We start from the raw sequence: 144179 nt of genomic DNA on the forward strand, positions 1-144179 counted from the left end.
AAAATTAAAGCAACCTCAGAAAGATTACCAGATGTACGGTGAGTGAGTGTAAAATGTGAAAGGCAACATGTCTTATCCTCATGGAAATGGTTAATGCCTTTGGATAGATCCCATACCCCGGGTGGGGGGTGGGGCGGTTCCTTGGGTTGAGCAACCTCACTATTACTTCGCCTCAGATCTCCAGTACCTAGCACAGGTATGCTCAGATTTCAGCATTTGAGAGACGTCTACCTAAATGGTCCATTATGTCAAGGTCATTTCTTTTTTTCTTTGAAGCTTAGCTACTATAGAATGGAATAACTTAAAGAAGTAGTCTTAATGGGGGTAAAAAAGATACAGTCAAGGACAGGAACTAGAACAAGGAGATTGAGTGAAAATTAAAGTTTAGGTGCTAACACAATGAAGTGATCCACACTAATCTGGACTAATAGAATTTAGAAAACTGAAATCTGAATCTGCATTACACATTTAATATTTTTTCAAAACTATAAAAATTCTGTATCTTTCAGCATCCACAGACATAACTTGAATATTAACAGTACTAACTGGGAAGTCATTAATAAACTTATGAAAAAAATCATTTTATTTTTGTAGTTCAAAACCAAGTGAGAAGATAGGCACATTCATTTCATGAGTTATGTTCTCAACCTATAATGTAAAACAAAGAAGACTGAATATGCACTTAATAATGTATTTTTCAAGTCTGTAACAGAATGTAAAAACCATTATAAAATTTAGGTATGAGACATCAAACCTCTGAGAGTTGATTAGACAATGAGATCATGTTCCATCTAATCAGACAGAACAATGTACATGACAGCTCGGCCTCAAAGAGTGAGAACGAAGTGCAGACATTCTGGCTCCGTATGCTCATGCTTCAGTAGTAAGTAAGGACTCAAACAACAGACTCCTCCTATCAGTAACAGCACATCAGTGTTAACATTCACCATTAACATTGAACAAGCTCAGGAACAGTTTATTCTGACAGGTTATGAAATACAAAACTTAACACTTACCTTTATTTTGTCAAGCTTTTATAAAAACTGATGGTATTACACAGAGCAAACCCATCAATTTCCAAAGCATGCCCAGTGAAATAGAAGACAGAGCACAAACAAATAGTAGAAGGAACAGACTCAGGGTTGTGCTACACTCTAGGCCAAAGCAGCCTAGAAAATTCGGAGGAGCAGGCCAGCACAGGATCTCCCAAGTACACCCTGGTTCATATGCTATCTATATGAGCTTGGGACTTTTTATTCTGTAAGTATAATAGTCTATACTCTCTAAGAAATAGACTTAAAAATATACATATGAAACAGTAATAAAGGTTAATTATTCAGCTGAAGTGTTTGATTTATGAGCAAGGAATGACAAAATGATATTGACAAAGTATATTTATATTAAAATAAAATGGACAAAGACGTGTTACTATAATCTGTCATAAATTCCAACCCGGCCTTGTTTTTTACTCTATGACTGTGTGTTAACTACAATTACTCTAACTGTAATACCAATGACAGCCCTGAACTAATTCTGCTAGAATTAAAAGACTCACATCTCTATGAAAAAACAAAACAACTACAAAAAAACAACCATTTACATTTACAAAGAAGAGCACACATTTACTTCAATTGCCGTATATGCTTTTCAGTCACAAGAAGAAAGAAAAGAAAGTGATCAGACAGTGGTCATATCCTGTGCAAAAAAAAAACATAAAATACAAAAATGGTAGCACAAAGTATCAGTCTGCTTATATTGCAGGAAAAAGGTAACACGGGAGCTGAGCTATGGCACTCCTGGCAATTTCTAAACCAATAGAATGCCTTTGAAATGATTAAATTTATTTGTGTGTTAGTAAGAAAGCCCCACCACCATAAATAGTACAATATTTAAAAATAAAAAACAATATTTATATCCATCTAAGACAGACAGTGTATTTGTACATTAGAACTCTTTAAGTGCAGAAGGTGGTTCAGATTTTGCCTTTTGTATTTTTTAATTCAGTACTTGCCCATATGTTTACAAAGTTCCACTCAATTGCAAAAGCCAATTCAAATCAAGGATTGTTATCAAAGCTGCATAATTTCATTTGGGACTACCAAACAGGTTAAAGGCTGAAATCAAGTCTTTAACATTAATGTTCATTTTTAGTCAATGGAAAGTTAAAAAGTCCTTAAATCTTCATTATCCTCTTGAACTTGCCCTTCTAAATGATTCTTGGACTGCAATTCCTAGTTTGCAAATTAAAAAAATGCAATATGCATCATACTTCAAGAAAAGACGATGATGTCGAACTCGCATTCTTCTGGATCTTTTCCCTGCTTCTTTCGACCTTCTTTATAATTTCAGACACAATGCACACTGACGAGGTAAGACCCAAAAGAAACAACAGATCTGCAAGAGAAAACAAACTGAGTTTTACAATTCTTTGAAATACACAGCAGCAGATTATGTATTAAAACACACTGTTTCAAGTATTTCCTGTGGTAGGGATCATTCCTATAAATTAAAAATGCTGAATTGGAGGACAAGCAAGGTGGCTCATAGGTAAAGGCCTTGCTAGGAAAGCGAGAGTGTCCAGGTTCACCCAGAACCCATGAGGGAAGATGTCCAGACCTCTGCACGGGGCTGCAGCACAAGCGCCTGCACAACACACACCAATAATAAACCTTAAAACATGTATGAAATGGAAGGCTCAGATAAACTGCCCAAAGTCACACAGCTAAGAGAGCAGTCAGAACTAGAACCCAGATTCCAGGCCACCTCCCCTGAATCCTAAGTTCACATAGTAACTTTAATAGTAACATCGAGGGTTTCCTATGTGATAAAACAAGTCTTTCACAAAGCACTTTTCAAGCAGTAGTAAGAGACCTGACTGACAGTGCCTTCTTAGTGTTTGAAAGCTTTAGACATTGCATTTCTAAACCTAGGACTGTCTGTTAATAGCAGTCACACAATCTCTACTCTTATTGTTTAAAAAAAAATGGATCTGTCTTTTGAAAAGTCTGATTTTTAAAAAGTGGAAGCAATATGAATATATAATTAGAATATTAAAATTAAACTAGTTCAAATTTTAAGGTAAATTTCAACTATACCAAAAAAAATTGGAATCATAAAACTCACTTCATAAATCCACAAATTAACTTTTAAAAAAGTCTAAGAAATAGGCCAGGCAAGTCTGGTCTACAAGAGCAAGTTCCAGGACAGGCTCCAAAGCCATAGAGAAACCCTGTCTCGGAAGGGAAAAAAAAATTAAAAACTCTAAGAAACAAAGGCACATTTCCTAATATACTCTCCACATACTTAAGAACATTAATTTTTGATTCATCTGATGGAGGTGGTTGTTTGTAGTGCTGAAGATAAAACCAAGGGATGCAAAGTGGTAGTGGCACACGCCTTTAATCCCAGTGCTCAGGAGGCAGAGGCACTCGGATCTCTGTGAGTTCAAGGCCAACCTGGTTTAGAGAGGATAGCAAGAGCTGTTACACAGAGAATCTCTATTTACATAGAGAAACCCTGTCTTGAAAAAAACAAAACAAAATAAAACAACAAAGAAAGAAAAAAACCAAGAGCCTTAGCTTGCCAGCCAAACATCACCAGCGAGCTCTATAGCCAACCTTGCACCATATACTTAATGCATATGAAAGAATAATAATTTCCACAGAAACATTATAAAAGTTAATGTCTCCTGGATAAGACTGAGATTTCATCAAATAAGAATGTATGAGAATGGTGAAATATTAAATATTACATTTATTTAAAAATGATTAAGTTTTAAGAACAATTTGATTTAATATAAGCATAAGCATAGTTCTCTCATTTCATGAAAGAAATGTTCTGAATTTTTTTAATAAACTGAAGTATAAACTACAATTAATCTATAACAGGTTTTGTGAGTTGCTGTATTTCAAAATCACCAAACATGACTTTCTAACAATTGATGTAAAGAGTGAGGAGGGTCAAATAAATGAAAATGAGCTTTCCTCTGACTGTCCTGAAATGAAAACATAAAAGATCTTTTGTTACAAGTAAAGGCAGTTATTTTTCTATTTCCTATTTTAAAATAGTTTTTTATTATGATAAACACATTAGAAAATACAACAATCATCTATTGTACATAGACAGCATTTTCTTTACCCAGTATACTTAGGCTCTCGGTCTGAAAAACCTTCTGAAGTGGAGGGAAGTAAATAACAAGTAACTGTCCCATGATGGATCCAAGAACTGCATAGCAAAACATCTTATTACTGCAGAGTCCAATCTCAAACACAGACTTGGTCTGTTGAAAAACAGAGAGTTCTAATTATTCCACCCTGGTCATAGAAATGACACCATGATTACATTATGTTCAATTCTAAATAATCTGTGTATCATGGAATTCTTTCATGCCAATACCACAAAATGTAACTTCATTATTTAATAAATAATAAAAAATAACTTCATTATTTTGTAAAATCCATAAAGACTAAAGGAAATTCTAATCCAACTTTTATTTTTCAAGGAGTTTCTAAGGGGAGGGTAAAGAGAGTCTAAGAACCAAAAGTAGTGAATGTCTGTAGCAAAACAGCATTTGTTGGCTATGGCAGGGCTGCTGCACACATGACATGTCAGGGACTGTGCATGCCTCACAAGCAGCTCTGACTGCACGGACAAGATCCAGCCCGCTAAACCCCAGCATGAACAGAAGGGTTCATGAAGCTCCAACCCTAGCCAGAAAGCTACTGACAAGTGATTGCTGCTGGGGAGAAGAGTAAGTTTCCTTCACAGATCTGGCCCTGATAAACTAGCTATGCTCAAGGAAAATAGCCCTACAGTCATGTGTATATGGGCAACATTAAGCAGACTCAATGAGTATTAAAAGAAAAAGCAAATGAAGTGGGGAGGGAGCAATAAGGGAGGCTTTGAAGAGGAGGAAATAAGAAGTAGATCTGACCGAAACACATTATATGAACATATCAAATCCTCAAAAAATAAAAAATCAAATTTAGCAGGTTATATTTACTATATCTTTACATATATGTACATCACAATAATAGCCAATAAAGAAAGACCACTTTGAAAGGGAATGAGAGGATATGAAAAATTGGAGAAAGGGTACATAGGAGGGACTGAAGGGAGGAATGGAAAGAGGAAAAGATGTAATTACATTCTAATTAAAATTAAAGAAAAAAATTGCAAACTGGGGAGTTTAGATCCCCACCCCCAACGTGAAAAGCCAGGAGTGAGTGCTGGCTATAATCTTAGCTAGCCCCAACAGATGGAGAAGATCTCAAGGGTTCCCTGTAGGTGGAGGCTGCTTTTTCATTTCCGTCCAAACAGACCCGAAATAATCACACAGAAACTATATTAACTGCAACACAGTCTGGCCTATTAGCTTAGGCTTCTTATGAACTAACTCTTACATCTTAAATTAGCCTATTTCTATTATTCTATGTATCTCCCCAAGGCTGTGGCCTACCAGGTAAAGTTCTGGCATCTGTCTCCTTCAGAAGCAACATGGCGTCTCCCTGACTCCAAGGCCTACTCTCTATCTTCCAGCCTGGCTATATTCTGCCCTCCTACAGACCGAAGCAGCTTCTTTATTAACCAGTGGTAATAAAATATATTCATAGCATACAGAGGGGAATCCCACATCAGTTTACTGGTCAACAATCTCACTTATCTGTGAGTTCCAGGTTCAATGAAACACTGAACAAACAAACCATCAAACAAACAAAGATATACAGTAAGGAAATCATCTCAAAAAAAAAAAAAAAAACCAAAGAAACAAAAGCAAAAGAAAAAGGACACTTACTAAGAAGCTTCAGTTATAAAAATGAGTCCATAAAAAGAAAAATACTTGAGTACTTGTGGTGCTTTAAATAAGAATGGCCCATAGGCTCATATACTTGAATGTTTAATCACCAGTGTAGCACTACTTGAGAAGGATTAAGAGGTGTGGCTTTGTGGGGAGAAGTGTGTCACTAGGGGTGGGCTTTCTGTGTGTGTATGGGTATCTCCCTCCCTCCCTCCCTTACCCCCACCTCTCTGTTTATGGATTAGGATGTAGCCTCAGCTACTTCTCCAGGACCACATCTGCCATGCTCTGTCATGATTAAGAAGGAACTAAGTCTGAAACTGTAAGCAAGCTCCCAACTGAATGTTTTCTAAAAGTTGCCTTGATCGTGGTGTCTCTTCACAGCAACAGAACCCCAACTAAGATAATACCCCCAAAATATTAATAAATTTTATTCATATTTTGTGAAATCTTTTCTAACCATTCACTAAAGTAGACAAACTCAAACCCTTTCTCAATAAAAATACCTAATTATGTGTATATGAAAAAGGTAAAACCACCTTTCACATAACAAACACAAGTACTAGTTTCTAAAACAGTAGTCTAAATTAGTGATAAATCACTGTCCTTGGAAAGTTCTAGTATAATAGACGCTAACAGATACAGTCAAGGACTCATTAAGGGTTAAGGCTTTCAAGCCAGGTAGTGGTGGCACATGCCTTTATTCCCAGCACTCAGGAGGCAGAAGCAGGTGCATCTTCATGGATTCAAGGCCAGCCTGGTTTACAGGGCAGATGCCAAGACAAGATCTAAAGCCATAGAGAGAACTTCTGTCTCGAATAACAAAAACGGGGTGGAGGGAGGGGCTAAGGCCTTCAAAGAGTAAAAGACTTCTAGAAGCCAAAGAGAAACCAGAGTGTTTTGAAACTGCAGTGAATGCTATGTACACAGAACTAGTTTTCAAGGACACTATGCTCTCAGGAGGCACCAGAGGTTCTGGTGCTGGCACAGTATTCTTTATCAAAATGCAAACATAGTTTAATGTAGAACACGGGAAGAAAAAAATAAGAATCTAAACGTTGACACAATGACAGCTGTAAGGAGCAAACTGACCTTTTAACAAGGCTTTCTAAAATGAAACTAGTATTATCTTTACAGCCCCGTGTGGTTTGTCCTATGTCCAGATATTGTACTGGCTGGTTTTGTATGTCAACCTGACACAAGCTAGAGTCATCAGAGAGCTAGAACCTCAGTTAAGGAGATGCCTCCATGAGATGCAGTTGTACCACATTTTCTCAATTACTGATCAATGGAGGAGGGCCCAGCCCATGGTAGATGATGCCATCCCTGGGCTGGTGGTCCTGGATTCTCTAAGAAAGTAGGCTAGGCAAGGCATGGGGAACAAACCAGTAAAGAGCAGCAACTCCCCTCCCCCATAGTCTGCATCAGCTCCTGCCTCCATGTTCCTGCCCTGTTTGAGTTCCTGTCCTGACTTCCTTCAGTGATGAAAAAATTGTAGAAGTATAAGCCTAATAAACCCTTTCCTACCCAACTTGCTTTTTGGTCATGGTGTTTAGTTGCAGCAACCAGCACCCTATCTAAGATAGATGCTAGCCTAAAGCTACGCTATCTAAGATAGATGCCGGCCTAAAGCTACGCTATAGCTAACAACTGAAGAAAGACCACATCTCCTCGGAGGTCAAAGCCCATCCTTATTGTTGACCATAGAACATCTTATAGTAAAATGTATGGTACTGTAATTTGTGGCTACAAAATCAAAGCTAAAATATTTATAATCTGTCTACTTCTTATAAAAGGGTTCTTCTCAAACAGGTGAACTAGATAAGACCATTTAAGCATACCTGAGATCTGGAACTCAGAGCATTGAACATGTCAAAAAACACAAAGCAAGTGAAAGTCATTGTTGTGTCTCGTGGTGTTATCACATTGTCTCGAAGCTGCCAATAAGAAAGACAAAATGACCTCTTTTTCCCCACTTTGTGGCAGAATAAAATGGATAAACATTAACATTACATGCTTTCAAAATGAAATAGCTTCCGTCTAAACATGACACTTAAAAACTATCTGAATTTTCTATAAACCACTTAGTGAAGAAATATAGTCTACATGAAAGTTAAAACAAAAACAAAAACAAAAACAAAAAAAACCTCTCATAAGCTAGGTACCAGGAATTAAAATACTGGCAGTATTTTAACACAGCCATGCAAGATTTGTTTTCTGATTTTCCCAAATTTCTATCCACATGATACTTTACTATATACTTAATGACTTTAGGCTATAGTTCCTTAACCTGGATTTTTCAATCAGAAAGCTCTTCACTTGCCAAACATCTGTACAGTACATCAAAAAAACTAAGAATCCTACTACAGAGACACACGGTAACATGGCAGTTTATCAGTGAATATACCTCTCTCCAGAAGACAAATAAAGTCCCACAAACAATGATTATTGACGAAACAAGTATTTTAAGTATCAAATTTTTTGTCAAAATGCTGTCCTTCCAGTTTCGAGGAGGTTTGCGAATGACGTCTTTATCCACTGGCTCTACTCCAAGGCTTAAAAACAGAAAGAACAAATAAAGTACGTTGAAATGTTTACACTTACTTTTATAGTCTAACTAGCTTCAATTATCTAGCAAACTAAATGCTTTCTTTTAAAAATAAAATGTTAAATATAAAGAAAATACTGGCTATGATTATTTGAAAACTATCACTGCTGGACATGCTGATATAATGTCTATAGTACTAACTACTAGCAAGAAGAAGGAAGGGAAAGGAGAAAGGAAAGAGGAAGAGAGGGCAAGAAAGACTACTGATTTTATCATTTTCTGAACTCTTACACTTATGCTTTGGGTGAGGTATGACAGACAATTGATAGCCAACTTTCAAAAAACCATCCAATTTCATTTACATATAAATTGATTTTTCAAATCCATAACCTAGCAAGGAAATGATATATTTCATGCAAGGATGTCTTTGATTAGGAGGATATACTGGGATAACCATGATAGATATCACTCAATTACCATACTACTAAAAACGACACTGAAATATTTGAACTTGTACTTTAGCAAGGCTCTTAAAGAGAATTCAAATATGACACTTGGAGAGATAGTGTTGATGCATTATTATGAAAGTACCCCTTTTGTACTAAGAGCCTGGAACTTTTGCTAGACTTCAGCAGAGTTAACAATACACCTTGAGGTAACGTAACAACTGCTATCCTACTAAATACTCAGCATGTATAACCTGCATTAAAGACAACAGTAACAAAACCAGTCTTGTCTTAGACTTCTCATGTAGTCAACTTTTACAGTTTGAACTAATACGTAGCTGTAATCTTCAGTTACATACTTTGCAATGCCCCGACCCAGAGTAATGCCTATGTGTTTTCATGTGTATTATAACCATTTGCTGGAAACAGCAAATAAGCTGAAAGCAACCTTATAAAATGGATATCCATAAATGCTGGACACAACATTCAGATATTGCTTGATGGGGTCTCTTTTCTGGGCCAGTTGGAGTGAGTGACTTAATTCCTTATAAAACTCTAGTTAAGGGCTGGAGAGATGGCTCAGAAGGTAAGAACACTGATTGTTCGTTCTTAAAGAGGTCCTGAGTTCAATTCCCAGCAACCACATGGTGGCTTACAACCATCTGTAAAGAAATCTGGTGCCCTCTTCTGGCCTGCAGGCACACATGCAGATAGAACACCATAAACAAAATAAATGTTAGATAGATAGATAGATAGATAGATAGATAGATAGATAGATAGATAGATAGATAGATAGATAGATCTTAAAAAAAAAAAACAAAAAAACAAAACCCTAGTTAAAAATGCTGTAAAGTATCCATCATTCCTTCCACGTGTGAGGCTTTCTGTGCTGTTCAATAAAAGAGCCCTTTATTAGGGACAGATACAATAAACACAGATACACAGAACATAATACAACTTTCAGGCAGGCAGAGATTCTCAGATTCATACATCTGTCATAAAACAAAAGACACAGGAAAAATGAAACAGAGAATGTAAATACTGGCTTGCTCTTGGTTAAATAACAATAACGGGGGAGAGGGGACGCTTTGATTCCTTCCCTTAGTGCAACATCAATGCATTCATTAGTGGTGACCAAGTTTATTGTTAATGTGTTCAAACTGACTGTAGGAAAATTCTCCATTATATCCAGCTCTGTCCAAAAAACAAGAAAGAACTGCAATTGTTCCCTGATCTGTTTGGACCCAAAAGCTGGCATCTCAGACAATGTAAACTAATGAGATCTATGCTGAGAATAAATGATATGCAGACATGACAATTACTAAGAAGCATGTTGTTGGAAAGTGTACATGATGAAAGTTTGTTAGGTCTTACTCACACCTGCCTTCTCTTTTCAGTTCATTCATGAAGAAACACTTACCTCTGAGCTGGCGGTCCATCCATAATAATATTGATCCACAAAATTTGCATTGCATTCAGAGGGTTAGGAAAGTTCATTAATGTAGCCAATGAGATTAAAGTTAATGCTGCTATACTCCTGTTGAAAAAGAGTCATTTAAAAATTAGCACAATACATTTTATACATTTTATTAGCACTTAAGCCTCATGTTACTGGGGCTGGGAAACCAGCTCAGCTGGTGAAATATTTCCTGAGTAAAAGTCTGAGAACCTGAGTTTAGATCCTCAGAAACAAAGCAAAAAGTTAGGGGCAGTGGTGCACACCTGCAATCCCAGTACTGGGGATAGAGAGACAGGAAGGTCCCAGAAACTTGTTGGGGAACCAGAATGGCAAATCAGTGAACCCAGGTTCAGGAAAGACATGTCATCAAAAATTAAGTTAGGAGATGACTGAGAAAAACATCCAGTGTCAATATCTGGGCTCCACATGAAAGTACATACATGTATACGCAGAAATGGGTACATTCATGAACACATTCACTACATTAAAAAAAAAATCACGTTCTCCATATTTTAAAGTAATCCTATTAATTCAACTGAGCTAAGCCTCATTCATATAAATATTTTGTTAAAAAGCTAAGGGGAATATTTGAAAGTGAGTCTGATTCTGAAGCTCAGGGTCTTGCTATATAGACTGGCTACCTCAAACAACAATCTACTTGGTCTCTCAGGTGATAGAATAAAAAATGAGAGCCACCTATCAGGCAAGCTAAGAGTTATTTTAACGGAAGACTTTTTAAAAAATAAAAAATTCTTATGCAATAACAACAAAAATACAAAGACCTCCTAACCCTGACAGGCTCTCACCTAAGTAATACAGACCAGGCCTCTTGAATTCTCCTGCCTCAGCCTTCTAGAATGCTGGGATTACAGACGTGCCACCAAGCCCAGATGAAAAGAATTTTTAGACCTACCACAAAGTCAGCTTCAAAAATATTTAACAACTTTGACTAGAGAAAACCTATTTTATTTTTAGAAAAAGATACCAAGAAACATTACTGAGATTTGGCACATCCCCTTTTAGATTTCAGAACCAATTAAATAAATCCCAAAGGTTTATGCAAGCATCCTTTAGTACTCATGGGAGTTGGTCGGGTTGCAGGATCTCCTTCAAATGCCAGGTCCCAGTCACTTACAAAAAAATGACATCATATTGTTTCTCAACCTTTTAGCTAAATGGCGAATATAAAATGACAAAATATCTACCTATTATTTATACATTTCCTATTATATACTTTAAATCATCCCTTTGAGAGCATTTAATATGACCTAGACGGAATGTACATAACTGTTGATATTTTTTCTTTGTATAATATAAGTATGAAGTTTCTAGGCATTCTGCTCAAGTTTTACTCCTCAAATAATTTCTCTAGAAGACCCATGGGCAAAAGTTCTTGCAAACTTACGTGCTCAGTTGAAATCTAACAAAATTCTTAATGTTATTATAAATGCCTTTACCCTCTTCAATTGCAGACCTGAAATTTAAAAATAATGAAATAAGAAACTATCGCATAAAATATACCCATATGAAAACATTTTGAAACTAATTTTCTAACTAAATAATAATTAGCATGTTTTTAAAAATCTATTATTAGGTAAGAGTAAGAAAGATGGATTTGTTTTGTTTTTCAAGATAGAGTTTCTCTGTGTAGCCCTGGCTGTCCTGGAACTCACTCTGTAGATCAGGCTGGTCTGGAACTTACAGAATATACCTGCCTGTGCCTCCCCAGTGCTGAATTAAAGGTGTATATTACCACCACAGCCTGGTCCAAATTCTTATCTTTTTTTTTTTTTCTCTTCCAAATTCTTAAAAAAAAGGTTGGGCTAGAAAGATGGCCATGGCTGAGCACTGAGAGGGCATGTTGCTCCTGCAGACGACCTGGATTCTACTTCCAGGACCATGTCAAGTGGCTCACAACCATCTGTAACTCCAGTCTGTGGAGGAATGAGGAATACCACCTCTGTTCGCCAGAGACACCCGCACCATTATTTACACTCATACATGTAATTAAAAATAAATCTTTTAAAAAAAACATGTATTCTCTCTCTCCACACAAGATAATACTACATATTTCTGATAATAAAACAATGACATTCTATATCCTTCACAGCTCATTTTTCTTAGTAGGCTAAATTAAAACAAGTCAAAACTTAAATGGCACTGAGTTATACAAGAATTATGAAATTTATTTATTATTTCTATATAAGTATGAAGAATTTAAAGATGTGGTTTACAAAAATTTACTTAGGAATTCTTAGATTCACTTGGTTGAGTCTAGGGAACGGTGAATTCTTAAAACAACTGCATCCTCCAAGATTTTTAGATAACTTCAAAAAATGGGGGACAAAAACACCACTCTTCTTACAAAAAGTTGGCATATGCATGAACCACTTTAGGACATATTTGGATAATAAAGCTTGGCAGGACTCATTAGAATTTATCACTGTGGGGAGTTATGGATGGTGAGATTCACATGACCTCCACCACTAGCATTAATCTGGAATCTCAATCAACTGAAAACACGGACTACCAAAGGCATTCAGGGCTAAAATGTTGTCTCATAAAAAATAAGGGCAACAAGAACACTTACTAATATATGAAAATATTCATGAATGTGAACTTAACTTTTAATGCTGCACACATGTCTCCCATAACCTCAATCTAACTAAAAGACTCTGCAAGAAGGGTCACTGTTGTGCCATCATTCTATGCCCAGAAAAAAATGACATGTGGCTGTCACACAGTAAATATTCATTAAATTAACAGTCTTCTCATATATTATGTGCATTCCACTGACAAAAATAATTTTCTCTTTAACTACATAAAACAAGATTATCCAAAACAAAAGCATGTTTTAATTTGCCCAATCCTGCTAATTCTTTTCAAGCTGAATTATTGAAGGTGAGTTGCACGTAGGCAAGGAAAACAAATGTCTCACATTATTGTTTGAAAGTCATCATCCACCAAGATCATGTCTGCAGCCTCTTTGCAAACATCTGTGCCAGTCTGGCCCATGGCAACTCCAATGTCTGCAGCCTTCAGAGCAACGGCATCATTCACTCCATCTCCTGTCATGGCTACAACTGACCCATTCTTCTGGAGAGACTAAGAGAGCCAGAAAAGAAGAGCAGGGATAACTGTTCTGATTTTTTGAAACTATATAATAGGATAAGGAAATATTACCAATCACTTTTCACATAATTAAGATTAGAAAAAATACATAACCACTTTTTTGGTCAACTTAAATACATCAAAGTCTTTATAAAATAACTCTTAGAAAATACTGTTAATAGCATTCCCATCCAAGAGAACTGTATATCTGAAATGTGACCGTCAACCATATAATGGTTCGTAACTAGGGGTATTTTCATTTTTCAGAGAACATCTAACAACATTTGGTGGCATTTTGACTATCTTAAGTTGTAGGATGGCATTGGCATCTACTGGGCAGGAGCTAAGGATGATACTAAACATTCTAGAATACTCAGGAGAGCCCTATCACTCCTACCTACAAATAACCCATCCTGAGATATCAACAACCTCAAAACTCAGAAGTTTTCAACTATAGAATGTCTGACTACTGTATGTAATAATTAAATCTGCTTATCTATTGAATACAATTCCAGTTGACTTATACAATTAAACAGAACATAAAAATATTCCAGTTAATGATGCATACATACAGCAGGTGGAGCTGAAACACTACTAATGCCTGGTGACATGCAAATGGTATTGGTGTTCAACATACTGCTCACTAATTTGTGGAGCATGCTATCTATTGAAAACATAGCTTGGTTAGTGAACTGATGGAAATAATAAGCCTTCTTGATACTGTTCACTCTTATAAAACATCTTTCTTACATTGACACAGTGTCTATCACTATTCACACTGGGATGATTCAGCTATGCATCCCTGCCATATTACACTTCCACACTCTGTTTAAAAAGGCTGTACCGGAAAATGCTTTATAGCTTTCTTCTATGTCTTTATATGCCAACCATCTCTTTTAAGGTGTAACTCTTACGGGATTATACTTGTTTTGTCCCATAATACCCTAAAACTTTGCCATACTCTTTGTAATGAGCAAAAGACAAAGTAGCAACATTTTGTAAAGAGAATTCAAAATAATTTGGTTGTCAGACACCCACCTTAATAATTTTCATCTTGTGTCTTGGGCTTGCTCTGTAAAATACTGCAACCTGTTAAAACACAGATACACTAAAAATCTCTGATGTTAACAAGTACCAGTGTTTCTAAGTAACATTTTTAACAATTTATTTGGCACAAAGGCTGAAATTAGTTAATGCCATTTATGTGCCAAGATACCTACCTTGTGCAGGGATTTAATCTTTACCAAAGAAAAGGGTATATTCATCATAAGAAACACATAATCTAAACATGTCATGACCTTCATCTGTGCCTTCACAAAACTAGTGTACAACAGGAACTGCTTTTCTCTTTGGTATGTCTCAGAGAAGAACGGCTGCTTCCCACAATGTCTGAGGGGTTATTTTCACAGTGTGATGTAGGTGCCCCTCTTAATCTGGAATAATGCATAAGCCTCTCTTCCAACAGTAATTCAAAGCTACTTAACGATCAGATTTTTCCACCCACCATTATCTCTTCATAACTCTTCTGTGTAATTCTGTCATCATGCCAAATGCCAGCCAGAACAGTGAGTCTTGTATCCTTAACTTTCACCTTGTTTAAGCCTAAGTTTTCTAGGTAACATTGCCAGCCCTTACACATCTCTCACACAGTTCTAGTGGGGAAGTGAGAAAGGGGAGCTGCATGGCATTCTTCTTCATAAAACCAGTTATGAATGTCACATCAGTTCATACTTCTCACTAACTGTAAGCATTCATGTTGCAAATCATACATAATCTTTTGAATTTTATTATTTGTTTCACAGTCTAGCAAAAGGGAGTAGCAATGACTAAAGAACAAAATACAACCACTGTGGTTTGGAAACAGAAATGAGGAGAGAGGAGAACAAGACAGTGGAAAGCTATATTATAAAAGAAAAGAATACAGGGAAATACTGGAGATGGGGAAACCACCAAATAAAAACCCACAAAAGACCTCCACATTTCCAGGAGGACTCTTCAAGGGCATTTCATTCTTCTTCTTAGCACTGCTCTGGGAACTGAACTTGTGGTCAGCATTCACGGTTCTTTAGAATGGCGTAAACTGACAAGGTGAGATGGGGAAAGGAAGTCAGGGAGAAAATAGGAAAACATTTAAAAAGAGGTTGATGAAAAAAGAGATTGAAAGATTAGAACAACCTGTCACAGTCCTCAAATCTAGGAGATTTACTACTGATGTACTGGATAAACTGTAGATGATTAAAATAAAAATATGTGAACTACAGAAAACGAAACCATGAGTGTGAGGATTCGTTAACAGAATAAACAAAAACAAGTACTAATATCAAAAAGAGAAAACAGAACGAACAAGGACACTCAATTCTATCTATGGACAATGGGACAGAATCTAAAATAAATCACAAATAGAAAATGCTAAGAACTTTCAGGAATACTTCACAAAGCAGGCACAAGTCAGCTTCCATATTGCTTTCTAACTGGTTCTAGGTAAGTGAATAATTCCACATATAGATGTTTAAAGGTTGGAATATATTCCCCAGAATTACAAAAATGAAATACAGAAATGACAAATAATTGCATGATGTTAAGATGTGGGAAAACTAGTAGGCTAGTAATTTAGAACACTTTATCTATACACTAAGAAAACAGGCTCTGCAAATTAATCGGAAACAAAAGCAGATGAAATAAACCCTGCCAGTTGTCAGAGGTTTATATGAACACAAGATGAAGGGTGGGGGCAAAGTGGGAGGAAAAGCAGTCCTGCTCACTAAAAAAAACCATTAGTATTTGGAGAACAGACTCACTTAAAACACATTAAGTTCCACGGTATTATACAATTCCTCTTTTAAGTTGAATACATTTAACCAATTCAATAAACTGACTTCAAAGCTTATTTTATTTAAGTCTCTTTAAAATAGTGCCAGTGTATCTGCCGTAATTAACACACTGTCTATTTGGAAAAGAAAGATGATGTCATCTGTCCAGGCTAATGATACAATTCGGAATTTGCTTCTTCCTTCTCTAAATACCTTTTAGGCTTGTTTCCAAAACGTATTAACATTTTTTCAAAGAAACAAAAGGGGAACAAGAAGAGGCAAATGCAAGGCTGGCAGTTCTAGAAAGAAGGCTAAACAAAGGTCTAGTGGGAAATGTTTAATTAACTATAGATTTTACAACCACTCAGTAATGTACACTCTAGCCCATACCCCGGGAGAGACAAATATAAAATTTGTTCATTCATAAATAAACTATAAGGTAATATACACACAGAAGCTCCTATGCAAATAAGTAAACACTTTCTCCCCTAAATCTCAAACAGAGAAAATGTTTATGCTGCTCTAGAAGATCGGGAAATAACATTCATGAATGAGTAGAGCTTGATTAAACTCTAATTTTGGCTGAACAAAACAGTGCATATTTGCTAGCAATCACATCCTCAATCAGTTTACTAGAAGATAGAGAAAGTACAACTGGAAGTCTAGGGACTCAACACCATTGCATAAAGTACAGACTGTGAAAATATAAATTGAAATCTCTTCAGAAGACAGCTCAGCAATAAGTTTTAAGAAGTCTCTCAGTGCACTGAACCTTGGTCAGATCGTTTTAGATTCAGGAATTTGGTCTACAAAGGAAACTGTATCTAGAAACTGCATATACAGTAATGTTCAGAACTACAAAGTAACAGAGGTGAACATTTCGGAGTAACAGACATGGGCTCCAGTATCAATGTTATCCTCTCTCACTGGCTCTAAAACATCAGCCAAACTTTATAATTGCCCAAAATGGAAGTAACCAAGATGTCCTTCAAAATGAAGTGTCACCATCATATATATCAAGGAAGAATCAGATGCCAGGTGGGTGGTACACATCCTTAATCCTAGCACTAGGGAGACAGAGGCAGGCAGATCTGTGGGTTTGAGGTCAGCCTGGTCTACAGAGAGAGTTCCAGGACAGACTGGGCGGTTACAGAGAGAAATCCCATCTCTAAACAAAAGAATCATAGTATGCAAGTTCTCAATCCAGGGCTTGGTGAAATAACAAATGTATACAGGTTAATCTAAAAAGCCAGCCTGAAAAGGCTACTTATGATATAATCAACCCCATGACACTTTTGAAAGTATGAAGAGCAACTGAACTAATAAGGATTTCTTAAAGCAATGGGACAGTTCTACATAAAACTAATGGTTGACAAAGTAAATACTCATTTGTCAAAACCCCTAGAAATAGTAGAGATGGACTAGGTGTTATTTCCTAAGTTTTTTTGAAAATCAAAACTTGAGCTAACAAAAATCTACTAACTACTTGAAAATGTTTAAGTGATCCATCCTTTAGAAGGGGACTGTAAATAGGATATGTATAATATATGCACTCCTGGTTGCTACTACTATCATTAAACCATTATCCACAGTAAAAATATATAAACTAAAACTTCACTAAGAAAATGGCTTTATAAATACATATATCAAGTGTTCAGAGATTCATGCACAGTCAACAGCCACACAAAATATAGCAGAGCCATTAAAGGCATATTTTCTAGTATTAATTTGTGATGTCAGAAATGCTGAAATTATATAAAATGAATATTAAGCTTGTGAATATATGAAGTCCAATCTATGTTTCTGGGGTTTTGTTTGTTTGTTTGGTTGGTTTTTGGTTTTTTAAGACAGGGTTTCTCTATAGTTTTGGAGCCTGTCCTGGAGCTAGTTTTTGTAGACCAGGCTGGCCTCAAACTCAGAGAGATCCGCCTGCCTCTGCATCCCAAGTGCTGGGATTAAAGGTGTGCGCCACCACTACCCAGTTCTATGTTTCTGTTAAATGTGTATTTGAAAAGTCAAAGTAGGTTAACTTATCATGCTAATGCTATGTGGGCACATAACTTCTGAGTGTCTTGATTATATTAGTTAATTAATTCAAACTATATTATCTTACTGCTCAATTCTTTTATAATAATTATATTCTATTATTGACTTTTTTCTAATCAGGAAAAAGTATTATAAAGATATATACAATATATATGCATATAAATACCTAATGCCATAAGTCTATAAAAAGCCATAAGTGAAGATACTGAGATAATTTAAGAAAATTCCATGTTCTCAAAAGGCAGCTTTTAAGTAGCATATCTTATTATTAACAGCAACAGATACGTAAAACTGCTAACCAAATAAATGCCAGGTAAGTACTTATTTTGAAGGACATATAAAAACATACACTCAAATACTAACAACATAGAAAAAATAATGCTGCCCAACTCTCATGAGGCCAACTTCCTATGTGTCTTGTATATGTGATAACCAGATTCTATAAGGCTTCCACAAAGCAGAATTCAATAAAAGATGACACTATAGGAACAGAAAGTGAATCACTGCTGCCAAGCTCTAGACTGAGGGGAGCAGTTGAATATAAGAGGTCATGAAAGCATTGAGAGGTAGGAGGAAACTGCTCTATATATATCCTAATTGGGAAAGACTTTGTAAGACACCACGAATCAGTCCAAACTCAGAACTATAAACCAGAAGTGTGGTTTACTGTCTGCAAACAATACCTCATTTTAAAAAAAGTACAAACTCAAGCTAAAATAAAAACAGAACAAAAGTATACACAGTAATATCTGTCCATCTTCTACCTCACACACACAAGTCCTAGATTACCACAGCACTCTCCTTAGAGAAAATACAGTTTTTATCAGAGTTAATGATTTTATAACATTTTCAAAATGATCTCATCATAAATAATAATATGGTTAATTTCAAGGAAATTTCATTTCAGAATCTGGACCAGCAAATTTGGTGGGCACGTCTCATTTGTAAGTGAGCAGTTTCCCCGAGACGGTAGCATTATCTGGGGGGGAATAGGCTCTCAGTATTTCCTTGTGCAGGCTCACCTTTGGTACTATCTGGGAAAGCTGCTGGACTTCCATGGTGTCTACTTCTTCTCCAGACACTGACTGTGAAGTTTTAGAATACAATCCCAGACGACTGGCTAAAGGAAAAGGTAACAAAAAAGTATAATTAAATTTCTATGCTTAAAAAGTAAGTAAAATTATGCTTATTAGACATGTTTTTAATTTACTTATTAAAGATAAAAAGTATATCAAGGAATCATAAGACAAACAACTGGCAAAACAAAACTATCTGAAATTCATGGTGAGTCTGAAATTACTGTTTGTGTATTTTATTTTTAATAAAATAAAAGAATAAAGAATTGTCCCTAAGTAAGCAAAACCTAAAAATTAAAACTAATCAATTTCTGCTCAGCAGCTCAATTTCAATAATAATCAGAATGTACTATAAGCCAAGTAACTGAAGCCAGAAAAACTGGTGGCAGATTTAGTTGCACACAATCATGTAGCTGCATAGAAATGAAAATACATGCTGAAAAACGATTCTCCCAATATCATGACTCTTGTGATCCTTTTTCAGTAACAAAGTCTGACACTTTTAGTCCAGACCTATCATGAATTAGTAAGACCAGAATGAACAGATGTGGCAAATGCTGAATGTATGCTTTACAGGCTCCGAGGCCAAGAGTCTGGCACTTAGGCTTCTTCCACCTTACGTTTCTGAAGGTAACTGCAACTAACTTTCAAACCACAGAAGACATCTCTGATGAGAAGAAAAGAAGTACACAAAAGCTAGCCTCTTAGTATTAATGCTCAAGTCTGTTTTGAAAGTTTTACTGAAATTAAAAAGAAAAACCTCAACTCAACTTTCCTTTCATACCCCTAAACTAATGTTTTATACCTGTCAGCAAGTGGATTATAAAGTTAAAAGTTAGCTACCTTTCTGTGAATAAATATACAAATGATTTCATGAGCTAGTCATGTGTTTTTAATATCCTTTTTAAACTAAAATCCTGTGTACCTGTAATCTTTTTAAATCTGAGCAAAAATAACTAAGTTATTATAAAATTACAATATTATATAAATATATGTCCTAGCTAACGTCCATAAAACTATGCACTGCAGTATTTTATGAAAACCAAAATGCAGCAGCTCAGTTATACCGATTGCAATTGCAGTTTCCTGTGAATCTCCAGTGATCATTTTGATGGAGACCCCTGAGGCAATAAGTGTTGTGACTGCTTCTTTCACACCAGTTCTAGGAGGATCGATGATTCCTACCAGGCCAAGGAAGGTCAGCTGTCCCAGTTCCGGACCAGAAGCCAGAGCAAGAACTTAAGAAATAATAAAATACAAAACCACAAAGTATTGGTTGTGAAAGCATTAAACTTAGTTGATAATAAATCACATATGGCTATAATGTCATTTGAAGTTATTGTCTATTATTTTCAATTCAAATTTATCACATTATGATAGTGATAATATGATATTATCACTATTCAATAGTTCAATAGTTCTGGATACAGGGTTGCTTTTAAGCTATTTAGAAATTAAAAGGGATAAAACCATAGAAATTAAAAGGGATAAAACCAAAGAACTACCAAGCATATAAGCCAAAGAGAAAGAATTATAACATTCTTTCCGAACAACCACATGGAGCTACTCTCCAAAGAAATTACAATCTCTTCAGAAAATACATTTATTATTTAAGGGCAAAGAGAGGTTATCAAGTCAAATTTAAACAAAAAGACTCCTTTGAAGGAAGCTTTTTTTTAACATATCTTCATCTGAGAAAGCTTTATTAATTATACACAGCCTGTATATACATACACGCTGAACACTAGAAAGAAAATTTCATCTACAAAGTGCTATCAACACCATTAATATCAATAAAGTCTGTTTTCAATGCCTCCAAACATTAACAAACATTTCTTGCTCATAATTTAGGTCTCTAAGAGCTAATAACTATCATATCATTATGTTTAGCTTTCTGTCATCATTGGGCAACAAGATATAACAAAGTCACAGTCACTCATTTCCCAAATATCACTCAATTTACTCGCAGAATTCTAGGTCTTTTGGCAACTACCATTATAAATCAAAAGGCTGTATCTCCATCAAGGAGATTATTAGACTAAACACTTACTAACAAGCATCCACAAAGGCACACTAAGCCTAAGTGTCTCAGAGGGAGCCTGCGAAGTCCCAAAAGGGACAAAGGAGTACTTATTCCTACTCAAGCAAAAAATATGAAGGGTTGAAAAAAATCAAAGCTGAACGCAAACCACTTCTGTTTAAGTGTGTAGACAAAACCTACGAAGATTTTTTTCACTCTGAAGGGGAAGCGATTCCTGGCAACTTCTGATGTTAGGATAGAGGCAGAAGTCAATACAACGACATGAAGATTATCAATTTGCATGCTACCAAATCCTGAGAAAGGAGATCATTTCTGCACACTAGGAGGGGTGACACTAGCCCAGGTACTGTTACCTGACATTTGAGCACGCTTTAGCACTAAAGACCTACTTAAAATATTCTTTAGGTCAACAGTAGATAAACAGTGTTTATACAGAAGCCCTCTGATACAAAAGAGTTATCATGGTTTGAATATATTTCCCATACCCTCAGAGTTGGAACATTTGGTCCCCAGATGGTAGCGTTTTGTAAGGTTGTGGAACCTTCAGGATATGGAGGAAGTGGGTCTCTTCAGGACAGAACTTAAAGTTTTATAGCTCGCCATCCTGTCCCCCTCTATCTCTACTGCCTTAAGATAGAAAGTAGCAACCTTGCTACCTTAAGTCATTACTACCACCATGGATTCCCCACCATGATGGACAGTAACCTTCATCTATGCATCAAAATAAGTCTTCCTTACTTAAGTTGCTTCTTGTCAGGTCATAATCACCAATAAAAAGAAAAAAACGAACTAAAATATGTTAGAATTTCAAAGTTTATGACAACAAGCATTTCTAAGTAAGATATTGTATACATGTATCAATTAATATTTTAATGTATACACATTAATATTTAGTGTCTTATTCTTCCATTACAGTAACAAAAAAGAGAGAGAAGGTTAAAAAAAGGCAAAGAGACAAAGATCACAGTATTTACTAAAACTCTATAAAACAAATGTTTTCCTCTAATAATTGAAGTCTACATTGTGAAGTGCAGCACAAACCATACACAAAAACATCAACAGTTCTTCAGCGAAATGGCCCGACAGATAAAGGCACTTGCTATAGACCCTACCAACCTGAGTTTCATTCCTGAACTCACACAGTAAAAGTAGAAAACAGATTTTTGTGTTATCTACTGTGCTGCCTCCTGACCTTCTCTCTCTCTCTCTCTCTCTCTCTCTCTCTCTCTCTCTCTCTCACACACACACACACACACACACACACAAACAAAAAGTAACATAAATTCATAGAAGATAAACTTCTTGCAAGTAAAATCTCAACCCTAATCAAAGAACACTGCAGAGTTCATAATTTGCTGTATTCTTGACTTTCCACATCTGAGGGTCAGTTCCCCAGTTATAAGAATATGACACCTCAGCAATTTCAATGATTCTGTCATTTGGAGTAGAACTGAACTGCTCAGAAGTGAAGTGGGGATTCAACTACAATTAAAAGAAGGCCCTTTTGTCCCCCAGAACAGTGAGTATGCTGAAACAGACTTACCTCTGAGTCCCGCAGAGCCCATCCGTGCCTTCTCTTGTTGATACAGATCTCTCTGCTGCTGGGTAAGTGCCAAAGTCTGCCCTTTGTTGTTATATGTAGTACAATACTTAATCACCTGTTCATAAGCACCCTTCATAAAACAAATCTCTGGTCTGTCCTAAAAAGAAAAACACACAAAGTTTATATTCAAATTGTATATATATCTTACATGAATCCAAAAAGAGACCTAAATCTCTCATAATCCTTCGCAAAGTAAGTCATTCGAACTTAATTCTTTGAGTGGCATTTAAACTCTGAAGATCATTAATGCATGTGGAAGCATATTCTTAAAAACTCTATGTTACCATACTTTACACCTTACACTATAAGCAATGTTTTACTACACCTCAATTTGGGTACACTGAGATTTGGGAGATAGCTCTTCACCATGCAGCAGGGAAATGAAGGAGATCTAGTATCAGTCCGGGGGTAATGTTTTAGGTTCTTTACAAATGACTATTTACGTATCTCTATCTATGACTATCTACATATGATGCTTCTGTAATGCTCACAATGACAGATTTCTTCCAATTATCATAATAGAAGTAAAATTTAGCCTAGTATATACAAGGCCCTAAATTTAATCCCCAAATGGGAAAAACAAATACAAAATAATCCCTAGGACCTTCTAATGAAACCTGTAGTCTCTACCTGCCCATTTAATTTTAGGCACTCCTCCAGCAAGGCAAACTAATTTACCATTCTTTCAGCTGTCTTCTTTGTTTTTCACCTCTGAATATTTAATACACTTATATTGCGACTCCTCTGTGAACAATTTTACACATTGTCTGCCAGGCAGTGGTGGCACACACCTTTAATCCCAGTGCCCAGTGTTGCAGCACAAAGCACCAAGGAGCCAGATTAGCCCTAACCCCTCTCACCTCTACTCTTCACATGGCATTGCCACCTATTTAAAACATCTCTGGAAGGTTTACAAATGCTTTCTCCAAGTATCTCATCACTCTTCAACATAAGGGAGCATCCTTTCTTGATTACAGGCCTTGTGGTTTATCTCCTTACTCTATCCTCCTTTTAACATAGTTTAGAGCAGCAGGGGAGGACATTTCACTGTAAAACCTAAAATCTTTCTGTTTTGAAAATATTTCAAGCATTATTTGGTAAAACTTCACTTCTTTTTTCTTTTTGTTTTGTTTTGTTTGGCTATTTATTTTTTCAAGACAGGTTTCTCTATGTAGCCTTTGGCTGTCCTAGAACTTGATACGCACAGACCAGGCCGGCCAAAAACTTACAGATCCATCTCGCCCTGCCTCCTGAGTGCTGGGATTCAAAGTGTGAGCAGCAAGCCTGGCACAATCGTATTTCTTGTCCTCTCTATGCTATTCCCATTATCACATGTGGTCTCAACCTCCAGAACGCAATTTCCTCATCTTCTTATCTTCTCTATGGCTACTTCTGTCTACTCTTCTACTTTCTCAGAGTCCTTACTTAACTAGAGCTTCTACTTAAGCATTTTTCTGACGTTTCTCATGGTCTTCAGGAATCTTCTTCATCATGTACACTGCCTTTGCTACTCTGAGCCTTAGCCTGCTAGTTCAGTCTGCATCTTTATACTAAACATTTACCTGGATACCAGAAAGAAAATCTGCCTATCAATTTACGCTTACAACTAAAAAACTGGTAGCTACCTAGGCACTGCTAACGCTGGTCAGCTGGCGGACCTTGCCGCAGGGGGTAGGGGAAACCCAAGAGTAGGGAAGCTTTCGTCCTTGTTATTGAAAAGAACAGGGAGCTTTTCCAGAACTCTCCATTATTCTGAGGGAACAAGTGTGGGGCAGGGCCTGGCTGCACATACTCAGAGAGTGCAATCAGAACCTAGGAATTTGTCCTTTATAATGACTTCCCTTGCTCAGCTTTCAGTGTTAAGCTTGATAGTACACCACCCCTGTATTCCTCAGACCTCCTATATTCCACAAAAATAGAGGAATACTGAAGGTCTAAAGAGGCAGAAACGGCATTTGGGGAAGAAAGGTTCCTACTGGTTCCTCTTTTAAACCTCAACCTTCCCTCCCAGTATTTGTCTGTCTTAATACTTGCCTTTAAAAATACTTATGGATTTTTATCTTTTATTCCAGAGATTGAGAAAATATATTCTTATTGCTATATTCAAAAGACACTTCTAAAAACAACAACAATGGCTAATTGAGCCATTCTAATTATTTTTAAATAAGTTTGTCCAATCTATGGCAGGCTGACCTCCCCTCCACATCTACTTTACTGGATCGTATTTGTGTTATGTTTCGTATGTTAAATCCATTGGTTGCTTTCATCTTGCAGCAAGTCTTTAGGTTGGAAAATGAGAAGAATCACACAATTAGTGGTGTTATTTATTATAAGGATAAGACATTCCTTCAGTGAAGAGCAGTCCAACAACATAAAAACAGCAGAGACCTATAATGAACTATCAGAGAAAAGAAAATCAGATCAAGAGAACTGGATGTCAAAGTCCTCCACACCTACGACCAGGCTAAAAACACTTAAGCAGTTGGCTTACAAACAACACTAGATATTTCAATACAGAAATGTTGTAAAGAAGAGTGCCACAATAAAGAAAAATAGAATAAAGACTTAAGAACACTGCTGATTACTATATTTTAAGACAGTGGTTCTCAAGTTTCCTAATGCTGTGACCCTTTAGTACAGTTCCTCATGCTGTGCTGATGCCAATCATAAAATTATTTTTGCTGCTGATTCATAACTATAATTTTTCTACTGTTATGAACTGTAACATAAGTATCTATATTTTTCCAAAAGTCTTAAGCAACCCCCGTAAAAGGGTTGTTCAACCAGCCCTGAGGCCGTGACTCAGAGATTGAGAACCACTGCTCTTAGGCCACAGGATTTATTAGATGCCATAATTCAGTAAAATTAATGTAGACCCCTTCCCCCAAAAATGTCATCAAAGCTGTAACAGATGTGCTTTGATTATTTTATTATTTGAAAGCCTCACCCTATATCCCAGGCTTGTCTGGAACACACTGTGTCACTGACCTCAAACTTGTAGCAATCCTGCCTCAGCCTCCTAAATGCTAAACTTGTGTATAAATATTTTTAGAGAGAGTGATACCTGCTGTGTTCGGTGTACACACTTAACAGCCATCCATTTCTGCTCAGAACTAAAAGGGTATTCAGTTTTTCTGATATAATCCTGTTGCAGTCCATCAAGACCCATCTATAAGAACAAAAAAAAAAATAAAATTAATTCTAATCAACATGTGCTGTTTTTCCCTTTAACAAGCAATGTAAACAAAGAGCTAAGTACAGAGAGACGTTTCATTATATGGGCTGCTAAGCTAAACCAACATGGATATTATAAAGGTATTATTTGTGCATTTGTGTATTATGTCTCTACGAAGTTTTATTACACAACACCACTGTAACTAGTAACTACTAATGTCATGTATTTGTTCTTACTTCTAATCCCTTTTGAAACCTTTGCCTCTTATTCCAAATATCTAACTGTATTTTAGAACTAGTCAAAAGTCCATGTTATTAACTTCTGTTTTCTTCAAAAATATGTTCAGAGTTCTCTTGGTATTCACATAACCACCAAAATACAGCCTATTTAACAATTTCCCTCTTTATTCGAACACCTTTCATTCCTTCCATATTAGTCAGCTGATTGGCTGTGACCTATTCACTCCAGGCCTATTTCTTCCCTCCCTCATGCTTTCATTTTAGCTTCTTCTAGCTATTCTCACTAAACCCTTTCTGTCCTTTAAAGTCAAGTCTGCAGCTCTGAATTTTCACTGTTCAAGATAGGTAGCGGTAGGTAGGTAGATAGGTACGTATGGAGACAAACACAGATAGATAAGGCTGTTCAGTACTTTAGGGTTAACTATCCTGCCCTGCCTTTTCTTTGTTCCCGGAATGTCAGTATTAACGCCTCTAGAAAGAAGCTAGTAGCTTGTTAAACAGAAACATGGGAAACAGCTGACACTTGTGCCATATTTTATTAATTTTCCAAAAGCTATACATTATTTTTAGTTGTAGGGCCAAATGATACAGAAATATAGGTTTTGAAAGAGAAAACATACATACTTTAAAACTAGTGGGCAGAGCTGGAGTGCTCACCTGGCCCTGGGTTTGATCTCTATCATATATATTAAAATGAACAAATGAACAACTAAATAAATCTAGTGACGATCTTCTGAGTGAAAACATAGAAATACTTGCAACAACATAATGGTTCTCATTCCCAGTAATCTTACAAAACTGTTTCATTCAAATTTTGGTGTTTTCTCAAACTGTTTTTAAAGTGGGAAAGGCTGTTTTAGTTATGTAAATACCAGATTTCTTGCTGAAAGAAACGTAAATATAGGAATGTAGGCTCAATCTGAACGGAATACAGGAACAATACTTTCTCTCCCAAACACAGATTTTAACAACACGCATTTTGAGAAATGGACAAAAGGAAGCAAACCTTGGAAGGGAAAAAATTGACTTCTATCTTTTACTAATGTAAAGGTACAAAAGTATTTCCGAATAACATCGTTTACTCCCGCACGTACAATACTTAACAGCAGTTGCACACACTTTTAAAGCTTTTCACATACAGGACTTCAATACTAAAAACACATCCAACACTGGTCATTAGTCTGTACTTTGCAGTGAGGAGTAAGTTATACTGAAACCATTCTAGTCTCTATATTGAACTGATCCCCAATGCCAGTTAAAAATAAAGGAAAAATGAGTCTTACTGGACATTTAAAAGCACAGTATGATGAATCTGAAAGGCCTCACATTCTGCTAGCAGGATAATAACGCACATACCAAAGACACTAAACACATACCTTCATTGCAAGAGCAATTAAGGCTCCTTCAGTTGGCTTTCCCATCAGAGTGTTGTTCCTAATTACAGCATCATTGCACACACAGCCCGCCTACAAGAAATGCATATGGACTATAAAGCCATCACTCTGGTTTCAGTTATTATGAACTAAGTTAACTTCTTGAATATATTTTTACCTCAACAATTCTGCTAACAGCTGGGTTATAGAATCCATGAACAACATCGCCATCAACAATTACTTCACCAAACTGATTATAGCCAACTCCAGTGACCTAAGGATCAATAACACAAACAGTATAGTAGTAAGGCCTAATGGCAGCCAAAGAACAGCCTGAGCTATAGTCATGCCACTGGTAATACAAATGCTTATAATAAATCTAAAACACAATTTAATATTAGAGGAACAGAAATTCTATTTAGGGTATTAATTAACCTAAAAAGATATTTTTGCCAGCTCAATAATACATTATAAAAAGACAAGAAAACCATGGACAATATCTCTACATAACTGAGCTTAAATTAAATTTATATAACAGTACACTACAGCTTGAAAAAAAAAAACTCAAATCCACTATTACCACATCTAGCTTCTCACACAGACCACGGATCAGGTAATAGCTGAAACTTGGTTTCCAGGCAAACAGTCTTAGGGGCAGTGAACGACTCACACTGGAGCTGACAGATTGCTCTAAAAGCACAGTACAAGGCCATATTAAAACTTAAAGAAGCCAAGTATCCCAAGTGGCTAGAGTCTAGGTAAAACAACTATCATAATGAAAATAATAAAGTTTAAAGAAAGTAATTAAAAATTATTAATGTCTAATATAAAATGATAGACTCTGAGAGAAACTACTACCCTGTCTTCCATACACAAGCACAGGTGCTGCAGGATAATCGTTCTTTGGCTGTGATTATGTTGCTCTCATTGGTTGATAATAAGACTAGGTGGGAACCCCAAACGAAGATGTAGGGAAAAAGAAAGGCAGAGTCGAGAGAAACGTGACCTAGTCACCAGAGGAACAAGACATGCTAGAGAACAGGTAAAGCCACAAAATCACATGGCAAAAAATGGATTAATAGAAATGGGTTAATTTAAGTTCTAAGAGCTAATTAGTAATAAGCTTGAGCAATAGATCAAACATTCTGTAATTAATGTAAGCTTCTGTGTGATTATTTGGGACTGGGCAGTCGGGACAAAAGAAAAGCTCCAGCTCCATTTACATATGGCGCTTCAAAAGGACCAGAATTTCCACATAAGACATAACAAAGCTTTAAAAAGGATTCTAAACACAAAAACAGAGCCAAGAGTAACTTCATAGTTCATGTCTCTCATTGGCAGTCGCAGTATAGAACTGTGTTCCTTGGCCACAGCAGGCTTGACCTGGAGGACTCTTGCAGTCTCTCATAGGCTGCAATAAAAAAAGGCTCCTCCCAGCCACTGCATGCAGGCTTGAGAGCACAGCTGTGCACTGCATGGCAGATTTAGATTTTTTGCTTATAAAAACAAAAAAGGTTAGAGATACACAGTAAGGGCAGATTCAAACAAAAAGGTCTGTGAACAGAGTATTTATAAATGTATGCAAGCTTGGGAGACAGGGGAAAAAGGGTGGAAACAATCATAGATTTAAAAAGAAATGTTTTAAATAGTAAAGTCCTTAAGGGAACAGAGTAGTAATATATATAACATATTACACACACACACACACACACACAAAAACACACAAATATGACACGCAAAAATGAAAAATACATGGAATCTGGATATAGTTTGTTATTCTATTGTATTTGAATTTTTCTGACTGTTGAGGAATGAGCAATAGCTGCTAAGACACACTGGATTATAAATGTTGCTAGATTAAACCAGCCTATATAATTGAAAATATTTTGTCTTCAAAATTTAAGTCAAAAGATATGATACTTTAGAGAAGAGATTATGCTTTTGTTTCCACAGGAAATGAGAAGCTCTGGATTCATTTGTGGTGAAGAAAAATCCAATTTGATTGAAGAAGATACACTAAAAAATGTCTGATGGAAACAGATGGCCTAGATGATCCTATGTGTCAGTGTATCTCTGATGCAATTTCCTCTGAGTTCTACATCTAAAACAGCTTCAAGGCTACTGGCTGAGACGAACCAACCTCACAGAATATTATAGCCAAGATTTAACAATTATGCCGATTTTCTCAGGGTCCCTCAAAGATCACCAGCGTCCACCAATCAGCAGAAAGTAGCCTAGAAAACTAAGCAAACATTCTCAAGATATTGGTTATAAATGTTTGTTTTTATTTAAGGGGGCGGTTACAAATTATTATTGGTCACAGTGAATCTCTTTCAAAAAGAAGGGGGATATGATATACAAATGATGGGGGGAAAAGGGTATATTACTGAATTTACTTTAATCAAAAAAACTACTAATCTTAAATATTTTACATTGGTGTGAATTTTGGTTTACTGATATAAACTTATTTCTATTCTTGTTTAAAGAATTATGTCGATGAAACTCATTTAAAGGTATAGTATATAATTAAAATACGGATTAATAATCATGTATAATATATAATAATATAATAGTCATCTGTAATAGTCAAATTACAGTCATGTTAGGTATGTTTTCAAGTTAGCACACAGACATAGAGAGATGGTCTCCAAATACTTCAAAGATGTACAGAATATAGCATTTAATATACTTAATAATTAAGGATTTTCATGACAGTGAGACATATCTACTTCTGGCAGCAACAATCTACAGCAAAAAAAAAAAAAAAGATGATGAACATCAAAGAAACTCTGTATGGTGTTTATTTTCTTTATGGCAAAAGCTAGCCATGTATGCAAAGAAACTGCCCTTGCCTCAATTTGCGGACAGTATGCTGTCCAAATTGGATAAGCAGGACACAAAAGAAAGTGATTATGTATATTATTGTGTTTTCATTGAATTTTTTGACTGTGAATGAGCTAAGTACAGAGAGACAATTCATTGTAGGGGCTGCTAAGCTAACCTAAAGCATGCATTTTTAAGATATCTTGACTTCAAAATTTCAGTCTAAGGATGTGTTACTTTGGAAAGGAAGTTCTGCTTTTGTTTCCACATAAGACAGAAAACTGTGAATTCCTTACCAGCTAATACAGTTTGAAAAAACAAGACACCCAGAAGCAATGGCCCAGGTGGCCCAACATTCAGGACAGCTTTAGGACTGCTGGCTGAGATGAACCAAACACACAAGACACCCATGAAGGACCTAATTAACAGCACCCCCAATCAGAAGGAAGTAGTCGAGAAAACTATGCACAAATTCCTAAATATTGTTTATAAATATTTGTTTTCATTTCAAGGGAGTTGATTATAAATAGTTGATGGCCACAGTCAATTTCTTAGAAAAAAAAATAAGGGAGGATATGATATAGGTCAAGACTTTGCTTTGGTACGGATTTTGGTTTACTGATACAAATTTAAGGTCAATATTGTTTTATGTATATTTCTGCTCTTGTTTAAGATATTATGTTTATACAGTCATTTAAAAATGCAATGTATAATTAATATAGATTAATAATCATCTAGAATAATCAAAATTTTAGTAATGTTAGTTAGGTTTTCTAGATATACAGAGATATATTTCTGTAAGATAACCTTCAAACCTTTCAAAGACCTACAGAATATGGGATTTAAAATATCTTAAGAACTTAAGTCTTCTCAAGAATGAGACATGTCTGCTCCTCACAATATCAATCACCTCAGGGAGGTTGATGGGCATTGAAGAAACTCATTATGGAATTAGACTTCAATGTGACAAGGGTAGCCATTTGAGCAAGAAACTGTTCTTACCTGGACTGCTTAATGGTATGCTGTATAAACTGGACATACAGGACCCTCAGAAAAATGACTACTGAACTTGCCTAAAGAAGGTGAGAAAGCCCTTCAGGGTTCTTGCTTCAAGAAAGAATCTGCCAGACATTCCTCAGGATGTAGAAGAAAGTGACTGACAAACTGTCAATATAGGCGAAACAGTGTAGTAAGAAGGAGTCTTTCAAATTTCCTGCTTCATGGAAAAGTCTGCCAGAAACTATGAGCCTGTAGGCTGAAGATGGATGCCCCAATGTTACAAAAGAAATTTGAGCAGTAAGATGTTTCTATCTATTCTAGAGTTTTGGAAGCTGCATACAATGTTCTTCTTGTTTACTTAGATAATATTATATCCTTCTGGGATCTTTGATTCAGTTGAAGGCAGATAATTATAGATTTCCTTGTTTGTATGACATAGTAAGTTATGGTAGAAAGTAAATTAGGTACAAGAATTTGGACTCACCAAGATAGAATAGATAGGGAGCATTTTCTCTGAATTTGTCAAATGCAAATGGACTAGATATTATTGATATAGTTATTTGCCTGTATATACTGTATAGTTACTATACTTATTGTATATAGTTTTTCTTATATTAGTTATAGCCTTCTTTCTTATTATAGACAGAAAGGGAAACTGTAGCAGCATTTCACTTGTATCTTAATAAATAAAACTTGCCTGAGGATCAGAAAAGTAAAACAGTCACAATGGCCAGTCTTATAGACCAGGCAGCAATGACATGTATCTTTAATCCTAGTAGCCACACTAGTTGCCATAGAAACTTGGAAGTGCATACCTTTTAATCCCAGTGATGCACGCCTTCAATCCCAGAACTAGGGAGAATTATAAAAGGGGAGGAGACAGTTCTCAGACACAGTCTCATTCTACAATTCCTGGAGGAAGGATCACCATTTTGGACTAAGGTCAAGGTAAGAGTCAGTGGCTGACTATTTTGCTTTTCAGATCTTCTGGTTGAACCCCAATTTCTCTCTGAGTTTTTATTAATTGTGCTATACAACACAGCTCCTGCTCTTAACAACTCATCGCCTAGTAGGAAGAAGGGAAGGAATTTTCAGTTGGGGTAAAGATTGAACTACATATGCGGCACAAAGACAGTTCTCAGTGCTCAACAAGAGCTTCCTGAAGAGTGGGGAGAATCAATACCAAAGAAAAAGAGACATTCGGGTATTTTACATAGTGGGCCAACAACAAGGGTCATGGGAGAAATTTTGTTGCACAGAAATATAAAGCTGGTATGTTTCATGTACCATAGACAACGGGGAATAGCTAAGGTTGGGAAAGGAAGAAAAGGTCACGTGGAGCCTAAAGAGCCACAGTTCAGAATCCTCTGCACAATGGAGACAATGGGGTGGGGGGACTGCAATTCTACAAAAGGCTCTCAAAGTACACAGAGTATGAGACACAAAAATAAAATAAATACAGGAAGTCAATCCATTAGAAAGCCAGATGAGAAACATGAAACAGGGTCTAGAGAAGCTGGCGGGAAAAAAAAAGAAAAAAAACACAAAGGAAATTTAGAAGGTCAGGACTTGGTGATGAGTGGATGGAGGGCGATTTAAAGGATGCAGAGAGATTCAAGTTTCTAAACTGTACACACAACATGAAACAAGCAATCAAATGTAAAGAAAAGAGATTTTGAAGATAAAAACACGGGAATTGGTAAGCATTTTAAACACTAAGTTTCTTTAAAAGGGTAGACTTTTTTTAAAAAGAAAAAACTCAGTACCTCAGCATGCAGACCATCTGAAGTAAATATGTGAGTAACAGTCATTTCATTCTTTGTCAATGTTCCAGTTTTATCTGAACAAATCACATTGCAGCAGCCTAAAAATAAATCACTGGGTGTCACCACGAGAATCAGAGAAAAATACGTTAACTTAGAAAGTAAATAAAACACCTGAAAACAGTGTTCTAGTACTCTGAATTCCCAAATCATTGGGAATTATAATTTCTTACATTGTGTTTGCTTCATCATAAGGTAAACTTTCTGAAGTTAGAAACAAAATTTAGATGTTTACTTTTTCTTAGTTCCTACAAAGCTATTTCATATTGGTTTTGGTCAACGACTTTCAGAATGTATTATATAGGTAGTTAGGAAGATTCTGACATGTAAACCCACAGAATTTCTTCAGTCAGAGTTTTTCAAGGTATTTATTATAAACAAAAAATTGAACTTAAAATAGTTTTAGATAGCGAAACTGTTTTTAAAAGAAGTTTTGTAATATTTTAAGAATAAAGTTGTCCAATCAATATAACCAAGATATATTTATTGTTCTCATTATAAACAAAGTCAACCTAAGCAGGAAACCCAGTACTGTAACAATCAACTATCAAAAAAAAATCTATTAATTTTGCTCTAGGACTTCATTTGCAATATAGATATCAAAAATATGATCTAAGCATTAACACACTCCATAATGCATAAAGATTCCTCTTGAGAAATGAATTTTTAATTGCCTATTTTGGTTGTTAAAACTGTCCATCACTGCTTGGCCCCAATTATCATTATAATATTCCTAACAGAGAAACTGAAAGTGTAGTGATTCTGCCGTGTGCACTGACATCTCACTGCTCTCCAGAGCACTTACCTAGCGTTTCAACAATAGGCAGTTTCTTCACGATAGCCCTTTTCTTCACCATTCTCATAACACCGAGGGCTAGTGTCACTGTGACCACAATAGGCAAACCTTCAGGAATTGCTGCTACAGCCAAACTATACACAATAAATACACAATATTAAAATTGAAGTTGACTAACGTCATAACAATATTCCTAGTCCTACTTCCTAACATTAACATTCCGTTCTACTTCTGTAATCATAATTTACATTTTTCATCCTTTGTTTAGACGTTGATTACATAGGCTGAAAGGAAGCAATATTTACAAAACTACTTGGTAGACTGAGCATCCTGAAGGGTTAAACACATGCACACTTTCTACCTCTCATCTGAGCAATGATGAAATGAAATCCTTTGCTCTTGTGCTTCCACTATGCCTTACTGTACCAAAAATTATTTTTTAAAAGCACATCATGATTTATAATCCACATCTAACAAGCCTTCTCAATCTTTTGCTCTTTAGTCATTTTACAAATGGCATATAGAAAAATAGGTTATGAATAACTTCATTAGAATTTTTTAAATCTTAGTCCAAAACTATTCCTTGTTTTTTTGACAGTCTATATGCCTGAAGTGAGTACCATCCTCTGGGTACAGTGGACTGTTCAACTGCAATTAAAGAAGCAAAAACATTCCAAAACACATTCCTAACAGATTCTAACTTACAATCCTGGTTCTTCTTTGATGGTCTTGGTGTTTTGTGTGTTTGCTTGGGTTTTGGGGTTGCTTTTTACTTTTTGTAAGACAGGGTCTCATTACCCTGGACTAGCCGCAAATTCATGATCCTCCTGCCTCAGCTGGGTAGCAGACATGATCCACCAAACCAAACCAGATACTTTTGCAGTTCTTTTATCAGCAAGCAGCACTTCTAAAAATAATGAGGTCTCTTAACTTGGTGGGAAAGGAAAATCATATTTTAGGTAACTGTGAAATATTTCTGTTCTTAGATTTTGAAACATCAATTATCAATTATAGTAGTAATTTTCCCATTTCTGCATAACATTTCTTTGTAATCACCTTTATACTCCAGACATTTCTCCACTTCCATATAAACCGTATGAAGTGAACAAAAATGAGCATTAAACATGAAAGAATGTCATTATATACTGTGTTGGTAAAAAAAAAAAAAAGGGGGGGTGGTCTAGATTCTTATTGGAGACATTACATCTAAGAAATCTTTGCTGCAAAAATAAAAAGGAGAAAAGGCCTTTTTCATTTTACCCTCAGAAACACACCACCCACTCATCAAGTCAGGAATTGAGAGCCCTGATACTTCAATTACACGGTTATCTTCATGCATTTTGACAGTCCAAAGAATTTCTATCTGGCTTCCTGTATTCTCTTTTGTCTGGTGCAAAACTCCAGAATTTTCACTTTTGTTTAATGAACGCTTCAAATATTTGGGGGACTCAAAAACAAGCAAACAAAACAAAACCAAAAACAACTTGCAAACCTATAAAGACCATCTCTAAGATTTCTTTTATTCTTTCCTATCTGGTAATGGGATATATTGATCAAAAACCCTAAAGGATTGTAAAATAATAATGGTTTATTACTATAACAATCTTCTACTTTCAGGTCATCCCATCGTTCTACTTTTTTATATCAGTCACTGTTGGTATATAAAAAAATCATTGCTAAATTAATTCTTAAAGTAATAAAAGCAAAATGTTTAAAGAAATGAGAAAAATTAGATCACTAAAGTTTTCATCATGAATCATATATTTATACTTGAGTTCAATGGAATAACAGCTTTTATCCTGTTAATTTTTTTTAATTTTTGAAATGTTAACATGTCCCGAAGAAATAATAAAAGCAATACTGTAAATCCTTATGAACAGAACGACCTAAAAGAAAAGAAAATATACTAACGAACTAAACTTTCCCTATCGTATGCTAGCAGTATCTCAAACACATTCCCCATTTTTCTTTTTATTTCATATTTCATGACCCACACACAGAGAGACACAAGTATCAGCTTGTGCTCTAGCTCCTTTACTATGTCACAAATACCTTCAAGAGATGGTATCTCCCTGTGTATTCCTTATAATATACTCAATTTCTTCTTTGGAAATGCTGATTTTTGTTTTATTTTAATATTTGAACTTTTCCATCCTGATCTTCTATACAGAGATGCTACTCAGACTTTCTTTTCCTTAAGCTGACTAGGTAAGTCCTATTTCTTACATACACACACATCATTTCTCCCTTTTCTTCCCTTCACAAATATCCTGAGCATCTGCTGTTTTTAACTGATTGAACAAATACTTGGGCTAGGCATAACCTACAGACTTATAATCACTTTCCTCTGTTGTTGATACTGTCCCACCATCTTACAATGTAACCTGATGTTGCTATAGATGAAAAGTGAATACATGTTTCCCTTTCTTTAGCTGATTTACTTTTTAATGCTGTTTCCCTAGTGATCTGATATGAAGTATTGTCTAACTGTTGCTGGGCCACACCACTGGTAATAAAGGAGATCACTGGCAATCTTCCTCTGGTCTAAGAAAATCTTAAGTATCTCACAAGCAGTCACTGTTATGTAAAATCCAGATACAGTGATTCTTTTAGCTACACCTGTATCTTTGCAAGCACTACCCAGTAAATAAGGCTAACGGTGCCTCAGTGTAGTGCCAAACTCAGAACCTTCATGATTGTGTGCCTGAGTGAACGGCCCACTCTGCTGCAGGAAACCCTGAACTGGCCCTACTGTTTTAAGGACACAGATACAGGATGGGGTCTGTGAAAACCTCAGCTAAAACATTTAGTGCATCTTGTAGTGGGAATCCACAGATAATGAGAAGTCTAAAGACAACCCAATTGTACTTCTTTGTAGATGGCTTGTGTTCCTACAGTCTTTTCCATCTAGCTGGGTATATGATGAATTCATTCAGTCTCCACGGACCTAGGGTGCACTTTACCCTGCATGGTTTATCCTGCAAAGATTTCCTGCAAAGTTTTCTCTTACTTCTCCTTTAGAAATAATATTCCCTGAAATTGTTCTACTCTGCTTTTATCTAATTATAGGTTATTATTATCTTTTTCATGGGTTTCTTGCTTGGTTCTTTGCCTTTCTGTTTTCTCTCTTGAACTTCATACTGAATTTTTAATTTCAGGAATCAAGATCTTACATTTCTAGAAATTCTTTGTTCTCTGATGCTTTTCTACAATAACATGTTCCTCTTCCATGGATGACAAAGGATACTTGATGTTTATAGAGATTTTATTTTTCTTGGGAGGCTGATTATTCAATTAATACAGTGTGGTTTTCTATTTCATACTATGAGCTTTTGAATATTCCTTGTCTACCTACACACAAAAATGCAATAGTAAGTTCACAGCCGAGTCTGTTTTTTCTCCACTGACAAATAAATAGGCTTCCATTTTCCCATGAGATCACTTCAATATATGGCTTTTGTGAGGCAAATTTTGTAACTATACAGTATACATATGTGTGTATATGTACACAGTTATAATGTTTATATATAGTATATCTAATATACATTAGATATGTATACGTGTGTGTATATATATATATAATACACACAACAAAAACAAAATATGGCTTTTAAACTACTTAAGTAGAAACATTATATTGTTATTGGCTCCACATAAAATCAATCCCGATAATCAAATGAACTCCACTAGGGAAGAGATAAGAGACCATATCTACAAATATTAGAACTTACCTTACACTAATAGTAAACATTTCCAGAATGTCTTTTCCTAGTAACCAGCCAACCAACATGATGATACCTAGAACAAAATCAAATACTAATTTTTCCTTTTTCTATATAATAACCTACAAAGGTTAACAGCTTAAAGATTAACAAGCTCAAGGGCACATTAAAAAAAAATATATATATCCCCTATAGGCTGCCCTGAATGGGCATGTGCAGAGACTACAGATTCACCTTTGGCTCTGATGCACCCATTCATCTCTCAAAACAGAAACTAACAGTTCTAAGAACATCGACAACATTTTCATAGGAAATTGGAGGCAGACCTATAAAATACATAGATCTTATACTACCAACTTTACAAACAACACTGTAATTTAACTTTACATAAATCAATAAGAGGTACTGTACGTGAGGTATGTACTTCCTTTGGAGGTATACATGTAGGACTACCTCCTAAGGTGACAACTGATCACCATACAGATACAAAACAAATATTCTAGGGACTGTTTCACTGAAACTACACAAGGGAAAAGACTGCTTTAAAACGCATTGCTGACTTTAAAACACTAAGAACTATAATAATTAAAACAGTAGGAGAATTTCTACATTAAAATTCTAAATTAATATATGTGTTGTATATAAGATAAAGATGTCATTTTAAAATAGTAAATAATGAATTATAAAACTAGTAGTACCAGGATAATTAAACTTGAGTAAGAAAGTTACAACTCTACCTTAACCTACATTATTTTAAAAATAAGTATTTTATTTAAATTTAAATTAACTGATTATGTGGAAGCAAAAGGCATTTTTACACAGTTCCTGATGCCATCTATAAACTACACAATGTTTACAGCAAATAAATACAGCTTCCTCCTTAGTTACCATTCCATTCTGATTTTTTTTATTTGTTCTTTGAGAATTTCACACATGTATAAAATGTAGTTTATCCTAGCTACCCTCCATTCCTCCAGCTCCTTCCTGGATACATACTCCCACACACATATATCCCCTTCAACTTCAAGTTTTTACTTCTTTTATAACCCAGTGAGTCTAAACAGTGTTGCTCTTATGCACATGGATGAAGGGCCATCCACTAAGGCATAAACAACCTACCAGGGGCCAAACCCTAACCAGCAGTCATACTGCCAATAGCTCTCCAGTTAGGGGGTGGAGCTTCATGAGCCCCTCCATACTAGAATGTTCACTGAGTTATTTTTTGCAGGTCTCACTCAGGTAATTACAGCTGCTCTGAATCCATGACACAGGATCATCATTGGATCCTGACACCTTCTGAAGACACTGTTTCTGAGTCTTACAACCCTTCTGCTACTTCTACAATATTCCCTAAGCCTTAGTGGAGTTTGCTATAGATGCCCTCTGCCCTCTTTAGGGATGAGCACTCCAGTCACTTATTCTGGACTTGGACCAGGTGAGTCTACTAATCACTGTCTACTACAAAAAACAGCTAGCTTCTCTTTGAAGATGAGAGCTGCACTCGTCTAAGGATATATGAGTAAGAATTTAGAAGGCAGCTTGATACTATGCTCATTTAGCAAACAACAGCAGTAGGTTCTCCTCTAAGCCTATGACCTCCTCTGCTATGAGTTCTTGGTCAGACTTACAGTTACAGGCATCAGTACCTTGCTGTGAAGCAGATAATCTTTAAATGAAAGAGTAAAAGTAAGCCAGGCATAGTATCATAGTCCTGCAATCTCAACTTTTGTGAAGTATAGCAAGACCTGGAGTCCATCTTTGACTACAAAATAAATGTGAAGTTGCTATGATCTACATGTTACCACAGTAGTAAAACTGAGCATTAAAATTTAAATTTATATAGTGGCTAGAAGTATAGTTCTATAGTAGACCATCTGACTAGCACGTGTGAGGCCCTGGATTCAATCACCAGCACCAAAAACAAAGAAAAGTGAAAATTTAAACAAAAAGAAATTAATCTACAGCACTATTCTTAAAGTAAACATCTTTCTAAATGTGAGGATAATATATTCCTAGGATGATCAAAACTTACAACTACTTGGATACCTGTTACCTCAATAATTTTATTTCTGAAAGTGTATCCCAAAGAAATGAACAATGTTTATAATATGCTAGTAATAATCTACATTGGAAGGATAATGCAAATGAATTAAATATAATCAGAAAATCTAAGTAAATATCTGAAAAGATACCAGATTATAGATCCAAAAAACAGAATACTACAGTATCTTTAACTCTACTTTAGGTCAAATATCCCTTGACCAAAGAATGGATAAGGAAAATGTGGTACATTTACACAATGGAGTACTACACAGCAGAAAAAAAATAACGACATCTTGAAATTTGCAGGCAAATGGATGGAGCTAGAAAACATCATATTGAGTGAGGTAACCCAGACCCAGAAAGATAATCACCATATGTATTTACTCATAAGTGGTTTTTAAACATAAAGCAAAGAAAACTAGCCTAAAAATCACAATCTCAAAGAAGACCCTAAGAGAAACACACATGGATCTAATCTACATGGGAAGTAGATGGAAGAGAGGCAGGGAGGAGAGCAGAAAAAAAATGTAGAGCTCAATAAAATCAATTTTAAAAAATCTGCTTTAGGTCATTATCAACTTAACAAAAAAGAAGGAAAAAGAAAGACAAAGGGGAAGGGAAGGGGGAAGGAAGATGGTGAAAGAGGAAGAGAGACAAAACTAAGAAGAGCCATCGGCACTATCATAGCTGGAAAGACAAGTACTAAAATGTTTAGAGAGATGTTCACTGACTACACATAGGAATTACACAGTTCTGGTTTTATCTGTTCCCAGAGTTGGTTTTATAATTTTAAAAAATGAGTACTAAGCTAAAAGGAAACATGGGAGCAAAATATATAGCCTTTATAGTCAACAGAAAACAGACTTCACACTCACATTCAACAGAAAACCCAGGAAGCCAATGAAATGGCTCAGTGGGTAAGGGAGCTCACCATCACAACAGACAATATGAGTTCAATCTCCAGAACCCATGTGATAATGGAGAGACCTGAATCCCAGAAGTTGTCCTCTGGCCTCCAAATGTGTACAAATATATGTGCAAAATAAATATGAAAAAAGAACAAAAAAAGAAAACACAAATAAGAATTGCAAACATACTCACTCTTCTCTTACCTATTATACCAAAGGAGTAAAAGGACAGCTGTTTGCCTAAGAGGTCCATGCTCTTCTGCAGAGGGGTTTTCGGGGCCTTGACAAATTAGAGAAGATTGCCACAGTAAGTTAACTCTAACACATTTTTCAGGTGTCAGGAACTTTGCAAAGCACCTGAAATGTACATTTCTGAGTTGAGCACACAACTCTCCTAGAGACTAACACTCATACCTTCACTGAAGAAACTGAGGCCCATGCTCACAGTGCAGGTCCCACAGGAAGCAGTGACAGTTTTCTGCTTTAAAGACCTGGCTTACTGGAAAAGGTTTACTGCCATGCTTCCCACTAAGTTAAAAAAAAAAAAAAATCCTCTCCTGTCAGCTTCTAGCGGACTTCACTACTGTCAGTTAGTTATTCCTGTTATTTTCCAATTCTCCACTCTGTACCCACAAACATGCCTAGTGCCCCAAGTTTATGTTTTATCCTGTACCTCCCTGATCTGCTAATCTTCTTTAGTGATCTCACACTTCCAGGCTTCATGTTCCACATTATACCACAAACTGGAGTTCTGAAAGGTTAGCTAAGAAATCCAGATGATTGTGAAAGAACATAGCATTTACAGAATGCAGTTTTCACACAAACACACACACACAACACAATGAAACTGTGTTAAAATTCTGGGTAGAATATATGTAATCCTAGGGTCAAAGGGACACATAAGTGGCAGAATATGTGCTGAGTATATGCAACACATTCGGTTAAATTAGGTTAAAATTAGGTTAACAACAAAACAGAACCATTTTCTGTAAGGAATAACACCTATCCAAAAAGTGGCTATGAATGGCTTCCTAACAGAAACAATGAATAAAAATAAGAATCTTTCAGAACAGTAACAACGTAAATTCCAGCCCTTCCAATTTTAAAATTTCCAATTGTCTTTGTAAGCAAAAAACAATGAGCAATATCCTGAAGAAAATAGTCTTAATAGTATATGCAAAAATCTATATACACTTATATTCTACTTAAGATAAAAAAAATTACAGATTAGAACAAACTACTGACACTAAGTACTCACTTCTTCTGCTTGCATCATCTTAAAAACCTCTCCAAATTCAGAATTTTCTCCTGTTCCAATAACAATACCCTAAGGGAAAAACCAAGAAAATTCATTTATATTCAGATGGAATCACTGATAACAAAGAAAGAAAAAAGGAATGAGGGTGAGTGAAGAACAAAGACCGTTCATTTCCCTTCTTCACTCTTACCCCCAGATCTAAGATAAATATATAAATTCAGATTCCCTTTGCAAATGTACATGTTTATGCTACTCCTATTAATAATTACCCCTTTAAAATACAGACCCTGGAAACAAACTGATCCAAATGTGAGGCCCATATTTTAAATTTTAATGTCTTATACTCAATAAACATTTAATGTTGCTTCCTGTAGTCCCCCACTCCAACCCTGCTTCTATGAATGAACTTGTGACTTTTTTTAAAAAAGTTATTTATTTATGTATTTTTTTTAGGTATGGGCGCTCTGTCTGCATGTTTGCCTGTAGGTCAGAAGAGGGTACCAAATCCTACTATAGATGATTGTGAGCCACCATATGGTTACTGGGAATTAAACTCAAAACTCAGTGCTCTTTAATTGCTAAGCCATCTCTGTAGTCAAAATGGCGGCTTTTAAAGTGTTAAAATATTAGAAACCAGGAAACAAAATAGTTGAAATACATCATTAGGTGAAAAGCATATAGTGAGAATATTACAACCAGTGCTACTTAAAAAAAATAAAAACAGAGAGAGAGAGAGAGAGACAGACAGAGACAGAGACAGAGACAGAGAGAACAGGAAAAATGGATCAGTGGTGTAGGTCAGCAAGTAAAGACTCCTGCAGTCGAGTCTGCTGATCATGCAGCTGTACAGCACCCGAGACAAGTGACTCCACAAAGTTGTCCTGACCTCCATGTACATGCTATGGTGCCCATTTACCTAAACATACATATACTAGAAAAAGTTTTTTTTTTTTAATGAAACCATCTTTTTTAAAGAGAAAAATCATAATCACCTTTGCTTTGCCACATCTGACCAGTGTTCCCATGAAGGCAATGTTACTTCTGGATGCAAGATCTCCATTAGCAGCAGCTGCCTGAGGAGCTGTCACCTTAGAACAAGGAATTGTCTCGCCTGTCAAGCTGGACTCATCAATGGAAAGATCCACAGCCTTGGAAAACAAGTGTTCCATAAATTTAAATTAATAGTACTTTTCACATTTCAAGAGTTCAGGACCACCCCACTTCTTCCAATATTCACATTCAGCCATTAGCTACATCTTATTTTATATTCGTTACTTTAAGACAAAAGACTACATCAGTATAAACAAATACCTTAAATGAGTCAATAAAACCTGATGCATGCAACAAGGAATGCTTACCATAAGAATATGTTAGCCTAAAATTCAAAATACAACTAAAGAAATGGAGACACCAGGTGAACCTACAGCTTAGAACCCAACTTTCCTAACAAAACACATTATTGTTTAGGTTTGCCATGTCTCAAAGTATTCACTTTTCTAAGCAAAAAAAAAAAAAAAAAAAAAAAAAAAAAAAAAAAAAACAAAAAAAAAAAAAAACAAACCTATCTATGTGACCTGGATCAGTTTCTGAAGCCAGAATCTGCAAAAGAATATCGCTCAAGAGTAGGGAGCTGAGAGGGCCACGTCAAGGATGACAGCCTCAGTCCCATGGGAATGGCAAAGCCTCCTTCTCCTCCACCCTCACCCTGGGAGGATTTGAATTTAAGTCCCAGAAACCACATATGAAGTCAGGCATGGCGACAGGGGCTTATAGTCCCAGTGTTGGGAAAGTACAGACAGGAGCCTAGGTCTCACTGGTCAGCAACCATCACCTAATCTAGAGTCTCAGGATCCAGGGAGACACCTTGTCTGAAAAACAAGACAGCACCTAAGGAATAACATCCAACGTTGATCTCGTCTTCACAGACAAAAACATGAGCACACACACACACACACACACACACACACACACCAAAATATTTTTAAATATATTTGAAGTTGATTTTATCCCTGTCTATAAATTGCTGACTTTCTAACTCTTAATTGTTAATGAAGAAAAGTGTTCTTGCAATTTTGATAAGCTAATTCTTTAAAGCATGCCTACTATCTGCTATCACCCTGAAAGAAGCAGTTATACCACTCCACAAAAATAAAATTAAGAAATATGGCCTTGAGGGCTGGAGAGATTGCTCAGTAATTAAAAGCTCTGGTTGCTCTTCCAGAGGACCCAGGTTTGATCCTTAGTATGGCAGATCACAACTGTCTATAACTCCAACACTCCAGGAGATTTAATGTTCTCTTTCAACCACCTCAGGCACCAAGTATGCAAATGGTTCACAGAAACACACGCAAGCAAAACACCAATACCCACAGCTGACTTCACAAGAAAAAAAATTAACTGACAAAAACCCTCTGTGAAGAAGCCTAAACATCAAACTTACAGACCAGAAAAAGTGAGCTGTATTAACTATACTTAAAGAACTAATAGAACCAAGAAACAAACTTCATATATATTTAAAAAAACTTAATAGAAATTACATAAAGAAATGATTGGAAATCTGGAGGCTGGGACTACAGCTCAAGAGTACAGTACCTGTCTGGGTTATATAAGACACGACACAGTTAATCAATCAATATTTATTATATAAACCAGGTACCGAAAATAATACCTGAGAAATTACTTAGAGGAAGTTCAACATTAGAAATTAAAAAGAAAAAAGGCAATCAATAACCCGGAAGCTGGGACAATTACAAATCACCAGTACAGGGGCTCAAGAGATGGTTCAGATGTTAAGAACACCTGCTACTTTTACAGGGGACCAGGCTTCATTTCCCAGAACCCACATGGTAGCTCACAAATCTGTAATTCCAGTTCCTAGGGATCTGACATTCTTTTCCAGACATGTTCCAGATACCAGGCATGTTCATAATTCTCATACACACAAAATATTGTTCTAAATCACCACTTGAGCTAAAGATATGGCTTCATGGTTAAGAACACTGGCTGTTCTTCCAGAGAACCCAGGCTCAATTCCCAGCATCCATCTGAAGGCACGTATCTATTGCACCTCCAGTGCCAGAGGATCAGATGCCATCTTCTGACCTCCGTGTGTACTACCTGGTACCTAGAGGCAAAATACTTACACAAATAAGATAATAATAAAATTTTTAAATAAGAATAAAATAAGAAATGCTTTAAAAATCGCTAGTCTAAAGAGCAGAAAGAAAAAAAAGTAAGAAAAACTAGAGATGAAGGATGTGTAGGAGACACTACCAAGTAGAACAATATGCTACAGGCATTCCAGAAGAAGAAAGACAAGCAATGAATATCTGACTACATAATGGTCGATAACTTCCCAAACTCGATGCAAAGCACAAATCTAAATAATCAAGAAGCTCAATCCATTCACAATGAGACATATTTTTTAAAAAAAAAAAATTCTGGGCAGGCAGATGACAAAAAAAATCTTAAAAACAGAAGAAAAAGCAAGTTTATCACTTAGAGTCAAAAAAAATTTAACAACCCAATTCTTATCAAAGTCCACAAAAGGAGTTTAGAGAAAGAGCTCAGGAGTTAAGAGTACTTGCTGCTCTTGCAGAAACTGGAGTTTGGGTCTCAGAAAACCATTTGGTTTATTTCCTAGCTTGGGGATGGAATGAACTCTCCACCCTATTTTTGAGGCAAGGTTTCTCACTGAACCTAAAAGCTCACTGAGATGCTTACTGTTCTCAATTTGACAGAATCTAGGATCACTCAGGAGATGGGCTTCTAAGCAAGTCTGTAGGTCAGAGATTCCCAACCTGTGGGTTGTGACCCCTTTGGGGACTGCACATCAGATATCCTGTATTATCAGATATTTACATTACGATTCATAGCAGAAGCAAAATTAGTTATGAAGTATCAATGAAATAGCTTTATGGTTGGGGGTCACTACAGCGAGGATCTGTATTAAAGGATCTCAGCATTAAGAAGGTTGAGAGCACTGCTATAAGGTATGACCTTGATCACACTAATGGAGGTGGGAAGACCTACCTACTACAGGTGGCACCATTCCCTTGGCAGAGGTCAGTCTAAGAGAGTAGAAATCAAGTCAAGCTGAGTGCTAGAATGCCCTCTTCTTACAATAGAGTCAGCTATTCCAAGCTCCTGACAGCTCGACTTCCCTGCCATTATGGACTGCAACCATGAACTGTGAGTTAAGTTGGTTTTGGTCAGAGGATTCTATCATAACCATTAAAAAAAACTAAGAGCATGTGTCCATGCTAGCAAGCACCAGATCTGCCTGTTTCTATCATAATTCTGGGGTTCCAAACATGTGCAGACTTGCCCAGCTTTACCATGGGTCCTAGAGATCAAATTCAGGCCTTCTTGCTTATAGTATTCTGACCCACTCAACCATCTCCTCAGCCCTAGGGAGCACAATTTTTAAACTATGGTCATAACACAGGTTGAGATCACATTAATTATAAGGGGTCATGAAAAATTTGGCAACAGTGAAAGATTTCTGAATATCCAATAACCGTACAAACATTCAACATCAAATGCATAATAAACCTGAGTTTCTTTCCTGCCAGGACTCACCCATATTGAACTGTGCAACTTCACTGCTGCCTGGTTCTAAACACACAACATACAGTCACACCACACACTGCCTAAATATTTTATGAACTGGAAGGCTTTTTACTGTACGTAGAAAGGTTTCTGCTGTTACATAAACATAATAGTTTACTAATGATGAAACTTTCAATATTCTTCTGATATCAATCCTTAACAAGTAGGTATCAAATCAATACAAGTTTGGTTTGTATAAGGATAACGTTAGAATGCCTGTTCCATCACAATATTGTATTCCACACAGTATTGCTTCTTACCAAGGATCTCACTTCTCAGCCAGAGAAATATGAGTTCATGGAATCCACCTGCCTTACCATGTTTCCTACCATCCTAATGCAGCTGACCTGGCAGAAAGACACAGGGCCTTTTGAAGACACAGTTACAGCACCAAATAGCTGGCTGGCAACAGCCATAGGGCTAAGGGCAGGTTCTCCATGAGGCAGACAGTATGTACTGTGAATTGGCATCCAATACATGGTCCAATTTCTCCCAGAGCCAGGACCCACAGGTCCAGAAATCAGGGGGTGAAAACAGGAATATTATCACTCACTATCGCTCCTAGTGACACACCAGGAAAATTTTAGCTTCCTGTCCCACCAGGGAGAAGTCTGAGCTTCCAGCTCAATGGCATGTTTGCAGTGGCTCCTGGCAGGAGCACTCTCCCCTCTAGAACCAAAACTTCTTGGCATGACCTGTAAGAATGTAACAGGGGTTGACAGCTTGGTTGTCAACTCAACAAAATAGACACACATGTGAGAAATTTATATTTTCTTTATTAAATCATTTGAAGTGGGACGACCCACTTCTAATCCAGACTTTTTGAGGTGAGAAGATCCACCTTTAATATGGGCCACACCCTCTGCTCGTAGTCCATATAAAGAACATGAAAGAAGAAAGTGTGTTCTTTCTCACTGCCTGCTAGCTCTCACTGGCAAGTCCATTCCTTCATACTTCTTTGTACTGAAAGAAGCCTAGCTGAGACATCTAGGCTCGTGGACTGAACAACTACTGGACTATTGAACCTTCCACTGGTAGACAGACAACCATTGCTGGACAAGCTAGACCAGTCTGCAAGCCATTCTAAAAAAATCTCTCTCTGTTTCTCTGTCTGTCTGTGTGTTCATGTGCGCATGTGTACGTATATTCATTCTCTGGTGCTAACAAAGGCCACAAGAGAGATCGGATCCCCAGAAACTGGACTTACTGATGGTTGTGAGCAAACATGCTGTTGCTGGGAATCAAACCCAGTTCTCTACAAAAGGCGCAAGTACTCTTTAAATACCCAGTCATCTCTCCAGTCCAAAATTTAATTCGTTATGCAAAAATTAAAAAGTATTCCCAACTCATTGGTTAACTTGCTTTCCCTTTAATAAATGGTAAATTATATGCATACTGAAGAACTGTCATTTTTGTGATGTATTATCTGATAATGCTTAATCTGCAGATATATTTTATATGCCTACATTTGGGGTGACAAAAAATTTCTCTGGCAAAAGAAGTCGTAAGTGGAGGGGTCTGGAAACACAGTCCCACAGGTAACAGCACCACAGTGACATAAATAATAAAGCAGCAAAAGCCCTTCCCTACTAGAAGTGTTTCAACATAAGCAGATTAAATTTACTATATGTATATCCATAAAACAGAAAATCATATGGCAATAAAAGGTAATAAAGTACTAGATGAAGTAGCTGAAAATATGTTAAGTGAAACATATAGACAAAAAAGACCCTACATGTTATATGATTCATTTAAGTTAATAAAATGTCTAGACTAAGGAAACATACTTTTGTGTCAAAAAAAAACAGTGGCTAAAATCAGTGGCTATTGGAGGTAAGAACACAGCGAATGTTAAAAGATAAGATATTTTCTTTGGAAAAAGATGAAACTTTATAATTAGCTTGTGGTAATGGGAACAGACTGAAAACCACTAAATGTTAGAGTTCACTTGTGCGTATTTTACCATGTTAATTATATATCTAAAAATACTTAGGGCAAGTATGGTAGCTTCAAACCTATGATACACTGAGGAAGGAGGGGGCAACCTGATCTATATTTTAAGAACCTATTCCAAAAGAAGCTGTCTCCGAATATAAACAATGGGTTTCTAAGGAATTTGTAATGAGGTGGGTGAAGCAGACTTTGACAAGAACTGGCTGCATGTACAGAATCTTGCACTTCCAGGCCATGGCCCCAGATGATTTCTATGTCCTGCCAGAGGAGGGATGCACTGTTAGGCAACTTTGCCTCTCACCAAGAAAGCAAAATATACATTCAGTAGAAACTGCACTCCATTGTTTACTTAGCTCTTTTCTAAGATTACAATAGGATATCTCGTGTGATTCTGGGCAGTGTAGTACGCCAGAGTCAGATGTACAGTGTCACTGGGTAAGCAATTAATACAGTGCACTGTGTGCCTTAAGCCCAGTTAGGTACAGGCAATTGTTTCTGGCACAGTATTTTAAACTTTCAGTGGGTCTTTTGAGACAAAACCTCCGCACTGAGTCCAGGAGCACCTCTACTGGAATTGTCATGGAGGTTAATACTCTTCTCCTTTCCTCTCCCACACTCTTTTTCAAATATCATGGCTACATTGCATTCTCTGTTCACTGCTACGTCAGAAATAATGTCTCTTCTCTCAGTTTCTATTTTTTTACCTTCTTTTACCTGTTTACTGACTTCTATCATATACTGATCAGTGTTCACAAATTCTGGATTCCCTAAACAACATAATTCTATCATCTCTGTCTGCTCCAGTACCTAACTGTCATTAAGGTATACTAATTGACTAAGTAGATAACTCGAAAGACTTTACAGTGCAACAAATATATATATTAAGGGGGGGCATGCTTACACTTGTGACTATTTCAGTCACAATACTAAATATTTCAAGTAAGCTATATGTTAATTATTAGATCTGCTAACCCTTTAATTAATTGATATCCAAGTACCCTCAATTTACCTCAAATAAGCGTAAGTCCGCAGGAACTCTGTCTCCCACAGAAAGGCAAACTGTGTCACCTGGAACCAAGTCTCGGGCGAGTGTATGCTCCAATTTTCCTTCACGCACACTGTAGCATGAAATAGAAATCATCACTATTAAAGAAAACCATACTATTTCCCTTTAAGACTACATTTAGTTTCAGTGAGTCTGTCTTAAGAAAAATACTGTTACTTCCAAAGAGATAAGTCAAATATAGAAACTTAGAGCAGGCTAGAAAGAAGGCTCAGTAGTTAAAAAAGCACATGATGCTCTTGATAAAGGCCCAAATGTGGTTCCCAGCCCCCACATCAGGCAGCTCACAACTGCCTAAAACTCCAACACCAGAGAATCCAACAGTTCCTCCTCAAGCACCCGAACTCACATGCATATACCCACACAGACAGACACAAACAGACACACACACACACACACACACACACACACACACACACATTATTTAAAACAATTTTTAAAAATTAATCTTTAAAAAAACAAAAAAGCTAGGCATCATCACACATTCCTTTAATTCTAGCATTTGCAAGGCAGAGGCAGGCAGATCTCTGAATTTGAAGATGGCCTGGTCAATGTAGCAAGTTTCAGACCAGTCAATGCTATGCAGTAAGACCAGTCTTAAAAAAAGAAAGAAAGAAAGAAAGAAAGAAAGAAAGAAGGAAGGAAGGAAGGAAGGAAGGAAGGAAGGAAGGAAGGAAAAGAAAGAAAGAAAAGACTTAAGCACTTGATTAACTGTATGCTCTTATTAAATTACACAGGTAAGAGAGGGGGAAATCCTTACAAAACTTGATTAGCTACTCAAATATGAACACTGAGGCTATCTTGCGATTAATTTCCATCATTTACTTCTAAGAGTGTTCAATATGCACACACTGCTGCACATAAGAGAGTGTCTACAGGTAAAGCACGGAAAACACAAGTGAACCAAATTGAACAAAGTCCCATCAACTGCAGGATAGGAGCAGAAACAGAGAGAATCCCCAGAAGCCCCCTCAAGGGCCAGCACACATGGTGATGAACAAGACAGAGTCTGCCTCAAAAAATGTGGAACGCCAACACCTGAAGTAGTTTTCTGACCTTCCCAGGTGTGTCATGGCACATGTATGCCCACACTCACACATACGAATATGCACATACCTGAACAATTAAATAAAAAGACTGTTGAACAAAGCTTCCTCAAAACCACCAGTAATACAATGTTTGTTATACTGATCAGACTTTTCTTGTCATATTCAATAGTTTTCTTTATGTTAAAACAAAGCTGGAACAATAATGCTTACAATGCTAGTCACATTCAAATTCTACTTTTTTAAGGTGTAGAACTCTAAAATAAAAGAACCATACCAATGGCATTCTGGTGGGACAAGTTTACTCAATTCTTCCAGAGATTTTTCTGAACGATATTCCTAATTACAGAAAAAATAAAATTTAATATTAACATAACACAAAGGAATTTACATGGTCCTTTTAAACTTAAATATTAATCATTATCACTTAAAATTTTCTCCCAATTCATATCTTGATTTACTTATCCTTATATTAAATCATAAAAATGTGTTCCTAAATTATTATAATCAAACAGTTATGAAAATTATATATTCCCAACTATACACTTTAAAAATCAATGTGCAAATGTTAAGATTGTTTAGAAGGAAATGAAGTCCAATTACTGCATCCAAAGAATACATTAAAAGTTAACATAATTGAGCCTTAGTTTTATCATAATTTTACATTTGAGTTTAGCAACCAATAAAGCCAAAATACTAATCTGACCGTAATTTTACTTTGAGGACTTAAGCCCACACTAACTACACTTGTTTGTGTAATATATTTGCTTGGAAATAATAGTGTGGCTGATAATATTCTGACACTCGCTTTTCTTGACAACCTGAATTATATGAAAGGGAAGTTGCTGAGAGGCCCTGTGCTGTTCTGCAATCACACACCCTTCCATGTGCACAGCCGACAGCTGGGGTCAGGAGCATCTTCCATCTCACTGCACTATTAGCCTATGCTTCCATTAGCACTTGTGCTTCATATGGCCACAAAGCTATTCTTGCTTTGTTTCTAATCTTTTGGTCTGAAGTTAAAAGGTGAGGGACAAAAGCAAAATAGAAGATAAGGAGAGTCTTGAAATACCTGCCATGTTAGCAATCACTAAGTCTACCTGTCATCAACTGCAGAGGATCTCGGAACTTTATCAGTCACTACCCAAAGAGGGACAAGAAAAAGCACAATCTACAAATATAAAAAATAACTAGGCATGCCTCTCAATCCACCAACCACAGTGAAGAATTTGGAAGTAACTAATCAAAGAGAAGCTATCAGTCTTTATCTTTGCAAAGCTGTTGTAAGACAGGTCATTCTATGACAGTGCAAGGTAACCAGTGACTTGAAGGGCTGGTAGAAGGAAAATGGTGGGAAGAATGGTTTCGATTTGTAAAAATATTCTGGTGCTTTCTTAAGACATGTTTGAGGAAAGGAGTCAAATCTGTATAAAAACATACTTATTAATAAAAATGAAGTTTTTCATAATGTTTTGGAGCTTTTTTTAATTTCTCAGTTGTTGTGGTTTGAATGTAAAATGTCCCATAGGATCATGTGATTGAATATTTGGTCCCCAGATGGTGGTGGTGTTTTTGACAGTTGTAGAACCTTAAGGAACACAGCTTCATTGGAGGACAAGGGTCAGTCACTAAGGCTGGCCTTCAAGTTTTATATTCTAACCCACTTGCTGCCAGCTCTTAGCTCCCTACATGCAGATTTAATTGCAAGCAGCCACAAGCTCTTGCCTCCTGCCACCACATCTTCCCTAAACTCAATTCTTTCTCCCTCAAGTTACTTCTCACCAAACAATGGGTCACAGCAATAGGGAAAGTAGCTAATGCAGCATCAAATAAAACTACCATTGAGACAGCAACAACAGCCCCAACTCCATGTAAAACTCTACGCTGATGACTGAAACTCTGTGGGGTATTTTGAGGATAGGAGCTCTTTATTTTCCAAAGATGGCAAGTTGCTAGGGCGTTTCATACAATGGTAATACCTAAATGAAATCTTTCATACATCTGATATACTAAAGAAAATCCAAGAGGGAGTTGACTACCACAATTTAGGGAGGAGTTATGAGAGAACTCCAGTTACTGGCCCTATATAGATCACACCACTCGCTTGACTGGAAGTGAGTAACCTCCTTAGATGATGCACAGTCTGAAATGGCTTATGCTGCATTTATTAGCGCCAATAGTCCAAAGGCAATACTCTATGTCTTAAGAAGATGCCCCACCCTTGACCCTTCAACCCTGAACAAGAGTGCTGATGGTCTACTAAAGGAGCTCATAAATTTCCAAGTAATCAGACTTCGGCTGGCTTCTTACATTCAGTTAATACAGAATTAGAAACTTAACGTGTCAGGAACTACTTTAAGACACCAGGACAGTGACAAAAGTTATCACGAAATAAATTATACACTATGTAAGAATAATTACAATCACTGTCTTAAAAAATCAGAGCATTGACCTCAGGACATACAACATCATTACATTTATTTCTACAGTGGATAAATCCTTCCACTCTTATTAGCTGTATTCAAAGTAAGACCTGATAATTGTAGAAACTTAAAATATACAGAAGTTTCAAAGATTTAAATAAACATAAAACACACTTATAAAACTAAGCCTCTATGTTTTTATTCCTATACTTGTTGCCCTGACGCCATGCCTGGTATGTTATGGCCCCTCTCTTCTCTGCCCCCTTCTTTTTCTCTTCTTTGTTTAACATTAAGGTTTTAGCATGTGGCCCATGTTAGCCTTGAGTTGACAATCATGCCTCTACCTAAGCGTAAAGAAAGAAATCATGACCTCATCTCCACATTATTCAGAATCATCTTTAAAAAGAGACTTCTTATCCCTTTCTTTTGCTGTTGGAATGACTATAACGAACACGAAGTAGGACCATTCCTTCTGAGGAATGTAAGAAATTTTAGAAGTAGAGTAAGGGATTATCAATACTGAAAAAAAAAACTTTAATTCCAAAACAAGACTAATAAGGCAAAGAAATAAATTCAGTGAAAAAGTGTACTGTAAGAGAAACCAGTCTCAGTAATCCACCACGTCTTCTTCAGATGGTAAGTAAGAAACTGCTCACTAACTTTACACTCACCTTTTTGTTTTCCTCATCTAGATATAGCACTAATAGGTACTGGCCCAATTCATAACTAGAAAAACATTTTTAAACTTAGTGGATTATATTTATATTGCTGTGCTTTTTTTTCTCATCTTTTCTCATCATCTGTCTCTACCAAAAATATAGCTATGTCCTTCTGACTACCTAAATCAAAGCAGTGCCCTCTTCTCATGATCCACAGTTAGCTATTAGCTGAGATTGTTTCAAGGCAATGAATTATTAGGAATACACTACCACCCATTAAGTTCAGATTATTTCACATAAGTCACTTCGATTTGTTTTTAAGCAATCAACTAATATACCACTATTAACCTGGAAAAACAGATTACTCACCTGAACAAAGGCCACAGTGACGACAATAAGTATTGCCTAAAAAACAGACAGCCTTTTAAATCAGACATTAACAAGAAATAACTTTTCGTCACAATGTTTCTCTGGCTGTGCAGCCCAGGAGAATGGATTTTTGCACTAGCTAGCAAGAGAAGAAAGCAATTTGCCTGAGGGTCTGAGGGAGAAGAATATGAATTTAAATGGCTAACCATCCCCATGATAGCTTCCAAAACTTTCTGAATCCACCCAAGTCCTCCCAAATTAAGGACTATTTCTTAGTTATGTGGATAACATTTGCTATAACAGACATAATAATTACTTGTTTAACCTTAGTTCCTATATACTAATTTATGAAAAGAATTTAAAAATCTGATAGGTTAACACATAGCTTTTTGCAAAAAAAAAAAATTTCTTTAAAAATTGGTCATTTTTTTTCAGTGCTGATTTGTCAAACAAATGATAGGCAAGAGCTCTCTCTATTGCTGAGTTAACCTTAATTCTACTTTTTCTACAGAAAGCTGTAATCCAACTGATGTTTTGTTAGGTACAAACAGCATAATATGAGAATTTTTTTAATAAACTATGAGAGGAAAAAATATCAAGCCGCAGGCTAAAAAAAAAAAAAATTGGCAAGGGAAGAAGTATTCACCATTATTGTACAATGCAAAACTGTATCAATGAACTTTTCATAATCTGTCTATCTTTTATCAACTGAATCCATTGACTTTTTCCCTACTGAAATTTGATAATCTCAGATATCAATCATTTGGAAAATACTGGTTCACCTAACTATTCAAATATAAATGCTGGCATAATTACTACATTTAATAATTGTTAAAATCACTACTAAGATCATTAAACTTCATCATCATAAAATCACTACTAATATCATTAAATATTTGGAAGCTATCAAAAGTTCATGGTGAAAAATGAAATGTGTGCCCTGGCAATGCTAAGCATGCATGGGCAGCCCGTATATGGTGATTCTGTTGAACTTCTCCACATTGGGTTTCCTGGTCAAAGTTGATGAGGACGAATAACCAGGTCTCTTGCTCATCTAAAATTCCAAGTTCATGGTAATGCATAAAAATTTACAGTAACTTTAATTATTATTTGAAAGTGTCTATTCTTATCACTAGCAACATTATTCTTTTATGGAAAAGGCTAGTTTACTTCACAACTGCCCTTCCTTAAGACAGGTACTGCATTTCAATCTATACACGCTTCCCATCCATCACAGACATATATACTCAGGGGAACAATTTTATATATTTCGTTTTATTCCTCTATCAAGAACTTTCCAGACATCTGAGGAAGGGCTTCCTTCACTGTGTTGCCCATGCTGCCCTTAGACTCGTTATCCCCCGCCTCTGCCTCCCAGGTAGCACAGCTGGTGCTAGTGCTGTGCACTCCCACACCCGGCCACAGTCCTTGTCTAAAGAGGACGACTAAGAAAACAATGATACTGATACGGCTAAGGCCATTTCCAATTGTGCCAAAGCTCTAACAGTTTCATACGCAGTAACATTTGCCATTAAGACAAAAAGGCTACAGTAACAAGAACGTGTTATTAAAATAGCTTTGACATCACATATTCCTTGAGCAATTACTGTTAGTCAAAATATTTTCAACTGAAAAGCACGAGGAATTTTGATTTAACTAGAAAATTATAAACTATTTCTCATCTGTGAGACTGCCGACACAAGCCTGAAATCACAGCTACCTGGGAAGTTGACACAACAGCACAGCTGAGCCCAGGAGGGCAAGATCAGCCTGAGTAACACAGGAAGACCTCCATCTCAAACCAGAACTAAAGAAAACTATTAAAACTAAAAGTGGATTTGATTATTTTTTAATGATTCATTTTGATTCACATTAATTTTCAAAGTAAAGCCAAATCCAACTGATACAATTAACTAACAGATTAAAGTTTTAAAAATAGAGGAGTGTACTCACCACAGTGATACTGACAGCATCATCAAACTGATGCATTAAAATACTGATGACTGCAGAAGCCAGGAGCAGCATAATGAGGGGATTTTTAAACTGGAGGTGAAAAACAAACAATTCAACACTCTTATATGAAGGACAATCCCGCTTTACCTCAGTAAAAGCCTTTTTTATAAAGGACATCATTACAAAATTACAAGAGTCTATATGTGGTTTATTTTCAAGCAACAAAAAAGTAGAGATCATGCTTAAAAGCTATGTAACAGTTCCTTTTCAGAAAAAGAAAATTAAATATCAATATTTACAATAAAGAATTTGCTAAATTGAGTAGTGGTGGCAAACGCCTTTAACCCCAGCACTTGGAAGGCAGAGACAGGCGGATCGATGAGTTAAAAATCAGCCAAGTTTCAGGAGAGCCAAGGAACACAGAAAAATCCTCTACAAAACAAGTTTCAGAACAATCAGGGCTATTCAGAAAAATCCTATCTACAAACATAACAACAAAATTGTTAATTCTTTATAGTATGTATGTACCTGCAGCAGTACATTAATTTTTGGCTCTTTTATGCTTTTATGTAGTTCAGGCTAACTTCAAATAAATGATCTTCTTACCTAAGCCTTCCAATACTGGAATTATAGGAATGCAATACTAAACCTGGCTTACAGTACTATATTAATGTGACAAAGACAGGTGCTTGAATTTCTGAGACTGAAAAAGAAGGTTTTTAACCTAAGTACTGAGACTAAAAAACTGATAGCAAAATAAAACTATAGCAAACATACAGTGTATGGCTGAATAAAAGTAACTGGTCACCTGTGTGTTAAATAATTTTTTAGAAAGATTTATTTATTTATTATGTATCCCTGTCTGCAAGTATCCCTGCCCACCAGAAGAGGGCACCAGATCTCATTATAAATGGTTGTGAACCACCATGTCGTTGCCAGGAACAGAACTCAGGACCTCTGGAAGAGCAGTCAGTGCTCTTAACCACTGAGCCATCTCTCCAATTCCAACTTAAATATAATTTTAAGTGCCATAATCTTCAAATGGACCCTTAAATGAAGGAATCTGTCGTAACTAAGAATGAGACTAATGCTGTAGGAAGTCTTACAGCTAGTGGTTATCTGCCTACTGGGGCGTGGCCTCTTATACTATATATGCTGATGCAGTGCCTGCATCCGGACTCTTTTCCGGCCTCTCTGTTCAGGTTGTAGATTTCCGTTTTTGATCTCCGTTCCAGCAGTGGATTCTGACTTGTGAGTTTACCCCTAAATAAATAACCATCTATTTCTCAATTCTGAGCTAGTGTGGAATTCCTTTTAAGCGTCTTTCTTCAGACTAAAGCATTAGGTAAACCACAGAACCCTCTTTAATGTTAACTGCTAACCATCACACCTTGGTGGAGAGCCTTTTACCAACCCTAAGAAAAGCTCTGCCATGGTTCTAATTAAGTATGTCACTTCACAGGAGAGTACCAGACAGATGTTTACAGAACAACAAACTCAGTATTCTCCTAAAGAAGAAGAATCATCCAATATTGTATGACTAATAGATGATAGGTATTAACTGTTATTTATCTTAACTATATCTCAGGCACTGTTTAATTCTTACAGGAATCCTAAGAGTCAGGTACTCTGGCTAGAATAACAGGATCAAGAAAGAAAACAATTCAGTTACAGTGCCAGTCAAGCATGATAGGTCCAGATGAACTACAGTAGAATTTCCTTAAAGTAGGGTGCAAATATGAAGTTACAACTACAAATGGGAAGGCACCACAGTTCTATCAGTTCTTTACACAACCATGTGCACAAAGCTTATTGCATCAGCTGATGCTGTCTTTTAAACAAGTTAAACACAAACTTTCTAATGCCTTCACGAAGTATTTTTTGTTTAGCACACCAAACTTTAGTTTAAACCAGCCACAGAATCACCCAGCTTTTTACACTAATGCAATTGTTACCAAATTTTTAAAAGCTATAGTAAGCCTTTGCTAAAAACTAAAATAAAGGTAATTATGAATGACCATAATCTACTGTGAGCTTACTATTTTCTGAGGTCATAACCAATGTAGGCAAATAGAAATCAGAGTTGATAAGAAAGGTATAACTTATACCCTGGCAGTTAAGATTTAATTATGTATTTACTAATTTTCTAAGACAGTCAAGATTACCTGCAACTACAGCATTCTCCTATCATGAAGCCTAAGCTCAGCATCTTTAAAGAGACCACTGTCTAGTGTTGCTTATATAGGAAATGTTGAACATTGATATAGAAAATGCTGCCCTGTAAGTAATAGTCACTTTTCAATTTTGCCTGTGGGATAATGCCCTTATACCCTGTAAAGATTTTTCACTCATATTGGTTTAATAAAATGCTGATAGGCCAGGACCTAGGCAGGAAGTATAGGCAGAGCAACCAGACTAGGAGAATTCTGGGAAGAAGGCAGAGACACAGTCTCCAGCCAGACACAGAGGAAGCAAGATGAGAATGCCTCACTGAGAAAAAGTACCAAGACATGTGGTTGAACATAGATAAAAATTATGCATCAATGTAAAATGTAAGAGCTAGTTAGTAATCAGTCTGAGCAATAGGCCAAACAGTTTATAATTAATATAAGCCTCTGTGTGTCTATTTGGGACTGAACGGCTGTGGAACCGGACGTCTACAGAGTCAGAACTAAAACTATAGAAATTTCAACTTAACATTCAAATTTTTAGGGGAAAACATTACAAAAAAAATATTTCCTTTCTCTGTAGGTAAATATCATGGAATTCACAACCATAAAAGTAAATGTAGGTTACACCACAGAGATGGAGAGGGAGTATCTTACCTGAGAAATATACTTCTTCCATAGTGGTTCATCTTCACTAATATCAAACTCATTCCAGCCATGGAAGGCTCGCCTATGACTAACTTCAGATTTGTTTAAGCCATTCTGAAGATCAGCCTATTAAATTTTACATAAAAGTTATTCAAAATGTTGGTAGAGAGCAAACAAACACACAAGAACACACAGTATATGATTCCATTAAAAGAAGCTTTTTAAAAATGTGTTATGAATATTCTGCCTGCTTTGTGTATCACATTATTGCATTGCCTGCTGAGGCTAGAAGAGGACACTGGATTCCCTAAACTAGAGTCACAGACATTGGGAGCCACTGAGTAGGTACTGTTAACTGAACCTGGGTCCTTGGCAAGAACAGAAAGTGAGTGGCCTTAACCACTGAGCCATCTCTCCAGTCCCTAATAATTACAGAAAGTGTACCAGAGGTTTTGCATGGGACTTGATTAACTATAAAGAATTATCATTTGTTGGAGGACAACCTGAGATACACAGTGAGTTCTAGACCACCAGTCTAAGCTACAGAGTATGATCTTGCTGATCACATTTGTCAAAATACATACTTAAAACCAGTGCAGGGTGAACTTACTTTATTTTGGTAAGTAGGTATATCAAACTGCTTCTTAAATACTTATTTATAGCCACGAACTAGTGCTGTGTTCAGACTTGATCTTCTCTTTACCACAAATGGCAGTAAATGAAGACCTTCACAGCTAGTCATGGTTCTGAGAATAAGTGACTTCTGGGAGCTTAGCATTAAAGAGAACACCCAAAAACACCCCTTGATGGAAGCCAAACGAGTAGAGGAGGGTCCAGAAACACCATCTTACAGGTATGGCATACCTACTATCTTAGAAGCATGACATGGCCACAGCACTCGTGAAGTCACGACAGGTATAGTTGCCTTCATAGGCCCTATGCAACACTGAGTCAGTAAATATGCAGTCACAAACTAGGGGAGGGGTTCACGGAGCCCCACTCTACCCAGGGAACCTGACAGCAGACAGGAGTCGATAGAGAAGAAGTCATTGTCATCAGAGATATGGCCACTGGTGAGTCATCCTTGCTCTTGTACAGCACCACACTCAGGGCCACCCAACTAGTCCTAGCTAACCCGTGTGGGCCACAAAAGGAAACAAAAGGCTAGGAAGTGGAATGGGGACTTGGTGGAAAAAGACCGGGGCTGGTGAGTAGAGAGGGTAAAGGATGAGTGTAATCAGAATATTATACCCATGTATGAAATTATCAAAGATTAACTTTTTAAAAGTACACTGATATTTACATAAATAATGTCTCAATAAACAACAAGATGATGTTTTCTTTTTCTATAAAAAAAGGATTAAAAGTAAACCGTAATTCAAACGAACTTTAATTAGATTTTAACTATTTTTTTCTAAAATTTGTGTCTTCAAAAGAATATTCAGTGGGTTACATGTACCCTTCCTGTTCTCTGAACTTACCACTGAGATTTATTTTTTTACTCCTATATTATGTTATATCAGAATGAAAATATTGGTGTCTTAAATTAATCAAAATAATAAAGTTAACATGAACTTTTTCATGTCTTGGGATATGTCTTATAGTTATTATCATAACTTTAACAATGATAAAAAATGAAATTACAACATCCCAGAAATGGCTAATTTCCCTGGTCAGAAAGTTGCCAGGAGTTCAGTAATTAAGCTTTCTAAAACTTAAATTTATTTAAAATAGTGGTTTTAAAACTACGTATAAATATACCAAAATAAAACTTGCTAAAAATGGATACCAGGGTCTTTGGAACAACAATTAAAATGGGTAAATGAAAAATATTCTTTTCTTCATGTTACTAGACAGTACTTTTTAAAACTAGGAAGAGAATGAAATTATATAATTAACACTTATTTACAAACCTGCACTTGTACTTAGCTTTCACTTTACCTTAGAAAAATCTATTTAAATTAAAAAAAAAAATCCTGGTGGGCATGGTGGTACAAACCTTTAATCCCAACACTGAGGAGGTAGAGGTAGGCAGATCTCTATAAATTCTAGGTCAGTATGGTCTACAAAGAGAGTTCTAGGATAGCCAGGGCTGTTACACAGAGAAACTCTGTCTTGGGAAACAAACAAACAAACAAAATAAAATCCTAACACCATTTATGTTACTAATTAAATTACTTTCCCAACCCAACTGATAAAGAGAGCAAACAGACGCCGGCCATGCTACTCATCCTGAGCTGTACTGCTCAGCCACCACACACAGCCTTACTCCAGCCACACTTCCTGTCATGTCTCAATGCTCACCTGGGGCTATTATGCTAGACAGCACAAACCAGTATTTCTATCACTAAAGACGCAATAGGTCAGCACTGACCTAATCTAAATGGCTGCTTTACACGTCCCGCCTCCTCCTCACCAACCACTTACTTGGAGAATGCCTGCAACCTCACTGACTGGTAATTCACTTGCTTTCTTTGATGTCAATACAGGAATCATTGTTTCATTTTCACCATTAGGTATTTTTTGAAAACGTGCAACCTAGGAATAAAAACAAAGGAAAATTACTTGAATATACTAAACAACTAGAATGTAGTGTAGAATAATAAATGAAAATCCTAATATTCACAACAACTTATTTTCCACTTAGGAATGTATACTCAGATTAATAATGATTATCTAAGGCAATTCGATACTAACATTTTCTTGAAAGCAAATTTCAAAACCTTGGCTACCTATTAACAAAACGTATCATTCAAAATCTTCACATTATATTTTTTTAAAGATGCTAATTCTCCAGCGACATAAAATTAAAAAACAAAACAAATGCCTTTCCTATCAGATTCTGATTATTATGCACAATTATAATCCTATAATCTCATTATGTTTAATTTGAGGAACAAGAACTGCGAAGTTTTCTCCATATTAATCGCTCCCATGCTCTCACTTGTCTTTGAGGGACACCTAACCCTTCCGTACACCTCAGCAGCATGCAAGACTTCAAATGTAATTCTCAAACCAGGAGGAAAGTGAGACGCTCAAGACACAAGACAAGCAGAGGCAGCTGGCTGGTTAGGAACATAGAATAAGAGGCAGCAATGATGACAGCCATTTCATACAATTTTATAAACAAATATCCAAGTGTTTAATCACGGCTCTGAGTTCAGTCCTCACAGCCCACAGAAAAGCAGTGAAGCAGTGCACACTTACAATCCAAGAACCAGGAGGGTGGAATGTTGGATTCCTTGAGCCATCCATCCTAATCTAACCGGTGAGTTCCAGGTCAGTGAGACACCCTGTATCAAACCCAAAGTAAACTGTATCCAAGGCTGGCCTCTGTCCTCCAAATGTCATGCACCCACACACAAGAACATACACACAAAGACAGCACATGAACTACTCAATTATTAAATGTACTCATTCACTTGTATCATTAGCTCGTGTACGTCAATACAGAAGTTAATTATCAAAATAAGCTAAATGTACAGTGATGTTCCAATTAAAATATATTTTCTATCATTAAGCTACTGGTTGATGTTTAGCTCTGTGGTAGAGCATGTATGCTGCATGCTTAGCATACTTAAGACACTGGGTTAGGTCCCCAACATGAAAAAAACAAAGTTATTGAAAACTGCTAACTCTAACTCTGACACTCAATATACAGGATAAGAGCCTTATTCAAAATTTTCAAATAAGCTTTTGGCAAATGGAATCTATAAAGGGTCTCCACTTGAGGACACTTTATATAAAACCCTTCAAGGGCATTCCATTGGCCCAAAAGAGTTGAAAATCTCAAGAAGACAGACTTCACTTACTACAGGGTGAGACAGTCAGGGGCTGTGATGACAACGTTCTAAGCATATCAAGTACTGTGCTGAGACGTTCTTCAACTGCAACCACATCTACTGTCTCAAGTGTGTTCACAAGTGAAGGAGAACTAAACAACTGGAAAGCAAAACATCCAAGCCCTGCCCCAATGCTGGATGGAGTTTATTAGCTTACAGCTGTCACCCCAGTGAGTACTCAGTGAGGCAGAAAGCAACAGAGGCTTATCTGGAAACAGGAGACAATGAACAACAGGGATGAGGGACCTCATGAAGGAACGGAGCTGCCCATTTGGAGGAAACTGTCTCCAGAAGCCTGCTTACCCTAAATGCTGAACAGGGGCACCACAGAGCATAAGACAGATGCTGTTCCAAAGAAGGAGAGAGAGCAGCAGCCCCACTGATGCCCAGGAAGAGCCATCATCCTGAGCGCAGAGGTGCTTGCTCACACTGTTGCACAGGTAGAGAAAAATTTCTTAAGAATAAGACCTGTGTTAGGAAGAACTGAAAGCGCTTTATGCTTTTCTTTTACAACAACACACTGAGACATGTGAACTGTGTGCCTCAGACAATAGCTAGCTGGCCTCTGGTGAGCCGCCTGTTTCTCTCTTGGGCAAGTCAATCAAATTTCAGGTGAAGTCACAATCATTTCTACTCAGGCCCCCATCTTCCTCCTCCAAGAAAATGCTGCTTTCTCTATTTAAAAAAATTTCAAAAATAAATCTTAAAGACAGTATCCTACAACCTGAAATTTACTGCCAATGTAAGTTTACTCCAACTGTTTCAATCTGATTCACTTTCCACACTCATTCTGAGGACCCAGGTACAAAAGTAGAAATGCTGACCCTGTTTTAAGGAGCAAGAAAGGGGTGATTAGGCAGAACAACCTGATCTGGAAAGTAAGCCGCCTTTAAGGAGTACATACATACGGCTCTGGTAAAAACTTGTGTTTTTAGTTCTACCATACACACCTGTTTAGTGGTTTCTGTTTCTTTATTTCATTGACACAAGACATATTGAGTAATTAGCCTCAGGTACAAGTGCATTCAGATATTTACTAGTTTTACAAGATAGGAAACTGGGAAAGAATAGGGGCATAAAATAAATTTGAGTTGGACGTTGATCCTCATGATACACAAGTTTTTTTTGTGAGTCTGAACATTTAATCAGCTGCTTATCCATGCACGGATACATACATATTATTAACATTTCTGGGAAATCCTGGTTTCAGCCTAGTCTAAGCAGCAGATTCTGTTGCGGGGGTGGGGGGGGGTGGGGTGGAAATAGGTCTCTCTACCAGGCTAGCTTGAACTCAAAGAGATCCTCCTGCCTCTGCCTCCCAAGTGCTGGGATTAAACGTATGCGACACTCCAACCCACAAGAAACAGAAATTAAAAGATATAGTAGTATATTAGTATATTAGCAATGCTAACTTTGTCCACATAAAGAAAGGACAGGGACTAACCTAGGGGTGAAAAATGATTTCATTATCCCATATATGAACACAAACTGAGTTCAGGACACAGAGTTTAATGCATTATGATCTTCCAGTTAGTCCAGGAACTTTCTGGAAAACCTGTGTCTGTATTTGAGGAATTTTATTTTCAGTTTTTATGTTTGTTCTTCTCAGTATCTGCTTTACTTCACCTCCAAAACTTTGTAGATAGACAAATACTAATCAAAATTCCATTCTAACATATTTACTGCGCTGGAATAAGCGGTTTGCAGTAACAGGTCATACTTTCCCACTAAAAGGAAGATAGTAGCCTTCAAGTTGTTAGGATCAGGAACTGGATTTCCAGGGGAGAGAGGAGAGACATATCTGTGTCAGAGATTCTACAGGGCTGACAAAGTAGAATTACCATTTCCATAACTACAGAAAGATGGAATATTGCAGAGACAGGCCCAAGTTATAGTAGCGCTCCTAATAGCTATTCACTGCCCATCTCTGGTTCTGACTTAACACCTTATGACTACCAGGGAAATCCTTTTAGAATGAACAGACAAGGCATTAATTTCCACCAACCCAAAAATTAATAAGACTATCATCAAACAGACCTAACAGGATAGACTAATAATGGAGATACAAGATGGTACAGTACAAATTAAGACCACAATAAGACACCACTCTGAAATACTAGACTCCACTAGATTCACTATAATAGTTACGGTCAAAAGGACAAGAAAAAGATTACAGTGCTGGTGAAATGCAGATAGAGTGGTGCCTCCTACTCTGGTGTGGCTGTCCAATGTGGATCTATTACAGGGACAGGTCAACAGCTGCTACATGTTATTCTCATGTTATTAAGCAAGCATCTGATCTTTCTTAGTTAAATGAAATGTTATTTTTAAAAGACTGAATGACTTAGTTAGGGTTTAATTTTGAGAATTACAAAACATAAAAAGATCACATTCAAGTAGGAAGTGATAGCACGCGCCTTTAATCTCAACATTCAAAAGGCAGAGGCAGGCAGATCTCTGAGTTCAAGGCCAGCCGGGTCTACAAAGTGAATTCCAGGATAGCCAAGGCTACACAGAGAAACTGTCTTGAAAAACCAGGAAAAGAAAAAGAAAAAAAAAAAAAGATCAAGTTCAGCAGAAGGTAAATGTATCTTAAGAGCTACTGTGACTACCACAGCTTGTTTAAAGAGGTCCACTCTCTTATGGTCTCAACTGCCAAATATGCTTATCTCCTACTTAGTTTTAAACTTATCCTGCTGGCTGGAAGGTAGCTCAGTGACAGAGCCTGCCCTGCAGCTGAGACTCTGGTTTTAATCTCCAGTGGGGTGTGGGGAAGGCACCTGAGCTTCAATTTAAATTCCCTCCTCAGAGCTTTCATTTTTTGAACTACTACATTTTGGACCACTAACTCCAGCAACAAGCAAGCCTTTTACAAACAAAAGCCCACAGATACAAACACTCCTTCCACATCTATATCCTACAGAGCAAATTAATTCAAGAGATTAAAATATTTAGAGTGTGTAAATAATTAAATGTTAGTCTTATATGCATTAGACTCCTTCAGAGTTCCACTGAAGCCAGATTTTCATTTTACAAAGAGTCCAAGATTTAATTTTAATTTTTAATAATAAGCACTGCTACATAGTTTCTAATCTCACCCATATTAGAACCACACAGAAAAGCTACTGTGTCCCTAAAATTCACATTGAAGTCCCCAGCCCTAAAAGTGATGGAATTTAGAGAGTCCCTTTACGAAGTTAAATAGGTTCTGAGAACAATGTCTCCAAGGTAGGTTTACTACCAGACACATAAGAGCAGCAGAGGAAACCCTCTCCTGGAACTACATTATGTAGCACCTCCTGACAGGGCTCCTCACCTCCAGAACCTAGAGAAATAAATGTCTGCTGTTTAAGCCTATGAGGTCTGCCATGCTCTATTGCCTCAACAGAAATGAGCTAAGATGCAGGCTTTTTTATGCTTTTTGTCAACATAACCATGCAGCCACCATCTCCAGAGAGCATAAATCATGAGGTCTTAAGTGGAGCCAAAACATATTTAGTTTTAAAAATTCCCCTTGCTAAGTCTAACATGCAGCCAAAGTTAATAATCATTGACTTCACAGGGCAGAAAACACAGTTCCATTTTAAGAATGTGAAAAAGGTTTATTATAGACAGAAGAAAAAAAGCAAGATGACCGCAGGTCCAAATAAGAAATGAAGTTCAAAGTGATCTCCAGAAACCAAGCAGACTTACTCAATTTAAAAACCAACTGCTTCGGGGCTGGAGAGATGGCTCAGTGGTTAAGAGCATTGCCTGCTCTTCCAAAGGTCCTGAGTTCAATTCCCAGCAACCACATGGTGGCTCACAACCATCTGTAATGAGGTCTGGTGCCCTCTTCTGGCCTGCAGACATCCATGCAGACAGAATATTGTATACATAATAAATAAATAAATATTTAAAAAAAAAAAAACCAACTGCTTCACTGGCTGGGGATATAGGTTAATCAGCAGGACGCCCCATCCGCCCCATCCCACCCCACACCCATCCTAGTTCAATCTCTAGAACTATATGCTGGTGCACTCTTGTAATCCCAGCACTCTTGAGTTGGAAGTAAGAAGTCATTCTTCATAGAAAGTTTGAGGACAGCCTAGGCTACATGAGATCCTGACTTTAAAAAAAAAAAAATGCATGTTGATTAAAGCCTAAAGTGAAGGACACTAAATAATTCGATCTAGAATAGAGCTTACATACATGAACACAATCCTGGTAGAATCTGTACTTTTGCGACCTAGACGTAAGCAATATATACAAAAAGGTCCATACGTTATCATTAAAAATAGTAAAATATTTGGTTCCCAAAATATCCAAACAATTTCCAAGCCCCCTCCCCAAAAATTCCTTTGACTCATGTTCTGGTTGAGGAAGCAGCCACACTAGCCTACACTGTACCACATCCCACTGCATGAGATAACAGCTTGATGCAATAAGTATCAAACCAAACACCTTTAGAGCTTAGTACAGGACAACACTGAAGGCTCCCCCAACTTCAAATGCAGGGGCTCGGGCGTCAACAAAAGTTAAATTTAAGCAAGGAGTTTTATAACTTTAAAAGAGGGAGAAATCGTCCTTACCGTTTGCTAGTAAGCAACAGCAGGATTTATAAAGCAAGGATTTACTGCACTAACTGCTCAGTCCAACCAGCAGGTCTGAGTGAGACCCAGAAAATGCATCTCTAACAAGGTCTAAGTAGTAGGGATGCTTCTGGTCCAGGGACTATACCTGAGAACCACTACAGTCAAGGTCAGACCTTATCAACTCCAAATCATAATTCCATGTCTATGTTTTCCCAGCTGTGTGACTAGGAATAACTTATTTATCTTCTGAGTTCCTTCCCTCAGTGAAAAACTAGGAAAAATAGCTATTTTGGTTTCAAGAAGAATAAAAGTCAAACTGTTTATTTAAGGTGTATATCAGAGTATATTGAGAAGTATTCAAATTCTACGAACACTAGTACATATGCCTCGTCCCATTCTGGATCTTCAGAAGAGTCTAACCATGTTTTGACATCTTGGTATCTTTTGAAAAGTTTGTTTTTCTATCCAGGCTGCAGTTTCCCCTTCCTCCTCCCCTCCCTGCCACTTCCCCTTTGAAAGGGGGAGTAAGGAGGGAGTGGGAGCAAGGGGGGGGGCTCTCCCCTATCATCTCCTCCTCCATTTCTATTCAGAAAAGGGCAAGCCTCCCATGGATATCGACAAAACAAGGTATATCAAGTTGCAGCAAGACTAAGCACCTCCCCCTTATATTAAGGCTAGGAGAGGTAACCCAATAAGAGGAAGGTCCCAAAAGGCAGCAAAATAATTAAAGACAGCCCCTCCCTCCTCCCAAGCTATAAACTGTCACATATGTGCAGAGGGTCTAGACAGTCCCGTGCAAGCTTCCTGGTTGTTGATTCAGTCTCTGTGAGCTCTCTGAACCCAGATTAGTAGATTCTGTGGGGTTTCTTTGTGGTGTCCTTGACCCCTCTGGCTCCTACAATCCTTCCTCCCTCTCTTCAGCAGGATTCCCTAGGCTTGGTCTAATAGCTGGCTGTTTCCATCAGTTGCTGGATGAAGCCTCTCCGATGACAACTGGGCTAGGCGCCAATCTGTGAGTACAGCAGAACATCACTAGGCATCATTACATTGACATTTTTTTTTCTCCAGTCGTGTTTGGTTCTATACTAGGTCTCTGGGTCATCCAGTTTCTAGGTCCTGGCCCTCAAGGCTGTGTCAGTGGTGGGAACACTCTCGTGGTATGAGTCTAAGGCTTGACTAAGTCACTGGCTGACCATTTCCACAATCTCTGTGCCACCCTTATCCCAGCACATCCCATAGGTAGGACAGACCGTAGATCGAAGCTTGTGTGTGGGCATTTCCGGGTGAGGTAGAAACCTGGGGCAAGGAAAACTTCCAACAATCTACAAGGATGACCTCAGCTAAGACTACAAGCAATATGGGATACTAGACTGAACCGGCCATCTCCTGTGACCAGGCAAGACTTCCAGTGGAGGGACTGGGACACCAACCCAGCCACACAACCTTGAAAAGTTTTTATAACATCAAAACTACTAATGGGGAATGGGGGGAATCAATAGGCTTTTCTGTCTTAATAGGCAATTATGCAACAAACTCTGAAAGGGATTATCCTGAAATTGACCTGCACCTTTTAAATGATCTTCCACTGACAGTAAAAAAAAAAGATGAAAACTGATCTGAAAAATACCCTCCATCACCTGTGAATTACAGATATTTTCTACAAAAAAAAAAAACAGGCAAAGCTATGAATTCCACTGAAAGGACCGAGATTAAGGTTTTTAGCCACCAAACATTATTTTATTGGCAAATGCAGCTGTGTAAACGGAAGGTAAATTCTCATCTGGTTGAGGTCTTCAGGGACTACACCCTAGCAAAGGACTAGCAGTGGTCAGCAAGTACCAGTATGGCAAAGTCCCCTTAGATGGGAATCTCTCTTCGCTGCCAAGGAGGAAATGCTAGCGTGACATGACACAGGCAATGTGAATACATTTTATGAAATAATGCATAGGTGTCTAGAGACTGGTAATACCAAAATATTCAGGAATATGCACAAATGTTTCTATAATATTCAAGGTGACAGATGGCCTGCCAAGTAACTGTACTTGCCAAAATTACCTACATAAAAATTCTGTCTTACAGTCTAAAGGGCAGGATGGAATGTGTTGATTCTCAAACTAGATCTAGATCAATGTTTCCTAACTTTGGCTGTGCAAAATCAGAAGGGAAGCTGTTGTTATTTTTCTTTTCTGTGATCAGAAATCCAGTTAACCTGGATCAGAATCCACATGCCATCCTGAGGATGAGTGGGTTCCAGAAATGGGTCCTTCTTTATTCTCTCCAATTAACAAGTACAGGAGCCAGAGGAACAGACTAAACATTCCAAACAACAAGTTCAGCAAAGTACAAGCTGTGGAAAATTCTACAGAATAACGTGTTATCCACAAATAAACTGTAAGGAAAAGGAGAAACAGTTTCAAACTATATTAAAAATATGTCAACCAAAGGACTTAAAGGTAAGGGCATCAAACTTCAAGCCAGGCTCTGAAACAATACCTTAAGTCCTTTTATCTTGCAGACCTTCACTTTTCTGTTTAAAACAAAATTAATTTTATAGAACAGTCCCATTTTATATATCATGATTTGGATTTTCCCCACTGATTCAAGTAAAACATCCTGAAGGGAAGATGATTTCTCTGGAATAAACTGTGTCCCTTTGCCCCTCCAAAATTCCTATACAGAAACCTTAATTTCCAGTGTGACGGTTGACGGTTACTTCAATGTCACTGTGTTAGAAACGGAGTCATTACAGAGATAACGGTGGCTCTACAAAAAGAGAAAGCAGAAAAATGAGCACACAGAAGACAACACCAGAGAAGACAGCAAGAAGGTAGTTGTCTTAGGCAAAGAAAGGCCTCACCAGAAGCTAGTGCTGTAACTGTACAACTTTAGACTTCTAGCCTTAAATCTGCAGGAAAGTAATTTTTGTTTAAGCACACAGCAGCTCAGGCATACTAATACAATATGATTGTCCTGTTTACAGCAATGTGAATTTTGATTACTTTACTAAAATGGTTTACTTATGAGGTTAGGTTTTTTTTGGTTATCAAATTACTGTTTGGGAATTTATAATTAATATATCTCATGTACTTAGTTACCATGAAAGTATGTAAAATATCAGGCATTTTATCATACTTTGCTCAATAGATATTTCTTTCCAGTAGTACTATTATAGTTTTGTTTATACAAATTACATGGACTCTTCAGGTTTCTTTCCTATTTCAATGTGTGGCTTTAAACACATGTATAGCCCCATTTTTATGTCACAGACCTTCTATTATTCTATGAATTATATTACATCACACAGTCACTCTACTGCTCCCAATTGTGGCCCACAGGAAGCCCTGAATAAACCGGTTTATAAGGCCTTCTTGACCTGTGCTCACCAATTTTTAAGTACTTCCTTATTTCCTAGTGCAAGATGTTCCAAGATTACATTTGTATTTTCTTAGCCACAGCACTGGAATTAACCATTTCTCAAGCAAGCTTTGGTTCCTTTTATTGAAAAGCAGTATTCATAAGTGTTATGGATTCCAGGGCACCACAACAGAGTGTTAAGGAATTTTATTTACACGCACACATGCGCGTGCACACCCACACACATACCTTTCTTTGCTAATCCTGAGTACATGAAATATAACTTACTTCTAACTGTAAAAGCTACTCAAAAATAGAAGTGCTGTATCCCCGCCTCCGCGTTGTATCCCCGCCTCCACGCTGTGTGTGTGTGTGTGTGTGTGTGTGTGTGTCCCCCGCCTCCGTGCTGTATCCTCGCCTCCGTGCTTTCCATTTCTCGTCCATTCAGGAAATTTTCTTGAAGTCAGACTTCAACATGAGATGCATGTTTTATGGTTCGTTGTTTGCAATTGTTGGAAAACTATGGTTATTAGCAAACTCGCAGTAGTAAAAATAAGGAAGCTTTCTGAATAGCTAAGTGATGTTGGATATACACGATTTAGTAAAAGGAAGGTTACCCTAAATCAAAGAAGAGGAAATAAGAAACCATGTACCTTATCTGTGCAGAAGAAAACAGAGGAAGGATGTGTTAGAAACAGATTGGCCGTAGAGATGGAAAGAATGGCTCTCCTTGAAAGTGACCCTTATAAAATTCAGCTCAAAGTGCTGTACTACCTCTAAATATAACAAAAATTTCCACATATACCCTTGAATAAAAGTCCCTACTAGTATACTTTAAAGTTAAGCTTGAACTTTTTTCTTGAACAAAGCAGTAAGAATTCAACTATACATACATTCTATTGTCAGAGTTCAACCACCTAATACCAAAACTTAAGGGATGTAGCAAAAGTAGTACTAAGAGGGGGGTTGATAGAAATAAACACATTTAAAAGAAAACAAGTCTCAAACAACCTTACTTTATACTTCGAGAAAACAGAAAACAAAAAGAGTCGAGACTATAGCTTGGCTGGTGAATACTTGTCCAGTGTACTTGATACCCTGACTTGAAGCAGAAAAACCACATTCAAGGTCATCCCTAACTATACAGAAAGTTAAAGGCCAGCCTGGGTAACAGAAGACCTTATGTAGGAGAACAATAAGAACTCCAAGGACAAGGAAAAGAGGAGAGGGGAAGAGAAGGAGGATAAAGGGAAGAAGGGAAGAAGAAGAGGGGGAGGGGAGGAAAAAGAGTCAAAGTAGGCACAAAGATTAGAACAGAAACAAATGAAATCAAAATGGGTGGGACCAACTAAGAGTTGGCTTTTAAAAATGATAAAACTGACACACCTTTTACTAGATTAACAGAAAAAGACTAAAAGTCAGAAATAAAAAGAAGACCCATTATAACCCTGGAGACACAAAGACAATAACTCATAGAGTACTACTATCAACAACAGTCCACTCATAAATTGAATAACCCAGAAGAAATGGGTAAACTGAAATAGAGCAGGGCCCCAAAATAAGTCTGTGCATATGCTGTAATTGAATTTTCAACAAGGGTTCTAAGAATATACAACAGGAAAATGTGTTAGGAAAACTGCTAACCCACAGTGCAAATAACAAACCCACTCCTCATCTTCCACTGTCCAGATACTACAGAAATGCAGTCCCAGCATAAACTTATAATCTGAAACTGTAAAACTCTTACAAGAAAACAGGGAAAACTTGGTGTCGTTGGTCTTAACAATTCATGCACTTAACATCAAAATCAAAAACAACAAAAATAAACAAGTGAAACTTTACCAAACTAAAAAGTAAAATCTATAAGCACGAAGAAGGGAAAATATTAGGAGTAAAAAGAGCCTACGGTACAAGAGAAAACATTTACACACTGTGAATATGCAACAGATTAATCTATAAAGTACATAAAGAATTCTTAATAACTTAGCGGGTATTAAACCTAACTACTCCATTAGAAAATAAGCAAAGAATATATATAAATGGCCAAAAAGCACATCAATATGCTCAATATCACTAATAATGAGGGAATAGCATCAAAACCACAGTGAGATATCTCACACCTATAAAGATTACTACAATAATGAAATACAACCCAAGTGTCAGTGAGCCTTCACTGTTGGCTTTATAGTTTAATATGAAATTCTGCCACAAGTTCATATGTTGACTGGTTGGTCCCCAACTCATAGTATTTTGGAGGAGGGTTCTGAAAACTTTAAGACATAGAGTCTAGCTGGAAGGCACAGAGCACTAGGGGCATGCCTCTGAAAACTGTGTCTGATCCCTAATTCCATCCTGGCTCTCTACTTCCTGTTGGTAATAAACAGTCTTCTCTGCCATATATATGCTCCTCCATCAATAGTGAATGGAGCTAAAGACATGGAATGAACCCTTTGAAGCTAAGAACCAAAATAAATTTTCCTTAAGTTATGCTGAGTATTTGTTTAGAGCTGTGCAAAAGTAACTAACAGGATATTGTTTTAGTTACTGTTCTACTGCTGTGAAGACATAACATTAACCAAGACAGCTTACAAAAGGAAGCATTTAATTGGGGCTTGTTTAGAGTTTCAGAGGATTATTCCATGATCATCATGATGGGAAATGTGGGAGAAGGCAAGAAGGCATAGTGCTGGGGCTGTAGTTGAGAGCTCACATCTGATCCACAAGTTGAGGCAGAAATAGACTGGACCTGGTATGGGCTTTTGAAACCTCAAAGCCCACCCCAGTGACACACCTACTCCAATAAGGCCATGCTTCTCAATCCTCCCAGGCAGTTCTACTAATTGATGATCAAGTATTCAAATTCAATCCACCAAAGATATAATACAAAATAGCACAGCTACTATGGAAAAGTATGGCTCTTCAAAATCTTAAAAGGTAATTGCGAAGTGCTCGAGAAACAACTTTTTTGAGTTCTGATTAGAAAGAATTAAAATCAGATCTCAAATACATTAGTATTCCAGTGTTCTTCACAGCACTATTCATAACGTAACAGAAACAGGTGTGGAACACCCTAAATCAAATTGATAGATAGAATACGGTATATGCATACCACATTGGAAAAAGTAAATTCTGCAAAATATCAGAACACAAACCCTAAAACTACTATAAGCAAAATAAGATAGATGCACAAAGACAAACACTGCAGGGTTCTATTTACATATGAGTGTCTAACACAGTAGAATTCAAAGACTCAAAGAATGGAGTGGTGGATGGGGGGATGTTATTAATAGCATAAAGTTTCAGCCTCAAGGAAATCAAATCAAAAACAGTGTCCATAATCAACAAATGGACGCCTAATATCTGATAATAAGGTGCACCGTATGTTGTGTTCTTACCATGTGCTGAGTAGTTTTGTGTCAATTTGACACAATGGGGAGTAATTTAAGAAAGAGAATTCAATTAAGAAAATATCCCAGGTAGGACTGGCCTGTAGGCAGACCTGTGGGGCATCCTCTTGATAAAGATGTGGGAGGGCCCAGTCCACTGTGGGAGGTGCCAACCCTGGGGGGGAAAAAAAAAAACAAAAAAAAACAGGCAGAGCAAGCCAAGAGGAGCCAGCCAGGGAGCAATGCTTCTCCCTGGTCTTGGCTTCCAGGTCCCGTCTCCAGTTTCCTGCCCTGCCTTTCCTCAATGATGGACAGAGTAAAGTGCAAGCCAAATAAATCCTTTCCTCCAAGAGCTGGTTTCTGTCAGTGTTTATCACAATAGAAAACAAAACAGAACATTACCACAAGAGAACATTTTAAGAAAAATTTACATAAGCAAAATTACACCTCTTGATCCCAAGTTTGAGCAGCTCTATGAGTTCTCATAGTAAAATAAAAGTGCTACATTTCAATTTCCAGCACAGAAGCCAAGATTCTGAAACAGACTATGGTGTTCATTCCCAACTACTGGGGCTGAATACAACTGTCAACTATCTATAATCCAACTAAACCACATCTGACTTACATAAAGCCAACAGACCAATTCCAAGATGCTTAACATTATTATTTTGGGGAAAAATACTCTTTATTTTTTATTCTTTGTAGAATTTATTTTGTAGGTTTATTCTTTGTAGAATCCCCCACTGTGCTTTATTCTGCCAACCAATGGTTGGCAATGGCCACTTGAAGTCACAATTCCAGAAATGAATTCAATCAGTACACACCAACAAAAGTTGTGTCTAGAAAAACCAGTTCCCACCATGAATAATGGCAAGCAAAAATAAAACAATGATAAAGCAGGCAAGAAAACACCACACACGTTTTTATAGACAACAGAGATAGCTCAGGAGTGTGTGTCAGGTAACACCGAAAGCAAGCTAGGACGAACAGTTCTCTCCTCATTGACTAGTCAGCCTGAATTTTACCTGTCTGGCAACCAACCATTTTCCTCTCAAGCAAAAAAAATAAAAAAATTAAAAAAAACCAACAATATTGCATTTTCTGGCATATGATGGTTCTGAGTTTGTTTTTGGTTGGTTGCTTGTTTAGTTGGTTGATTGTGTTTGTTTGTTTTGGTGGTGGGGTGGTGAGACAAGGTCTTCTGACTATGTAGCAACAGTTGGCCTGGAATTAGCTATGTAGACCAGGATGGCCTCAAATTCTGCCTCCCAAAACATCAAAGGTGTCTGCCACTACTTGAAAAGCCCTTAAAGAACCTGGAATATATGTGTTTCTATTATTCTGACTCTTTAAATTAAAAACACAAACTCTAGGGCTGGGGTATAGGCCAGTGGTAGAGTACATAACACAACACTCAGCAGAGCAGCAGCAGGAGTGCAAAGGGGGTGAACAGGAAGCTGAATGAGGACACAGTTCCTTACCTGTGTTACTGCACATAGTCCTAAGAAAGCCCTTTGAAGAAGGTATTGCATTTTTTTTCCTATTTCATAGTTTGAGCAATTAAAAACAAAAGAACAACTTATACAGGGTAAAGAGAAACTAACAAGACTAGTAAGTACTATGAAAAATTGAGCCAATGTCAGACTCTCAAAGATCTCTTAAGTCCCACAGACAGTATTTAAACTAAGCAGGTAACCCAAAAGCTTCAAAAAACCAAACCACACTCAGAACTAATTTAAGAAAGGTGAGATCAGCTTTAATTACAATCTGAAAACAAAATTTGCCTAAAAGCAAACTCAGAACCAAAGAGTTTTCACCCTCCCACCTTCTTGTTTACACACACACACACACACACACACACACACACACGCATGCATGAAAATTCCTCTAATAGACTGAGTTGATGATTTCTGAAATTTATACAAAGCACACAATGATCACTTACAAGCGGGATTCATCTAAGAACTCCAGGATTATATTGTCTGCCAACAAGACATTTTATCAACTCTGTCACCCTGAAGCCCAAGGCCAAAAACTAAGTAATCTCTGGCTAGGTGATCCTACAGTGCTAACAACTCAGTATACTACATGTTTCACTAGGCTGCATCCTGCTTAATACTTTATTGACAACTCAGATAAGCAGTACTTATCCAAGATGATAACAATATGAGGCTTTATTATGGAAATAAAATTCAAAGGAGCTTATCATGATGCACCAATGTGTAGAAGCAATATACTTCCACTTCCTCTTTGCAAAAGTAAATACGGATTTATTACACACAACTGTAAAAACCGACTACTAAGTACCGATGGAATGGCTCTAGAATAGCAATTCAGGCAAACATGAAGGTAGGCTGACTTTATCCACCACTTAAAGGCACTGTGAAAGTCTCTCCTCAGTGTGACTTCAGTTCTAAAAGGGCAAATACCAACTCTACACTACATCACCAAAAAGACAGCTTTTTAGTAACAAGCTCAGAACATCCGGCAATAATCCAAGAATGTCTTAAGGAGCCTGTGTGCATTGTAGGGCATTACTGGAGCTTACTCTAAAACATGTCACACCACTGCAATATTTCTAGAAAATACTTTAAAGAAGACTTGAAGGGAAACAATTAAATTTTAAAAAAGAATTTAATGGGAAGAATTAAAATGTTTGGTCTGGAAAAAGAGACTTATGAAAGGCAGTGTCTGACCATTACCTGGATTCCAATAAAGTTTTCTATAAAGAAAGAACATGACAGAAACAGTCAAATACTTTAATAGGAAACATGACGTGTAAGAGCAGAATGAATACAACCAACTCCCACAGTTGCCAGAAACTCCTTAGGCGAGCACTAGAGCCACTTCATATAGGGTAGGAAGTTGGCCCCCTTCTGGCCCCAATCATTCTAGAATTAACGTGGCAAGTGCAGGGGATTTCACTGTCACTGAGAGCCCATGGTAAGGCCCCAGGTAACACCAGCTTCCAGCATGAGTGGGTGGCCTCTCGGAGGAGATGCTATGAAACATTTCCCTCCATCAGAGCCCTAACTTCCAGAGCATGGCCTCCATGGGGCTCACGGTCAGGCTAGTTCTTAGATGTTCTACACAGAGAACTGAATCTGGCAAAATCAGGATAGCTCCTGCTCAGGAGAGCACCTGTTCAGCACTCACACGGCCCTAGCACCACAGAAACAAAACCCTAACGGAATCACTTCTAGGAAATCAGGTTTTGCCTCCAACGCTTGCAATACTTAAGAAGAAAATAAAAGGTCCCAAATGCTAAAAAATATTTGTACTTAAACGCTCATTCTAATCCATTTGCAGTTGAGCACATATAAATAATAACAAAAAAAGCATTACCTCTGAAGACCAGCAGGGATTATGCATAGGAAAAAGATCTTATTCCTAAACTGTAGTCTAATTTTATTTTAATGAGTTTTCTTACAAAACTACAAATTTTCTCATTTAAAAAAAAGAAAAAAAAGGAGGGGACAAGTTGTAAGAAAACGAGTTTGAGGTAGATGAGACAGTGTTATGCATCCCAATCCTATGGCCAGAGGGAAGCTGTCTCTCCACACCATATCACCACCTTCGGTAGACATACTTAAATACTTTTGATTTTTTTTTTATCATTATAACAAACAGAACCAAATAACTACAATTTTTTTTAACTCAATTCATCTTGGACCCAATGTCACCACAGCTGTTCCAATGGACATCCCAGTACAGAGCTATGCAGTACAAGTACAGGTTATATCCCGGAAGAGACAATACCGATGTGTTTGTTATTCTGGTAGTTACTGCTAAACTGACCTCCACAGAATTGCATCAAGCCTCTCCCACAATGTTCAGGAGCTTCTACTGTACCTGCAATCTGGCCAGGCCCAGGCACCACCATACTCCTAACTGCTACCAATCAGATGAGTAGGCAATCATTGATGTGCAGATTGTGGGGAGGGTTTCAGACAGGATTCTGTTATGTAGCTCAGGCTGACAAGATCTTTCTGCCTCAGCTGCAAGCATGTGCCAGCACTAGCTGGTACTTGTTCTAATGGGTCCACTTCTTCATCATTAGCACTGAAAATGTTTTCATGGCTCTTGTGGCCATCTGCAATCTCTTGCTGTGAAGTACTTTCTTGTGGCTTTTGCCTTGTTTCTCTACAAGTTACCATTTCTTATAGATTAACAAAGTCTTCTGCAGGAAAGTAACCATCTATAAATTATTTCAAGTATGTATACAATTCATTTTGAGATTTTATATTATCCTTTTTTTAACTTTTCACTATTACAACTTCACATTCCCTCCCTAAGGTCAGCTAGTCATCTTTGCAACACTGGATAATTCATCAATAAAGAGAGGAATAAAACAGTATGAATGTAAGCTCTTATACAGACTCCTTGTACACTACCTAGAATAAGGTCATAAGCAAATACCCCAAAAGCCCTTACTTGTGGAGCTGGAGAGATAGCTCAACAGTTTAGAGGCACTTACTGCTCTTGAGGACCAGAGTTTGGCTCCCAGCACTTATATCAGGTGGCTCACAAGTGACTGTAACTCCAGTTCCAGGGAATCTGACACCCTCTTCTGGCCTCCTAGGGAACCAGGCTCACATGTGATACACAGATATCTCTGTAGGTACTCAATCATACATATAAAGCAAAAAATAAACAAAATCCCTTTTTAAAAGCTTTATTTTTGGCCTGGCAGTGGTGGCGCACACCTTTAATCCCAGCACTCGGGAGTTTGAGGCCAGCCTGATCTACAAGAGCTAGTTCCAGGACAGACTCCAAAGCTACAGAGAAACCCTATCTCAAAAAACAAAAATAAAAACAAACAAAGAAAGAAACAACCTTTTTTGTACCTATGTAAGAATATTGAAATCTCAATAAAGGTCAATTCAATGTAATATCTATAAAAATTCCAATTAACTCTTTTACAGAAACAGACAAGCAGATTCTAAAACTCACACAGAAATGCAAGGGAACCAAAGCAGAAGAAAAAGTCTGGGGGGAAAAAAGAAGTTGGTCTCGTACTTTGTTTCAGAATGGTCTACAAAACTATACATTAGTCAAAATAGTGTGATGCTGGCAACAGCAGACAGACAACAAACAGAGCCCCACGTCAGGAGACATGGAAAACAGAGGGTACAAAGACAACTCAATGAAGAAGTTTTATAAATAGATGATACTGAATAATGATATTCCCTACAAAAGAATACAGCTGGATTTTTATCTCAAAATTTATCAAGTGCAAGAGCTTACCTGTAAAATACTTAGAATAAAACATAAATCTTTATCAGGTTTAATCATTATGGTCTACAATGAAAGCACAAACAACAAACAAAAACAAAATTAATCACAATTTAAAGCTTATCGTAAATGCAAGGAAAACCACATCAAAAAACTAAAAAGAACATCCACAGAACAGAGGAACTACTTGAAAACCATCCCTCTGACAAGGGCCTAATAAATAATTGTGCAACTAACTCTTACATAAGTATAGCTAAAGCATGTATTTCTATCCAGTATCCAGGCTATTTAGAAAGAAATAGATTTAAAAAAAACTTCTATTTATGAACTCTTAACTAAAAAATAAAAATAAAATTTAAAAAAAATTATGAAGTGGTTAGAGACCTGAACTTTTCCAAAGGCATACAAGTAGCCAAAAGTACGTGAAAAGACGCTGGGCATTATTAGTGATTGGGAAAACACACACCAAAACTACAATGTTCAACACTTACATCCTGGGATGGAGATTTTAAAACAAAAGAGTAAAATGTAGGAGAGGATGTGAAGAAAATATTTTGACACCTGCATTGCCAGAAAGAATGAAAACGATCAAATACTTCTGTAGTTCCTTAGCTAAACCACAGTATCACCACACGGCTCATCATGCTACGCCTACATGTGTACCCAAAGAATGGGAAATACACTCAGGAAAAAAACTTATATATGAATATTCACAGTAGTATTACTTAAGTTGCCACAAAGTAGAAACAGATCAATGTCCATCAAATGATGAGTGAATAAATATGATACACACATACCTTAGAATATTATTCAGTCACAAATAGAAATAAAGTACTAATACATACCTAAACAAGGAAAAACAGAAAGAAGTCAAACATAAAAGTCACATATTGTTTGAATACATTTATATAAAACATACAGTATAGGAAAATCCAAACACAGAAACTAGATTAGCAGCTGCTAGGAACTGGGGAAGGAAAGAACAGGAAGTAAATGCTAATAAGTAAAGACTTCTTTGGGGGAGGTGATGCAGAAGCTCTGCAATCAGACTATGCAGGATGCTGTGAAGGAGCTGGAGCACATGGAGGTACACTTCAGAACAGGACTAATGGCAATACAAACGGATTGTATCTTTTTCAAAAAGTAAAGGTCAAGTTTTACAAAGCAAACCCTGAGTTACTACAACAACAGAGCACAAGCACAGTCAAGGGACTCTGGATCTAGAACATCCAGAGCAAAGAAGATTCATCTGGGAAGCAACATCAAGTACTGACAGTCATGGAACTCTAGCTCGTACAAATTCCCCAGCGTGGAAGGAAGATGGAGACGGAGGGCTGTAACTAGGGAACCAAGCAAGCCATCCCAGGGGAATGAAGGCTCCTGTAATCCAACTGCTACCTGGCACACAATGCAGCTCTGCCCAGCTATAAGCAAACCCAGTGCTTTCAACAAGCAGCTCTCTACTACAAATAAATCGAAGAACGATGCAGTCACCATTTACTTCAAATAGATTTAAAAATAATAAAAATCAAGCAAGAGTGGGAGGAGGCTAAAACAGAATACAAATGGTAAGAAGTTGAACCTAATCTGCATTGCACATGGAAACCCAAGTAGGCAGGGATGAAACCAAGCCAAGAATCTTTGGAAATGAGAATTTGCCTACGTACTCAAAGCTAATGAAAAATAGTGTGTTCTACTTTAAAATTTATTTCCTGGATCAGGGAGATAGCTCAACAGATAAAGACACTTGCCACACACGCCTGATGACCTGAACCCACATAAAGATAGAAGGAGAACAAACTCCACAAAGTTCTCATCTAGCTTCTGCATGCACGACCAAATATAGCCACATTGTTCACATACACTTATAACAATTTTTAATGTATTTCTTATGAGGAAGTGGTTGTGAATTAGGGCTGAACAAGTCGATCAATTACTATGGATAAGACTTCTGAAAAAAGATATAAGAAGGAAAAGTGTCGGAGCAGAAGCAGCCTTGAAGGAATGTATAAACAGTAAATGAAGTCCTGAGTGTGTGTACTGTTGATATGGGAACAGCCAAATCCAGACGCCTCAGACACATGGGAAATTGGCAAAGACACACACACACACACACACACACACGCCCATATATCCCAAGTTAGGCTCAGAAGTATAGCAAAGCCTTCCTCTGGTCCAAGTGCAAATATTAGCAGTGTATGCAAACGCTGGCACCCACAGATTCTCCCTCCAGATGTTTATAGCCTGAAACTGCTCACCTACGAATACTAGTTAACGCACCACATCACATCCCTCGGCGCTGCTCACCTATGGATACTAGTTAACGCACCACATCACATCCCTCAGCGCTGTACATAATTAATGCTCAAGTTCCAGATTCCTGTGTAGTTGGAGCGGCTTCATAAGGGCATGCACGGCCCACCTGATCCCAGCTTTTCTGTATGTATGTCTGTGTGTCTGTGCTTTCCTCATCCCATCACTGCCCTACTCAGGTTTCCAGAACCAAACAACACAGGGAATCGTAGGAAAGAGAGGATTCAACAAACATTAGACTAGAATGAACTCTGTGGTTCCACAAGTTGAAACAACCATCAGCATCCACTCACACAACTGACACATAGTACAAATGACAAATAGGGAAATAAAAACATGTAGCTATGCATGCTATTGTATGTGACCTGCTAACTCAATTTCACAAGACCTCAGGAGCACTGAGCTCACCAGCCACCCACATGTTGGTTTCTAGATACTGTTCTCCATATGCTCTCAGATCCTTTAGGAAAATGGTATGATTCCATAGTTGGTTCAAACAAACAATGTAACAGCCAAGATGCACCTGCAACATGAGGTACCAGAATGTATATTAGTACTGCCAAAATAAGAAAGGACACAGGAACAATTTGCTCAAAATACTATATTCCGGGTTAATTCATAAGGTAAATATTCAAGATTTCACATAAAAAAAAAACAAGCAGGAATACAGAACAGTACTTTCTTAAGAATCACAGGAATGGGGCTGAAGAGATGGCTCAGTGGGTTAAGAGAACAGGCTGCTCTTCCACAGGTCCTCAGTTCAATTCCCAGCACTCACGTAGTGGCTCACAACCATCTCATAACTGTCATGAGATCCAATGCCCTCTTTCTGGTGTGCAGATGTACATGTAGATAAGAACATATATACAGAAAAATAAATAAATAATTTTTTTTTTTAAAAAAAAGGAGGTACAGGAATGAGGAAACTGGCAGTAGTTAAGCAAACATCACAGAAGCAACTGTTACCTCAAAGAAACAATACAGATGGAGAACTAGCCTAGGGCAATGAAAAGCACAGATGCAAAGTGTTTCCCCGCTAGAGAAAGTGTTCATGACAAAGAAATTATTAACTATCCTCTCACAATAGTAAAAATAATACGCATTACAAAATGCAAAGGGGAAATTGACTTTAAATAGACGAACCTGGCAGACACTATCTTAATCAAGTGATCTTCCTAACTTAACCAGTCATAAAAAATACTATTCATGAATAATCACTCATCCAATGAACTCAAAATCAAGAGACAAAACAAAAGCAAGTGACCATCACTCTTCAAATGTCCAGCTCACATACAATGAGAAAGAAAAAGTTAGAAAACATAACAGATGAAGGAAACAAGAACAATGACAATGAAAAGAGAAGATGGATCCTGAACTGGGCTAGAAAAAGGATACTGTATAACTGTGAATTTCCTAGTTTTGATAATTACACCATGATTATATACAGTGCAACCATAAAAGAAAGAAACCTTTAGGAAGCAGACACCTGGGAATTCTTTGGACTAGCACTGTACCTTTTATGTAAGTCTAATGTTAGCAAGACACAAAAAGTTTAATCAATCTTAGAAAAACTTTTCTTTGACAATTAGATTTATATCCAATAGATAATCACTCTGAACTATACTGCTCTATAAAAAGAAACTAGCATTGTTTTTTATTCAAATTTCAAGGTGGGCATATTTCTTTAATATTAGTTTATACAAATCTCACTGAAGCTATCTGGTAGAAAGAAGAGGTTATGTCATGTTACCTATACTTTTTCAAATCTGTGACTTTTTTTTTTAACTACCCACATTCAGCACTTGAAGTCTTTGTTGCCTCTCTTTCATTAACTGCAGTAACAAATGTTAGACCCCACCAGATTTTCTAGCAATATTTCTATACAATATTCACTTCATTAAACAATTAACTGGTGACCTTAACTTCGCAGGCTATAGCAAACCAAACCTTAATGAAATCAGTCACTGTTGCGATACCTTTCTTCCTGCTGGCCAAGTGTGTAGTTAGTTACGGGGCAACTGGGAGCTACTAAGTCCTTAAAAGCAGTTTACCAGCAGATAAAACTATCATCAAAAATAATCAAATCTCAACACTATACATTTTAATTGAAGGAAAGAACTATCATCAAAAATAATCAAATCTCAACACTATACATTTTAATTGAAGGAAAGTGTTTTGCTGACATTAAATACACAGTAACTTCTAACCTCAAAGAAGTATCAACTGGGATTTTTGTAAAGAGATAAAAGGGAAAAAGTATTACAGACCCTGGTAGTCTGGCATATTCACAAAGAAACAGTTCAGAGGGCTGGGAAAATCATTCAGTGGGTCAAGTCCCTGCTATACTAGCGTCCCCAGCACCCATGTATAAGGCCAAGTGTGGCTGAGCACATCTATAGTCCTAGCGCTGGGGCTACAGACAGGTAGGTTCCAGGGCTCAAAGAAAAGCCAATTCAACAGAAGTGGCAAGTTCAGGTTCAGTGAAAGACCCTTTCTCAAAAATTTGGTGAAAAGAAAAAGGAAAACAACCAACCTGAACTTCTAGCCTACACAAGCATATGCATGTATGCACGCACGCGCGCGCACACACACACACACAATTTATAATACTTCAGTCTTGATCTAAAAAAAGTTCCAGAGCAACAGATAATACCTGCAATGTATTTATAGTCTAAAATAAAATTAAGAATTTGACCCTGGTGAACAGAAGCTAAAACATTAATCTAGTTTCAGTATGTTTGTCTTCTACAAAGTTATGAAATACTAAAATTCCAAACCAAAGCAGCAGCACTCTTAATAAAACCACAAGAAAAGCACGCATCTATAAAAGCTACTATAGGCTTCTTAGACATCCAACTTAGAACTCAGACAAATACTGAAGTCTTTGAATCCTAAGTTAATATCTGTGGCCAAAATGCCCCTCTTTCCATAAACTAAGTTAAAGAAAATCTGCAGCTTTTGAATGCTAGGCACCTGTACACATGTGACCCTATTTAACCCTGACAAACTTGCTTTACAAAGGCGGAAACCAAGGCTCAGAAGTAATTTTCTTGCCTTTGGTTAGCAAAATGTTTCTCAACAGCTACCAACCTTTGGGGCTAAATAATACCTTAAAGGAAGAAGGATAAGGAAGGTGCTAACTTGTGTATAGCACAATGCTTATCAGCATCCTAGGAGTCTACCCACTGGATGCCAGCAGCCCTGTAGCAGCTGTGACAACCAGTAATTCTGCAGACATAGCCAAATGTTCTCTGGAGTGTGAAATTACTCCCAGATGAAAGAACCAGAGTGAAAGCCAACTTTTATATTCAATCAACAATACATATGTGCCAGACCCTGCTCAAACTAAGTAAGAGACAACCTGAGGGTCTCTACCACAAGAATACACGTTGAGCCTTGGTCTTCCAACAGAAGTGGTATTTATTTAAGACCTCTCTCCATACACAGCCCCCTAAGACTCATTTTTTTAAAAAAAAGAAAAACAAGAAAGGAAGAAAAGGGGAGGGGAGGGGAGGGGAGGGGAGGGGAGGGGAGGGGAGGGGAGGGGAGGGGAGAGGAGAGGAGAGGAGAGGAGAGGAGAGGAGAGGAGAGGAGAGGAGAGGAGAGGAGAGGAGAGGAGAGGAGAGGAGAGGAGAGGAGAGAAAAGCAATAATCACATCTTTTACTGGAGAGGAAAGGAAGCTGGAGTTCACACAGGTAGTTTCTAGTTTCACAAGCCAGGTATCAACTCTGGGTAATAGCAGGCCTCACAAGCATTAAGAAAAAGACATAGAAAAGATTAGTTTACATGACTTTACAAAGTGCACCACATGCTATTTCTGGCTCTCACAGCATGAAAACCGTTGCCTCCTCTGAGGAAATGTAGCAATGCCACCCCATAGAAAGAAGGTCTGACTCCCAAAGAAAGCCTGAGGCAAATATTTCTACTCTCACCTACGTAAAAACTCAGAAGAAGAAAAGCAAATAATCTACTAAGCAAACACTAATACAGCCAAGCAAAGTCTTACAGCTATTGTACACTAAGAGGGAAGGGGGTTCATCATTACGTATACGAATGAAAAGGCAACATGAAAAGCTAAGTCTCGGGAGCTACAAGTGAAAGGTGACAGGATGAGAGAAAATAAAGAACACATTTTAAGTTAACTTTGCCCTAAAACATTACTGCAGTGTTTCTTAGGAAAATGTTATCCTTCCTGATGGCCGACTGCTGGGGATCTGACCAGCTCGGCCAAAGGCAATGAGCTCTGAAGACGTCACAACATTCAAAACCACTTCAGTTGTTCCTTCTGTTTTTCTGTAAAGAACTGAACGTGAAACAGCAAAACATTTCCTGCAGCCCAATTCTCCTCGAGTAAATACAAATAACTTCCTACAAGGACGTCATCAAGTCATTCTAAGAACGCCATGTTAATTACTTCATGAGTCCGAGGAACAGGGACATACAACTTAAGGTCAGCACATTTACAAAGTGACCATATGTCAAAGCCAAAAGGCAATAATAGTTAAAGGTATAGTATGTTAAGTCCAACTCCTAAATTCTTTAATACTGCAGCAGAAAAAAAAAGCAAGTAGAGACAAATTAGATGCCAATTACACCCACCCTGAGATAATGTTCCTGACCCCTGCCAAATCACTAACCTTTTCACATTTCAAACTTTTTCTAAATTCATCACAAGTCTAGCCTACAAAACCTAATTCAACACCATCTGAGTAATTGCTTATATATTAATATTTATGTTCTTGTCAACAGCAGCTTAAAGCCAAAAGACAAAGGAAACAGTAACAAATGCATATAAAATGAATAAGTGAATAAACCCTAGTCATTAAAATTCATAAAGAATTGTATCAACTCAGTCTAAAATGTTAGAGAAATTTTTTTCTCGTGTGAAATTATGGCAGTAGCCCAAGAGCTCACTAACCAGGTTTACTTCCTTTTACCAACATTTGTTCTCAGAAAAGCACAAGGAGCCTTGTCATAATGGATGCCTTAAATTATTAGTAAAAGACTATCTTTCAAATAGGTCGATTCAGGACTCTTTTGAACTAATTGTATGCTATCTTCATGATATTACCTGTAATAAATTTAAAATTACCTTAACTTACTTTACCAGCAAGATAAAATATTCTTGCCACCTTTAAAACAAAATTCAACCTTGTAAACACACCTGGTTAAGTAACTTCTACAAGGACAACCAGCTCTGGGCCTCAGGAGTGTGTCTTCCAGACAACTACTTTATTTTATAATATTTCAATTAATAGAGCTAGATTTTGTTGACATTTACTGATCAGAATATTAAGACAAACCAGGGCTCAGGAGATGTTTTAGTTCACAGAGTACTGATTTCACAAGCATGAGAACACACACAAATACTAAGATAAATTAAGTATTTAAAATTCAATTGTCAAAGACCATTGCTAGTCTGGTGAGATATCTCAGTGGGTAAAGACACTTGCTGAAAAGTCTGACAACCTAAATCTAATCTACAGAACCCACAAAATAGAGATCACCAACTCCCACCTCTGCCTCCTGCATGCTGGGATTAAAGGCATGCACTAGCACCGGGGGGGGGGGGGGGGGGGGGGGGGGGGGGGGGGGGGGGGTTCTAGCTAAATGTAGCATTTCTTGAATCTTAAAGATTAATACATTTCTATTCAAGAATTAAAGATACATTTAAACAGTATTAAGAAACATTAAACAGCCAGCTCTTTAGAAAAAGCCAAATTTGTTACAAAGACTAAAGTAGTTTAACAGGAAAGAAAAATTTCTCTACAAAACCCTCCAGCAGTCTTCTCAAGTAAGTCATCCTTTAAATTATCAACAACTATTAAAAAACAAACAGCTATATGTATGTGTATCTCAGATTACTAAATGACAGTTGTCTTGTTAGTTTAGACTTGTAATAAGCATGCAAAAAGGAGTTTCAAAGGATTAGGACTCAAATCCCCACAACTGGTTGTCTAGGACTAATCCTTGAAATTCCAGGAAATAAATTAAGGCTTCAACTGCTCCTACTGACTGGTAGGCAGTATTCGTGAAGCATCCAGGAGAAGACTATGGGTAAAAATAGGTCAAGTCCCGACAAAGTTCAAGTGGGCCCTGGGGGAAAAAAAGTCTAGAAGAATCAAAATCTAGTGCCGAAGCAAATACCTCTACTGTTGAAGTCTGAAGTAAATGGATAAAGTCTTTTCCTCCCAGGATGTGACCACTGTAAACATGACTGCTGGAATTCCTCCTGTGCAGATGCTCTAGAGGGCCACTATCAGATAACACACACAGTTCACACCTAGCAGTGTAACCTATCTGAACTTACTGGAAAACTCTTTCTGAACAACAGTAGCGTGGCTTAATCACTCATTAAAGCTTTGTCAACCACTTCCCCGGCTTCACTTAATATACCAACCCTCCAACAAGGCAATATCCCATTCACAGACAACTAAAGTTAGAGGCTGAGAAAGCTCAGCACAGTGTCAGATTTGGGGGCTGGGCGAGGGGGCACCAGGACCTACCTCCCCCCAATACAGAAAATTCCTTAAACTCCCCCATACTGAACTAGTAACTTCATTCTGAGCATTTTTGGCCAATATGATTTCCAGTTCCAACAATGAACTGTCATGACACTAATGCCAGGTGGCATAATAGCATGCATCTAACACTGAACTAGGCTATTTACAATTAACATTTATTGAGTTATCTGTTGTATGCCAGAAGCTGTATTGAGCACTTACAACAACCTCATTGGTAGTTACCATTACACCAGAGCACGAAAAGCATTGATAATTTGCATAAGGGCAAATAATGAGAAAATGCAGTATTCACAGTGAGATGCCTTGTTCTGCAAGCCATGCTCTTTAACTCCAACATTTCCCTCTCCCAAGAGATTGTCTGCCGTGTTCTTACACATCATCTCAACTTTGTGAGCTGCACATTTTCAATCCCAATTTATGGATGAAACTCAGCAAGGTGAAATCTTTTACCTAAAGCCATGGCATTAGGGCAAGAATTTAATATTTTGGAGCCACACTTCTTTCTGAGCTGTTAGTAATCAGATCAGAAGAGGGTACAAACTATAAAAGGAAAAAGAAATGCAAATCTATTTTAGGACAGTCAATTGCTTTGGAAGATTCTAGGCTATCTTCAAGTTTTTTCTAAAAAATAGTTAAATAGGAAAAAAACCATGCTGACATACTAAGAAATTAACAAAAAGTCTCTTGATGGTCAAAAATAATTGGGCAGAAAACCCGTCAAGTTTTAAGACAATATCATCTTTTACTATGAAGCCAATCATTCTTGCATGGTCATAAAATAGACACACTCCTATATAACAACCGCCTCTTCCACCTCACAGATGAGTGCTAGCTCCATTACTCACGCCCTGATTCCTAGGACACCAAGAAAAAAAAACAACAGCCAAGTATCCACCTACTCCAGGCTACCCCTAATCTGGTAACATTCTGAAAATAGCTCACAGATGTACATTAATGTTGAGATGTTACTTACAGAGATTTCTAAATATAAACAACTACATGAAAGGACTTAATACTGTCTTATGAAAAATAATCTGCCTTCCCTAAATCTACAAAAGACAAGAGGAAAGGGGCTTAGAAAAACAATTTTCCATACTACCAGGAAAAAACACAACTGCTTTCTTCAAGACCCAATTAGCCTAAGTCCTCTGCAGTTCCACACTTCGGTATGTCAGAAAATGCCTTCTACCAATTATCCACCTAGAATGGAACTGGGCAAGACCATCATCCTGTCGTCACTTCTCCTACATATGCCACAGTTCTCCAATAGCACAGTGGATTACCGCAGCCACAAGAAAACACCTGTTTTAAAATTTCCAGTCCTACTTAGCCAATCAAGCTTACATCCTCAACAATGGAAAAACATCAGCTTAGCTGCAGCTCCTGGGAAACAGATAGATTTTAAAACCAAAAGAATCAGGGAAGAGGGGAGAAAAATAAAGCAACCATTTGTCCAGTATCTTTTCTAGCATCTTAGAGCCCAGTCAAAAAAGAAGGGTTGAAAAAAAAGAGAGAGATGATCACACACAAGCCAGAAATCGGTTCAAACAATAAGCATAGTCCGTACAAGAGGGAAGAAAAAGCATTTATTCAGTTATTCAATAATTTTTAAAACAGCAGTGCTATATATATGAAAAGCATTATTTTAATGAAGCCAAAGTAGTTGAGTAACATGTAACAACCGAACGCGTCCAAATACAATGTGTAATAGGGACAAACAGGTTCCACTGTCAGCCTCCTAAAGATGTTTTGAAATAGGGAGTAACTTTAAGAAGGGAAACTGTTTCGAAAGATTTCATTAAACTCAAGGTTATGTTTCTGAGGGGTTTTTTTCTATGAATTTTTTAAAAATCGTTTTTTTTTCCAAAGTCAGAATTTATTTTTAAAAATCTTTTTATAACTGAATTCAGTCGCACATCTTTAACAAGGCTTGCTATGCAAATATACAGGGATAGGATCCATTGCCTTCTCTTCCCATTCCCACTTCTCATCCGCTGATTCCTTTCAAAGAGCCCTAAGGACGTGCACAGATGCTATCGCAAATGAAAACTTCCGTTCCATTCCCGATACTAAAGAAAATAATTTCCCAGAGAAGCAGAATCAAGCTGTCACCCGCAGAACCCTAATCCCCGCAATGCCCATGTTACCAAAATAAAAGCTAGATGCCCTTAGGGAAGCAATCCTCAGACATTTCGCATGCAAAGGGGGGGGGGGGATCAATTAAATAAAATCATGAAAATAAAAAGGTGGAAAAAGACAGACAACTTAAAAAGCGAACCACCACACCCTCAACTCTGCTCTGCAAACCCATCGGCCGGGGCCTTTACCTTCATTTTCCATCGAAACTGCACTCGGGTTGATGGCTACAAAGTCTTTAGTGTCAGCAACGGCCACACTGGGAATAGAGAGAAGAGGACAAGGAAGAGAAGACCCCGGAATCCCAGGCTGTCACCCCCGCTCCCGGCCACGCGTCCCACGGCTGCTCCCACCACCCCTAGCAGCAGCATCTGCAAGAGAAACCAGAAGAAGCGGCGCTGAGGAGAGGGGAGAGGAGCAGGGCGACCCCCACCCCAGCCGCCACCTCCCTAGCCCACCTCCTGCGCCGCCCGCAGCGCCAGCGCCTCCCACCAGCCGGGCGGCGCCCGAGAGGCGCCCTACGAATAGGCAGCAGTCCCCCGGACGCCCCCTTCCCTCCAGCCCTGGAAGTTTCTGGAAATAGGGGCAGGAGTGGCTACCCGGAATCCTCCCCGACACCCCAGACACCCACCCCGCCTCCAGGCTGCGAGGGACTCACTCGCGGGGCTGCGGGGGGCGCCCCACGCGCCTCGGGCGAACGGGCGCTGCTGGTGGAGCGGGTAGCGCCACACACGGAGCCCAGCCGCACGTCCGGAAGAGAACCGAGATCGAGCAGGACAGCGGGCGGGGAGGGAGGGGAGAGGAGGAGCGGCGAGGAGCCGTCAAGCTCGGCCCGTCGGCTCAGCGCGCGCGTCTCCGCGCACGGTCGAGCAGCTCTGCTCCCGCCTCCGCCTCCTGCGCCCCGCCCCTCCCCGCCGCCTGCCGCCCGACGCGCCCTGCACTCCCCGGCCCGCCGCCCACCGAGCTTTGTCGCTACCACTTCCGCCGGGAGAAGCGCGCGCGCAGGCGCACTCTGGCTCTCTGCGTGGGTGAGCGGAAGTGCAGTAAGGCTGAGGCTACGGGCCGTAATGGACGTTGTCCGGGGACAGGGAGGTTTTGGGTGAGAGCGCATGGGACCCCGCGGCTCTTGGGATGGTGTCTGCCCTCTTTCTACACACCCGCCGGGTGCAAGGGGCGGGAGCACGCCCATCCCCGTCTCCCTCCGGCCACACATTCCCCTCGAGGCGGCCGTGGGATCGAGACGTAGGGACAGACACAGTCGTTCATGGCCGCGTCCCAGAGTCACCTCGGCACTCTAAACAGAGTCCTGGAAGTCTCTCCTGTCCCGCGGCCGTCACAATCTCCTTGGACGACGCAGTGAGAAGCTGGTGTTCCTTTCGGCGGCCTCCCACGCGTCGTACCCTCCCGTGCAAACACCATCGCTGGCTGCTTCTCTGGTCTTCCGAGGGCCAGTAATCAGGGAGCCAGTTTCCAAAAATTCTGGCCTGGTCAGGAGTGTGCTCCGAGGCCCGTGTGTCGTGAAAGGGCAAGGTTCAGAGTGACAGCTCACGGAAGGACTGGCCTTTTCATTGAGTGTATGCAACCAGAATAGCTGTACTAGCAACTAGCCCTACCATCGAGCTGAAGAACCGATATTACATTAACCGCTGGCATTTTCCAAGTCTGCCTTACACTTCACACCTCATACAAAACCCTAGTAAGTGATTTTTAATGAAAAATTGCTAAACTTGATGAGTACAGGTAGCAATTGAACCAATCTCTCACCTACATCCACTAGAGGGCAGAACTACACCTGTGGCCAGTTCTTGAGCATCCTCGGAAGACACCCCTCACTCCTGACTCTGCTTGGATGCCATCCTTAGAAACACCCTTCACCTTCTATGAGACAAGTCTATATTGGACCTGAGACTACCCAGGTATCCTCCCATTTCTGCCTCCCTAGTGCTGGAATTATAATCACATGCCACCGTGCTCAGCTGGAGATGGAACTCATTACATTTTCACACTTGCAAGACAAGCATATTACAGACTCTCAGAGCTGGACATTTTTCTAAAAGATACAAAGACACGAGCCTTTTTGTAAGTTAACCTATTCCAACTATACAACAGAATTTTCTTATGCAATAAAGGGCATGTGAAGTGTCAAGTATGAGAAAATAGGGTCACTGCAAAGAATGTCATATGAAAGCAGTATCCAGCAGCTACCTGCCAGAATCACTATAAGTCTGCTTGATACCATGTTTTGGTATGTAAAACATGTCTGTATTGTACAATACATGTCTGTATTGTAGCGGAGCTACAATAGAAGTTGAAAGCAAGAAATAAAAAGTTGAAGGGTTCAGATACAAGTTACTTGTGTTTGGTTAGTTTAATTGCACACCAATCCCTATGTACTAGGCAAATATTTTTATCTCCCACAGAATTCCATAGCCTCGTTCACATTTAATGGCATTCAAAATGTAAAACATTTGATGAGTCTGAGAAGACGCCAGGGAAGTTTAAAGTATACTTTTAATCTTTATCTTCAAAGTTTGTGCTGAGTTTGACTTCCCCAGTCTACAGATCTGAACCTATTTGGAATTGCTACTATATGTTACCAGACTTCAGATTGGAGATGAACATGCCAAAGGGCACAGATGAGGATAAGAAAAGAAAAAGTAAAACAAGATGAATGTGAGTGGTCACCCAAGAGTCAACTCAAGACCTCACTATTTCCATATAAAATGAACACACAGTATTCTAAGTTCTGTAAACCTGTAAGATTTGTTGTGAAATGTAACTGCATCCACTCAAAAAGATACCATCCTGTGAACTGGTGAAAAAGCTCACTGGTAGGTCTGAGACTAGCCTGCACCAAGTCCTAGCTCAATCACTAGCCCTCAATAAAGGAAAAGATGAGAGGAAATACCTTTCTATCTCATTTTTAAACGTGCGTAAATCATCTCTGTCTCTAAAACATTTGACTGTAATATATATAAATATAATATTATAATTTATATATTGCTACAGTATAAAAATATAATCATATTACAAAAATTATATTTATATTGAAATATATACATATATATGAGAAGATTTGTTGAATAAATGTTAACCTGAAAGATTGTTATTGTAAGTATTTATTGAGGAATAAATAAAGGTCATCCCTCCTTGGACTTTGCTACTGAGCTTTTCTGTAGAGCAACAGATGGGGTGGGGGAAGAATTTAAGGTGTTTTCAAAATGTAACAATATAACATTCTTCTCCAGTTAAGTAGGACTACTTGATCCAAGAAGGAGTAAATCCTGATCAGTATCAAGTCCCGGACCAAAACAGGAAATTATACGAGCTTTTGAATCCAAGTAACCACCTGAAATTAGAAGCTATCAATGCTGAGGTGGACGCTTCCTGGCACATTGGAAATTTCCACTTCACCTGTGCTTTGGATTTTAATGGCATGCCTGACAAACTCCAGTACAAGTTTCAGCCATTAGTTTAGGGGTCAAGGAATATACTCTTCATCCCGAAACAATCCAGGGATGAAGCAACAGGCTGCCAGACATAGTGACGCACGCCTTTAATCCCAGCACTCGGGAGGCTAGATCAGGCGGATCTCTGTGAGTTCGAGGACAGACTGATCTACACAGCTGAGTTCCAGGACAGCTATGGCTGTTACGTTGAGAAACCCTGTCTGGAAGAAACAAAAGGGAAAAAAAAAAAAAAAAAACCAAGTCAGGAGCCTTAGAGGAGCCAAAGAAGTTTAAAAACCACTGGTGAGTATCTCCTACTCAAAGCTTTGCTGTTGGATATTTGTGCACTGCGTAAAGAGGTATTACTGTGATTGATGTAATAAAAGGATGAACAGCCAATAGCTAGGCAGGAGGTATAGGCAGCATTTCCAGGGAGAAAAGAAAAGGAGAAGGAATCTAGGCACGCAGGAGACGCCAGGAGACGTGGAGAAGAAACAGGAGGTGTAAGCTGGAGGAGAGGTAACACCACGTGACAGAATGTAGATAATGTAAATGGATTCATTTAAGTTATAAGACCTAGTTAGGAACAAGTCTAAGCTATAGGCTGAGCTTCCAAAATTAATAAGAAGTCTCCATGTCTATATTTGTGAGCTGACAGCCTAAAGAAATATCATATAGGGAACATTTCAGGCTCTTTATCCTGCTAAGTTCTGGTCTGAGAGCTTTGTGAAAGGTGTTTCTTCATATCTTCAAAATGGCACATTTTCTATTTTGACATTTTCTACTCCAATTAGAAGTCAGTATATGATTTTTTTCTTTCCTGTGTCTGAACTTGCCCTGTGTCCTTCCTTTCCCCTACAGAAATCATTTCTCTCTACTGTGTTTCCCATTGTGAAAATAAATGAGAAAAGGGGCCATTATGATAATAAAATTGAAGGGGAGACACTCAAGACAGAAAGTAGCCCGAGGCTCATGAGAATTCTGAAGTTTAGACCAAATCAGTCATGCAAGCAGAGTTACAGCCAGTAAACAAGCTACACAAAATATGGACCCCTTATCAGAGAGATGGTCAACCAGAGAGTTGATTTAGAAGGAGCAGTTATAATTTGTCAAAAAGGCTTGGGAGAAAGAAGGGAGAAACACAAATCCAAAATTGGCAGGGAAGCATTTGTGCAACACAAGCAAATTGTCAAGACCTTTAGACTAGAAAGTTCTTTGCTACAATTATATGGAAAACCAGAAGCGTTTACAATCAACCTTCAGGTAACTTTATTTTTGGTTTGTGGTTCTAAGAGTCAAGGCCTGAACATACCCATGTCATGGGACTTCATTCAGTCAACAGCTTTTGGGGTACCAGCCCTAGGGCATCATCTGAGGTGCTACTTGTGAACTCATAAGTGGGAAGAAGCAGCATGCTCACTCTCTTGTTCTGGCTCTTAGTGTGAGGGGAGACCCAGGATGACAGAGAGACAGCAGTGTGGGATCACTGGCGGCTTCAGCCTTTTCTCTGTATTTGCGAGTCTGTCCCTTTTCATTGCAACTCCTTAATAAATCGACTTCATTTACTTCAGTGTGTTTATGCTACAATATCCTATATTAGAAGACATTAAAATATAATTTAATGTTACTATTGGGATTAAATGGGGAATTGCAGGTGGGAGGGTGGTAGAGATATTTCTACAACCTGGGAACAAGCTGAAGTACAAATCTGGACCTATTTCAAACATCCAGACCCAAAACTTTTCCAAGAAACTGGTACAACTACCACTGGGATTACTGGTGTCATAAACGAAAGTGTTGCTATCTAAGAGAGTTTCACAAACTAGAAATGGCACCGTGCCCTTTGGAGGGTAGAGAGCAAAGAGATCTCAAGTGGTAAAGTATGTACTGCATGAACATTCTGAGTGACCCTCAAATACCCGCACCCTTCCAGGTCTCTCAGTGTGACCCTGCTACGGGCAGCATCAGCACTATCTGTGATCTCCACAGAAATGCACACTCTCAGATCTTCCTGGAACCAACCCTTACAGATGTCTCAGGGTAAACTGAACAAGACTTCTGAATGATGCAAATGTTTGACAGTGCCTCAACCATCTTAGCATCACTCTTTCTACACATCTCCAGTAGCAAGGGTAACAGCGAGGGTGCAAAGCAGTGACGAGAAGAAACTCTCTTAACATGTGGCTAAGCCAACAACCAACCTGGGCCTCCTGTAGTATGGAATAAAACATTACATTTTCTGCTGCTTGTAACTATATTGGTAGATAAAATGATTAAAAAACAGTTTAGATTAAAAAATGTTAAATTTTAGTCGGTTATTGATGCAGGAGAATTCTCTGTATTCTGTCAATCATATTTTAATAAAACGCTGATTGGCCAGGCAGGCAGTATAGGCGGGAAAACCAGACAGGAAGTAGAGGTGATGCAATGAGAACAGGAGATTTCTGGGAAGCAGGGGGGTTCCTCTGCCATTCCTGTGCAGACCACCGAAGAGGCAGCATGTAACTTGCCCAGCTGAGAAAGGTACGGAGCCATGTGGCTAATGGGGTAACATAAGTTATAAGAGCTAATAAGTAACCTGACCTAATGGGCCAATCAGTTTATAAGCTAATGTAGACTTTGTGTGGTTTTCCTTTTGGGGCATGCCGGCTATGGGGTACCGGACCGGACAGAAACCCCAACAAGCCAGCCCCTCATGTTACAGGTTATTCCTGTGAAAATTTAAGCAGTCTAATGCAGCATGGCATGTGACATAAACAAATGACAAAGTGTCATGCTTGAGGCGCTGTTGATGGGAGGCCACACAATAAGATGGGAGTAAGACTGAACCAAGGGGATGTTGTTTTCGGGCCAGTATTAGCAAGTAAAGTAAAAACTTGGCTCTTGACTTCAGTGTTTCCATAGACAAATTTTTCTTAACTCTAATTAGGCTTGTCTTAAAATCATACAACTGTACCTCATACTTTGAAAAAGTGACATTTAGGCATTTTGTTTCTTATGCGGCATCTTCTTCTTTCCTCCTCCTCCTCCTTCTTTCTCCTCCTCCTTTTTTTGTCTTCCTCTTTCTCCTCCTCCTCCTTGTAGGCTGAGGCTCAGACTTAGGGCCTCATACGTGCTAAGCAAGCATTTCAGCACTACACTCAAACCCTAGCCCAGGCTGTTGGTTTTTCTCTTCTTTCTTTTCTTAACTAGTAACTATAATGGCAGCTTCTATGACAGACCTGAAAAACAAAGTTGAGTATGTGCCTTCAAGTTGACTAGCATGATCTTTCTTCAAACAAACTTAAAGATAGTTAATTGGGTAGGAGTCGTACATCAACTAGTTTCTATTATCTTCTTTAAAGCAGGTGAAAACCTACAGCACTTGGGTTTTGTTTTATTTTTTCTTTTTCTTTCTTTCTTTTTTTTTTAGAAAGCCTACATGTGCCAGACAGTGGTGGTGCATGCTTTTAATCCCAGCACTTGGAAGGCAGAGGCAGGCGGATGGATCTCTGTGAGTTTGAGACCAGCCTGATCTACAGAGCTAGTTAGAGGACAGCCAGGGCTACACAAAGAAACACTGTCTCACGTGAAAGAAGGAAGAAAGAAGGAAGGAAGGGAGGGAAGGAAGGAAGGTAGGCTACATAAATTTATTGTTCCATAATGTATAAGATCACACTAGGTTTTGTTTGTTTCTTTAGCAGAAGGGAGTACTTTGGATTGAACCTAAGGCCTCATAACGCAAAGCAGATACTTTACCACTGAGCTATACCACCAAACTGACTCATTTACACCATGGAAAAATACAGATGTGCTGGGGAGGTAAAGATGCCAGCTTTGCTTATTTTGATTAAAGCATTTAAAATTTTAGGAAAATAAAAATTAATTTTCACTGAACAACCCAACTTGTTTATTGCTTTTCAGTAGAGACGAAACAATTCTCTGAGGTAATTAGACTCAGTCATCTCAACCCTGTGAGGCGAACAGTTCCATTGCTGCTTCGAGCTGATTCAAGCCAGGACCCACACAGGTGAAGCTCCTTGCACAAGGCTTTCTTCCCGTCCGTCTCTGGACAGTCGAATGTCCATCTCTGATTGCCTGTGCATGCCCACAGTGCACTGCCAGGGAGTATACGGGACATTACCCAGCTTATTGAATTTCCCCTCAGCTCACGATCCTGTTTCACTCAAGTCTTGTCTTATTCATTTCATTATGGATTCATACAACCTTGAGAGGGACTAATTCCAGAATCTAGGCCATTTGTCCTGCAGCTCCCTTGATGACAGTGAAGACTATATTATTTAATTATATAGTCATTGTCTTTCTTGGCTGCTCTCAGTTATTGTCTCCAATCTACTTGTTTGTTTTTATTTAACCTTCAAATACCATTACTGGAGAATTCATGCTCCAAGCAGAAGCTCTTCAAATACCCCTTGAGTTTATCTCCTCAGAGTTGCTACAGTGAGAACGTACTCTTAGGAATAAATAAGCAGTGATAACTATTTTAAAGAGATTGATTATTCAATGGGTAATTAAGACATGTTCATTAACATGCTCTATTGAAAAAATCAGCAAAATACATATTAAACATATGTCTAGGATCTGAAAGCTACTCCGCAGTATCACGAATACCAATTTCATCTTTCCAGCTAAATTGTTGTTCTGAGTCTTTCACATCCTATTTGCATACGAAGCAGAGGGAAGTAGGGGCAAGGGAAATTTATTTTTTTAATATTAAAACTTCATGGTGACTTAAGTTTGGATCCCATAGAGGCCAGAACAACTATTATATCCCCTTGATGTCCCATAATTTAAATCCGCAATGAAAAGTCTCAGTTGCCCAATCAGTTTAATCAGTAAACATCTATAAAAGAAAGAAGTAAATGGTTATGAATATGTATGTTAGAGGCTTAGAGCTAAGAAACTGCCTAATCATTTCTTGCATTAGTAAGTATTATGTAATGCTAGTCATGGGACTGCTGTAGTTGAAAATGGTCAATTAAGACCTTGCCAAGCCGTAGGTCCTCATTACTGCTCCCCTGGCTTTAGCAATGGCACGCCATCTTCCTAAGTGGCACCAGGGCTGCTCTGCGAAGGCATGGCAGCCCCTATCAGCTCTGAGAACTGTGCGTCATCAAATGACCTCCATCAGTAGTTCCCAAAGCAGGGTCCCTGCCACCTGGGAACTCGTTAGGAAGGCAGATTCTTGAGCTTCATCCAGCCCTACTGAATTAGTAACTCTGGAGGTGAAGCCCAGTAGTCAGTGTTTTAATTAGTCCCTCGGGTGATCCCAGTGCATGCCTGGGTCTGAGCACTGATTCTCAGGAAGCATGAAGCAGTCATCTAAAGAATGTTTTGATCGTGATAAATAGGCTTTAACTCTAAAGAACAGTGAGGGTGCATACCAGCATTTAAAACTCATCATGAAATCATGGAAGGCACGAAACTCTTACAAATAGATGTGTATTGGCTTAAAACCTGGTGTCTTAAAACGTGAGGGATCGTATTTCTCCCGTGTAGGCACCTCTGCACATCATGCCAGCCACACTTTGGGCACTGAAGACAAACGACAGAGAGCAGCGCTGCGGTAAGGGCTGGAGTTGGAATGGCGGTGTACAGCAGCCTTTGTTTCCTGATTCTAGGCAGGCCCTTTGGAACAATGCCTCTTTGACCGGAGGTTATCAGGCTTTTTTGCCAGAGCAGTAAGATGAAAGGAAGAGATTTTTTTTCTACAAAGTAAATAGAAAATTCAATTCTCTTAAAACTGGATCCTCCCTAGGGAAATAGTTCCATTTAATATATATATATATATGTATATATATACATATATATATTATATAATAAAAATAAAAGGTTTTAGTCATATAACAAGAGGATACAAAGATTTTTAGGAGATTTTATGTAAATTTTGTATTGGAGACAGAGGAAAAGGGAAGATTTAACCCTAGTAAAAGAGCATATGTACATATATACATACATAAGCATAATATACAGATAGCATTTACACTATTCAGCGTCTTTTGGAAATTTTTATTTTATGTGTATTCAGTTTTCATCTACATATGTGTCTATGCACCCCTTGTTTTTCTGGTACCCTTGGAAGCCAGAAGAGAGCTTTGGATCCCCTGGAACTAGAATTGCAGATGACCATGAGTCACCATAACAATGCTAGAAACTGAACCCAGGTCCTCTGGAAGTAGTAAGTGCTCTTAACCATTAATAAGCCTCTCCAGCTACCTGTACAATCATTTCAAAAAATTTTCATGGGCTGGAGAGATGGCTCCAGTTAAGAGAGCATGCCACTCTTCCAGAGAGCCTGAGTTCAATTCCTAGCACCTATGTATCATTGGCTTGCAACCACCTGTAACTTTATCTTAAGAGGAATCTGATATGTGATTTTAAAAAGAGTAATATACTGCTTTACAGAGGACTCAAGGTCAGTTTCCAACACCCACATCAGGTGACTCAAAGCCACCTGTAACCCCAGTGCTAGGGAATGCGTCATCCGGCGTTGGTTGGCATGGATACTCAGCTGGCATGTACATGCCTACACTCATACACACACGGAAAGAGAGAGAGAGAGAATTTAAAATTGTAAACTTGTATATTTGGTATATAAAGCTAACGCGTTTTTATAATTTGCTTTGTTTTCTGAGCTGTTTTTATTTATAAGCCATGGCCTAGTTGAGCGATAAGGATTGTCATCTCAAATGATGATACAGACACAATTAGAAGTGCGGCTTACATTTTAAAACAGTTGTCTGTGGATACAATGAAGGTTAAAAAAAAATTCAAGAGTTTCTACTAAGAAGAGAACCCGAGGAAAAGCTGGGCCTCGGAAGACATGAGCAATCAACACAGCAAGGAAAACAAACATAAAGGTGACTTTTTACAGGATATCAGGCCAGTTACAGTAACTATGTTATAATTGCAAATAACAGATGGGTTTGCAAAAGCTTGATTACTCCTTAATGAATTTTTAAAGACTTCCTTTAGTGCAGTCACAATTTTTCTGCTATGTGGTCTTTAACAGAATAACACGCTCTTACCCTCTACGTGGTAATGCACCTCCTTGAAAAAATAGTAAACGGTGTGTTTAATATTAATTAAGCTAACATAGGAGTTTGAGACCTATTTGTATTTGCAAACAATCCCTTTGCAAATAAAAATCCTTGTCAGAAACCAATGGGACAGAGAGACGAGAACCTTTGAGACTTGCCAGCGCTAGAGCAGCTCCAGTTTACATCACTCTGTTTACAAAATACACTGGGGGAAAATGGCCTCCACTTCACTCTGTGAGGTTGGGCACTACAGTTGCTGAGGATAACCCTGTAGAGAATCCTTTTGCTGCATCTTACGACATCCACTCATGTGTATTACAGTATAAGATCCTCTTTAAATTGTGTATCCCCATCCAGGGCATGTTTTCTTGGAAGCCAACAGAAGCTAACTTCAGGGAACCTCACTCGCAGAAGTCCTTTTCGGAGATCAGCTCCAGCATGTTCTCACGGTCTTGTGTTTTGGTAACATTTGCAGATTATTTGAATGGCAGTTGACTTTGGAGTGCTTGCTTTGCTGATGCTTCTCCACCCAATGCCATGTAAGTGATCACAGGTATATTCTCGTCCTGACTCGAAGGAGCGTGAGTTGGGGAAAGCGTTTAGATTGTGCTTGGGTTTAGTGGCATATATAAATGTGATTTGTCATCAGTATGTATGGTTAAGTTATTGCTAACCGCCCTGGTGGAGAAATGACAACCGGGACTATTCTGACTACCTGAACTAAGTCATGGAACTGGAAAAGGGGCTGTAAATGTGTTTTATATTATGCAGAACCTGAAGGACATAGATAGTGCAGGAGAAAACAGAGCCAGAAGCTCATATGAGGTCCTTTTTGGACTTAATTTAAAAACAAATATAAATTAACCATGTCCAGGGAGTGTCTGTATAGTGGCATTTCATTTGTATTTTAATAAATAAAACTTGCCTGAAGATCAGAAAAATAAAACAGCCACACTGGCCAGCCTTACAGACCAGGCAATGACACATACCTTTAATCCCAGTAGCCACCCTAACTTGCCATAGAAACAGGCAGTAGTGGCGCACACCCTTAATCCCAGAACTAGAGCAGATTATAAAACCAGAGGAAACAACTCTCAGTCAGGCTCATTCTGAGATTCCTGGAGGCAGGATCACCATTTTCAGACTGAGGTAAGAGCCAGTGGCTGGCTGCTTTGCATTTCTGGTCTTCAGGTTGAACCGCAATATCTGTCTCTGAGCTTTTATTAATTGTGTTCCATGTCTGCATTCCTAGTCTCTATTTAAAGAATATTAGGAAATTTCTGTCATGTGAGGGATTGGTTAAACATCTCAGACCCCCAAAAGATAGGAGAAAATCATTTTAGGATATCTCAGCTACTTAGTAAAAAATGTTTGTATCCTCCACATTTTCTGATCTTTGTGGTATTTGTCACTCAACTTTTTAATTGTTGTGACTTAGTTTATTCTAAATAAATATTGACTTTGTATCATCTTTGATATTTATAGCTTCTGATGTTTATGTTTCAATTCACTGGGTTAATGATGGCTGTCTGGACAGCAGCTGGTAAGACATTATTTCTGTTATATATTTGAGGATGATTCAAGAATAGATTAGCATGTGAATCAGTAGGCTGAATATGTGTAGTAACATGGTTGGTCATCATTAACCCACAAAGGGTCAAACAGAACTCAAAAGCATAGACATGGCATGTTTGCTCCCCCTGTGATGGAACCCCCCATCAGTGTTCCTGGCTCTCAGGACTTCTTCCTGGAACCAAATTAAGCCACCAGTTCTCCTGGCCCTTCAACCCGCAAAGGAAAGACCATGGGAATTCTAAGCATCTATAATCATATAGGATATATATCATAAGTACCCATAGTAAATATAAGTATTTTGATAGAAAAATAAATGAGAGATAGATAAATGATTGATTATCTCATATGCAGTATATTTCCCTAGTTAACACTAATACAGATCTCATACATTTTCCTAAGAAAGCATCCAAAAATTGAATTCCCTGCAAATATCTCTAAAACCTGAGTCACTGCTCATATTCCTGATACAAAACAAAACAAAACCAAAAAAAAACCCACATCTTCCTAACACAACAGTTTCCACAGCTTGATTTCTAACCATTGTCATTTTTAAATTTTTATTTATTTTATGTGTATGGTGTTTTACCAGCATATATGTCTGTATACCATATGTAAGTTACATGAGAGTGCCCGGAATTGTACCTGTGTGATGGGAAAACTCTGTCAACCAATCACATCTAGTTAATGCGTGGGCGTGGCTACCTGGGGCCCAGACAGAAAAATTAGGAGGACCCAGATGCGCGCTCTCTCTGGGCACATAGAAAGTCAGTCCACTCACTCTTGTAGCGTGAGTTTTCCCCCTTATAACCATTAAAATATAATTGTTATTCTTGAGCTGGCTGGTTATTTAACGGACCGACCTAATTCACAACACCTGTGTCCTCTGGAAGAGCAATTAGCACCCAAGCCACTAAGCCACATCTCCAGTTCTGCTGTCTTTTAAAAGTTTAAGAAAATCTAAATGCAAGGGAAAGAATGAAAGGAAGGAGGGAAAGGGACCAGGCAGTCGCTGTGGCAGGTGGTGGATGGGATGGTGGCTGGGGAGGATCTGTCTCACATGGAGAGGCTGTGTCAACAAATCTGGGATCAAAATCTTACTGTCACTATTTGTGATCTATGTACCCAGTCATTTCACATCTTTATCCACAGATGAAGGTGACACTACCCGCTTTGCAATGCTATAAGGACTAACTTGTGGCATATCTAAAGGGTCTGGCTAAGTGTTTAACACAGGTAAGTCACTGGATTAAAATCCTAAGATTTCTCATTCTAAAATGTACAATCTCATTACTTTTCCCAAATCATACTTCCATTGGGATATGCAAGCAAAAAAATAATAATTTCAGCATTTTCCCAGCAAATTTTGAGCAGTATGACATATGTAGGAAGTTCATTTCTTTTTTGTCAAGACACGGAACTGTCTGTACAAGGTGTGAGAGTATGTCCTCTTCTGTTCTGAACAGAAGTTAGCAAAATGTTTGCACGATCTGTTGAAGGAGTGAAATTGGGTAGCAACCCTCTATATTTGGGATCCTGAGTTCTCCCAGTGAACCATGTATCAAAGAGTCCCACCCCTGGTGTTATTGAAAGATGGTGGGACCATTAGGAGGGTTTAGTGAAGGAAAGGCCTCTGAGGTCATGGCCTCAAAGGGGATATTTTAGGTCACAACCCCTCTTACTTTCTGACTCCCAGACAAATTAAGTAAACAGTTTTCTTTGTCTACTGCTCCCAGCATGGTGTGCCACCTTGCCATCCATCGGCCCCTACAGTGAATGAACTATAGACTGAAATCTTCCTGGATATTTTATCATAGACAGTCTGATGAACACACACTTTAGGGGGCTTCACAAACACCCAGCGTTTTGCAGTTGAGTTCCTATACTTCAGAGACATAGTGCCAGTTCAGACAGTCACCTGCTCTGTGTTTCAAAGGCAGCTGAGTGCAGTGAGTGGGAAAAATTCCCAAGCACATGACAGGATTGCTAACAGCTCAGAATTCAGCCCATAGTCCGGGTGTCCTTAAGTAGATCTGCACAGCCATGGCAATCGGAACAATAAGGACAGAACAACTTTACAAATTCCCACTGAAAAACAGAAAATTGGCCGTGTTAAATTCAGGGGAAAATGGAAACGAATAAGAGACTTTACATCGGGGGATGCTAATGGTTAAAACATCACAAAAAAAGAGCCCGAAATTCCTCAATGTCTCTATCCATCCATGACTATGCATTCACAGAGTTATATCTCCCTAGACTGGAAGGCGCTATAACAGCCACACAGCTATGCAGAGAAATATTCAGTGGTCCATTAGGTTCATGAAAGCTAGTCCTGGTACATGAGCTTTTTACCTGAGGTCTTTACTAGACATAGTTATATTTCATCTCTTGCTGGAGGATTTGCGTTCCACCCAAACCTCCAAAGCCATTAGATTCTGTCTTTCTTGCTCTTAGACTTTGGAGCATAGTCCATTCTATAGACCTTTTAACAACTAGATAAATAAAAAATATTATCCATCTGTGCTTTTCATCTTTCCACTGCCCACAGATCTAGAATCTTAGGCCTAGAATGGGCCAAATAAATCATCCAAGGGTTCTCTTTGATGATCAGAAGCCGTTGTTACAGTGATCGTCGAAGAGGGACATGTAACCGTGTGTTCTGTGAAAGGCAATTCATTCCATCCTTTCTCGTCTGGCTTTACTGTTACAACACAGCCCTTCTCTGCAATTCTACCCACGAGTCATGCTTAATTTTCTCTGTAACCTCTGAAATACACCCATGCTTTCTAAACAAATTAGCCCCGTGAATCTTATGAAGCACATACACAAGCACAATTGAAAGCAATCACACCCTGCCTCTTCTTCATAAACCTTAACAGCCAGAATTCTTTTAAGCACTTCTGTCTCAGGCTCAAATTCATGACATTCATTTTATCCTATTCATTCATTTCCATCAACCTGTATTCAGTGTCCCACATCTGACAGGCATGTTGCTAATTGTCTAGGACCTATTGATATTAAATAGCGCCACGGATGGATGGAATTGTTCAGGACAGGGACAGCAAAGGAGAATTAATTACAAGGTTTCTTTGGAGCATTTATTAGACACAGGACTGCGGTAGGAAACCTGCCTGAGGGCTGGGGATACAGCTCAGGGTAAGAGCACTTGCTCGCCGGGAAAGCCGCCCATCCTGGGGGAGTTAATAGGTAATGGAGAGTTGAAGGGAGAGTAGATATTAACACAAGTGGAGGGACAACCCTGGTCAGGCAGTGACAGGGAAATGGGGTCAGTAGACAGGCAGTGAGAAAGGACATCAGTGCTGAACCAAATTAAGCCCTTTGTGACAGGGTGTCAGGGAATTTCTGCCTTATCCCCAAAGCAGGTGGAAGTCATTGAAATATCACAAGCAGGGGCCTGGGAGGTCTGCCTCTGAAAGACAGTCTGTCTCCTGTGGAACTCAGGAGGCTATTCCATGTCTCAGACAAGAAGTAACGATAGCCTGTGGACCAAGGGTCTGGGAAAGAGAAGACTGGCATCCAGGTATGAGATTGAAAGAATATAGTGACAACATAGACACCGACTGAGGAAACACAGGCACCTACCTGAATAACAGGATGGATGCCACTGCCCTAGGATAGGTGTGTAAGGAAGGCAGGTCACGAAGCTGGGTGATGGTGACTCAGAAGCTATTCATCTTTCTGCACCCTCTCAGTTATAGGCTCTCAGGATGTTGGTAATTACAACATCCTAAAATACAGCATTTTCTTTCCTAAAATACAGCATTTCCCCCTCCCCTCATTAAAGGAATTTTGTAATGACCACAATAAAATGGTTGCACTCTTAATGTCATATTTAATAGTCAGAAATATTAAGGTGGAGCTTCATGTTATCACAGCAATTGATTTCAATGCTACCTACGTAGAGTTACACAAATTCCCACACAAGAGTGCTATGAAATCTCTGCCTTCTGTTTGAAATTCCACACAGATAATCTTTCAGTCCTACACCCAAACCATTGAATCTTTCTCTTCTCAAACCAACTACAAGGACACCAGCCACTTTCCAGTTCTCTCAAGTGTTACTTAACTACCAACAGCATTGCAGTACTCCATAAATGTGCACACGCATGCGCACACACACACACACCTGCATGCACACACACGTCTGCATACAAACACAATCACACGCATACTAGACACAGCCCAGAGCTTTGGGGTACTAAGTGGATATTCTGTCACTGTGCCCCCAGACCACACGACTTCCTTTTTATATTCTTAGTGCATGCGTGTGTGTGTGTGTGTGTGTGTGTGTGTGTGTGTGTACATACAGAAGAAGCCTCAGTTCTTTTCATCTATCATGTGAGTCTCCGAGATCCAACTCAAGTCACCAGTTGGACCATCTCATTAACTTGACTTAAAACAAATGAACAAAGCCCCACAACTTTTAAAAACTTTGCTGCAATCCCTAGCTAGCCATTTCCCCTAAGGAGCTCTTTACATTCCTTAGAACATGCTATAGTAAAGTGTGTGTCATTTCACCTAGGGAGGCTGAGCCTGTATCAGCAATCCTCTAAAACTTTTTGAGAATAGTGAGCCTCAATATAGATTTATTTGAGAAGGGGGATTAGAGTGGCCTCAAGATTTAGAGTGTTATGCAGGGCAGGGATAAGAGCCAAATTTTTGAAAGTTCAAATTCAGCTCCTGTTGGAAGTTGTTTGCTCGGCACTTCCTGTTTATTCAGGTAATATTACATCCCTCTGGAGTCGTTGATGGACTTGAAGACCAGGTAGTTAGAGCTGAAGTTTTCCTCCGTTATGTTAGAAGGCAAATTAGGTACAGAGCTTTGGACTCACCAGGATAGAAGAAATAATGGAGTATTTTCTTCAAATAAGCCAAATACAAATGGACTGGACATTGTAAAAGTAATTCTTACCTGATAATTATTCTTAGTATTTATAGTTTTATGTTAGGGTTAAAACCGTTCCTTTTTGTTTAGACAAAAGGGGGGAAATGTTGCAGAATAACCTTTTTGTATATTGTGAATATATGTTACTCTGATTGGTTTAATAAAACGCTGAATGACCAATAGCTAGGCAGGATTTGGGGGGCAGAGAGAATGCTGGGAAGAAGAAGGCAGAGACAAGAGGAGATGCAAAACAAGCAGCATGGACATTACAAAGTAAAGGTAATAAAGCCACGAGGCAGAAAGTAAATGAATAGGAATGGGTTAAGTTATAAGAACTAGTTAGAAACAAGCCTAAGCTACCAGTCAAACTTTGATAATTAATAAGTCTTCATGTTGTGATTTATCCATTAAATAGTCAATCTGTGTTTTCTGCTCCCTCCTATTTTCCCTTTGCCAGAGATCTGTAGAAGGAGAGATTTAGGTTGGTGAAACTGCTGGAGGGAAGCACAGCTGAAGGCCACATTCTCAAAAGTAAGCTTTTCTCCGCCTCAGCCTTATGTCAATGTCATTTCCATCTTTTGCCCTGAGTGACAGCATCCTACCTCTGTGAAGTTCCTGGCCCCACAATTTCTCCAACAGTGATGAAGTTCATTCAACTGCATAAATGTGTCTCGTTTGTGCCAATATGTGCTTAGTACTGGTGCAGAAACAACGAATGTGCAGAATCATGTTCCTTCATTGAGGTGAAGCAAGATTTCATTTGGAGATGAAAACTCTGAATGCCAGAAAGAATGCGGATTACAGCAGTAAGAGCAGGTATGGGGCACAAACTATAAGGCTATGTACTTGTCACCTTGGGAACCTTCTGATGGGTGGCCCACCTATACAGAGACCTGAGGGAAAGCAGTGTTACCTGCCTGCCTCTGCTTCTTGCTGCTATGTTCATGTGTTCCTGCTGTTGCCATCAAACTCCAGATTTTTCAGTCTTCCAACATGGACTGAAGAGGAATGACTCTTCGTGGATTTTCTAGGACTTCAGCATCAGCATGAGACTGTTAGAGGATTCAGCTTTATAGACTGAACAGCTACGAGGTTCTCTGCTGCTAGTATGAAGATGGCCATTGTTGCATTATCCAGTGCGGTGGTTTGAATGTAATTGACCCCATAAGCTCATAGGAAATGACGCTATTAGGAGATGTGGCTTTGTTGAAGTAGGTATGGCCTTGTTGGAGGAAGTGTGGGTAGGCTTCAAGGTCTCAAAAATGCTCACACAACATCCAGTGCTTCAGTTCACTTCCTGTTGCCTTCTGATCAAGATGTAGCCAGCAATCCATGTCTTCCTGCATGCTACTGTGCTTCCTGCCATGATGATAATGGACTGAAACTCTGTACTGTAAGTGAGCCTCCTCAATAAAATGTTTTCTTTGTAAGAGTTGCTGAGGTCATGGTGTCTCTTCATGGCAATAGAAACCCTAACTAAGACCCTCAGCATCTTCCTTGTAAATGTGTGTGTGCGTGCATGTGTGCACGTGTGTGTGTGTGTGTGTGTATTTTCAATTCTTTTCCTTTAAAGGATACAGTCTTTTGAAATGGTTGAGAATAGCGAGGAGAAGAAAAGGAGAAACCAAGAAAAAGCTAAGTTTTCATGCTCTGAGCTTTCAGGATGATTGATGGAAAAAGTGGAAGGGGAATCAGTTTAGGGGGGCATAGTTTGTGAGTTCTCTCTGCATTCATTCAAGTTGCCATGTTTGCAGGACATTCAGATGGACACATTGAATAGGTGACTGGCTTATACAAGGTCGCAGGGCACTTGCAGCCTACGTTTGAGAGTTATTGGGTTGAAGCTAGTGGTTGAAAGCTATGGGAATGGCAGGCCTCATCAAGCAAAAAAGAACAGGCTGTCCAGATGCGCTCACAAACTAGCTCTTTATATTCTTACACAATATCTACACCAAGTCTGCCACCCTTAAGAGTAAGCAGTGCAGAGTTCCAGATACCCATAGGCCACCCTTCATAGGCAGACACCAAGGAACAGCATACCAAGATGTAGAAGACATTTCCCCCTTCCCCCTACAATGTCGGCTTGGTCACCGAGTCCCAGAGCAACTCGTCTCTGGTATTCAGAAGAACATGGCCTACGAGTTGCATCCATTCCCCTCTAACTGAACTCTGACATCTGAACCAGACCTAGGCTGCTGCCCTGAGGCCAAAATAAAGTAATAGCAACCATACGGTCTCACCTATGTCTGACAGACCTACCCATTCTCCTGAAGGACCATGTAAGCTCAGGCTACCAACTCCTACCAATCCATCTCATGAATTTTGAGAAAAATAACCTTGAATCTTCCCAATCTTTATCATCTTCACCTAATCATTGCCTTAATCTTCTACCTGTTTAGGGACCTGGATTTGTGAAATATTCACTATAAAAGAGCTGGGAATACAAGGGATAAGAGACTTGTTCTCAGTCGGATGGACATCCATCTATTTTACCTGTTGGTTGTTGCACACCATCAGAAACATCACCCGTCAACAAAAACTACCACACAAACCAGACCCTGTGTCAAATTCTGTCTCTATAGCACACGGTACAAGGGGAAGAACACTGAGATGTTTCAAAATATCTGTGGATAAAAATAACAATGACCATGCCTAGGGGCTCCCCTGGCCCACTCAACACATGGGTAAAAGTGATATATGTCACAGACAATTCAGTAGGTCTCATCTGTCTCTTACACCAGTCTTTGCCATGTGGCAAAGTGAGCCTAAGGGAGTAAACAGCATAAGAGGCAGGGTCACATATGCATATGTATATGGACATATAAGCAAATAATTACCACACTGAATATAGTAGCAAAATCTAGTAATCGAAGCAAACAGACTGTCTCAGAAAAGAGGGAGTTGTATGCATCTGCCAGGAGGCCCAGAGAATGGTTTCCTCTCAGTCCCTGTAACCTGAATCTAAGGACACAGAGGGCATATGATAAACAGTATAATCCAGGAAGGCCAATGAGTAGAGGACAAATTCTAACTAGAGAAAAGAGTATGTTTGGATGCACAGAGGAGCAGAAGCAGATGGCGTGTCTGGGGCACCACACCTCTGCTGGTACTTGAGAATGAAGACATTGGCGTGCAGACATCACATTCAGTAACAGTGACTCACTCAAAATTGAGAGAGTTGTCTAACCTTTTCATTCCCCTCATCTTCATTCAGGAAGCCTTCTCAGCCAGCCTCAAAAGAGGCTCTAAACACTTCTCCTTAGGTCGTAGGTCGTACTCCCTGCCCCAAACAATTGCAAGTCATTTGTCCTTCTTAAAAAGCAGGTTCCAGGCTTAGAAGGCTGTTTTGATGTGTTTTTTGGGTTCCCCCACACCCCGCACTATGTAGCTCAGTCTGGACTCCAGTTCCCAATCCTCCTACTTAGCTTGCCAACAGCTGTCAGTACAGGTGTGTGCCACTGCACAGGTAACGCTGTCTGCAGAATTTGCTTTGTATACCTTCCATACTACTACGTGTACTACGGTATTATACCTGTAGTGCAAAGTCTGCACTACAGGACCATTTGGGAGCCGGGCAAGGACCTGGAGATATAAACACACAGACAGAGACACGGGTCATCCTTGAAACAAGAATGCCCCCTTCATTGTGTACCAGAGCCACTTATATATGGATCCTTAACTGATAGCCACGCCCCAGTCAAACCCACCAGAAACCACTCCCCTGCCATCAGGAACTCCTGAGGGTCTCATGCTCAGAGCAGCTGCAAACACAGGAAAACAAGTTGTTTTGCTTAGAGCAGTTGCAAGCATTACAAGTTGTTTATAGGAAAGTAAGGGTCTGGGTCCACAGCCCAACAGCTTTGAATGTATTTAGTCTCCTAGTTAGAGCAAATACCATTGTTTGTTTTGTTTTGTTTTGTTTTTTGTTTTTTTACTTACAGTAAGCATATGGAGTTTTTTCCTACACAAATTTGCTAATGGGTGATTTGAATTGCCAGTACAGAAAAATAGGAGTTAATGGGTGATTTGAATTGATAGTACAGAAAAATAGGAGTTAATTATAGACACGGTAATTGCAGTCAGGATTATGACAGTGGCCAAGGTTTTAGAATACTGTCTAGGAGAGAGGTCAGTGGCCCCCTGTTATCAATGGGTTGTTATGGAGGGTACGGCAAAAAGGATAAAGTATAAAAACCCCAACTTAGGCATTCCTGTCTCCCTTCCCCCCCCCCCCTAGTTGTCCTGAAACTCCCTCTGAAGACCAGGTTGGTCTCAAACTCACAGGGATCCATGTGCTTCTGCCTCCTGAGTGCTGAAATTAAAGGCGTGTGCCACCACTGCCTGACTCCTGTCTGCCTTTTATATTTTTTAGCCAGGTGACTTCTAGGACAATGCTCATACTCTCTGTGTCCCTGTCCTCGCAACTTTCTGTTGCAGGTCTGGTTTACAGGGATGTAAGGAATAGAGACAATAAATGTGGCAGTCATTTAACCATTGATATCATTAGCTTTGTTTGTAAGTTTTCAACATGTTTTCCAAGGTTAACCAGATTGGCCCAGTTTCTCTAATTCTGTTAGGCTGCAGGTCTGCACAGCTGCAATTTGCTTTAGAAAGGAATCAAATATAGCATTTCCCATTAATATATTCAGAAAATTAATAATGTAGCATAATGCTCCCAGCTAGTCCCACAGCATCCAGTATAGTTGCTCAAGTCTCATGTCCCCATACTGGGTCCTCATGTTCTTCTGAAGGCACAATTGTGTAGCACTTTCAGAACAAACTTTTCAGAAGTTGGGTATGGTAGTGTACGGGTAAAAAAATCCCAGCACTTGGGCAGTAAAGACAAGGGGCATTTGAGGACAATCTTGGCCAACCTGGGCTATAATGAGACTCTATTTCAAAATGACAAAAAGTTAGGCCTGGGGCGATGACTCAGTGGGAACTACTCTTGCTGTGTAAGCTGAGGAACTGAACTCTGATGCCCAGAACCCATGTGAAGGGCTGTGCTCAGCAGCACACACCCATAATGCCAGCACCAGAGACAGGCATCCCGAGGGCTTGCTGGCCATCCAATCTAATCAAAACAGCTCGCTTCAGCTTCAGTAAGATTACCTCAAGAAATAATGAGAATAATAATAATAACAACAATAATAATAATGAGAAGGAGGAGAAACTAAGAAAAGACATTTTGCACTCAACTCTAGCCTCCTTGTCCATCCCATGATCACTTACACATAGCACACATACATGCATATATGTGCATACATCACACTCTCTTCATACATGCATAAATACACACAGCACACATTAAAATAACTTACTAAATACATTAACAGTAAGACAAACTTCCGAAAAGAAAAAAAAAGACCCACAGGATTATTTCAACAGCATAGCCACCTCTCTACATACACAATACTCAGAAGGAGGGAGAAATCAATGCACCTCCCCCACCCCAAACAGGGTCAGCCACTCTCCCATCCCCGCTCCCATGGAAGAAACCTGTGACATTGCTACTGGGGTAAGCAAAGACTCTGGGTACCACCATGTGGTCCTCCAACTTTCCACTTCAAAACCAAGTGCATGCTGGGAGGAAATGGAGAGATGGTTTTGGTTGGCGAGACAACACAGCAGAGTGAGAGATAGACGGGACTGGCCTCGCTCGCTTAGTGCAGAGAACCCGAATCTCTAGCACTTTTTAAAATGATGTAAGCAGGAGCCTGAAAGCAGTTTCCTCACAAACCATGATCCATTCTTTTCCAAATGAGGCTTGAGCTTTCAGGGAAGGGGTCACAGGAGGGTTTTCCTCTACTGTCCTCTGCTTCCATTTCTGGGAATTGTATCAATAACTGGGTCATCTCCCACAGAGAAAGGCAAACACAGTCAAGATGTCGGCAATCTCCTGACTAGTTCTACCATTCTAGGTAAAGTCCAATGCGGCTGGTCATCTTCAGTGTGGTGACAGCCATGCCCTTTACTTCATATCCCATTGCCGTATTTCAAAATAAACTGCTGGATTTAAATGGACCAGATGTTGCTATTTCTTCTAACAATACAGTACAATTTAAAAAAAAAGCAGTTTTTAGATATGCAGAATGAAGTCAGTGTAACAAACACACATGTTTTTAAATGAAAATAACGTGATATTTTAAATGGGTTTTTAAAATGCTTACCCACCCACATGCTGTTGGATTTGTTTTGATGGGCTAAAAGGACTGAAAATTATTGTCTCTGCCCCCTACCCGCCACATATAAGAGATTACCTGTTACATTTAAATGATCTCATCAGCCCATTAATGATCTGATTATGGTCATGGAAATGTTTTTCATTTTGCAAATCCTGGTGACATTAACATAATCACAGAAACATGCAGGAAAACAAGTATGTTTCTAGGGTATGATATTTCATCTATTGAGCTATTAATAGTTTCAAGAACTGTCTTTGAAACACTGAAAACATTATCAAAGCATCAAAGAGTAATAACGGAAGAAAGCAAGGCATGTGTTTTCTCCAGAGAACATTTGCTTCATCTCAGGATCCAAATGTTCCGAGTTCAAGTAAACCCTTCCAGGCCTGCCTGCTCGTCCGATTGTCAAGTGTGAATAACTCCAAACTGGAACCGACCCTGTGCCTATGAAAATAAGTAAACCAGCAGAAACAGATTCCCTAAGCACCGCAAAGCCACACCCAGAAATAAGCACTAGCTATTTTTAAAGTTAGCACAAGCAAAACGGTACCTGCTCTTCGTCTCTTTGGTTTCTCAGCGTTGAGAAATACTTCCTAATTGAGTGGAGAGGATACTTTTTGAAGTAAGAAAATCTAGACGGTGGCAACAAATTCTCCATAGTGAAGGAAGCCAGAGGGTCCTCGTCGGCCCCTCCCTGCCAGCAACCAAACGCAACTGAGAAACTTGGCCTCTGCCGCCTAGAGGGTTGTTTGAGGCTCCAACACTTCCACGCAAGCAAACAAAGCAGGCTTCCTTCTTAGGGTGTGAGTTCCTGGAGAAAGTAGACAGCCTGTGTGGAGTGTGGTCGATTATCTAGAAGCCTCCAGAAATGCAATGCCCAGGGGCCAGAGCCAGGAAGAAGTTCAGAGCTGGCCCAGGGAATGTAAACAGCCCAGAGACAGAGATGTGACTGACTGTCCTATTTCCAGCAGCAGTTCCCTGTTGCAAGCTCTATGTTAATATTAGCTAGCTGGTGACTTTCCATACCCACAAACTCTCGTGAGGTTTAATTTTAATTCTTCCAACAGTCTTTCTGGTTTTTTTTTTCTTAAAGAGGGCATGACTTGCGGTTTTCCCTGCTTCCTTTTCCATTTCTTGTCATTACCAGCACACAACCTTCAGCCGTGTTTCAGCTCAAACGTGTCTATTCTTTCATCCCTAGAAGCACTGTTTTAGGGAGCTTCTTTTTTGAAACTGATCTCACATCACACACACACACACACACACACACACACCCCACTCAGGGGCATCATGGAGTTGGCCCACTCTGAGGACATTCACTGTGCTCTGTGGTGCATTATGCTACACGCCAGTAACCAGATACTTTGCATTAATTGGACAATGGCTGCAAACAGATTCTTTTCTGAGTTAAAAGGTTTCTTGCCTTGAATCCTTATCGCAAATCCACAGGCTGAATTTGGAACCATTAAATTTCCTCAGGCTTTCTCCTGAATGTTTGGGAGAGGATACTTCTATTATAAAAGCAATTGGCTCTTTCAAAGGAGGGGAAAAACGGGGGAGAGAGGTAGGAAAGAATACGACAAGAGGTCTGGGATCTTAAAGGATATGAAATTATAAATTTGAAAGTTCGTTTTTGCTGTCATCCATAGAGGTCACAGGGTTTGTAATCTGAGTCCTCAGACCCCCGCCCTCCACTGTGTGTGTGTGTGTGTGTATGTGTGTACACCCATGCTGGACCATAAGGATCAATATCTTGCTCTCTTACTTTCTCCCCTATTCCCTTGAGACAGGGTCTCTTGGTGAACCTGGGGCTAACTGGGCAAGCCAGCACCTTCCAGCCTTCCTCTTGAGTTTGTGCTCCACAGGGCTGCAGTTACAAGAATATACAACCATGCCAGGCTCTCTATGAAGGTGCTAGGGGCTCAAATGCAGATCCCTGTTCCAGCACAGCAAGTACTGTTGCCTACTGAGCCATCTCCCAACCCCCATCTCTGTTCTTTCCCAGACTTTTAAGCCTTTCAGGAGCTGAGTTGATTGGCGAAAACAGACCATTTCAGTCGGGGGCTGTCATATAGGAACTAGGGTGGACATCCACCCACCAGTTTGTAACTCAGAGATGTGCTTCAAGGTGAAAAAGCTAGTCTCCCCTCCAGTCAGAGCAGACCTTGGGAGGAGGAGGCGGTAGGCAGCGCTCCTGTCACAGACTGAGATGTCCCCCAGGACAGCCTCTCTGGCACTCCTGGATGGGTCACTTGCCTTCAGGGAACACACCTGGCAGCCTGAAATAGAGTGTGCTGCCAGCAGTAAGACCATCTGTCGGACTGGCATGGGGCCCACCAGCGAGGTGGTTTTCCAGACTCAGCAGGGCCTGGAAGCAATTCCAAGAAGTCTTCTCCCTATTGTTGCTGGGGTTGACTCCTCTGAGGCCCTGCCCTGCTGCCAGGTCTCTAGATTCACTGCTGTATGCTCACAGAAGCTCTGAGTGTCCTCCTCAACATGCTGGAGACTGTAGACTCTAATGAGGGCAGGAGAGAAGCGGTGTGCTCTTTGCCAGTTGATGACCCAGAAAAGCAATCAGCTCCCAAGTCCAGACACCTGGGCCACCCCAAGTCCCTAGAAAGAGAAAGGGCCCCAGGGATAATAGGGACAAGTTCTGCTCACATCCATTCTGGGATCCACAAGCTGCTCCCTTTATAGCCCTTCTTAGGATATTTGAACTTTTCTGCCTTTATTGTGGGCAGAAGCCCGCAGCTTGCCCAGCATGGCTGCTGATCAAAACCTTCTCCCAATGAGGAACACAAAGCAGACTTCATTTTAGACCAGATGGCTGTTTTGTGATCCCCTTCCCAGGCCCAAGGAGAGTAATGAAAAGGAAGAAAAAAAGCACAAAACAAATTTCTGTTCTATTATAACTTTAAACCGAAAACATAAAATAGATATTGGTGAGCTAGAGATATGGCTCAGTGGTAAAGCAGGCCCCTGGGTATATATAGTCTCCAGTGCTGCAAAAAAGAAAAAAGAAAGAAGGGAAGAAAGAAAGGAAGGGATGAAACAAATGTAACTAAGATTCCTTTAGGTGTTTAACTAATAACAAATATAAATTATAGGGAGCATTTATCTGGCCTTTGGACACTACAGTCAATTGTTTGTTCTGTGTCAGTGTAATCTTCCAGCACCCCTGAAATGAAGGTCCAGAGAAGGTAGTAAGGCCACACAGCTACATAGCAAAGAGAAAGGGGTTCTAACCGGAGAGGCCCTTTTCCAGAGTCTCCCTGCCCAACCATCAAACAGGCTCTTAACCAACCCAGAAACACACCAAGGACCAAATCCCGTGAAGCTGTTAAAGAGAAAAACCCGTGTTGTCTGATAGGAGTCTTCTCACGAGGATGATTAGATTTAAGACCAAATGCATCTTTGTGGGAGAAAAAAAAAATTATACAACTTCTATCCGGAATTTTCTATAAATAAAATATGTATCACCTATATTTTTATCTTCTTTGTTTCACTGGGAATCAAACCCAGAGACTCACACATGCTAGACAATGTCTGCCACTGAGCCACTTTCTCAGCCAACCCTTCTGAAAACTTCGATTTCATTTGGAGATAGTGTCTTGGCAAAAGACCCATCTTGGTCTGGAACTTGTGATTCTCCTGTCTCGGCCTCCAGAGCGGTTGAAATGACATGTGTGTTCTTGATTTACCTAGATCTTAAAGATCCTCTTATGCTGTGATTCTGGTGATGACACAGAGAGGTTGTGTCTGGAGATACAGGCATTCCGCTCCCAGATTTGAAAAACTAAGCACTTCCTGTTTCTGTTGACATGAGTTGCAACAACCCTTCTCATGCAGATACAAAAACGAGTGAGGATTTTCACATACGCCATTTCTCAGGTGGGAGTCATAAGCAGCTTGTGTTTCTAATGTGCACATCTCTGATGTTGTGGCCTTCACGAGGGCCAGTTTTGATTGTCGCTGTAACTTGGTTGTATTGGTGTCCTTGTGACTACAGTGTATATCTGCGAGGATCCAACGGTCTCTGGCCACAGCAGCACAATAGGGAATAAGGACAATTATCTGTTATTGTGTATAGTTCACCCCCACCCCTTGTCTATTCTATAGGAAAATAACTGACAGGAACCAAACATCTAGAAAAGTCGTGGACTTAGCCTGGCAGTGGTGGCTCTTGCCTTTAATCCGCACACTGGGGAGGCAGAGGCAGGTGGATCTCTGTGAGTTCAAGGCTAGCCTGGTCTACAAGAGCAAGTTCCAGGACAGGCTCCAAAGCTACAGAGAAACTCTGTCTTGAAAAACAAAACAAAACAAAACAAAACAAAAAAAGGTCATGGACCACAGATGAGTTCTCTTTTATTTCTGAAAATTGCAATTTTTTTAAAAAAGATAAAATAGCTTTAAACCCCTTTTCCCCACTGGAAAAGCAATACTGAAAGCCAAATAGTGGTAAGGGGTTGAGGCAAGATATATTTTAGTTTTCTCCTTTCCAAATGTTAGAAGAGAGGGGATGGAGATGTGAGTCTGGGAACCATCTCCCTGTGCATTGTACAGTTATGTGCTTCATCAATGCATACCATTGCATATTTATTAAAAGGAAGAGGCAAAGAGAGAAGAAAGAAACCCAGAAGTTAAATCCGGGCTGGGATTTAACAACAGAAAATATATCTCCAGGATGCCTTTGTTTTTTTCCCAATTGCATCAGGACAAAAACTAAAACCTCACTAATCTCTTTGTCCTTCCAATCAGTGCTGAGAGTTTCCATTGGGAAAATGACTCCACTCTCTGGGAATTAATCCAACCTAGAAATAGAGTGATGAGCAGGCAGGCAGAATGATGGAGAAGCTGCTAGCCCAGAACATAGAAGCCATTTTTTATTACAAATTCTACCGAGAAGTCTCTCGTCCCTCCCGATGTGCAGATACTGGCCTTGCCTCTTCAAGGACAGTGTTAGATGAGGTCAGGGAGGGGAATGGAAGCCATTTAACCCTGCTCATTAGGACAAGTTAATGCAGTATCAGATTCCGCCTCACAGGAAGATTACAGCCTGTCTGCAGCTGCACAGGGCGCTTTCTTAGAGAGCACGCACACAGGGCACGATTATACCACAATACACGTGGAGAATTTTTGCTTTCCTGAGAGCCACAGAGAGAATCCCTGATCATTCCCCACTTCAACAACGATTCAGAAAATTCCACGCCTAACTGTTCTCTAGACTGTATAACATTTGATACCTCTAGCTTTCTAGCTTCATGTGCTAGTGTCTCGGGTTTAACAATAATATCAAAGAGACTCTTGTATTCTATTTAAGAAATAAAGCTATTTTTCTGCAGAGTTTAGCTGCAGTGGTTCTCAACCTGTGGGCCACAACCCCTTTGGCAAGCCTTTCTCTCTCTCTCCAAAAATATTTACATTATAATTTATAACAGTACCAAAATTATAGTTATGAAGTAGCAGCGAAGTTTTATGGTTGGGGGTCAGCACAACATGAGGAACTGTATTAAAGGGACGCAGCATTAGGGAGGCTGAGAACTGGTTTAGGGTCAAACGTCAATACATATCAGAATCACCTGCATGGTTTGTTTGTTGATGTATCTGTGAGGGCTTTTCTGTCAGAGATTCTAATTCAGTTACCTCTAGGGTGAGAAGCCTCTGTTGTTTTTCTGGTGGTGCTGATGCTGCTAGGCTGGGACCCTCCCTTTGAACTGCTAAGTAGGGATTTGGATGTAAACGGATGGCTTGCGCCTAAATGTAAGCCAGAGCTGTTTGAGAGCTTCCAATCCAACACACATTTGTAAATGCATTTCCCAAATTCGTTGTGTTCCCCCAAACCAATGAGGAGGCTGGTGTAGTTAGTTATCAGGTGCCACACGGGCATCCATGCACTCCCTGTCCTCTCTGGTATACCTTGACTTAATATCGGATTGCTTTCAGACTCTCACTCAGCTCCTCCTATCGTGTTGCTGTGACACCATCAGTTCAGGCACTAACACAGAGGGGTCAGCCATCAATCTTGGGCGGGAAACCACGGCTCTCCCTTCTCTTCTACCACGGGTCCTTGTACCTTTCGAACTGGGGAAGGAAGTCTAAAACCAAGACTTCTCAAATTCACAGTCCTTCACAAGCCCCCCACCCCCGGGCATAATCTGCCCTCCTGTCTTCATCACAGCTGCGTTAGGTGGGCCCTCTACAATTGTACATCAACGATTTAACTGCAAACAAATTCTTTAGAAGAAACATGAGGAGCCACCAGGACGCTTACTGTTTGCGAAGGATTTCGAGGAGTGTCTTTGGAGCTGTGCGGCCTTCTTCTCACACCCTTCTGCATGCTGTGCTACTTCGGGAGGCTCAGCACCAGCCCAGAAGAGGCAAGGGGCCCTTCTGGTCAAGGGAAGTGATTCAATTCCAGGACAGTTTTCAAACTGGTGGCCATAGCACCTATCATTCTCTGTGAAAGTCAATAGTGTGGTTTTTAGAAAGAATAGTTTTTATTTTTAAGTTAATAGTTCTACCTCCCGAGGATGATGGAGTGAGTGGGTGGTTTGGGGCAGGGGGTGTAGCCTTGGTTTAAAAGCTAAGGATGTAAATGGAAGCAGATGTGTATCAGGGTGGGCCTGCTTCAGCAGGTGAGGGCCATCAGGATTAAGACAGTGACACCCCCATCCCGGGAAACCCCATCCAGTCTTCCTTCCCCATTTCTCTGATTCTAATGCCCAGGAGGAAGTTAAGGGATCAGAAAACATGATACTTCAAGATGATCCTCAGATATTTGCCTTCGGCCTGGGGCGGGGCGGGGGGGGGGGGAGGAACCCAGGTCTAAGATGCTTATCTTCCGTCTCAGTTGGAGGTGAAGCCAGAGGAACCTGAATGAGGTGGTAGATGATTTAATCTAGAGAACAGATAGCATGCTTGCCATGTGAAGTGGAGAAGTTGCTACAGCAAACCTTATGAAGTTGGGTGATTTTTTTAATACATAGGAAATGTCCTTAAACGTGTGGGAGGGGTCTTTCTTTGGCTGGATCATACGAAGAATCAAGCCCAGACTATGCAGAGGCTCAATGACGTAAGCCATAGTCACCGCAGCGTCAACTGGTCTTTCTTGCTGAAATCTTGAGTGCCGAGGATAGGGACATGTGGGCATGTTTATTTATACTTATTTATTTGTTGGTTCTTGGAGTGAGGCTAGGTGGAGTGACACGTGCCTGTAACCTCAAGACTTGGAAGGCTAAGGAATAAGGACCTATATAGTGAATTCTGAGTCAGCCTGAGCTACAGAGTGAGACCCTGTTTCAAAAAAGCCAAGATAGGACTGGAGCGATGGCTGACTGGTTAAGAACGCCGACTGCTTTTCCAGGAGGACCAAGATTCAATTCTCTGCACCTTCAATGGGACTCACAACTGTTTGTAACTCCAGTTCTAAAGGACCCGAAGGCTCCCTCTGGTCTCCACAGCCTGGAAGTGGAGGTATGTAGGCAAACACTCACACACATATGATTTCAAAATAATAATAACAAATAATTATAGGCATATTTATTTCACCCCAAAAGACATGTTAGATGTTACCTAAAGCCTTGCTACTCTGAAGGCCCACGGACCAGCAACACTAGTGTCTCCTGGTCCTGGAACTTGCTAGAAATTTAAGATCTCAGGACCTGCACTGGAATCAGACTCCACATCTTTCCAAGGCTCCCAGGGGATTCGTATGATGTGAGAAGTTGAGACTCACTGCCTGGGAACAAGGATAGCTTATAACTTGGTCCTACTTATCAGCCTGTAAGAGGACCGGTTTCACTGGTCAGTAGCGCCTTGGCTGGAAAGTTCTTCCCCAACCTGCCTTGGGGTCAGTGACCGTGTCTTGTCTGTTGTTTGTCAGACTCCCCTTGTGATCAACAGACTTGTTAAGGGAACAAGTGATTAATTTCACATAATGATTCTATGCAGAGTGTAGAATTTAGATGTGACCACCTTGAGTTTTCTCCTGTCCTATTGGTTTCTGAATCCAGGCTGGTTGTAATAATGCTAACCCATTCATGTCTTCATGTGTACATACAGGTCGCTCTTTTGCAAACTGCTGGCCCAATACTTGTGGGAGCCATGGGATGTGTCTCTGTATAGTTTCAAGTAAATGTTTGCCCTTTGCCAGGTAGTGCCCTCCATTCCCTTTCCTGTTCAAACTCTGGCGTCCCAACCCTGTGCACCTGTCACTGCAGTAACACCCTAATAAGGCTCCCTCTCCCAAGGGAGGCCTTGAGATTCTTCAGAGCCACAGACTCTTCCAGGCTTCTGCCATTTGATTCTCTATGATCTGCCGCACTGTATGCTGTCATAAGTATCTCGCCTGGGTGTGCACCTACTCGTTAATTCTTAGGAGATTCTTCAACTACAACTCCCAGGATCCTCTTCCAACCTTCAATTCTCGGTACATCCCACAGATTTTACTCTGTGTTTCTCACTTGGCATACTGCCCCTCACATGGAATCCTTTCTATGGTGATCTCTGGACAATACTTCTACCCCGGATTCCCCACTTAGGTCCTAGAGATTGACGGCTTTTACAGGACCACACCTGCAAGCACAACACTTGGGAGCCTAAGAAAGAAAAAGCCCAGTTCAAGCCTAGCCTGGGCTAGGAAAATATTGCTCATAAAATTATTTCCTTCTTTCTCTATCACTTGATTCCCTCACCTCCACTTGAAAAAGTGTCTATCCCAACAATGAGGACACTAAGAGAAACATACATAGATCTAATTTACATGGGAAGTAGAAAAAGACAAGATCTCCTGTGTAAATTGGGAACATGGTGACCTTGGGGTAGGGGTTGAAGGTGAGGGGAGAGGTAGGAAGGAGCAGAGAAAAATGTAGAGCTCAATAAAAATAATAAAAAAAGAAAAAGGAAAAAGAAAAGAAAAGAAAAAGTGTCTCTCCAAAGTCAGGTTCCTCTGAGTCCTTTATTTTATTTATTTATTTTTTTCTAGACCCCAACTGTGGGTTAAACTTGGCCTGTGTAGCTCACTTTTACCAAGAATTCTGCTGGTCGTTTCATGTCTCTCCGTCGATGCCTGATTAAATTCCTTATCCTTCTGCCCTCAATATCACCCAGAGACTGCCTCCTGCAAAAATTCAATTGAGCCTTCGAACAAAGAACCCTCTAGACTGGATGTTTCCTCTCAGTGATTTTCCACTCACAGACATCGAATCTGCCCTTTGACTACATCTCTTGCTATCCTTATTGTATCTGGACTTGAGCCCAGTCTCTCTCCCCTATTACGATGTCCAGATTCTAATAGTCCCTTCATTAAGTGTTCTTTGTCATCTATGACTAGTGTCAGGAATATTATTTTCTTTTCCAGTACTGGAGATGCAATCAGAACCTTGTACATGCTAGGCAAGTGCTAAGCCTCATTCCCAGCCCTAACAGTGATTTTTTTAACAGATGAGATAAGATTCAAGAGTTGTAAAATGTGTTATCTGTTGAAGCCTTTGGAACAGTATTGGTGTTGGGAGCTATAGACCCCTGGCCCCTTGACCTTCTTTGCCCACCTCAGACCCTTTGCCTGCTGGAGTGAACTGAGCAAAACAACTTGTTTACCTGTGCCTGCAGCTGCTCTGAGCACAAGACCCTGATGGCAGGGGAGTGGGCTCTGGTGGGTCTGTAACTGAAAGATCCCGAGAGCTGGGGCGTGGCCAGAGCCCTATATAAGCTGCCCCTGAGCACAATAAAGTTGGCATTCTTGTATCAAGGATGACCCGTGTCCCCATGTCTCTGTCTGTCTGGGTGCTTGTGTTTTTAAGTCTCCAGCTTAGTTCCTGGATCGCATACCATTCCGTAGTGCAGGTGCTACATACAGGATCCTAGTATAATGCTTCTTAACCTTTCAAATGCATTCCTTTGCCTGGTTGGGATCAACATAGAGCCTAGGCGTCTTCATCTATAACAATCTTTACAGTGCCCTGGGTGTTTCATGCGCCCTACTTTGATTATTAATACCACTCCTTTGAAGCCTCGATTTCAAAGCCATGGTTACATTAGTTTCCCCAATAATGTACACTGAAGCTTTTAAATTTCTCTATTGTATTTGTTGTTTTTCTAACACTCACTCACCAAATTAGTTTACTTATTTGGTTTTTACTTCTCCATCAGTGTATATATTCTAGGAACCACAGTCTCCATTTTTATAATAGTTTATTTTATATGTGTGCATGTATGAGTGTGTGTATGTGTGTGTCAGAGGCTTTGGAGGTGAGAAGGGGGTGTTGGATCCCTGGATCTGGAGTTTTAGGCAGTTGTGAGGCACCATGTGGGCGCTGAGAACTGAACCCAGGTCCTCTGCAAGAGCAGTCAGTGCTCTTAACTACTCAGTCAACATTTTATCCCCAGTACTAAACACAAATAGTAAAATGTAAAAGTCAGGGAGGAGAGCAAATAGCGTCTATCTAGCAGAAGAAATAAGATGAACACTAAGGTAAGTGCAAGGAAAGCCGTTGGTTTGTGCTGCAGAACCTCCAGACTCAAGGACCGGCACATCAGTGGTTCTGCAAGTAGACGTGGGAGCAGGAAACTTGGCTGGAAGCTTTTAAGAGGCGCTTGGGCCACACCCATCCTTATTCCATCAAGGAAGGGATTGAAATTTCCTTGCAGAGGAATGGAGTATATCTTCTCTCGTATTTTCTTGGTTCTTGCAGTGTGGGCATTTTTAAATTTTCTGCCTATGTGTGGTTGCTTTTGTTTTCATTCGACTGGCCTCAGTTTAGATAAGGCTTCCATTGAGAGGTTTTCTAGATTGCTGTATTTAAAATAGGACGCGTTTGTTTCTTCCTCCTTAGCTAAGTCCCTTTTACATGAAACCGGTTCATTGAACATGGCATGACGTGAAAAGAAGTGGTTTTGCTCAGGTATGGTGGCCACATCTGTCATTCCAGCACAAGGAAGGCTGAAGAAGGAGGATTGCTATGGGTTGAAAGCTCATAGACTGGGCTACAGCCAGCTTGTCTCAACCCAAAGCACTAAGGCTATAGTGCAAGCAGCAATGAAACTTCAGGATCCATCCCCACTACTGCATGAGACAAGTGTGCTGGCCCGTGCCTTAGTACCATGCACTTGGAAATCGGAGGCAGGATTGGAAGCTTGAGACCATCCTTGGCTACATAGTAAGTCTGAGGCCAGCCTGGAGCGCATGATCCTCTGAATACAGATGCACAGTTGGACACACGTACGTGCACAAACATACACAGCATATTTAAAGAGATGAAAGAAATAGAAATCCTTTCCTCCATGCACCTACCCTTCCCTCCTTCCTTCCTGCTTCCCTGTCTCTGTCTCCTCCCATCCCAGCCACCCACCTCCCTCCTTTCCCATCATTCAGGGGTCTGAAGCAGCACGGTTACGTAGTCCAGACAGCCTGGGCTACATAATGAAACCCTATATCTCTCTGCTGCAGCCAGTGCTGCCTGGATAGCTGAGACTAGCGGGGGAGGGGGGGGGTGCCAGGATTGAGACACAGAGGCTTCTTTTCAGGTGGAAGAACAGCAAGCCTTATTTTGCCCAGCATCCTTTTATACCTCTACTCCTGCTGTGGAGACCCACAGGCCACAAAGAACACAAAACATCCTTGTCAATTACAGACCACAAGGAAGTTCCGCTGTCAGTCAGGGGGAGTGAGGGCAGCTGGCTCACAACATCTCTCGACAGCATAATAAAGGGGTTTTTGTTCAAGACATGAATAAGCAATGTGCGGTGACTTGTGCCACCCAAGAGGCTGAGGCAGGAAAGTGGCCGTGGATTTGAGACCAATGTGGGCTACATAGTGAGGTTCAGGCTAGCCTGGGCTTCAAAGTTGAGACCCTGTCTCAAAACCCAACAAATCAATAAATAGGTGAACAAATATTACAATTGAAAATATGTAAATAAAGTAACTGTGGGCTAGATTAAGTAGGACATAGTGGATGTCTGTGCTTTGTGTGCTAAGAATACCATGTAACAAAATACCATGGCCTGGGGACTTAAGCACTTCTGCTTCCACAGGTCAGGGTGGGTAGTCTGAGGTCAAGGTCCTGGATGGGGTGGGATCTGCTTGCCCCTGCTTGTAGGTGACCTTCTCCCTTGACCATCACTTGGTCTTCTTAGATTTCCTAACAAAGTCACATTCCAAGTTTCAGGCAGCTCTGACTTCAGCAGGTGAATTTCGTGAAGTCACAGGTCAATTTCGTGAAGTCACAGGTCAGCCCTTAGCCACCTGGACCACTTCAAATACTGTATTTATCCGTATTTATCCATGTCTCCTTGTCACAAGCCTAACTTGTACTCAGAGATGATCTACTGTTGACATTTCTTAATAGCTCGGATGTTTCGTCCTGTATAAGACATTCTGCAGCTTCTCCCTCCTGCTGGAAACAAATGCTTCTGAATGTACTTTATCTGAGCTTCTACTGTAACACTGTTTATTTTATAGTAATGTCAACTTCTGCCTTCAAACTGTATTATAAGATCCCAAGGCACAGATAAATATTTAAATTATTCCTTGCTGGTGTGCTGTAGTGACATTTCAAATGCATTTTAATAAATAAAGACTGCCTGAAGATCTGTGAGTAAAACAGTTCCACTGGCTAGCCTTACAGACCAGATTATGGTAACACACATCTTTAATGTCAGTAGCCATAATGTCACATACCTTTAATTGCAGTAGCCATACTAGTTGCCATAGAAACTGGGTGGTGCATGCCTTTAATCCCAGTCCTAGAAAGCAATATAAGATGGGAGAAGACAACTCTCAGACGCAGTATCATTCTGAGATTCCTAGAGGCAGGATCACCATTTCTGTCTGAGGTTGAGGTAAGAGCCAGTGGCTGGCTGTTTTGCTCTTCAGATCTTCAAGCTGAACCCCAATTTCTGACCCCGAGTGTTCATTTAATCATACTTCAGTGCCCTGGATAGTTTTATGTCAACTTGACACAGGCTTAAGTCATCTGAGAGGAAAGAAGATCAATTAAGAACATGCTTCCATAAGACTGGGCTATAGGCAAGCCTGTAGAGCATTTCTTAATTATTGATTCATGGGGGAATGCTCATTGTGAGTGGTTCCATTCCTAGACTGGTGGTCCTGGGTTCTATAAGAAAGCAGGCTGAGCAAGCCAGGAAAAAAAATGAGTCAGTAAGCCACATCCTTCCATGGTTGCCTCTGCATCAGCTTCTGCCTCTGGTTCCCTTCAATGACGGACTATGATGTGGAGGTGTAAGACAAATAAACACTTTTCTCTCCATGTTGCTTTGGGTCATGGTGTTTCATCACAACAATAGTAACCCTAACTAAGATAGCTGGTGAGGTGGATCAGTGGCCCTGAGTTCAAACCCTGGGACCTACATGCTGGAAGGAGAGAACCAATTCCAGAAAGATGTCCTCTAACCTCCAAACATGTACCATGGCATGTGTGTACTTGCAAACAAACAGATAAATAAATATGTTTAAATTATTCTTAAATATTCATATTTGATATTAAAACCAACCATCTATTGATGACTGACTACATCAGACTCTGGGCATCATTTATATCAGTGACCCCCACAGGAGTCACATATCAGATGTTCACATTACAATTCATAGCAGTAGCAAGATTACTGTTATGAAGTAACAGCAAAATAATATGATGGTTGGGGTCACCATAACATGAGGAACTGTATTAAAGGGTCGCAGCATTAGGGAGGCTGAGAACCACTGATCCACATCATCTCGTAACTGCCCTGCAAAGCCGGAACAGAAACCATACAAGTCAAATGAAGAACCTGTGCCTGAGAGCGCATAGGAAACAAGTGACTCACTTAAATTCCAACTTTTTAACCATCATGTGTTACTGTTTCCATGGCCGTTTTGTATCTTCTAGCTGTAAACAAGATGCACACAGTAGATACATATAAGAATGTAAGAAGAAACCAGCTGAAAAGTAGCCCAGCCAATTGTTATGATATCATCCTTTCTATTTAAAAGTTCTTGTCACTGGTGAACTATTTTCGGTCTGGATTACTGTAACTGGAGTAACAGATGTGTGACCAAGGTCTTCTTCATTCCCATGTTAAACAGCATGCGCTTCCAACTAAAAAGTCATCTTTGCCTTGCTGTGTATTTCTGTTTTGTAACAACTTTAGGCCAAGCTCATGGCCTGTTTTCTTGATATATTTCTCAGCATGCCAATCAATAGCATAAAAAGCCTTCATTGGAAGATATAAATAAAATAACCATGAGAGAGATGATTTAAGATGGGCAGTGGTGGCTCATACCTTTAACCCTAGCATTTAGGAGGCAGAGGCAGGTGAATCTTTGTGAGTTTGAGGTCAGCCTGGTCTACAGAGTGATTTCCAGTACAGCCAGGGCTACACAGAGAAACCTTGTCTCGAAAAACAGAGAGAGAGAGAGAGAGAGAGAGAGAGAGAGAGAGAGAGAGAGAGAGAAAGAGAGGATTTAGCATATAGCTGGTCAGTTTCCATTCTTCGAGGTCGTTAATGAATATATGTGTGTTCACCTATAAACACAATGCTGAGTAGGTAGACTTCAGCATGGTATGTTACTGCACGGTGGAAGAGCAGGCAGGTTGTCCTTGGTAGTGACCCATTGTTGGCTCTGTGACTTCAACACTGGTCTAGACCTAACTTGTTCTGCTTAGAGCTTTCATAGCATTTTGAATAATAAGATCTTAGAATTTACGTACAACAGGCTTAAGTCTGCCAGATGAAATGCTCCTGTATTATTTAATGGTATAATACATTTCATCAAAATGAATAAAGTTTCTATGCATTTCAATATAATTCTTATTCTAATTCAAAGTTAAGGGTTTTTTGTTGTTGTTGTTGTTTGTTTGTTTGTTATTTCCTAGGTCTGTTGCAAACAATTTCTTTCCTCCCTTCATATTAGTTTTCAGAACACAACTCTCTCCAAGTGCCTTTGTTTATACTTATAACATTTTTTATTGCTAGAGCATTCCCTTTATCCCTTCATGATTTCCCTTGATCCAAGGTCCTGTCTAGCTCTGACATCTTGTGTTCTAAGGTGCCCCATGATGAAAGCTGTGTTTGAAATGCTGGGCTTGTCAAGCTCAGAAAAAATAGAGGGTCATGGAGGCGGGCAGGACAGCCAAGGACTGGGACTGCTTTGCTCTTCAGAATTGGCACAATACCTTAAAACAGCTGCGTGCCTGGGCTCCTCTTTATTTATGGGGCTGTAAATCCAGAAAGCAGTCTACTCTTCAAGAGCACATCAAGATTTTCTCCTCCCCAGGGACTTTCTCTATGTGCTTTTGTTCCTGGAGTCTTTAGACTCTAAGCCTGGCAGTCCTAACGAGCTGTTCTCAGCTCCCCGTCTTCAGCATGGCAATTCATGGGACAAGTAATAGTGAAAAGTAGAGATCTATCCAGTGAGACGGGGAACAAATAAAGAGGCCTGGTGGCTTGGAAGTCCGTCTTCGGGCCCTGACATGAGATTTAGGGTTGACTAGAAGGCAAAGGCATGCTGTGATTAAGCAGGCCTCATCCCTCCCATCACCCTCATCGTTGTTTTGGCTCTGGCTCACGGCCGGTCCTGACTGCAGTCAGCACTGTATGAAATTTCTTTGCGGGTATAAGCTCCAGCTCTGGTTGACCACAAGGCCCTAGCTTTCTTCCTCCCCATCATGAGACCCAGGGAAGTCCCAGTTAATTATTTCAACAGCACTACAGTTAGAGAGAGGCACATGTTCTCTTTGCCTATCTTTGATCTTTCCTGGACAGTTACATCTTTTATGACTCCCTATCAGTAATATCTTATGCAAAAACTGGCAGCCTGCCTCCCTACCTCAAGTACCCAGCTTTCAGACTCCATATGCATGACTTCCAACTCTTCTGTCCTTATTAGGTAAGAGCTTTCTTGTTTTGCAAAGAGGCTGCTTTGTAGCAGGTGCCTCTGCTTGGCAGCTAACACTGCCAAGCGCCAGTTTCTCAGTCTGGGACTGGGTTCCTTGCTACTGATGGAGGCAGATGCAATGCAGAGACTAGCATTTGAAATTTAATATGCTTCAGATTGGCTAGAGCAGCTAAGAAATGAAGAATTTCATCATGCTAATTTTAAACACAGGGTAGCTAAAGAACACGTTTGTCTTAGTCAGTTTTCAGTTGCTTTAACAGTTCCCAATATGGAACAGGTTATAAAAGCAAATGTGTTTCCGTGTTTGGGGTCACAGCTTGTGCCCCAACCAGACAGGTTTGGCCACCCATCTTTGATTAGCCAATTAAGACACATTAACAGGGAAAAAGCAAAAAAAAAAAAAAAGAAAGAAAGAAAGAAAAAAGATATTTATTCAATGTGTCTACATTGGGAAGCAGGACTGAGATCCAGCAATCTGGTGAGCCTGCCTTTTGGCTTATTGTTCTGGAGTCAAAGTAAATGGTACAATCATTTGCTGGGCTTGCAGTAAAGGTCTTTGTGCTGCTTTTATTCATGGTTAGCAGGCAAGAAATGTGAAAAGGGCAAGTAAGCGGGGGCGGGGAGGTCTTGCTTTGTAACAGTCTGCTTGCTTCTGTATTAACTGCTTTTCTTGTTGCTATAACAGAATGGGCAACAAAAATAGCTTAAAGAGTTTCTTACGGCTAAATATGTAAAAAGAGATAAAGGCCATCATGGCCATAGCACAGGAGGCTAGTAATGGCGCTACTGCAGCCAGGCAGCAGGGAGTAGGCAGGAAGCAGGGAGGCTCCACCCTCAGAAAATTCCAGAATGTTGTATGGGGGGGGCGCCGAGTGTTCAAACTCAGGAGCCTATAGAGGATGGTTCACATTCAGACAAGGAAGTCACTCAGGATCAGACTTCCTCAAGCGTATCCCAAGCACAGCAATACTTTGTACCGCACGGCCTCATGGTTGTCCTAGCTTAGACTTTCTCCCTGTCTGTCCGCAAACGCAGAGCAGAGCGTGTCTTGTCCCTGAAAAAGAAGGGGGTCACAGGAAGAAGCTGTGCTTTATCCTTGCTTTGGAAAGCACAACCAGACTTGACTGACCACTAAACAGGGATGGAAACGACCGTGCCAGTGGCTCAGGCCTACGACGTCTGCACTTGGGAAGGGAAAGGAGCAGGATCGCTAGGCGTCTAAAGCTAGTCCGAGATGCGGAGCAAATCCCTGTCTCCGGCAAACCCCCAAACAAAGCAAAACCTTGGCTTGGATTGACAATTCTTGCTCAGAGCGATGAGCGCAGTAAGATGTTTATCCACCCTCTCCTGGAGGAGGGTGTGCCAGCATTAAGCTGCTGGCTCTCGTTTCCAAACTTGCCGTTCTATACCCAGTGATGCTGGCATTCTAAAACGCACTTTTGATTTGCCAGCTGTGTCCCATTAGGCGTTCTGAGGGGAAGCAGCTGTGCATTTGAAAGACAAAGAAGGGACTATGGGCTTCAGATTCCACACTTGCTTCCGGTTCTCGACACCCCAGTACCTACACTGGGGTGCAGCAGGTTGTGTTTCTGGTAGAAAGTGACTCTACTGTGCAATTTGCCACCAAGTCCTCATCACTGTCACCTCTCCCGGGTACTAACACGACTCTATGCATATTCATAGAATTAGAATCCAGAATATTTTGTTGGAGTATAGTAAAGATAATGATGTCTGGGTACAGTGGTGTCCACCTGAAATCCCAGCATTCCGAGGCTGAGTTGGGAGCATTAGGAGTTCAAGGTCAACCTCAGTTACTTAGAGTTTGAAGCTACATTGGGCTTCATGAGACCCTGTCTTAAAAACATTAAAATAACAAATCATTAAAGTGATGGTGTCATAAGCAGGCTAAGGGACTTGAAAACATTAGTTCTGTGTGTTAGTGTCCTAAACCTGTAACTGTTCGCCAGGCATCTTGCCCAGGTTTACGTGGAGAAACTGGACGGCACCCCGGAGTCATCATGTTTGAAATTAAATCATTCTCTCCCCTTAAATCAATGACTTTTAATATTAACAACAGTACCCAATAAGTAGTATGCGAATCACATTCAATCTCCAAGTTATGTTCATTCTAATTCTTACCTCTCTACTTCCTGTTGGTAGTTCAGAGCACTAGTTCAGATCTGACTCGCTGGAAAACAATAAAACCTCTCTTTATCTCTCTGCCTTCTAACTCCTTCCCTTCTAATCTTTCTAGAGTGTGTGATTATAAAAACACCTAAAAAACATAACAAAAAATGTATGCCAGGACACATTCTCAGGTCTATCCAGTGAGCCTAAAAGACTCCTCCCCCACTCTAAATCATTTAAGATTTTTCTTCTGTAATTTGTTGTTTTTGTTTTTGAAACAGGGTCCCATGCAGCCTAGGCTGCCTCAAATGCATGTGTAGCTGAGACTGGCCATCCTCCTGCCTCCACCTCCTGAGCACAGGGATTGCATGCCCAGTTTGTGGTGCTGGAAGTTGAATCCAGGACTTTATTCATACTATTAGAGCACCCTATCATCGCCCCACACACCCAGCCCTCGGCCCTGGTTTTGAACAACCTGATTATGTGTCTGGTTCTACTTAGTTCATAATTCTTGTGCTTATTCAGACTTGGATTGTATGTTTATAGTTTTCATCAACTATGTCATTTGCATATTTATATTTTTCACCAAATATGGACATTTCATCCTCTTCTCTTGGAGTTCCCAGTAACATGTGTATTATGTCACTGATGTTTTCCCACAGCTTACTGACTTAAAAAAAATCCTTTGCCAATTTTGTATCTTCTTATTTTATCTTCAATTCACTAATCTTCTGCCAAGTCAAATCTGCTGTTAGTGCTAGCCAGTCAAGTTTCTTCACCTCTGTCATCTTAGTGTCTATCTCTACGTGTTCTACTTGGGTCTTTTAATGTGGTTTTCATTTCACACTTAACACTTCAAGCTTGCAGAATAAAGTTGTTATAATCGCTGCCTCAGTGCCAGCCTTTAATTCCAAATCTGTGAGTTAATATCACTAGATTATTTTCCAGATTATGGCTTATGTTTTACTATTTTCTTGTATGCTTGGTAGTTTTTGTTTGGGTGGAAGATGATCCAAATTTTATCTTGATAGGTGTTGAATATTTCCATATGCCTATAATGTAGTGACCGCTCCCACCCCCGTGTGTGTGTGTGTGTGTGTGTGTGTGTGTGTGTAAGCAAGCCTCTAACTTGGTACCTGATACATAGTTTAGTCTCAAACATTTTGTGAATCTGATTTTGATCCCAACATGCAAAATGTCTTTAATATTTAATATCTCACTACTTTTCTGTCTGACTTCTGTAATTTCTGCCAATGATGGAGAGCGTCAGTCTTACTGCAGAAACCACAATGTCAGGCTCTTATTTTTTTCTGTCATCCTTGGTATCAAAATGAGAGTCTCTGACCTTCTATTCCTAGTCCATGACCTTTACCAATATCTAGATTTAGACAGATGCGTCTGTTGGGAAATATTATTTTCAGGTGTGTGACCTTTGTTTACCCTGCGTTTGCTTAACCCTGTGAAGCTTTGTTACTGTGCAACACCTGACGGTTCTAACGAGGCAGGAGCGAGGATAGGAGGGGCTAGCAGACAGAGAGTGGAAATAGGAGAAATTTGGGAGTAGAGAGAATGAGGAGTGAGAGAACGAGGAGAGGAGGACATCAGGAGCCAGCCACCCAGCCAGCCTCGGAGTAAGAAGGAAAATAACATAAAGGAATAAGAAAGAAAAGCCCGAAGCAAAAGGTAGTGGGGATAATGTAAGAAAAACTGGCAAGAAACAAGCCAAGCTAAGGCCGGGCATTCATAAGCAATACTAAGCCTTTGTGTGGGTGATTTACTTGCGAGCTGGGTGGCGGGACACTCAGAAAAAACAAAAGAGTAAAACATCATAGAATATGAGTCCAAGAAGAAGCAGAGACCACAGAGTTGATTCTCAGGACAGGATGCAGCAGTAGCAGTCAGCACCTGTAGCCATCCTTTTTTTACGGTGTGCGCATGCACGTGCGGATGTCCACCATTGCCTGAGAGTAGAAGTCAATGGACAAAATTGGTTCTCTCCTTCCATGATCTGGCTTCCAGGGATTGGACTTTCGACATACGAAGGTGGGACAATGCAAAGGTCAGAGATCTCCCAGGAACCAAGAAGAGACTCTACTCTGAAGACCTTGGGAATGGACAGACTGAATAAACCAGGCCTGGAGAGCCAACCCTTGTGCTCACCATTGTCCTGTCAATAAAAGTTTAAGTGGCTTAAGTTTTGATTAATGTAAATAATGTTGTTTTGAACAGGCTTGTACATGAGTTTAGGGAGGACTTGTGTGCCTTTCTGTAGGATGTCACATAGAAGTAGGAATAGAAGGCTAAAGACTGTGACCTTGGGGCAGAAAGATGGTGAAAGCCAGAGGTGCAGGGCGACTCCAAGGAAACACTGCTCTCCTGACCAAACAGTGCAGTTGCATAGCCCAACTCACATGCTTTTGTCAGCACTCAGGAGCCCAGCAAAAGCTTGGGCCTGTGGAGGGGAAGGATGAGCATAAAGTCCCAGCTCCAGCTGAGGAGTTATTGGCAATTGGTAGTTTCTAGGAGGGGGGGAGTCTTATTTAAGGATGGATAGAACACTAGGGAAAGGCCACACACCCAACAGTGTATGATCAGCACAAACTGATGAGTTAAAATTAAAAAAAAATGGAGGTCCCAAGTTGGGTGGGTATTGATATAGATACAATTAATTTGCATTGGTATGAATCTTGGTTTGTTGATAGAAATTTAAGGTCAATTTTGTTATATGTATATATAATTCTGCTCTTGATTAAGGTATTGTGATTGTATAGTCATTTAAAAATGTAATGTATAATTAGGAAATATAGGTTGTTAATGGATAATCATCAATAATAGTCAAGCTTGTAGTCATGTTAGTTAGATTTTCTAGATATATAGAGATATATTTCAGTTAGATAGTTATTCTTCATATCTTTCAAAGACTATAGAATATGGCATTTTCAATGTTTTAATAACTTAGGGCTTCTCATGACAATGAGACACATCTGCTCCTGGCAGCACCAATCTACTTCAAGAGGAAGATGGGCATTGAAGAGGCTCCTTATGGAGTTGGTTATCCATTTGGGCATGAAACTGCTCTTGCCTGGACTGTTGCATAAACTGGACATGAAGAACCCGCAGAGAGAGGACTGCTGAACTCTCCTAAAGGTGAGATGGTCCTTTGGGGTTCCTGATTCATGAAAGAGTCTGCGAGACATTCTGTAGGATACAAAAGAAAGTGACTGAACTGTCTTTGAAATTTCCTGCTTCATGGAAAAGTCTGCTGGATGCCAAGGGGCCTGAAGGCCGAAGATGGATGCCCCAGCAGTACAAAAGAACTTTGGGTGACTGTCCAGGCAGCGAGATGTCTCTGTCACTTCTAGAGTTTTGGAAGTTGCTTACTTCTCATTTACTTAGGTAATATGATATCTTTCTGGAGTCTTTGATGGAGTTGAAGAATGGATAGTTATAGTTTTCCTTAGTTAGGATAAAAAATAAAATAGATCTAAATATTGTAACTGTAATTCTTGCTTGATAACTGTTTTGTTATATGTAATTTTACTATGTTAAAGTTAAAGCCTTTCTTTTTATTTAAACAGAAAAAGGGGAAATGATGTAGGAGGGTCTTCTTTCTATGTGTTGCTTTCATTGGTCAAATAAAGAAACTGCCTTGGCTTTTTGATAGGACAGCAGCTTATAGGCAGAGTAGACCGAACGGAATGCTGGGAGAAAGAAAACAATGTGAGGCAGACGCCATGAAGCTCCGGCCCGAGATGGACATAGGTTAGAATCTTCCCAGTAAGCCACCACCTCGTGGTGATACACAGATTACTAGATATGGGTTAATCAAGATGTGAGAGTTAGCCAGTAAGAGGCTGGAGATAATGTACCATGCAGTGTTTAAATGAATACAATTTGTGTGTTGTTATTTTGGGGTATAAGCTAGCTAGCCAGGCGACTGGGATCCAGACTGCGGGAAGCAGGCTGCTGTTCCTTTTACAGAGTATGGAGGTGAGGATGGATTTTGAGAGGAGTTGGCAGGGGAGAGGTGGATATATTCAAAATGCTTTGTGTAAAATTCTCAAAGAATTCATAAATTATTATTTTAAAAAACCTTTGGGGCTGGAAGAATGGCTCATTGGTTAAGAACACTTGTTGCTCTTGCAGAAGATATAGGTTCAGTTCCCAGCACCCATGTAGTAGTGTACAAAGTCTGTAATTCCAGCTCTAGTGGGTCCAACACTCTCTTCTGCACAGATATACATGCAGACAAAATACCCATACGCGTAAAAACAAGGATTTTAAAAAATAACTGTTATTCAACTTTCATATATAACAGCAGAGTTTTCCCAAGTTGTTAGCAGCTAAACAAAGCGGGGGCCTTTATGGGGAAACCCCTGTGTTGACGCACTTTCAAAATGGACTCTCCTTTTTCTTTTTTAAGTAAAAGTATTTATTTCTTATTTTACATCACAGCTGCAGTTTCCCTCCATCTTTCCCTCCCAGTCCTTTCCCTCCTCCCCAACCTCACAACCCCTCTGTTCCTACCCCAGATCCAATCCCCCTCCCTTTCTGTTTAGGAAAGGGCAGATCCCCTGTGAGTATCAACAAAACATGGCATATCAAATTGCAGTGAGACTAAGCACCTCCCCATATATTAAGCCTGGGCAAAGCAATCCAGTATGAGGAGTAGGGCCCCAAAAGTCAGCAAAAGAACTGGAGACACCCCCTGTTCCACTGTTAGGAATCCCACAAGAGGACCAAGCTACACAACTGTCACATATATGCAAAGGGCCTAGGTAAGTCCCATGCAAGCTCTCTGGTTGTCAGTTCAGCCTCTGTGAGCTCCTATGAACTCAAGTTATTTGATTCTGTGAGTTTTCTTGTGGTGTCCTTAATCCCTCTGGCTCCTTCAATTCTTTCTCCCCTTCTTCTACAGAACTCTCTGAATTCCGCATGATGTTTGGCTGTGGGTCTGCATCTGTTTCCATAAGTTTCTGGATGAAGTCTCTCTGATGACAATTGAGTTAGGCACTAATCTGGCCACAGGAGATGGCCAGCTCAGGATACTTATCAGCTATTACTAGGAGTCTTGACTGGGGTCATTCTTGTAGATTCCTGGGAGATTCCCTTGGGCCAGGTTTTTACCTGGTAAGGTAATGCCAGGTAAAATCCCCCACCCCCATTTCCAGTAGTCTTTCAGTACTCTCCCCGCCCCACACCCACACCTGTGACCAGAACACTCAAGTTCCCATCCCCACCCTCTCTCAGTCCATTCGTCAAATCTTTCCTATTTCCCCTTTCCAGGGAGATCTGGAGATCCCACATGAACTCTCTGTGTTATCTCTCTGGGTCTATGGATGGTAGCATAGTTATCTTTTATTTTATAGCTAATATCCACTTATGAGTGAGTGTTCACCATATTTGTCTTTCTGGGTCTGGGTTACTTAACTCAGGATGATTTTTTTAGTTCCATCTATTTGCCTTCAAATTTCCTGGTGTCCTTGTTTTTTAACAGTTGAGTAATACTCCATTATGTAAATGTACCCCATTTTCTTTATCCATTCCTCAGTTGAGGGACATCTAGGTTGTTGCCAGGCCATTTTTACTATGTTAATCCTACAAATACACAAGTGCACACACATACACACACACACACACAGATATGTATATATGGAGAACTTGCCATATATAGCAAACCAAATGCCAACATCAAATTAAATGGAGAAAAACTCAAAGCAATTCATCTAAAATCAGTAACAAGACAAGGTTGCCCACTCTCTCCAAATCTATTCATATAGTACTTGAAGTTCTAATTAGAACAATAAGACACCTAAGGATACCAAGGGGATACAAATAGGAAAGGAAGAAGTCAAAGTATCATTATTCATGAATGATACAGTAGTATACACAAACAATCCCTGAAACTCTACCAGGGAACATTCCTGCAGCTGATAAACACCTTTAGTCAAGTGGCTGATTACAAGATTAACAACAACAAAAAAATCGATAGCCCTCCTATATACAAATGATAAATGGTCTGAGAAAAAAATCAGAGAATCAACACCCTTTACAATAGCCTCAAATAATATAAAATATCTTGGTGTAACTCTAACCAAACAAGTGAAAGATCTGTATGGCAAGAACTTCAAATCTTTGAAGAAAGATATTGAAGAAGACTTTCCTTTTTCTTAAGTTAAACTTTTCTGGAGAAAATTGAGCTCGTCGGATGGTGGTCCTGTCCACCATCTTTATGACACACATGGGTGATGCTCACAGTGTTCCTGCCCACCACTGGCATCTTTTGAACATAAAGCTGAAACCAAGCACAGCCAAGACATAAAAGAGCAGAGAAAGATCTATGGCCTGCATCCGTGTAAGAACTGACTAGAGGAGGTGGGCCTCAGAAATCCCAGCTCTCAGCACACAGAGGCAGGATCCTCGAGCAAGCTGGCCAGCTAGACTAGCCGGAATTGGGGAGCTCTAGATTTAGTAAGAGCACCCTGCCTTAATAAATAAAGCAGAGAGTGGTGGGGAAAGGTACTTAATGTCAACTTTAGACCCCTTCATGCACAAGAACATTTGTGTATAAATACACACACACACACATACCTGCAAACACATGTGCACACACATCACACACATGCAAGTAAAGCAAAAAAATTAAAAACATTGAAAGAACAAATTACTGTTTGAGCCACGCAGTGGTGGTATGTTATCTCAGTGCTAGCAACTTAACGCAAATACAGAGTACACCAGCCTTCTTCAGTTGTTTTCAGAACATGTGGAGTGCAAGAGGGCCAGGAGGAACCATCTCTCTTGAAAATGTGTTACCAGGCTGGGCGATGGTGGCCCATGCCTTTAATTCCAGCACTCGAGAGGCAGGGGCAGGTGGATCTCTAAGTTTAAGGCCATCCTGATTTCTGTAGTGAGTTCCACTACAGAGAAATGATTCATAAGGAACCAAAGCACCCTAGATTATTTGGCTTGGTCTATTCCTGAGACCCTGAGCATGCCTTGGCTAGATTGTGACCTTCCGGGCCAATGAGATGACTCCTCAGAAGAAGCTATTTGCCATCAAGCCTGATTAATCAGTTAACTGACTCCTGGGACCTACGTGGTGGAAGAAGAGAACTGACACCTGCAAGTGGTCCTCTGCCCAACACACACATACATTCACACACACACACACACACACACATGCACACTCACTCACACACGCATTCTCACACACACTCACTCACACACTCACACATTCACACACTCACTCACACACTCACACACATGTGCACATACACTCGCTCACTCACACGCACTCACACACACTCACACACACATGCACACTCACTCATACACACTCACACACACATTCTCACACACACTCACTCACTCACACACACACGTGCACATACACTCGCTCACACACACTCTCACACACGCACTCTCACACACACACTTACACGCACTCTCACACACGCACTCACACACATACACACACACATATAAATAAGTTTCAAGAATTAAATGATCCTAAGAAATTGTCAAAGATTGTGACCTCGCCGCCCCCTTGCTCTTTCCTTCCTGTCTTCTGCATTAACAAGCGAATTCACTTTCTAGCAGCTGTCTGTGGGGAACACATGAACTCCTTCCACTTGTGGAGACTGTGATCTGTTCCCATTGGAGTGGGGGCACATTTTGGAACGTTCTTTTCCCAGGTTCTTTTCATGGAAATCTTTCCCAAACCAGAGGGTTAATAAATTCGTGGGAGGGAGAAATTCCTTGAAATGTTGTCATCGCCTCTAATCAGGTCACCTGACAAACCACCTTCAAAGAAACTCACTTCAGGCTGAGTCCTTGTAAGGACCAGAAGATGCTGCTTTATTAAACTCCCAGAATTCTTATTTGCCGTGACAGTCAAGCTTTTGATTAAAGAGGGAGGAAGAGGACGACAAAGAGAAAACACGGGGAAGATATTAAATGCAGTCAGAACGGGTGATTTATTACCCTCTCAATTCAGCTCGGTAATCATGAGGATAATAAATGCGTCTCCTAAGAAACTTCTCTTCCACCTCAAGTCCGTCCTTTGGCTCTTTGCAGCCTTCAATCTCCACCTGCAATATTTTTTTTTCCCTTTAGTTTGGTTTGATTATATCCCAGCAAAGTTGCCTAAAGTCCTGTGAGATCGAACCTAGGAAGCCAGCTCTTAAGCACTATGTGTAGCAAGCACAGCAGGGCCCCCTCAGGACCCCCTCGAGGCCCCCTGAGAACCCCCTCAGGACCCTGCTCTGGAGCTGCTCCTGAGCTTCTAGGTTGCTGGAGAGGAGGTGGTTCTGGAACTCTGGCTCCTCCCCCTTCCTCCATGGAACAGGGCTACTTTCAGTGATAAAGCTTTTAAGAAATTCAGACAAAATCTACGTGATGTAGGAGTTATTCTTTTCAGCACTTAAACATTTATAAGTACACATTTTGGTGATTTGGGGTGATCCACAGTGCGACGTTGGCACTATCTAACTCCAGAACATTTGCGTTTCCTAAAACATAAGCCTTGCATTCACCAGCTGCCACACTTTGACTCTGCGAGCCCCGGCAACCACTCATCTACTTCCTGACCTCAAAGACGGGCTTATTCTGGAAATTTCCTGTTGATGGTTTCCTATAAATGCATTTTCCGTATAGCTTCTTTCACACAGCATGTTCAAGGCTCACTCACACTGCATTCTGTACAATAGTGTACAAAGTTTGTACGGCTGCATAGTATCTACAGATTCACTGAATCTGATTTGTCTATTTTCCCAGTGGCGGACATTTTTATTGTTTCCATTTGGGGACTATTTATGAATAATGCTTCTATAAATATCAATGTACACGTTTTTATGTGGGCATGTGTTTCTTTTTTGCACAGGATTGCAATTTCTGGTCATATGGAAACTCTTAAAAACATTTTAAATCATATTTCTCTTTCTATTTATGTATGTATTTATGTAGAAGGGGCACATGCATTCCACAGGGCACACAGGGAGGTCAGAATTGCCTTTGTCTTTCTATCATGTGGGTGTCGGGGATTGAACTCAGGTCATCAGGCTTGGTGAGAAGTGTTTTTACACACTGAACCGTCTCACCTGCTAGGATTGGCTTTATGAAGAATTGTGAACTCCTTTCCAGCCTCTGGCCCTTCTCAATTCTGGAGGAGAGCAAAATGTGATTGATTTCAGACAGAAGGATGCTGCCGAGGAGAGGCCAAACCATCAGAGAGAAATGACACCCCCATCGCCCCAGATAAGACCAAGAGAACAGCAGCTACACGAGGCATCAAGGTTCCATATTTCAACTTCAGCATCATGCAAACACAGGGATTGCTAAGAGCTGTGGGGAGATGAAGTCTCTGAGAATGCTAAGTACAGAGAAGAGCATGCGCAGGCCTGCGATAGGTTGCACACTGTGTACTGTTGTACTGTATTTGTTATGCCAGTTAGTCATCGTTACAATAATGGAGACGATGCTATTGAAGCCCCATTTTATAGAGGGGCTAACTGAGCATCGCTGAGGTTAAGGATATGACCTGCTTGGTGTAGTCTGTAAAGCCAGGATTTAAGTGCTGGTAAACACCGTCAGTCCCTCCTGCAGAAATTTAGGAGTAAATACAGTAGATTTAAAACAAGACCAAGACCTGGAAAAACACTGTGCTGCACAACAAGAGACTTCCTCTTGTTTGTTCTTTGTCTCTGAAGAAGGAGACTGCCATTTGTGCCAATGATCAGAACAGTGTTTTTGTGTTGATGATTAGAACGGTGTTCTTTTTTGCTTTCTGTTGTGATGAAACACTGACCGAAAGCCAGTCTTTGAGGGACGTCAGAGCAGGAGTTCCAGCAGGAACAGAGGCAGGAGCCATAGGGAAAAGCTGCCTCCTGGCTTGCTTCCTCTGGCTTTTCAGCTAATTTTTTTTTTTAATATACAGCCCAGGTCCACCTTCTTAAGGATGGCACTGCCCACAGTGGGTTGGACCCTCCTACATCAATTATAACCAGGACCATTCTTCAGGCCAGGGACCTACTCACGTGATTCTAGTTTGGTCTTGTTGACAGTAAGCACACAAGGTATCCAGTAACACATGGTGTCTGTGTACAACAGCATCTGATTCTCTCGTTTCTGACACATCGCTTTGTGCAGAACATTTCCATTTCATACTTTGAGACAGGGTCTCAATAGCCTAGACTGCCCTTGAATTTACAACCATTCTACTCCACCCTTCTGAGAGCTAGCGCTGTAGGCATGGACTACACACTTCACCCTCTATCCATACTTTAACAGGCACGTTCTGAGTTGTGTGCTGCTGTGCACTTGCATCTCTCTCGGCACAGCTCCAGGGCAGCACTGGTTCTCCGCTGCAGATGGGGAGTGCATTTCAGAAGGAGTAGGGTGCTCACTATTTACAGAGAAGAGAGCTTCATAAAGCCAGAGTTCTAAAGCCACATGCTGAGACTTTTCTTACAGTAAGGCACAAAGTGGAAGTCTGAATGCATCAGGCTAAATAACTCAGAACTAGAAGGAGAAATCTGTTCTATGACAGAGTTAAAATGAGGCTTATTTATGGGTAATGAGGCAATACTCTTGCCTCGCTTCAGTGGTTTAAATCTTCAGCTCCCCCCACCCACCTCTCCAGACACAGACGGGTGTACCTGAGTTTAAGGAGGGGCTGTTTCAGACCACTGAAACACAGCCACAAAATGATGACATTACGGCCACGTCTCAGGCCATTTCAGCCAGCCTCGGGTTTGGGTTGGGCTTGTGCCCAGTTTGATCAGACTGTTGGTTTATGTGGCACTTGATGTTTTCAAGGACAAAACAAGGTTGGAGCCTGGGCCACAGAAAGCCAGTTACAAAGCTTTTATGTGGAAAATTGCCATGGAATGACAAAAAAAAAAAAAGAAAAGAAAAAAGTGGAAGAAAAATAAGGTAAAAGCGAAGTGAAATTGATGTCATAAATCTAAAGCACAAGTCAGTGCGTGAATTTATTCTTCACAATGATGGTTTTGCTTCCTGCCCAAAGACGGAGTTCAAGGCAAGAATGGCACATTCCTAGAGTCCCAGCTGGCTGGGAAGTCAAGGCAGAAAATCATCAGCGTCCAGGAGTTTGAGGCCAATTTGGGAATTACAGAGAGACTTTGTCTCTAAAAATTGATGACAAGAACCAGAGTCTTGCTTTTAAGAGGGGAGTGTGCTACTTGTAGGCTTTCCAAAGGCAGTGAAGAGATTAGGGTCCTTTATCTGAAGGAACCTAGTCTGTAAAGATGCTACCAGTGAATGGCCAGATTGCTGCCATTACTACGTCGGTGGAGTCTGGGCCCTTTCCCAAATCACAGCACACAAATTCAGAACTCAGCGGCCAGCGGGAGCCCTACGAATAGCCATTGCTGCTTGGAGACCTGGCCTTCGGGAGCGTCCCACTTCACACCTGAGGGGAATATTAATTTTCTGGACATATCTTCATTAATGGTTGTATCTTGACTTTGAAGAACAGATTCTGTGGTGGCCGTCTATGATTTCTGTCTCCTGGGGTTTACATCTGTGTGTAAACTTCTCTCTGGGTGGGGGAAAAATGACATCTTTTTGTTTCTTACATTCTTTTTTTGAGTTTGTGTATAGTGGCAGGGAGGGGAGTGGCGAGTGCCACACACAGTGTATGAAAGAGGGTGTCAGGGGACCCCACATAGACTCAGTTCTCTCCTTCCATTTTCACACGGCTTCCAAAGATTAACTCAAGCCAGGCTTGAATGGCAAGCCCGTTGCCTACAGAGCCATCTTGCCAGCCCCTGCTTCTCACCAAGGGAATGGAATAAAGATAATCATGCCTATGATTATAGTGTGTTCCTGTAGGACCTCGTGATTGCATAATGTTCTGTAAGAGTCCAGCTCCGAAGATTGCTCTCCAGACTCCCTTGCACATAGGATTAAGTAGATGACTGCATGGGAAATCCTCTGCAGGCAGCAGGTAGGTGTTGGGGGTGTCCCACATCAGGCACACCAAGAAGCTGTGCCCTGGTTCTTTGACCGAAGATAAAGAAATTCTACTCGCACCTGATTCAGATGGCTTCTCCTCCAGCTGAGCCTCCACCTGGAACCCAGCATAGCCAACACCTTGCTTACAACCTTCCTTAGTGCTGAAAATAGGGCCTCCCTACTCCGCACCTGAACGCTGAACCCCCAGAAACTGCAAGCTAATAAAGGCACGCTGTTTTAAGCTACTAGATCAGTGGTAACTTAACACAAATCATTTACATGTTTTATCTACTGATTTCGTAGGCACAGTCGTAAATTAAACACATGGTCCTATCCAACAACAATGAGATCAATGGTAGAGAGCTTTGAATGAGTGCTACAGAGTTTCACAATGTGTTTTTATGGTCTATCAAAAGTACTTCTATTATTATTTTACATAATGGTCAATTCTGGGTTGCCATAAACAGAGTCACGGGCAAAGCTCAGGAGAGCACAGTGTATTGTACCCACAGGTTCTGAGACAGGAGGTCAGAATCCCATGAAGGGCCTCATGGGAAAGCCAGTGGAGTGGCAGGGATGCAGAAGACAGAAGGGGGACGTGTGGGCCTGCAGTCTCCAGCAGGGTTTCCTTAGGAAACGCAAAGCAAGGTGGGGCTGTGAGTTTAGGGCTGAGCAATT

General features: G+C 39.6%; 1 protein-coding gene and 1 long non-coding RNA gene across 6 annotated transcripts; one reads left to right on the forward strand and one right to left on the reverse strand.

Annotated features, from left to right (window-relative positions):
* Positions 1-560: 560 nt before the first annotated feature.
* Positions 561-114434, reverse strand: Atp2c1 (ATPase secretory pathway Ca2+ transporting 1). 5 transcript variants are annotated; one of them, XM_085689656.2, is made up of 29 exons: positions 91013-91142; positions 90546-90725; positions 62197-62282; positions 61417-61527; positions 58999-59115; positions 56174-56263; positions 54221-54256; positions 51047-51108; positions 49670-49778; positions 43089-43244; positions 42097-42165; positions 41043-41118; positions 37897-37963; positions 34175-34299; positions 33313-33410; positions 27903-27998; positions 27728-27817; positions 26002-26106; positions 22878-23034; positions 20361-20531; positions 19240-19337; positions 14400-14450; positions 13189-13355; positions 11656-11724; positions 10212-10328; positions 8205-8352; positions 7639-7734; positions 4138-4279; positions 561-2394 (listed from the first exon to the last, which is right to left on the reverse strand). In XM_085689656.2, exons 3-29 carry the CDS (start codon positions 62242-62244, stop codon positions 2264-2266), a joined length of 2802 nt encoding a protein of 933 aa, XP_085545782.2. In that variant the 5' UTR covers positions 62245-62282; positions 90546-90725; positions 91013-91142; the 3' UTR covers positions 561-2263. The 5 variants fall into 5 exon arrangements, with proteins under 5 accessions (XP_085545782.2, XP_085545784.2, XP_085545785.2 ...); XM_085689658.2 differs by lacking the exon at positions 62197-62282; XM_085689659.2 differs by lacking the exon at positions 62197-62282 and having other exon boundaries at positions 90546-90613; positions 91013-91131.
* LOC146894665 (uncharacterized) lies at positions 91321-108726 on the forward strand. Its single transcript, XR_015001868.2, has 7 exons — positions 91321-94106; positions 97484-97604; positions 97707-97812; positions 101319-101382; positions 102329-102386; positions 103568-103651; positions 107779-108726. It is a non-coding gene; the product is annotated as an uncharacterized LOC146894665 (long non-coding RNA).
* Positions 114435-144179: the final 29745 nt, after the last annotated feature.

Source organism: Myodes glareolus, chromosome 4 (genome assembly GCF_982192425.1).
Source record: "Myodes glareolus chromosome 4, mMyoGla1.1, whole genome shotgun sequence".
Lineage (NCBI taxonomy): Eukaryota > Metazoa > Chordata > Mammalia > Rodentia > Cricetidae > Myodes > Myodes glareolus.

Excerpts from the sequence above, each read along its gene's own strand:
- Atp2c1 (XM_048416917.3), bottom strand. The coding sequence starts at position 114,164 with ATGGAGAATTTGTTGCCACCGTCTAGATTTTCTTACTTCAAAAAGTAT. Across the intron at positions 42,166-43,088 it reads TCAGATGTGGCAAAGCAAAG|GGTATTGTTATTGGAACAGG; the intron begins GTGATTATGATT and ends TTTTTCCCTTAG. Across the intron at positions 13,356-14,399 it reads ACAAGATGAAAATTATTAAG|TCTCTCCAGAAGAATGGGTC; the intron begins GTGGGTGTCTGA and ends TGGCTCTCTTAG.